Source organism: Chionomys nivalis, chromosome 7 (assembly GCF_950005125.1).
Source record: "Chionomys nivalis chromosome 7, mChiNiv1.1, whole genome shotgun sequence".
Taxonomy (NCBI): Eukaryota; Metazoa; Chordata; class Mammalia; order Rodentia; family Cricetidae; genus Chionomys; species Chionomys nivalis.
Genome location: NC_080092.1, coordinates 75,436,400 through 75,580,578, shown reverse-complemented (window position 1 = coordinate 75,580,578; position 144,179 = coordinate 75,436,400). Strand labels below are relative to the sequence as shown.

At 44.7% G+C, this 144,179-nt stretch overlaps 2 protein-coding genes and 1 pseudogene across 12 annotated transcripts; 1 reads left to right on the top strand and 2 right to left on the bottom strand.

Annotated features, from left to right (window-relative positions):
- Positions 1-18,635: 18,635 nt before the first annotated feature.
- Positions 18,636-19,069, bottom strand: LOC130878636 (ubiquinol-cytochrome-c reductase complex assembly factor 2-like; annotated as a pseudogene).
- A 14,352-nt stretch (positions 19,070-33,421) lies between these two features.
- Nxph3 (neurexophilin 3) lies at positions 33,422-37,806 on the top strand. Its single transcript, XM_057775450.1, has 2 exons — positions 33,422-33,858; positions 36,181-37,806. Exons 1-2 carry the CDS (start codon positions 33,805-33,807, stop codon positions 36,883-36,885), a joined length of 759 nt encoding a protein of 252 aa, XP_057631433.1. The 5' UTR covers positions 33,422-33,804; the 3' UTR covers positions 36,886-37,806.
- Positions 37,807-54,627: 16,821 nt separating this feature from the next.
- Positions 54,628-134,515, bottom strand: Spop (speckle type BTB/POZ protein). Of its 11 annotated transcripts, none has more exons than XM_057775241.1 (13): positions 134,301-134,515; positions 111,667-111,826; positions 90,037-90,087; positions 88,668-88,809; positions 77,189-77,332; positions 76,384-76,505; positions 73,077-73,228; positions 72,846-72,973; positions 65,786-65,963; positions 62,103-62,158; positions 61,527-61,649; positions 57,286-57,428; positions 54,628-55,905 (listed from the first exon to the last, which is right to left on the bottom strand). In XM_057775241.1, exons 5-13 carry the CDS (start codon positions 77,264-77,266, stop codon positions 55,761-55,763), a joined length of 1,125 nt encoding a protein of 374 aa, XP_057631224.1. In that variant the 5' UTR covers positions 77,267-77,332; positions 88,668-88,809; positions 90,037-90,087; positions 111,667-111,826; positions 134,301-134,515; the 3' UTR covers positions 54,628-55,760. The 11 variants fall into 11 exon arrangements, with proteins under 11 accessions (XP_057631224.1, XP_057631222.1, XP_057631225.1 ...); XM_057775239.1 differs by having other exon boundaries at positions 88,668-88,800; XM_057775242.1 differs by lacking the exon at positions 88,668-88,809 and adding an exon at positions 78,958-79,053.
- Positions 134,516-144,179: the final 9,664 nt, after the last annotated feature.

Sequence of the window (144,179 nt, the reverse complement as noted above, 5' to 3'; positions counted from 1 at the left end):
GTCATTCTTTGAACACTTTATGTAGCCAAGGATGACCTTGAACTTCTGGCTCTCCTGCCTCCACCTCCTAAGTGCTGGAATGTGTCTTCACGTTCAATTGATGTAGTGCTGGGAATCAAAGCCAGGGGCTCCATGCATGATCGGTGAGCAGTCTGCCAGGGGAACAGCAGCCCCACCCCAACACTATTTAACTTTGCTGCTCAGATTCTCCACTATGGGAGCGGGGTGTGGCGGTGCGTGCCTGTCATACCCGTCCTTGAGAGCAAGATGGGAAGATGGCAAATGTGGAGTCGACCTGGTCTGCTGAGTGACACCGCGTCTCAAATGTCAAGAGAGGAAAACAACAGCCATGATTACCCACGAGAAGAGTCTTTAGAAGCCCTTTCGGTTGGCTCCCACGGCCTCCCAGCAGGGCTGTGGGGCTGTGGTCTATCTGCACGTGCTTCCCTCTGGCACTACAGAAACTCCAGGGGCATCTCGTGTTTCCTGCTCAAGTCCTTAAGTCAGCCATTTCTAAGGGCTCCAGGCTCCTTTGGCTGAATTTATTAATAGAAAACAAGACGTAGGCATGAAGTATGTTCCTATCCCACAGAATACGATGGCTCCTAGGCCTTAGCCAACAGAGTAAGAAAATGCTTAGGTGTGTGCTAGGGCATGCAACATATGTTGTTAATATGACTGTGTGTAATCTGCATGTAATCCACCGGCCATTCCATTACCTCCTTCCTTCCACACTGCACGGTAAGAAACCTGGCTCCTGCCCCTTGCCAATCTAACTATTAACCATGGCAAACGACTTCATCAGGCATAGTGCAGCTCTTACAGACAAGCCTTTATCTCATAGACACTGCTCATTTCCCGAGTCACATGGACCACATCTTTGCTCTCACTCTCTGCAGTGGGCTGCATCTGCATCACCCCATGCTGCTTCTCCCTCCTGTCTCTGAGCTTCTATATTTAGAAATGCCCATTCTAGCCAGGTGGTGGTGGCGCACACCTCTAATCCCAGCACTCGGGAAGCAGAGGCAGGTGGATCTCTGTGAATTCGATGCCAGGCTGGTCTATTGAGCAAGTTCCAGGACAGGCTCCAAAGCTACAGAGAAACCCTGTCTCAAAAAAACAAAACAAAACAAAACAAAATAAAAAAAAAAGAAAAGAAATACCTTTTTGATTCCCCAGTGTTTTTTCACTGAATAATATTATAATATTTACTGGATGGGTATACCTGATTTGCGTATTTGCTCACCTATAGAAACATCTTGTTTGCTTCTAGTTCTTGACAGTAGTTATAAGATTGCTAAAAACATGTGCATCGAGAACATAAGTTTTCAAATAAGATGAGTAAATGCTTAGTATGATTTTAGGAACCTTGTGTTAACTACTTTTGGGGATACACGAACAAATACACCTACCCATTCCACATTGGGCACCAACAACAAACACTAGAAAGAGTTGTAATGGTCTGCTCTGTCTCTTTAAGAGATAAGCCATGCCTACTCCCTCCCCCTGTCTGCTGAGGCAAGCTGATCTTCAGTTTCCAGTCTGAGTCCCTTTTCTTTTCCGTCTTTCCCCCAAGAGGCAAGCCTCGCTCCATTCTCCCCACTTCTCCCCCTCTCCCGTCTCTCTCTCTCTCTCTCTCTCTCTCTCTCTCTCTCTCTCCCCCCCCCCCCTCTCTGCTCTTCCCCTTCTCTCCTTACCTCTCTCCCCTTCCTTCCATAACCAACTAAATAAATATCCATGCCTATCCATGTCTCTGTCTCTCTCCCGCCATGAGTGGCTCCCTGCCCAGGACCAGCCACCTTCAGAGACCTGCCGCGTGGTCTCGTGACCTGCCCACCTGTCTGTCTTTCCTTGTGGGACTCGCTGCCCCTCACGGCCCACTGCAGCCACTTGGTGAACTGTGACGTCCTTGCCTAGGACTGGCTGCTTTTGGGACCTGCTGCCCGCTGCCCACTGCCTGGAGACCTGCAGCGTTTCTGCCGCTGCAGTCACTTGGAGATCAGTTGGAGAACTTAATCCATTACAACAGTTCCACCCGCGGCTGGGTTGGTGGGCCAAGCAGCTTATTGACCTTGGTTTCAGAAGCATGGTTAAAGAGCTGCTTATGGGAATGTGGGTGATGGCAACAGCTGTGTCACCAGATGTTCCACAGCTGCAGAGATGGAGTCCCCTCTTCAGCCAACTTCCTATCTCTACACTTTACCACTAAGGGCAGAGTTCCACACACGGCTGTGGGGAAGGGGGCTCAGGTGGAAGGGAGTGGCTGGGGGCTCGGGTGAGGGTCTCAGAGCCTCCACAGCCCCTTTCTGCAAGGAACCATCAACAGCCTGACCTTGCTCAGAAGCTCTTCCTGTAATCAGCTGCTCCAATTAAGATGGTAATAACGGGGGGCAGGGCTGGAAAGATAGCTCGTCAGTTAAAAGCACTGACTAAGGACCCAGGTTCAATCTCCAGCACCTTTGTGACAGCTCACAACTGTCTGTAATTCCAGTTCCAGGGGATCTGGCACCTTCAGACATGCATGCAGGCAGAACATCAACACGCAGAGAATAAAATACACCTTTAAAAACAAAAAGATAGTAAGACTGGCTGTTGAGTTCAGAAGGCAACGCCCCTCAGCAGTTCCACGCGTTAGATTTGTATATGGCTATCACTGTATTCCAAAGCTTTCCTTTTTCTTAACTTTACATTCCCATCAGCAGTGAACCAGCGTTCTCCCGCTCTGTGTCATTGGCACTGGACTTGGCCACTGCTTTCAGTTCCAGTCATTTAAGTCTCCACACTCACCCTGCTGAGAGCTGCATTGGGTCTTTCTCTGTCCCACCAGCCAGCTCCCAAATAGTGACACACAGACTTCTTTTTAATTATGAAAGTTTGGCCTATAGCTTAGGCTTGTCCCGCTAGCTCTTATAACTTAAATCAATCCATTCATATTAATCTACATTTTGCCTTGTGGCTTTTTACCTCTCTTCCATCTTGTACTGAAAGACCCCCGTAGGGACCTTCCCTCAGGTGGAGACCCCCGGACCCAAAGACCAGGCCAAGACCACGGGTCGGATGCAAACTGCAAGAGGTTTTTTAGGTAGACACAGGTACCTGCGGGCGGCAAAGTCTTTCGGAGGACTTGCGCGCCTGCAGACTGGGAGGAGGTCTTTTTATAGGAAAGAGGGCAGCAAAAGCAAGTTTTACAGAAGCAGAAGCATGGTTATCGGAATGAGGCGGGGGGCATGAATGGTTTTCCTCTCCCAGCATGGATGTCTGGCAGCAGACATCCTGTTCTTATCTTATAGATATCCTACTTTGCAGTCATCCTGCTTTGTAGATGTCCTATCTTATAGATATCCTATCTTATAGATATCTGTTTTCTTCTCACGAGAGCAGGCTAGCTGCTGATCCTGAGAATCTTTCAAGCAAACAGGACGTTCTCCCGGGAGCCTGCTAGCTGCGGGTTCTGAGGAGGGGGTCTGTAGGGTCTTTCAGTACCTCCTGTTTCCACATCCTCTGGCGTCTCTGCCGCGTAGATTAGTCTCATCTCTCTCTCTGCCCGGAAGTCCCGCCTAACCTCTTCCTGCCTAGCTATTGACCATTCAGCTCTTTATTAAACCAATCAGAAGGTGCCTTAGCAAAGACACATCTTCGGTGTACAAAAAAATGATTCCACGACAGAGTGCTTCTTAAAGTTACGTACCACCCCTGGCCTTCTCTAGCGTGTCCTATTCAGATCTTTTACTTATTTTTTTCTGTCTTTGTGCATGTATATGCATGCGTGTTTGTGTACGGAGGGTGTGGGTATACCGCCCTGGGCTAAAACTCAAACCCAAGATGTCCTGCTCTCCCAGCTTTAGGTCTCATGGTTGAATAAGACCTTTGGCCGGTCTCTTGGCTCAACATGAGCCTCCCTTTAGATTACAGGGAAAGGAAGCCAGGGGAAGAGAGGAGCAGATATTCTGAAGAGGGGAAGTCTGTGCAAGATGTAGAGATGGGGTTAGGGACATGTGACTAGGGAATGGAAGAGAATTTATCTCAGGGAAGGGGCCATCCCACGGCCACAAGACGAGAAGAGAAGCTAGCAGATCAGTAAAAAGTTGAGTGGAAACCAAGGAGGCCCAAGGAGCCGTCCCAGAACATACGCTGGTAAGTGAGGACTGGGCTGGAACTCCAACTCTGAACTGCTTGCAAGCCTGCCTGATCTGTAAGCCTGGCACAAAGGATAAAGGAGAGCTAGGCATGGTTACAGCCCATGCTTAAAACCCAGGCTTAGGAGGCTGAAGCAGGAGGTTTGAGAATTTCCAGCCTAGCCTGAACTACAAGGCAAGACTTGGTCTCAAAACAAAGTAACAACAGCAAAACCCCAACAAGCAGGCAAAGATACCAACAAAGATGAAGGAAAAGATTCAAAGGAGGTGGGGCAAGAGACCTGCATGTTGCTTGGTCCAAGGGACTGTGTCTGAGGCCTCCCCACCCTAGGAGGATCAGAAAAGGAGTTTTTGATCAGGAATGAGTTTCCCTTGGGCACACTCCCTCAGTGGACTAAGGGAGACTCTGTAATGTGGGGTCTCAGTCACTGGACCTGTCAGGTGTCCAAGTCCTGTTGGATGCATTGTTGGGCTCCTTGAGATTCTGGAGGGTACTGGGTGTGGTTGGATATACCTTTAATACCAGCACTCGGGAGGCAGAGGCAGGCAGATCTCTGAGTTTGAGGCCAGCCTGGTCTACAGAGTGAGCTCCAGGACAGCCAGTTGTACATAGAGAAACCGTGTCTCAAAAAAACCCAAAAGAAACAAAACCAAATCAAAAGACAAACAGAAAAAGATTCTGGGGGTGAGGAGAATACAGACTTGGGGGATCCATTGGCACCCTGCTGAGTTGAGGGGTCAAAAGGGAGCATCCTCCGAGCCCCCAGGTGATTATGCTGCAATAATCAACATAATGGTCCAGGCTTACAGTGCACCTTTCCCGTGGGGCCCACCAGGAAAGTGGAGAGCAGATACAGGGGTTCCTGCTCTGAGATTTCCCAGTGGAGACCTCGGAGGAAGGCCAGGGTTGGTGGAGGGGGGCGGCTTGGGAGGGGGTGGGGATCTGCCGGCACTTTAAAGTCCCTCAGTCCTCTGAGCCTCCTTCCCATCCCTGATCTTATCTCTGGTGCCTGTCCCTGGATGGAGCCTAGCCCTGCAGCGTCCAGTACCCTGGGGAAAGAAGAGGGGCAGATCAAAGGGCAGGCGCCCCAGGGAACCTGAGATACTTTCTTTGTCTGCATCCAGGAGATCCCTGGCCTAGACAGGACGGATGGAGCCCTGGGCCAGGGGCTGGGAGGGGAGGGGTCCACACAGAAACCAAATCCTGTGCATTCACTGTGGACAAAGAAAGGTGTTGGAGAGGGGTCAGTGTCTCCTTGCCAGCTGCTCTAGCTGGAGGCATCCGGTCTGGTCCTGGGACACCTGGGGAAGGCAAGATCCAGAGGAAAGGCTGGTTTGCACCTTTATTCGTTGAAAACCCAGGGCCACTCACCAAGTCTGCCTTTTAGCTGATTCTCAGTTACTTATACTTGGGGGACTGGGGATAAGAGTGGAGCATGAAATACACACACACACACACACACACACACACACACACACATATCACCCCATTCCCAGACACTGTCCCCCTTGGAGAAGCTGGCAGGCCATTTGGGTGTAACCCTATCCCGTACTCTGGGCTCCCCCACATCTGGGCTCCCCCAGCTGCTGACCTACCCTGGTGGCTGTGAACCCTTCCTCCACAACTGGCCTGGGGGCAAGAATCAGAGAAGAGCTAAGGGGGGCAGCTGCTGTCTGGGCTGTCTAAGCTTCAGGTGGCGCCGGCCCTGTAAGGGGGGGTGGTTGTGAGGACAGGGGTATATTTGTCATTTGGGGGCTTGCAGTTGGCTCTGGGATTGGGGTGTGTGCTTGGGACAAGTTTAACATTGTCCCCATGTTGCCCCGGAGTCTGAGAATCCCAAACCCTGTGCTCCCCAAGCCACCGTTGGTCTCTGTATGTGTTAACTGGGTTAAGTACTTCAGGTACCACGCTGTGCCTTGGGTTGGAGATAGTGGGAAAGGAATGGGTAAAATTGGGAGGAGGAGGTATGGGCAGACCAGAGTTCAGCTTCCTCTTCTCTTTGGCCGGTCTGTGACTCTGCCATCCCCTGGTTGGTTCTCTGGGACTGCTGTATTTTTTTTATGCTTCCCTGTGTCCACAGCTGAGTACGCAATCCCACAACCCCACAACTCAAAACGACACCCGTGTGACATGACAATCCCACAGTTCCCGTGGACAGGCAGTCTGGGGGTCTCTATTCAGCATCCTGGTGTGGAGTTCAGGGTGTCCTTTCAAGGTCATGTGGTCATTGGTACACTTTGGCTTTTGTGGTTTGCTCAGTGACCACCAGCCTGGAGCTGCCATTAGCTCTTAGAGACTGAGGCCATTCCTGTCCCTTACCTTGAGGCATCTCCAGGCTCCCTCACATAGGGAAAGTCATTTCTTCAGGCCCAGCAAGAGCATCTCTGTCTTCTGGGAGGGCCTCTGTTCTCTTCCTCACTTGAGGAAGTCAGGTCCAGCCAGTTACCTCCTCTAATGACTTAAATCTCCATCAACTCACCATCACAACCATCGCCTGGGACACATTTCATTGCTGGAAGCAAGCCACAGGTCCTGCCTCTTCAGGAGGGAGGAGATTGCATGAAGGTGTAACCCAGTGGAGAGTTACCACACGTACCTATGCCGGTCATTCCACCAAAGCCATGACACCTCTGGGCAGCTCCTTCCGGACTTCTGCCTTCTCGGACTGAGAGACTGACTGATGTTATGACCTGCTGGGTCTGGACCTTCTTCCTCCGCTCTGACTCAGTAAAAGGTATTGAAGTGCACCAGGTATAGGCAGCTGAGGTCTGGGACCTCCCGTCTTATGGGGGAGGTCACTTTCGGGCTCAGGGAGTAGTTCTGTGGGAGAGTGTACAGGAGGCCATAGGTTCAATCCCCAGCCAGATACACAGACATAGCTCTGAGTTTTGTGGGGGTTGGGAGGGGAGAGAGCTATTCTAGCAAAAACAACTTACAACTTAAGCATCATACTTAATGGGACACAGTGTCTGCGACAATACTGGGGAGCCTGCAGGAGAATCGGGAAGATGTGGGCATTTGCGACCAGAAAGGACATGATACCACTGATCTCTGACATTTCCCAAGAATCCTACCCACATGTCCCTTCTACAACAACCTAGACACTGTGTCAGGAGAGGGGATCTGGGGAACTTCTCAGGGGCAGAGGTTATCAGCTACAGCAGGCTGGACACTAAAGGGAAGATGGGGTCTTGGAATATCTACTGGGGATTGAGCTCAGCTAGCAAAGGCCAGAGGCCTACAAAGGAGGAGTCAGCCTGGATGAGGTGGAGCCCCGTAGGTGGCACCCCCCCCCCCCCCAGATCTTTCCCAGCTCTGCCACGCATATTGTCAGCCTGGAGGCCACTTCTTGTCCTTATTTCTTATTTTCTTTCTCCAACAAGGACCCCAACATCTTGCCACAATCCATCATTCTGAAAGAAGAGTAATCACTGGTCCTCCTGCCCAGGAGCTAGGGGGACAGCTGTACATCTCCAGACTATGGAGTTCCTGGGTGGTTCACCTCGCAGTGGGGAATTCAGAAGCCCAGGGGCCCTGTCTCACTGTCTCAATGCCCAGATGCTCTCACACCCCACAGCGCCAGACAGCCCCAGACAGCCTCGCAGCTGGACTGGCTAGTGTGGATGGCTGAGCAAGGAGGGCAAGAAGGGGACATCTCAGAGAAACAAGCAGACTTGGTAGGGGGTGGCTTAACCCTCGTTCTCCCAGGATGGACCCAAGGAGTCCCCTGTAATAACTGTCATTCCCTTCCCTCTGTTGTGAACCGCCCGGGCAGACTGTCTAATCGGGGATTGCTGTCTTTGCTGTAGGTCATTCATTCATTCCTGCGGAATCCTAAGACACAGACTTCACCCCCAGGTTCATTCATTCATTCCTGTGGAATCCCGAGACACAGACTTCACCCCCAGAGAGCCAGCATTTGGAGGTTGCTGTCCAGTCAATGGTTCCCCCTCTGATTTCCAATATCCTTCAACTCTGAAACAGAGAAACAGGAAATGAATATGGCTGGAACCAGAACAGGATAAACCGCTGGAGCAGGGTGTGGAGGACACTTCAGAGGCAGCCCAGCTCTGGTCACAGCTCCCCAATCATGTGCCCTGTCCCTGGACAAGGTGTGAGGTGTCCGCTTTCCTGTAAAATGACAATGAGCATACAGCGACCAACAAGGGGTCCTGGGAGCATCAAGGGAGGTGACGGGCACCTGCAGACACACGAAGTGCTCTTGAGTACCGCCAGCTGTGGGTGTGACAACAGGCCCACTCTGGTTTGTAACTGGCTCAGCCATCTGGAGCTTATGCTGAACACACAAGCAAATCACAGACAAGTCTGTCCTGATGTGACAACTGACAGGAAGACATCAAAAAGGGACTGGGCTGAAGAAGAGTCCAGGGCAGGGAGGGTTGGGCTGTGGGGTCTGTCCCAGTGCTGAATGCAAGGCCCTGTTCCAAGACCACACCGTCTTGACAAATACTGAGAGATTCACGGGGTTACAGGAGCACAGAGCAGGGGCCTTGCACATCCCAGGCAGGCAAGGGAGAAGAGGCACGGGGCACTGGAAAAGTCCGAGTTTGAGACTGGGGGAGGGGGAGGGAGGTAAGACTGGGTATGCCAGGTGCAGAACTGGGGTGCCCTCAAGAGCAGTAGGGAGCCATGGAAGGTGTGAGGCCCAGGAGGAAATGTTTAGATGTGAGCCTGGAGAGAAGGAATTAAAGGGCTGGCTGGAGAAGGGGTTGGGAGCCCTGGAAGGGCAAGGAGCTCCTTCCTGGTCACAGTCAGTGCTGCTGAAGACAGTGGATCTGTTTTCTCGCTGGGGCTGGACTGTGGTTCTCAAACCACGCTATTCGATTCCATATGTTTGATAAACACCTGCCGCAGGCCAGGTTCCACACATTCTGAGGGCAAGGGGCAGCCTAGACCTCACCAGATGAGTCTCGGATTTCGCCTACTGGAGACATACCAACACTGACCAGACCAAAGGCAATGGAAGTGATGGTTATGGAAGAGTGGGTGGGGCTGTCCCCTTGGGGTCCCTGAGAGCAGGGGCCATGCTTCCCTTGTGTATTGGTATTGCCTGAGGCCAGAGCTGGGCATGTCCCTGTGAAGCTGAGCAGAAGGGACAATTCTCTGCTGCTGTTGGGACTGAGGTCTTCCCTAGGCCCTGCTTCTCACCAGCTCCCAAGGGGCCAGGACAGATGCAAGCAACCCTGTGGTTCCCAAACACAAGCCTCTTGTGTATTCTGCCAGAAGCCTGTGGCTCTGGGGAGTGGCCAGGGGCTTCATCGCAGAAGTGTCTCTCTGGGAGGGACTACCCAACTGAGGGACCCTGAAGCTCCTGCTATCTTCTCCCAATTCCAGCTGTAACTGTCTATTGGCCCGGTCCCTCAGCTGGCCCAGCTGCAAATGCCAAAGTGACTACTGAGTGAGACCAGCAAGGGCACTGAGCTGAAGCTAGTTCACTCTCAAGGAGAGGGGACCTGTGAGCAGGAACAGTCTAGGGACCGGAATACATAGGAAAGAGCCGGAGATGGCCTGGCCGGGGTGGGCGTAGGGTTCTGCTCTGGGTTCCTGTGGGCCACTGACAAGTCATGTCCATTCTGTCAGTCAGTTTCCCCACGCTGTGATGGCCACGGGGTAGTCATTAAACCTCTTCTGCCTTTCACATTCTTCTTGAATTTCAACAGGGCCTTTGGTTAAGTCTGAGGCAAATCGGGATGTCTGTCCACTGTCCCAGACCTAAGAACAGTACCGAACCCTGCCTTTAAGAGGCTCCCGTGTGACCGCGGAAACAGCCATTGCTCTTGGAAACTCGAGGCTGTGTGCTCACACAGCTCCTGCCTGCTTTCAGGGGTCTCTGCCTCAGGGAAGAGAAATGCCACATGAAGACTGGATCTCCAACTTCAGAGGCAGCTGGCCCCCCCTCCCCCCGTTGTATGTGGATCGACAATGGGGAGCAGAGCATGGGGGCCTGGAAAACATGCACCCCCGGCTAGGTCCCAACGTGGGAACGTGGAAGGAGGGCCCTGCTGGAACTGGAGCCCAATTTGGGGCAGCCCTTCAGAAGCTGCACCCGGGGCCTGGAGGCTGGGCATCGAGGCCAGGGATCCGGAGCTGTTGAACCCGCTTTAAGGATGGTGTAGACGGCCTGTGAGGGATGGTGCGTGCGCTGCCTGAGCAGCGCGTGTGTTGAGTCAGGCAGCGCCCTCCTTGGCATAGGCACAAACACTCTAGGGCATACACAGCCTTGTCCTGATAGCTCTCTGCTGAGCCATCTCAGATCCTCTGTAAACAGGGAGTCAGGGAGGGCCAGAAGGCTCCTCCACCTCCGTGGTCTCCGCTCGGAAAGCCAAGGAAAGCCCCAAGGAGTCCTGCAAGCCCATCTCGGGGCCCCGTCTACCCTTGATCCCTCACCCTGGCGCCCCAACAACTGGGAGACTAGTGAAAGCAAGCTTGGCCAGCTGTCACTGTGACATCCATTCTCCCCGGTAGAGTCTGGGAGCTCCTTTCCCCTCTTTCTACCCTCCCCCACGGCCACCTCACAGCTGGGAGCCAGGCTTTGCAGCAGCTGGAACCCTCCCGTGGGATCTCATGGAAGACTCTGGGTCTTGTGAGGTTTTGAGCCTGAGCCCACAGACTTTCCACCGCTCTAGCCCCCAGGGCTCCAGGAGGGTCCCGAGGGCCCTGCTTATTTACATATCACTTACATCTCATTTGCCTGTGTTTCGTAGTTGGCCATTTCTAGGCAACCCTAGAAATGCAAATTCACAGGATGCGGAACCTTTTCTTAGGGCTTGCTTCTCAACAACCCGTCTTGACCAGAATGCCTCCTAAGATACTGACCTCAGGCGCGCGTGCACGTGCACACACACAGACACACACACATTCTCACACCTCCATTTCCACCATTACAGAGTGTGCATGCACGCGTGCAGAGTGTGCCCAGGTTTATACATGTGTGAAAACGGAATCCTGGGCACCCACTTTTGTACTCATTATCCCCCTGTGAATTTCTCACTTATGCCAACACCTGTGGTCATATGCCTTCACATACGCTTTTGTCTACGCCCGAACCCAAATTTGAACCCAAAATCTCTAGTGCATTTTACACACACAGTGAGCGTAAGCTCACACTTCTCAGGGCCCCACAGGCTTATTGAGGTGTCTAAGCTGCAGGTCCTTCCCACTCTAGCTGAATCGTCCAGGCAGTGGCCATCCTGTGTGACAACTGATCCAGCGGCTTAGATGCCAGCGATCCCCGGAATTCCAGTCAGAGTGGCCGTCCTTGAGTCAGACAGAGGTTTGCTTGCCAACCTGCATTCCAGTTGTAACTCCATTGTCACCCTTTCTTTAAACACCCTAGTACAACTTCCCCAGGTAGCTTGTTAGCCTTTTCTTATATTATAACAAAATGCCAGAGATAGGCAAACTTATAAAGAAGAGAAGTTTATTTTGTGAAGGGTCCTCTTGGCTGGGTCACATGGAAAATGACAATGGCAGAAAAGATAATCTTGCCAGACAGGAAGAAACAGGGCTAGAAGCAAGGATGAGACTCAAGACATTTGGGGTGGGGGCAGGATCTCACTCTTTAGCCCTGGATAGCCTGGAACTTACAATGAAGGCTGTCCTTGAACTCACAGAAATTTGCCTGTCGCTGTCCCCCACTGTTGGAATTAAATGAGATTTTTCTGTTTAAAAAAAAATGTGTGGGCCGGGCGATGGTGGCGCACGCCTTTAATCCCAGCACTCGGGAGGCAGAGGCAGGCGGATCTCTGTGAGTTCAAGACCAGCCTGGTCTACAAGAGCTAGTTCCAGGACAGGCTCCAAAGCCACAGAGAAACCCTGTCTCGAAAAACCAAAAAAAACAAAAAAAAAGTGTGTGTGTAAGCATACGTGTGCGTGCACATGATGGGAAGAGCACATTGTGCACGTGAGGGTCAGAGGTCAACTTTTGGAGTTGTCCTCTCCTTCCACTTTTTTGTGGGTTCTGGGGCTTGAACTCAGATCATCAAGCCTTTGCAACAAGAACTTTAGCCCACTGAACCATCTTGCTGGCCTCTAGACTTGGAATTCTTATTCTATTTAGTAATTTATTTTTATTTTCTTTATATGTATACATGTAGAGAGTTACCTAAAGAACTCCAACCAGATTCCACTTCTCGAGGATTCCCCAGCCTCTCCCATTGCCTTGTGGAGAACAGAACCAACACATCAAACTGGGGAGCAACGCGCATCCAAACTACAGCAGGAATCTGCCCTCTGCTGAGAGCTCCCCGTTTCATCGGCCGCCAACTCTCGCACCCCTGTACCTCATGGTCTTCTCTCTTCCTAGATGGGTTTCCTTTTGTGGATCCCTGAAAAACTTCAAATCCTGTTTCAGTATGTTGACTCTCTCTCAGCCTTACACACAAAACTCACTTTTGCTCACTGAGTGCTTAGGGCATCAGCGGCAGAAGAGCACCGTGGGAGCCCCGCCCTCTCAGAGTCAGAGGAGAACGGTGGGAGCCCCGCCCCCTCGGAGTCAGAGGAACACGGTGGGAGCCCCGCCCTCTCCCAGGGTTTACAGGCTGTGGTCCTCCATCAATAAAGATGAGCACACATTCCTGGAACCTGTGCTTACCTGGCAAGCACTTGGTTTGCATTACACTGTGTTTATTTCTGGAGAAGAGCATGGGCACCTGAGCCAGACAATGCTGCTTCCACCCCTCTCTGCTGAGTGCCTTTGGGTGTCACAGCCTCTCTAGGCCTTGGTTCCCTGCCCATGGGCTCACCAAGCCGACTAAAAGGATTCAAAGAGCGTTTGAATTTGCGACTTGAATTCTAGTGTCACTGAGTAATAAAGACTGGTCTGGGGGGCTGAGAGATGGCTCAGAGGTTAAAGAGCACTGACTGTTCTCCCAGAGGTCCTGAGTTCAATTCCCAGCAACCACATGGTGGCTCACAACCATCTGTAATAAGATCTGGTGCCCTCTTCTGGCCTGCAGGGATACATGCAGGCAGATGCTGTATAAATAATTAATAAATCTTAAAAAAAAAAAAGAAGAAGAAGACTGGTTTGCTTCTGAGGATGCTTGCTTTGTGCCCTGCATGGCCAGTCGAGGGGCGATCTAAATCTACACAGTGGAACAGGAGACAGCAGACCCCGAGCTTGTAGCCAGGATGTGAATCACCGATGGAACACAATCAGAGCTTACCTGACACCACACAGACTTAGCTTCACAGCTCCTCCCTTATTTAATCCCATTCTGCAGGTAGGGAAAGTAAAGCTTGAAAGATATAGGGGCTTCCTTGCCACAGCCACATAGTAAGCAAGTTTTTGTCAGGGTCATAACCACCATACCCTCTCGTCATCCAGGTCTGGGTCGGGATGACCCTGGGCACAATCAGAGGCCTAACCCCGGCCTTCCTGGTAGGGTCTGTCTGCACAGGCCCATGCCACTCCCTACATCTCAAATTTCAGCAGATGATGACAACATGGGACATCCTGAGACACTGCCCATTGGCCTGATCCCCACAGCTGACAGAGAATGCACATGGAGGGGCAGAGGCAAGGGGAGGTCTTTGTACTAGTCCAGGGTACTGCTCCAGGGTGCTGGGGGCTTAGCCCCTCCGACATGTTATGCGGATGAGTTTTGCTTGCATGTATGTGTGTGTGCCTGGTGCCCATGAAGAGCAGAAGACATCAGATTTCCTCTAGCTGGAGTTACAGACATTGTGAGTTCTGGAAACTGAACCCAGGTCCTCTGGGAGAGCAGTACCTGCTCTTAACCACTGAGCCATCCCTCCAGGCCCACCTCACATCCACTTGGCTACAGATACGCTCCACATGCCACACAGCTGAGGATGCTGGGCGCTCTTCCTGGGAAGCTGGCCCTGGAACACCCTTCCCAGCTTCCCCAGTGGTGGGTCTCGCCTTACCCTCATGGATCCCTCCCACACTCTGACTTTGGGCAACAGTCTAACGGAGCCCTCAACCCTTGGTAGAAAGAGGTGTGAGGCAGAAGAAGGTCAGGCAGTCAGGGTCATGTGTGTTCCCTTGATGTCTGGGCATCAGCTGGAGGTGTCTCCTTCCAGCCACACAGCAAGGCTGCGATCTTAGCCATGAGGGAGTGGAGTCCCAGGAAGCGCTGCTGTTGTCCCGGTCCCACCAGTGAACTCCAGGAAAGATAGCCCAGATAGTCAGAATACCAGGAGGTACAAACTGCGTAACTGAGAGGTGCAGAACTTCCTTTGACAGTGGGACGACAGAGACACCAACCGGCAGGGGTGCAGCACCGTTGGCAGAGTGCTTGTCTAGCGCGCAGGAGTCTGTCCCCCCCCCCCCCTCAGCACGGCTTCAAATCGGATACTGTAATGCATGTGTGTCGACCTGGACAGAATATGGCGGCAGCAGTATCAGAAGTGTGAACCTCATCCTCAGGCGCGTGAGTCCATGAGGCCTGGGATGCCTGAGGCATTGCCTGAGAGGAGAGACCTGGGGCAGATAGATTGAGACAGAGACAGAGCCCCGTGATGCTGCCAGGCCTGGGACAACAGGACGGGTGAGGTCTGCAGTCAGAACGGGAGTCAGACATGACACTGGAGCCTGCAGTTGGTTACCTCTCCCAGACCGATTCTGGGCATCAGAAGTTGTGGGGGTTGGGGAAACCAGGAGGGGGAGCTCCTGGGGAATATTTGAAGGGGCTGCAGTCACACAGGGAGGACTAGTCTTGAGTGTCCACCAGGCCTGGGTCTCTGCCTACTGTGGGGGAAGGTCCCTCACTCCAGGGGTCCAGGAGAGGAGGTCACAACCAATTTAAAATACTTGAGCCTATGTCATGTGTAGAGGAGCTTCTAGGACAGAAGGGACTGTGGCTGTTCTCTGGGCGCTTCTACATTTCAGAAAACAGCCCACGAGACTTTTGAGCGGCTTCGAGAAAGATTATTGGTTGAACACCTAGAAACCGCGCCATGAGCACAGCAGGGAGATTGCATGATTGCAGAGCAGGAGAGACCTGGCTGTGAAACTCCGAGAGGAGACTGGGGCATGAAAGGTACGACTTCTGAACAGGCTCCCGACCCAACTTCATCTCTTTGACCCAAAGAAGCAGACACTGGAGTGCGCCTGGGCACACCGGTTCGACCTGAACTTCGATGCAAAGATCCCACGGAGCAGGAGGTTGTGGAACTCCCTGGCCCAGCCCCGAGCAGAGAGCGATGCCGCGGTATCGCAGCGCCCTCTGCTGGCCAGAGGCGGAGCCTCCTCCCGGGGAATCTTTACAACGGAGGAAGAACCTTAAACTATTATTTGTTTTATTAGGAAAATGAGATATGACTAACCTTAAAAGGCTCTGGGGACACGGACATGTATGTATGGGCACCACGGGCCGTCTACGTTTCAGTAGTGGTGTCCCGGGGTGGCGGGCCCTTGCCACCTCCATAAGCCACACTGCCCACAGTCACCCCACAATAAACCACATGAAGTCTACTGTGCAAACGCAGCTTCGCCTCTAGCTATCCTAGTATACTTCAGTTCCACAGTCTCGATCCCAGCACCCCCCTATTTCGCTCACCCCTCCACTCCCTCATGCCCTCCAGCGCTCTTCACTCCTCCAATCGCCACCCACCCCCGCCCCCATCGCCGCCTCGGGAGACACCTGTGCTCCCTTCTGCTGCCTTCTTGTTTAGTTCCCCAGGAAATGAAAACTTTAATTTCTTTTTTTTATTAACTTTATTGGATTTTCTTTTTAATTATAAGTCAACGTACTACATGTCCTTTGTAATGAGTTCAACAAACCGGAGGAGTCTGAGGACAGAGCTGCTAGCTCGCCTCTTTCCAGCTCACAGCTGCGAAGAACAGGGACCTCTTGGGGGCTGTGCCACTTGGTGGGGCTCCATGGCCAGCCCCTCCACAGAGGCACCCACCGCTTTCCGGGTCCACAGCCAATTCTCTGAGGACTCTGTGGGCAGATGGGTGAGGGGCGAAAGGATCTGGGACAGGGGGGTTCTCTGAGAAAGAGCATTTGACTGGAGGCTCCCAGAGAAGGCACGGCGGGTCACCACACTGAGTTTGAATGTCCTTTTACGGGCACAGGAAAGTCATTGAAGGCAGGGCAGAGACTTCTCTGGACCTGTGGCTTTGGACACTAAGATCCAGCGGGCAGAGACTAGCCAGAGGTAGGGGTTGTTTGGCTGCCTGGCGGTAAACGAGATGGATGCTCTAGGTCCCTTTGTCAAAAGGCAGAGCTGAGACTCACTCTGCTCTCTTTTTGGCCTTTGATTTTCCAGAACTTCCAGGCCCTAGTCTCTAGTTCCACCTCTCTGAAATAATTAGTGTTAACCGCTAACCTGGAAGGATCTAAAATCACCCGGGGGCGGGACTTTGGGGGGTTCCTGAGGGAGGGAGGTGATCATCTTGATTTAGGGAACTGAGGTGAGGAAGCCTGCCCACTGCAAGTATGACCATTTCCTGGGATTCAGACTGTAGAAAGAGAGAAAGGAGCCCGCAGCAGGGTCCATTCATCCCCCTCCTGGCTGTGGACCACGTGACAGGGTCCCTCAAGCCCTGACTTCTACGGAAAGGGGGAAAGGGACTGTGGCTTGAACTGTGAGCTACAACGACCCCTTTCTCTATTAAGTTGCTTTGGTCAGGGTGGTATATTTTTTTTAATTAAGATTTCCTTACTTTCTGTATATGAGTGTCATGCCTACCTGCATGCATGTGTCTGCACAGCGTGTCTGATGCCTGAGGAGCAGGGAGAGGGAGATGGAGTCCCTGAAACTGGAGGGGCAGAGCTCTTGACCACTGTGCCACCTCTCCAGCCCCATCAGGGTGCATAGCATCCGGAAAAGAAACAAGAGCCGGGTGGTGGTGGCGCACGCCTTTAATCCTAGCACTCGGGAGGCAGAGGCAGGCGGATCTCTGGGAGTTCGAGACCAGCCTGGTCTACAAAGGGAGTTCCAGGCCAGGCTCCAAAGCTACAGAGAAACCCTGTCTCGAAAAACGAAAAAAAAAAAAAAGAAAGAAAGAAAGAAACAAGACAATCCCTGGAGTGGCAGCTGCTCCCTCTCTGGGCCTCCATCCCTGCCTATTGATTGGTCTTGACTCTCCTCACCTGAATGCAAACAGCACTTTACAGTGAGCAGCGAAATTCAAGCAGGGGAAGACTGGATCAGAACCCAAAGGAACCATAAATATCCACATGTTCATTCTGATACCAGAAGTACCTGGCTACATCCCTAAGTGGAGGAGAATGCGAAACAAATTACACAGGTGTCTTAAGGGGGGAGAGGTTTGCCATGCCCACCCACCCCTGAGCTGTGAACTACAAATCCACCTTTCTTCTAAACCAGAGGTTCTCAACCCATGGGTCTCAACCCCCGTGGGTCTACATATTAGATATTCACATTATGACTCATAACAGTAGCAAAATTACAGTTATGAAGTAGCAACTAAATAATTTTATGGTTGAGGGTTATCAAAACATGTGAACTGTGTTAAAGGGTTGCAACATAAGGAAGGTTGAGAATCATTTGGAGGGAAGATGGACTTCACGGTGAGGAAACTCAGCAAACTACCTCAGCCAGGTGACCATGGTCACATCAGCATGTTGAACTGTGAGGAGAGTGTGGTCCCTGGATACAGTGTGATAAAAACACCCATCTCCAGCCAGGCCTGGGGGTGCAGACCTGTGATAGCAGCTGAGGCAGACGATGGCAAATTCAAGTAGGCCTGGGCTGCAGAGGCCGGAGGACCCATGCTTTACATTGCTCATAGCAAATGAACCATGCTGATGTGAACGGTTCCTGGGGAGACAGGGCGCACCTGGGAACAAGCTCCACTAGTTGATCAGGGGTTTTGTTATTCCTTAGTTTGCTGTTCGTTTGTTTGGTTTGTTTACTTTTTTTCTTATGAAGGGTGGAAGTGTCCTTTTTAATTAAGTTCATTAATTTTCAAAATTAATTTATTTTTAGCCGGGCGATGGTGGCGCACGCCTTTAATCCCAGCACTTGGGAGGCAGAGGCAGGCGGATCTCTGTGAGTTCGAGACCAGCCTGGTCTACAGAGCTAGTTCCAGGACAGGCTCCAAAGCCACAGAGAAACCCTGTCTCGAAAAAACCAAAAAAAAAAAAAAAATTAATTTATTTTTGGTCTTCCAAGAAAGAGACTTGCTATGTAGTCCAGGCTACCCTGCAACTTGCAAACCTCCTGTGTCTGCCTCCTGAGTACTGGAATTACAGGCGTGTTCTGCCACACCTGGCTGCCCATCCCTTTTTGAGACGCCTGCCTCTGACTCCTGAGGGGTGGAACCTCTTCTTGCAGATCTGTGTCCACTTGCCCTTCTGCCTGATGTTTATGTTTGCCTCTTTTTGGTATATAGTTTATTTTATAGAAATGATATTAATTCTTAACATATATTTCAATCTATTGTTTCCATGCATTGTATTTTATCCATGAAACCTTATGTCAAATATTCTTTCATAAACAAATTCTCTCCTTTTCTTTTTTTTTTTTTTGAGTGGAGAAACTGGACAGCTTTATTGATGAGGGTCAGGTACGTGGGCGGGACAAGACCCGTGCCCAGGCTTTATGTTTCTCCTCTGGCCTTGTGGGCGCAAACTTCTCCTGGAGTTTCTTCCACATGCTCTTATCCATCTCCTGAAACTCTTTCAGGGTGTCTGTGGACAGGATCAGCTTGTATTCTTCCATGGACAGGCCACTGAAGCTGGTTTCTCTGGGGCGAGGGTACTTGTGTTTATAGTAGTTTGAATGCAGTCGTGCTAAGCTTTTGTACATCTGATCACAGGCCTCAGGTGTTCTCTCCCTCCCGAAAGGCCTGTGCTACCCGCTGCCGCAGGTAAGTGCCCAAGTCCCGGCCCCGGCCCCGGCCCCGTTTGGTCTCGTCCACTGTCCATTCCTCACAGAGCTTAAGGAAACGACGGTAGCGGAGACCGGCCATCTTGGGTCCCGCTTCAAATTCTCTCTCCCTCTATCTCTCTTCACCCTTCCTCTCCTCTCCCTCCCTCCCCACTCCCTCTCCCTGTCTGTCTCAGCTTCTCAATTACCTGTCTTACTTAAGAAGAGAGTCTCAAGCGCTGGAGAATTGGCTCAGCCATTAAGATACTGGCTTTCTTCCAGAGGACCTAGGTTCAATCCCAGCATCTACATACATGGTAGCTCACAACCCATCTACAACTCCACTTCCAGGGGATCTGATGCCCCTCTGACCTCTACAGCACTAGGCACACACATAGTACACAGACTACAGGCCAAAACCCCATACACATAAAAAAAAAAAATCAAGATCTTCTGGAACCTTGCATGGTGGAGCTCAGTTGCAATCCAACACCTAGAGGTGGAAGAGAACAGTCACACGTTCAAGGCCATTCCCAAGTATATCACGAGTTCCCAGGCTAGCCTGGGCTACGTAAGAGCCTGTCCCCAGAAACAAGGGAAGGCCTGGGGCAATGGATGACCCAGTTGGTACAGTGCCTGCCTCAGAATCACGAGGCACCCAGGTGAAAAGCTGGGCATGGTGGCCTGCATTTGTAATTCCAGAGCTGGGGAGGCACAGACAGGAGGGTCACTGGGACTCACTGGCCAGGCAGTCTGGTGCAGCCAGCAAGCCTAGGTCCCAGTGAGAGACCTCAAAAAACAATGCCTCTGAGGAATGACACCAGGTTGACCTCTGGTCCCTCACACACACCCCTAAACCCATACCCCAGCTTCTGAACCCACACTCCAACATACACACATCCCTGAACCCACACCTCAACATGCCCCCACTAGAACCCACACCCCAACACATACACACATACTCATGAACTCCCCACACACACTTTTGAACACACGCACACACCTGAACCCATACTCCAACATGACCCCCCACTCCTGAACCCACACCACAGCATGACTTCCCCATTTCTGAACCCACACTGCAACATACACACACACACCCCTGAACCCACAACACAACATGCCTTTCCCTCCTGAACCCATACTCCTATATACATACCCCTGAACCTATACCACAACATGCCCCTCACCACTGAACCCACACCCCAACTCATACACACAATTTTTAAAAAGAGTTATTTCATCCTCCAAGTTAAAGAATTCGTGTTCTATGGGCTAGAGGGACGGCTCAGTAGTTAAGAGCACCGGATGCTCTTCCAGAGGACCAAGGTTTGGGTACCAGCACCCACATGGCAGTTTATAACCCTCCATAACTCCAGTTAGAGGGTACCTGGCTCCCACTTCTGGCCTCCCTTACATACACACAGGCAAAACACACATATACAATCTAAATAAATAAATCTTGCTGGGCAGTGGTAGTGCATGTCTTTAATCCCAGTACTGGTGAGGCAGAGGCAGGCGAATCTCTGTGAGTTCGAGGCCAGCCTGGGCTACAGCATGAGTTCTAGGACAGGCTCTAAAGCTACTTCTCGAAAAACCAAAACAAAATTAAATAAAGAGATAAATAAACAAATCTTTATAAAACTTACTCCTAGCTTTTCTTCTAATGTTTTTAGTTTCTTCTAATATGTTTAGTTTTTTGCTTAGGTCTTCAAGTCCCCTTGGATCTGTTTTGTAGGTGGTGTCAGATGGTAGGAGGAGGCATTTGGCTTCATTTCCTGCCAGATGGATCACAATATGGCAGCCTTATTTACCAGGCAAATTGATTTCCCCTAAATGATCAGGCATTTCACTTCAGCAGGTGTTTCCCTGGGGAAGCCATCTTCCTCAGTTTCCCATGCTGCCATGAACACCCAGTTCAAAAGCCCACATCCACCTTCTCTAGAAAGACTGTGTCCACCTCCCCCTACCAAACAAATCTGGAACCCACCTTTCTTGCCACCGCTTCTCACAGAACTCGCTACTCATGGCGTGGAGTGCAACCAGGGTCTCAGTTCACCATGAGTCTGTTCCTCTAGTAGAAGAAGCACAAGGAGCCATGCCTGAGATCAGGGGACGTGGATAGGAGGCTGATCTTTCCATTTAAGAAAAGCCTTGGTTTGGGAGCTGGCGAGATGGCTCCAAGCCTGGTGGCTTTATAATTTATTTAATTTTATGTGCACTGGTGTTTTGCCTGCCTCTATGTCTGTATGCGGGTGTCAGATCCCTGGAACAGGAGTTACAGACAGCTGTGAGCTGTGTGTGGGTGCTGGGAATTGAACCCGGTTCTTCTGGGAGAGCAGCCAGTATGCTTAACCATTAAGCCATCCCTCCAGTCCCCGAGTCTGATAACTTTACTTCAATTCCCCAGAAAGTTGTCCTCTGACCTTGGCACTGCCGTCCCACACAAATAAATGGTAAGTGAACAGCAATAAACGACGAAATAAATTTAATTTCTAAATATGTTGGTGAAGTCAGACAAACGGAAGCCAGGGCTTGTCTTTTTTGTTTACTTTTTAAACATGTTTAAATTTTATTTTGCGTGGGGGTGTATGTGTGTGTGCCATGACATGTCTGTGGCGGTCAGAGGGTAGCTGAGGGTAAGAACTCTCCTTCTACCATGAGGATTCTGGGGACTGAACTCAGGTGATCAGACTTGGTGGCTGTGGGAGCCAGACATGATAAGCTAAGTATGAGCAGGTCACCCAAAGAAAGTTCTCTACTTCCAACCATTATCACCTGCCAGAGTAGGACTCAGCCATCAATAAAGTTAAATAGAGGCCTGAGGCTGAAGGGCTACCTGGTTGCAGGAAGAGCCACAGACTGAGATTTACCTGAGCCCCCATCCAAAAACAGATCATCCAAAGGAAATGCCTAACATTCCAACCGCTATAGATAGGATCACCTGCCAGCACACACTCACCAGGACACCCCTAGACAAATGTCAGCCAATCAGGGGTCCTGACCTCAGAAACCCCTCACCCCTACCTTTACTATTATAAAAACCCAATTCTAACTGAGCTTGGGGCTCTCCGTTTATTCCAATACATTGGACATGCGGAGAGACCGAGTTTGCAAACTTGCATAAAATAAAGGCTCTTTGCTTTTACATATGGGACTCAGTCTCCTTGTTGACTTTTGTGGGGGCTTCGCGGAATAACAGCAGCCAAGGCCTTTACAGAGTGAGCCATCTCATTGGCCCAAGCATTTGTTGTCATTTGTCTTCTTGATGACTGCTGCTTTGGGGAGGTGGGGGTGAGATGGATCTCAGTGTAGTTTTGTTTAACATCTCTCTGATGGGATGTTGAACAGATGTTTATGTATGTACTGGACGTTTGTAGTTCACCATTTGAGAGCAGTCTGCTCGTTTTGTTAGCTTATTTACTGAGTTGGGGTGTTTAGTTTTTTGTGTGTTCGAATCCTCCGCCATCTGTCTAGCTAGCAAAGATCTCCCTCCATGCTGTAGACTCTCTCTTTGCTCTGTTTCATTTCTCCGTGTGGACATCTTTCATTTCAAGCATTCCCATTTGTCAATTGTTAATGCTGTTTCCCTCGTGCCTCGGGTCCTGCTCAGAAAGCCCTTGCCCGTGCAAATCCACTGAAGTGTTTCCCCATTGCCTCCTCCAGCAGTTCAGAGTTCCTAGTCTAACATTAAGGTCTTTGAACCATTTGGAGTTGATTTTCATAGAGGCTGAGGTGTGGGCAGTTAGTCTCAGACAACATTTGTGTATCCAGTTTTGCTACCCACATTTACTGAAGAGGCTGTCACGTCTCCACTCTACATTTTTAGTATCCTTGTTAAGAACCAGGTGGCTCCAGAGGCAGGTGGATCTCTGTAAGTCTGAAGCCAGCCTGGTCTACAGAGTGAATTCCAAGACAGGCACCAAAGCTATACAGAGAAACCCTGTCTCAAAAAAAAAAAAAAAAAAAAAAGCCATTAAATTAAATTAAATTCTAAAATTGGGTGGCTCTGACTGGTTGGCCCAGGCCCTCTGTTCTCTTCCATTGATCTATGTGTCTATTTTTATGCCAATACAGTGCTGTTTTTCTCACTATGGCTCTGTAGAACAACTCGAAGCCCGGTAAGTAGGCCTGGCACTATGGAAATCAATAGGGAGGCCCTCCCAAAGAAAATTAAAAATAGATCTACCCGCTGTGCCACACCTTTGCCTTCACCTGAAAGACTCCAAGTCAGCAGAGTGTGGAGAAGTTTGCACATCAGTGTGAATTGCAGCGCTACTGACAATAGCTAAGTTACAGAGCCAACCTAGGCAACCATCAACAGCGGAGCCGACGGAGAAAATGTGGTTTTAGTACACAATAGAATTTTTCTCAACCATTAAGAAGAATAGGGTTACGTTGTTTGTATGAAAAAAAATGGATACAAGTGGAGATAGTCATAGTAAATTTATTGTCAGTGTCACACAAACACCGCATTTTTTGGCCTTTGTGGCCTAAAGCTTACGGGTACGTAAAGTCATATATGCATAGCTGATATGAAGTAGAGATGGAACCGTGTAAATGAACAACATTGGGGGGCACTGGGAGGAGCATGTTGCAGGAGGTGAGGAACTACTCAGGGTACGTTATATAATTATCTAATTATATGCTTGCATGAAAATAGACTTATGTAACCCTGTAATGAAAAGAGAAGCCTTGGCAAGAATCAAGTTCTCAACTAGGTTTTGCCTCCGAGGGTGAGCAGGTGTGTGCCCACCAGCCTAGCCGAGGAAGAGGTCAGGCAGAGGGCACAGCGTGGCAAGGTCAGGAAGGGCCTGGTAGGGGCTGCCAATGGCTCAGAGGCCACGCAGAAGCAGTGAGGGGAGGGAGTGAAGCCTGAGATGCTGTCTAGATGAGCAGGGCCAGATCATCGGAAAGCCAGCCGCTGTGATGGAGACACACCCGTGGGTGTCAGTGAGGCCAAATCCAAGAGGTTGAACTGAAGACAGAAGATCCCCGCTCGGGACGGAACAGCACGGTCTCCCGGGCCAGGGTTCCAGCCTGAGTGAAAATGGAGCTGAGCGTGGGTATCCACTCTCTGCTTCCCGACTGTGAAGGCAATGTGTCCAGCCGCCTCCCACTCCAGCCGCCACAGCTCCCCTGCAATGATGACCCCGGCTCTCAAACCTGAGCCAAAATAAGCCCTGGAGTTGCTTTTTATTAGGGAATTTGACAAAACAACACGAAAAGTAATTAACACAGCAGCTAAAGACCTCCTGTCTCCTGAGAAGCAGGGACTATTCCAGCATGCCCACATCCCAGCTGCACATGTGTGTGTACACGTGCGTGCCTGTGTGTGTGTGTGCATGTGCCCATGTGCGTGTGTGTGCATGTGCGCCCGTGTGTGTGTGTGTGTGTGTGCATGTGCGTCCGTGTGTGTGTGTGTGCCCATGTGTATGTGTGTGCCTGTACTGCCAGGAACCTAGCACTCCTCTTTGAGTTAAGCACTGTTGCCCCAGACAACTTCAATTATTTATTTATTTTGTGGGTTTTGATTGTTTGCTCTTGCTTGTTGAGACACAGCCTCATAAAGCTCTGGCTAGCCTCAGCCTTCCAGGCTTCTTGCCTCAGCCTCCCAGGTACTGGGAATCCATCTTTCACCATTATGCCCAGCCCCAAACCAATTACCTTTAACATAGAGTCAAAACACCCCCACACATTAAATAATTAATAAATGTCAATGAGTGACTAAAGGGATACTTTGTGTCATTAGTGGAAAAATCAATGCCCCTTGCCATAAATAAAACAAATGCAGAAACCTCAAGATATCTATTTGGTGGTGGAGAGATGGTGCCGCGGCTAGAGCAGGCCCTGCTCTCGCAGAGGACCAGGGTTGTGTTCCCGGCACCCATGCAACAGGTCACATCTGTGACTCTGGCTACAGGGAGTCTGCTGCCTCTGGCTCCTCAGACGCCTGCCCCACAAGCACATACCCCATGCAGACACACACATGCCTGCCCTTAGAGCACCAAGTCACAGAGAGATGAGAAAATGCAGACCACGTTTGCTAACAATGACTTGGCAAGTTCTCGACAGCAGGAAGACAACTGCATGGGCTGACCCTTCTGATTACCTCTCCGAACTCTGACTCCCTCTCGCTTGGGTTGGAGAAGGCTGGTGAGAGGGCAAACCGGCAGCACACGCCCACCCCACCCCACGAACATCAGTGGAGTCCCGCAGCCTGCCCTGCTGTGTACTGGAGACAGGAGTGGGGAGGAGCAGACACGAAGCTGGCGTGGAGAGTCTCATGAGGGTGACGACGGGGCTCTTCAGGAGGCAGAACACAGGGGCTGATATCACTGATATCAACCATGACACACATGATTTTGCACCTCCATCTGGGAAAGTCAGTACTCACCAGAGAGGGGCTGGCTTATCAGGAGTGTGTAGACACTGGCCTTCCACCAGCTTCAGGGCCCTGGCAGGCAGGGGCTGAGTTTGCATGAGATGGGTGTGGACAGCCAGGTCTGATCAGTGGCAGAAAAGCCAGGCCTAGGTGCCGCTGCCCCTCTGTTGATCCCCTGCTCATTCCTTAGGCCTCATGGCTGCTGCTGACACTCCAGGAAGCAGCCAGGACTGAGACCCTTTTCAGGCCATGGCCATCCCTAAGCTTATCCACCTTTGTCCCATGCACTCGCATTGAAACCTTTAGGGGCTGTGTGTTACTTTTTCTGTCGCCTTGACACAGACTCGGGGTCACACGAGAAGAGGGGAGCTCGGCTGAGAAAACTCTTCCACCAGTCTGGCCTGTAAGCAAGTCTGTGGGGGGCATTTTCTCGGTTAATAATTTATGTAAGCGGGGCCCTGCTCACGATGGGTGGAGTCACGCATAGGCACGCGGTTGAGGGGGTATAACGAGGATGGCTGGGTCTGAACCTGGGGAGCAAGGCCGCAAGCAGCATTCCTCCATGGTCTCTGCTTGAGTCTCTGCCCTGACTTCTCAGTGATGAACTGTGACCTGGAAGGGTTAGATAAAATAGACCCCTTTCTTCCCCAAGTCATTTTGATGACAGTGTGCATCTCAGTGATAGAAAACCAGCTAGGACGGGCTAGAATTGCCAGAAAGGGAACGACGATGACCCCAAATGATTTATAGAAACAAAACCTGAAAATCCTCTCCTTTGAGGCCCTAAGGTCCCCGACCACTCACAGACCTGCTCCTTCCTGGGGCCCTAAACTCTCTCTGCCAGGTCTTTGATGGGATTTGGAATCCGATGGTCTTAGATGTCATCTGCCCAGCAAGTCAAGGCTACTCTGGGGAGCCGGATCTCAAGGGAAGTGTCTGTTGCTTCCCTTAACTACCGTGCAAGGGAGCCCAGCAGGACCCCACCCAGAAGGGCCTCTCAGCGAGCTGGCCGAAGCGCGCCGATGACGGCACAGTTATTCTTCCTTTGGTCGCCAGGCGTCGCTACAGGCCTGGAAATGGAGGCCCCAGCCAGGCGTGTCTACTGCCCTGGGGAGTAGCCCCCGGAATTGTTGAAGCTCCTGGACAGGCCTGGCAGGTGACAAGACTCGATCTGTGGAAGTAGCTGCCACGTGGAGTTCTGGCAACAATATTCAGCGGGGGTTCAAAGAATCTCGAGTCCCTGAATTTGGGCTGGTGTGGCTGCAACCCACGAGGCGAATCCGATGGCTCTGGGAACTGCAGAGTTTGCGGGCCCTGGGAGCCCCGCGTTCCCTCTGTGTAAAAGAAGTAAAATTCCTCGCCGCAGGTGACCCATTTCACAATGATGATCCTGAGGCTGTGTGCGACCCAAGATGTACGACCTGCACCCATCCGTCCGTCCACTGTCTTCCCTACAGCCTGCCATCGACAGCGCGGCCTCCCTCATGAGCTCTAGCGTGGCAGTGACACCTGGAAATCTGCTTGGCTAACAAAGTATTCCAATAGCACTCATTCAGCACTTGCTGTCTGCCCGACAGTTATCATCACCATGAAGAGCACAGAGGTGAATCACCTGCTCATGATGGTGAACAAATCCAGGCTAGGGACCAGGCGATCTGTCTTCGGAGCTCAGGTGCATGGCACCCGACCCCATTCGTACCATTTTGGGGGCAGGTAGGGCACAGGAGTTCGTGTAACCTAAGATGACCTCGAATTAGACATACATCTGAGCATGATCTCGAACTTTCGATCCTCCTGCCTTCACCTCCTAAGTGGTGGCCATTCATTTTTCAGTCTGTGAGGAGCACTGGGAAGGCACTGCGCCGCAGCGGACCGCCAGGGGCCGTGCCTTTCCCAGACTGCCCACCAGGTGGCGCGCCGACGCCACGCGCATCCTCGCACCACACCCGCGCTCAGTCTCTCCACCGCCCCCTGTAATGGTCTTGTTAACCACAGTGACTTGGGTCCAGCCGACAGGTGGCTGAGGGGGTTGCCACTGACCCGGTGCCAGGTGTTGGCTCCTTGCCAGATGCCTGTTTTCTCCTCTTTGCTCTTCACCTCCCAAGATGCTGAAATGCAACAGGAAGCAGCCCAGCGCTCCTTTTGTTCCCGTTTACAAAGCACTTTCACCAGCTACATCCAGACAAAGACCCGGGGAGTGAGAGAGGCTAAAAGCTCTTCACAGCCTCAAGAAACTAAGATCCAGGGAGAGGAGAGACCAATCGAGATGGCGAGGGGTGGGTCTCAGAGCAGGACACTTAACCAGAGCAAATAGACTATGTTTTTCCCAGGAAAATGTTCCTTAGGATGGTGAAGGTTTGTGAAGCACTCGAGGTACCCTGACCCCCGCTATCCCACTCCCCTCGGAGCCTAAGCAATGCACAGTTTAGGACTTTAGCAGTCTCCCTCAGGGCTTTCCAAGTCGAAGGTCCTCTGAGATCTCTCTTTTTTCTTAATACTCTCTACACAACAGCCTCTGAGCCCCACTGTGGCCCTGCCCTGCCCCCCTGCCTTTTGCCTGCAATTCCCGCTGTCACTCCCGTGAGTCTCCGGGCTCACACGCTGGTTTGCTTTGGGCAGTCTGACCTCAGGTGTCGTCCATTTTCACAGTACCTGAGCCCCAATCCCCACAGACACTTCCCGCACCTACGTTCCCTAGGCCACAGAGCTGGGGGTCAACTCTGACCCTTTACCTTCTGCCAGTGAATTGACCTCCTCCACCCTCCCCCTAGACACTTTTCAGAGCCACCATCTCCTGTCTCACTGTCTCTTTCCTCACACTTCCAACCCTCTGGTCTAATTCAGGCTACCATCACCTGCTGGCTCACCCTGGCTCCCAGGTCACCCAGCTCTCAACTCCACCACTCACAAAGACCAGGATGCTCTTTGGGATGCTGTCTCCAGAGCACAGAGCCTGCATGAGGACTCATGAGCCACCCCCTGAGACCCCAGAGTTCTGCGCTCTCACACCCCTGCCACAACCTGCCCCTCTTCCCTTGGGTCCCTCTTCCTGTCTTCCACACACTAGCCTCTCCAGTTCCTCCCTCCTTAAGGCTTCCTAGGCTCAGGAGAGTAATCCTCCATCCCTTTGCCTAGAAGGCCCTATCCCAACACCCTGACAGTCCCAGGCCCTGTCACCCTTTGGATGACAGGTGACTCAGGACCCTTCTCCCTTCCTGTCTCTTGGAACTTGTCTTCCCTCAATGCTAGGTGCTGGCACCTCAGAGCCCGGGCCTTCCCTTCTTGTGTCTTCCATGTCTCCCTCCCAGCTCACATTCCCCATACAAATGAGAACTACTGTCTCCTGTCCAGAGCCATACTGCACACCAGCCAGGACCCGACATAAAAGTAGACACTTGATAAGTATCCGTGGAACAAATGACTCTTTCATCTGGCCCCCTCAGAACCCCACTCCTGGGCTGTCTTTCATCTGTGGCTTTTCCTCGATCTGCTTCATCTGCCTAGAAGGTTCTTTTCTCCCCCTACCGCTCCACACATCTCCCATTCATCTCTCTGGGACCATGTCGGCCCCCCTATTTAAGTTTGGCTTTTCCCCCTGGGCTTCCCTAATGCCCGATACGAAACTTTCTGTCCTAACTCTTTAAAATGCAAATTGACATCTAAACGGGGGAGATTATTAATGATTATGAGCTAGCCTCTTCTCTCCCTCACACCCCTCCAGACACTGTCTGTCTGCCTTTCAAACATTCAGGAAGTCTATCTCCTGCTCATTGGCTGAGCACAGACCAGGGGCCAGTGTGCTGTTTTCCTGGGGCTGCACTGAGGAGGCAAGGGAGGAACAACAGAGACCAGACTCATCGCAGGAAAGAGCATAAGGAGGTGATGAGCAAATGCTGGTCCAGGAGCATTTGGGAGCAGAGGGGGCTGGGCCTGGCAGGCCTTGGGCACTCAAGCCTCTCTCCCTTTGTTGACTATCTGCTGTGTGCAGGGCATGCTATGGCAAGGACCTGGGGCACAGGGAGATGTAGCCCTGAGTGACAGATACACCTTGGGAATCACCATTATGCCACCACCACGGTGCTTGGTTCAGAGGGCACTGTGTCTGTGTCCTGTCTTCCCACTCTTTGATGCCCTCAAGGGTCACCTTTCTCCTTTCCTTGCATTCCCAGCATTCCTTTGTTCTTTTGTGCTGTGGATCATCCCCTCTTTTCCAACACTCCCCATAACAGAGTTTTTCTTTCTCTCTCTCCCTTCAGATGGGGTTTTACATAGAGCAGGCTGGCCGCAAACTCATAAAGACCCGCCTGCCTTACCCTCCCAAGTGCTGGGATCAAAAGCATGCACCATGACACCCAGTCTTCTTTCCTACCTCAGATATGGTCTTGGGTAACCCAGCTGACTTCAAAATCACTATGTAGGGGTTGGAGAGATGGTTCAGTGGTTAAGAGCAATGACTGAGTTAGGCGGGGTGACTTTTGCCTTGAATTCCAGTACTGGAGAGGCCAAGGCAGGAGGATCTCTGAGGGTCTGAGGCTAGCCTCATCTACCTAGCCATATCCAGATCAGCCATAGCTCATTGTGAGGCCTTGTTGCAAAAAAAACAAACCTAACAAAACAAAACCAGCAAAAAGAAAAGCACCAGCTGCTCTTCCAGGGGACCCAAGTTCCATTCCCAGCACCCACACAGCAGCCTACAACCAACCGTCTGTCATTCCAGTTTTAGGGGATCTAATGCCCTCTCTGGCCTCTACAGGCAACAGGCAAGCAGGTAGTACACAGATATACATGTTGGCAAACGTTAAGAACAAAACAAAAATTTTAAAAAATCCTTCAAAATCACTATGTAGCCGGGCAGTGGTGGTGCACGCCTTTAATCCCAGCACTCAGGAGGCAGAGGCAGGTGGATCTCTGTGAGTTCGAGGACAGCCTGGTCTACAAGAGCTAATTCCAGGACAGGCTCCAAAGCTACAGAGAAACTCTGTCTCGAAAAACAAAACAAAACACTATGTAGCTGAGAGTAGCCTTGAACATCTGATTTTCTGCCTCCACTTCCTAAATGCTGGGATTACAGGTGTGTACCATCCTTGTCTATGGGATGCTAGAGATGAAACCCAGGGCTTTATGTATGCTAGGCAAGCAATCTGCCAACAGAGCTGCATCCATATTTTCAGAAAGTTGGAGGCTACCTGGTTGGGGGTTAAAAGCTTGTAAAGATATACAGTACTGGGCTGGAGGAACCCCGGGGCCTTCATAGTGGAGGCTGTCACTCTGCCCCTCTGCATGGCACACCAGGTGAGAGAGTTCCTGCTCCTTCAGTTTCCAGAAAGGTCTCGTGGCCCACTTTGCTCATGACTGCCTGCATTGCCCAAGAGCACCTGGGAATTTTCTTCCTTCGCCAACTTTTTAAATGTCAGACTGCCTAGGACTCCTCCTCTTGTGCCTACATCTTGCCCAGCCCCCTCCACACCCCAGGGCAAACTTTCTGGGGCCCCTGAACAACCAACAGCAGCATAGCGATACTTCATCGCCACAGCTGAATTCCTCCACGACGTCCTGCTCCACACACCAGAGATTTAACCTCCCCCCCCCCCGGCCCCGTCTGTCACACAGCCTGTCACACAAAGCAGGACACTGCGTGGCACCCTCACCCCTCCCTGCATCTGGCAACATCCAAAGCCTGACTGGTTTTGTTCTCCAGGTTTGCCAGATGCTGATGTCTTCAGGCCCCCAGCCCTATCTTCTAATTGCTTCCCTTCCCCCTCCTCTTTCCAGTGAACTCCCTGAAAGCTGCCCAAAATGCAAGCCAGACCGGAACCAGTGCCTTCAAAAACCCTCCCGAGGTTCCCCACAAACGTGGGACCAGACCCCTTCAGCTGACACATAAGCCCCCAATGGCTGGTCCCTGCCTCTGGTCTTCTCCTGGGAGAGGCACTCCCAGAACAGCGAGATGCTGTCATTTCTACTTCCCTCACCCCCTGTGAGGAATAGCCCTTGCCAGACCTACTCCTCCTGACCTCTTAGACGGGAAGGTGCAGGACTGACCTTCCTGTCCCTTCCCTGCCTTTCCGGGTGCATCCTCAAGGCTTTCTGGAGACTGCCTTCACACTCACTGCCGTGACTTATAATGATGGATTTTCACACAGAGAGGGGAGATCCTTGAGGGCAGGGACAGTGTTCCATTCATCTCTGGAGCCCAGGCCCTGGCCTGGTGCCTGGTACAGAGGAGAGGCCCCACCAGTAGCTGATAGATGAAGGCAGAGAAGAAACTTGGAGGAAGTGAGAGCCAGGAGTGTCCACGAGGGAAGCGAGGGCAAGCCTGGCAGGAAGAACAAGCCCAGGCAAATGTGTGGGCAGTGCAGAAGAGAACCCTTCCACTTACTGCACTCCCACGATGCCCGCTAGCCGTGGGGCTTGCACTGGGTTTACACATCATGTCTTCTCTCCTTCCCTAAATGACAGATCTGAAAACTGGCATCAGAGCCTGGAAGTAACCTACCCAAGGTCACACAGCGCATAGGGGTCTCGGGTGGAATCTAAGCCTCCTTCTGCTGGGCCACGCTGCTCTCCGGGGAGCAGGACTTGGAATGGGCAAGGAGTGGGCCCAGCTTACACCTCTGCCTAGCTGAGAGCAGGAACAAGCTGCCCACGCTCAGACCAACAGCGTCTTCCTCCCAGCTGGACCAGAGGCTCCAAGGCCACATGAAAATTTACCTGTTTCTTCCTCCCCCGTGGCTTTGGGAATCTTTGTGCACACTACACACACAGGCATGCACACACACACACACACACACACACACACACCGGAAAGAAGGCCCAGGGCATCCAGGAGACAGGGGCTCATCCAGGCTAGCTCCTTCTGCAGTCTCTCCCTCTTTGCACTTGGCCCAGGCCGATATTAAGATTCATCTGTATTCCTCGCACAACGCCTGGCAGATGGTGGGGGAGGAGGCTGGGTGTGAGCTGGGGGCTGCAGCCAGGGACCACACTGGATCTCAGAGGGACCACAGAAGAGAGTGCAGAGAGCCTTCCACGGGCCTGGCCTAGACTGGGGCCACTCCAAATGCCTCCAAGGGATCCAAGGATGCGACCTTTTGTTTTCCTCAAGATTGAAGGAGTTCTAGAGAGCTAGGAAGAGGTCTAGCTATTAACAGTGCTCCGAGTGATGAAGGTGGTCCTGCACCTTTGGGAATCTCTTGTCTAGGTTAGTCCTTCTTGCCCTGGAGATCTGAAGAGACCAGGGCAACCTGGGACCCCACTGGGTGGGCCCCCCTCAGCCTGATGAACACCCATGTGGTAGGGAATGGGTAAGAAAGAATGGAAGGACAGCCTCCAAGAGGCCTTATTCATCCCATTTAATGCCGTTTCTCAGGAGGCAAACCCCTACCCTAACCCCAGAATCCAGCCTGGCCCCTAGTGGTCTCTTCTGGCCAGCGCCTCAACCAAAGGCTTCATAGTGATTGCTCCGAGGTCCTGAGATCTTCTAGGAAAAAGAAAGGCCATGCTAAGAAAAGGGGTGCGAGCTAGACACTTAGAAGAACTTCCCTCAGCACCCTCATCAAGTCTTGCAGGAACCAGCCTCTGTGGCCCGCTGTTGATATCCTTAGACCCTTAAAATGGGTTTGGACAGAATTGTCTTTCCAAATTCCAGGACACCTATGGGTAGGATAGGTAGGGCAACAGAACCCCAATGCCCGCTACAGAATATGAGGCACACTGTCAGAAGGGCGGAAAAGCTGTGTCCCCATCGGCGGTCTTCCAGTCTCTTGCCTCCTCTCCCAGGGCTCCTCTGTCCGCCTCCTGTCCACTACCCTGGAAAGTCGGTGTCCCAGGTCCCCTGGCTGCGGGCCGGCAGGGGAGGAGTTAACTCCGGAGGTACCGACTGGGCTCACGGTACCTGCCGCCGCCGCCGCCGCCGCCAGTGGGAGGGACGAGGAAGCGGGAGCCGCCTGGGCGCCAGGAGCGCTCCAGTCTGGCGGGGCGCAGCGCGGGGAGCGGGCGGCTGTGGCTCGGCTGGGCCCGGGGCGTCCGCCAGGGGGCGCGCCGCGACGGGGCGGGAGGGGCCGTCTGGTCTGGGGAATTAGCACCGGGGACGGGCGCGCGCGCAGGTCCCCAGCACATCTGGGCGAGAGCCGAGCCTCTGGAAGCGAGCGGGGCGCCGAGCGCCTGTCTGGAGCGTCAGAGCCACCGCGCAGCCGGAGCCCCTTCGAGACGCTCCGGGCTCACATCTGGCACCGGGAGAAGGACGGCGCAGCGCGCAGCTGGACGCGGGGAGGGGGCGGCGGCTACACAGCTGGACCGAAGGGGGCGGGGTCGGTCCCAGCGACGGGCTGAGGGAAGGGCCGCGAGCCACCGGGACCTGAGCATGGGACAGCGCGCCTGAAGGAGCAGCCCGGAGAAGAGGGCGACTGGGACCCCGAAAGGAAAAAAGAGACGGGTGAGAGCGGAGGAGGAAGATGCAACTGACCCGCTGCTGCTTCGTGTTCCTAGTGCAGGGCAGCCTCTATCTGGTGAGTGGTCCACAGGGAGCGGCGCAGGGCGGGGGCCAGAGAATGGGGAGAGCGCGGGAAGCTGCGGAGCCCTGAAACTTTCTCCCTCCCCCCCACCCTGACATCCCGGGGCTGCGGACGAACGCTGGAGGCTGGGGGAGAGGGCGGGTCCGAGGCCGGAGACTGGACAGGAAGGGTTAATAGGGGCGGAGTGGAGGGTGCTTGGCTGGCCCACCCACTCCGCGGCTGATGGCGGGAGGTGCGAGTGACACTAGGGAAAAGGGCCCTCGGAGCTGAGTCGCCAAGGATTACCCGACCTCTCGTAGCATCCCAGGACGCGCGGGACGGGGGTGGGGCAGGTGACCTGCCGGATCAGGGGACGCGGGTTTCTCCTCTGACCTCTAGGGCCCAGAGAACCCCAAACTGTGGGCCCTGGCGCGCCAAGCCCGGGCGGACTGGGGGCGGCCCCCGCGTCCCTGCCTCCCGCCGTCCCTCCCGCTCCCTCCCTCCTCGCCTGTTGTTTTCCTCGCCTCTCCCGGCTGCGCGCAGCCCGAGCCCCACAGGACCTGGGCAGGCGGCTCCCGCCCCAGGCGCTCACAACCGCTGAACTGAGCGCCTAAAGCCCGCTCCCCCGCGACCCAGGATGCCCTAAAACCCCACCCCGGACCCTAGCCCAGAGCTTAACTCCCCCGCGACTCATGCCCGCCGCCCCACAGCTGCCCCCGATCCCAATCCTGTCCTGGAGAAGCCTCAGCGCCACTAGATATGCCCCCTTCCTCAAAACGATTCCCATTGACAGCAACCCTCCCATCCCCAGTCCACTGTTGGGAAGGAAGCCTTCCCTGCTTGGCCCTTATCTGTGGCCCTGTCCACTACTGAGCTATTGACTATCCCAACCATTCAATTAAACCTAGAGCCAAGTACGAACAAGTGGGCAGCCTTGAACTCAGCCCTAGGAGTCTCCCTTCCTGCCTTTTCTGACCCTGAAGGGGCTGGGAACCTGGAAAGCAGGGCCAGCCTTAACTGCGGGACAGATACTGGCTTGGTTACAGCGCACAGCCATAGGCACAGCCGTAGGCACAGCCAAGGCCAAAGCAAGAGGCGTAAAGACTAACCCTTTATGGAATCTCCCATCCCAGTTCCTCAGTAATCCTTCGGCCCCACCCATGTCATCATCAGTCCAGATGTGGTAGCTGAACTGGTGTCTCCTCGCTGGTGAGAACTCGGTTTCAGAAACTGAGCAAACACATCCAGGCCACTGAGTCTAGGGAGCCAGGTAACCTCCCCGTTGCCCTGCCGAGTTCTGCCTCTTCTTTCCACCCTCTTCTAGAAAGCCTCCCCAAGGTGTGGCCTGTCACCATAGCTGAGCCTGCTGAGGCAAGACAAGCCCTGGCAGAGTTTGACTGGACATTCCAGGTGGAGACAGGGCTTCGGTAAAAGTCTTTTGCAAAGGTACATCTGGTCTGTGCCTTGCGGTGGGACACTGTGGCCCGTGTCGTGTGGTGATGTAACCTGCACATCCTGGTGTCTTCACCTGGGAGATGGGACTCCCAAGAACTGGTCCCTCATCATGCAAGGGCCGTCTTGGCATGTCGTCACCAGTGTTCCCCAGAGAAGGGTTTTGCTTCCACAAGCTTGGCCACCCTAGGTGTGGCATTCGTACCTGGGTCTCCTAGTCTCAGCAAAACCTGAACCAAACTGGTTCCTGACCAGGACTGTCACTGGGTTCTAGAGTCCTATTTTATGGCCCATAGGCCAGCAGTTAGGCTAGGAGTGGCGTCTCAGTCAGAAGATGAAAATGTCTTAAACAGCATGAGATATGTGTGTGTTGACACAAGGGAGCTCTAAGACAGGGACGGGGCTCCCCAAATAACTTGCAACTCCCCAACTCCCGGTGAAGGACTCCTGAGGACAGGAATGATGCCACTGGCATCTTGGCCATTTCAAGGGTGGGGAGTCTTCCTCGCCTTCAGACTGGGGGCTTCTGCAAGATCAGAAGCTGAGCCCTTCCCACTTAACTGAGGTTTATCTGGAGAGGAGACCTGTATGTCTCTGATATCCCAGTCCATGAAGGGGAGAGACTTCCTGACCATTCGTCCAGATTTTGAATAGGAGACAGGGCCTGGGCAGTAAAGAAAGGAGGTGACTGAATATCAGAGCATGAGGGAGCCAGGGTATACACCTGACCCCAGCACAAGGGAACAAGCAGGTGTCCCCTTAGCCTGGGTCTAACAGGGATAGAGACCCTGGAGAGATGGTAATAGGGTGGTGGGCCAGATCTCAAAGCCCCTGGGTCCTCTGGGGACAAAGCTCTAATTCTTTTTCCAAACCCCCTCCCCATAGGTCATCTGTGGCCAAGATGATGGCCCCCCTGGCTCAGAGGACTCTGAGCATGACGACCATGAAGGCCAGCCTCGGCCCAGGGTGCCTCGGAAGCGAGGTCACATCTCACCTAAGTCCCGCCCCTTGGCCAACTCTACACTTCTAGGGCTGCTGGCCCCACCTGGGGAGGTTTGGGGTGTCCTCGGGCAGTCCCCCAACCGCCCCAAGCAAAGCCCCCTACCCTCGACCAAGGTAAAAAAAATATTTGGATGGGGTGATTTCTACTCCAACATCAAGACAGTGGCCCTGAACCTGCTGGTCACGGGGAAGATTGTGGACCACGGCAACGGGACCTTCAGCGTCCACTTCCGTCACAACGCCACAGGCCAGGGTAACATCTCCATCAGCCTTGTGCCCCCCAGTAAAGCTGTAGAGTTCCACCAGGAACAGCAAATCTTCATCGAAGCCAAGGCCTCCAAAATCTTCAACTGCCGGATGGAGTGGGAGAAAGTAGACCGGGGCCGCCGGACCTCGCTCTGTACCCACGACCCAGCCAAGATCTGTTCCCGAGATCATGCTCAGAGCTCGGCCACCTGGAGCTGCTCCCAGCCCTTTAAAGTTGTCTGTGTCTACATTGCTTTCTACAGCACGGACTATCGGCTGGTGCAGAAGGTGTGCCCAGATTACAACTACCACAGTGATACCCCCTATTACCCATCTGGGTGACCTAGATGGGCCGCAGAAGCCTGTGCAGGAGGCCGGCTGTCTGGGCGCTGGGCAGGGAAAGGGATGGGCCTCAGGAAGGGAGGGGTGGAGAGGACGAGAGGTCAGGTGGGGGAAGGGTCCCCAGTGCTGGCCCCAACCTGAGGTTAGAATGTACTCATTATGGAGGAGGAATGGGCTCTGGGCAGCCTTAGAGAGTTTTCCCACTGGTCCAAAGCTGACGCTGGGCCTTGAGGCCCCTGGGCGGGCAGGCCAGGTGGCCCCAGATCAAGCCACAGAAAAGACCTTAACCCTTGGCTCTCTCTCTCTCTTCTTGCCATTCGGAAAGAGGACAGCAGTGGACAAAGGGGTGTCCACTGTGTAGGTCAGGTAGACAACTTAGGATGGACGGCTCAGTGGCTTCCTCCAATGGGGCTGGCAGTGGGCAGCCCCTAGCCCCTTTCCTACACTGAGGCTGAAGTGGTGACCTCATCCCTATCCTCAGGTCTTTGCTGTCATGACGACCTGTCACCAGCCAGGCCACCCCTTCTCCCTCCGAAACCCCTTCTCCCGCCAGCATTCTGCCCTGCTGTCACCCTCTTGCTGATGGCACGCCATCCCGTCCTTCAGCCAAGACAGCACCTTTAGTTCCTTTTAGCATGAAGGGCAGTGAGCCGAAGCCTGCCTGCGTGCTGCGTGCCCATTCTCCGCCCTAATCCCGCTGAGAGTGCTCCCTCCCCAGCCCGCTCCTCATATCAGACGGGGGACTCCGCAATGGGAATGGGGTTCCTTCTCTGGGCCGTGGGACTATCAGCAGAGTGGGGCGCAGGAGGCTGGACTGTGTGGCCATGCTGGAACTGTGCCCTAGTGTTGTCTGTGGGATGGGGGGAGGGGTGGGAAGTCTTGTGAAATGCCCTGTCACTTCTGTGTGCAGAGTCTTGTCCTTGGAGCAGAGAATAAAGCTTTCCCAGGGCAGCGCATTCTGAGTTATCCAGGGGAGAGGGACCTGGGGCCCTATCTGACTAGCATTTTCCAGATGGGGACCAAAGTTGCAGGCCTCTTGGTGCTGGGGCTCCCTGAGGCTTTGGGGCTGCCTTCTCTGACACTCTTTGTAAGCAAACAGATTTAGTGCCAGGGCCCAAACAAACACATTTGAGGCTGGGCACGGCACCTGAAGGGGCAGCTTGGGGGTAAGAGTCAGCAGGGGAAGTATGGGCCAAATCTTCCTCCCGGGTCCCTCACTGAGTTGCCACCTCTGGTCCTGCAGAGGGCAGTGGTAGACGGTGTCCCAGCTCTGCCATTGTTTTTCTCTATGGCCTGGTAAAGTACAGTGGCCTCACTGGCCTCTTTCTGTTTCTCCCCCAGCATCACACAGCACCTACATTTCTGAGAATCACCCAGAGAGCTGGTGTCATGCAGCCTTCAGGGTCCTCCCTAGCTCAGCACGGGTGGGCAGGGCCTGTATCTCGGCCCTTGGCTTGGGTAAATGCTGACATACTTTGAAAACCTGTCCAATGACCTCTACGCAAACTTGGCTCCAGCTCCAGAGGATGAAGAGATTCCTCTCTTCTCTCTCCAGCTGTGACTCCCATCTGCCTCTTGGGGGAAAAGGAACAGACTGAGAAGGCATGGGGACAAACAGAGCAGGAGAGTAGCCACTTCTCCCTGCTGCTGGAGAAGGCATCAGAATGGATGGATGGCCTGGGCGGGCGCCCCTACCAGGATGTCCCCTCTGGAGGTCTTTTTAGGTCTATTTTCTATGGAGGTCAGCACTCAGGTCCAAAGGTCCCTTTGGGAAGTGTAGCCGTAGTGTGGAGAATCCTAGAGTGGGGGCCCGTGGCCTGACCTCTCCCAGTCTTTGCCCTCTGCCCACAAGCTCTGAGCCCAAATGGTCCACACTTGCACCCTGCAGCACACAGTCACCTGGCTGCAGCCCCTCTACATGGGAAATGACCTAGAAAGCGAGACTGGCTGCGGGCGGGGGGGGGGGGGGAGGGAGGGGGCACACTCTCTTTCCAGCTCTGCCCTGAATCATCCTGAAGCCATTTCTTCTGCGCAGACTTAAGACACACATGCCCCTACACAGCCTTCTCCTTCCCTCCCTTCTGTACCTGTGACTGCAGTCAGAGGGCCTGGGGCTCCCCCCCCCATCCTCTACCCCTACCAAGAGAAACCTTGGCTGCTAGAATCCGGAGGCTTCTCCCACCTGTGCCCCTCATCAGACACTGTCCTAGGGCACCTGTGGGGTGTAGCAGAAGAAACTGTGAGGCGCCCCCATTTCCACCTCTGTGTGAACACTGAACTCTAGAGCGAGTACAGGGGCACTCTGACCCGCCCCTCCTACTCCTCTTCTCCCGTGGAGAGCCAGCTGCTGCCGACAGCTGGAGGGCCCGGCCTTTCTGGCACACGGTGCTGCCTGCACAGGGGGTGGGTTCATTTTAATAACTTCATTTCACCCTCTTGCACACTCTGCCTATCTGCCTCCCCCGGCAACCAGGCTGATCTCAGTTCAGATTTGGCTAACAAATGTCTTCCCAAATCCTGATTCCTTGGAGGAGCCCTCTGGCCTCTTGGTCTTTTCAGATGGTTCATGAGCCCCCTTGATCCTCACAAGGGTAGTAGGTCCTCTCAACCTCTCAGGCTAAGAGGATACCCACTTCTGCCCTTCTGAGCAGCAACGGCTATAGCACCCTCCATAGAGACGGACCTCAGGTCCCATAATGCCCCCTGATCTCTCGCTCTGGCCTTGGGGAGCACCCACAGGAGTCCTTCGAGAGACGACGGTCAGGGTCCTGCCTCACACCAACCCTTTGACCTCCCTAGAGCACCTTGAGGTCACTTTGCAACCTTCTCAAGCTGTTTGGGGATTCTGCTTCTGGTCTGTCTTGTCCCCCCACTCACCCACTCAACTCGGTAAGGGTCTTGTCTTTCCTACAGGCTTGCCCCTGGAGCAAGCCTACCACACCAGCTCAGGGAGCTCTTCAGTTACTTGGTTTATGTCTCCCCATCAGAGTTTGGGGGGCCTCTGGGGGTAGGGGTTGTACCTCCCTCAACAGACTGGACACTCTTTGGTTGACACCAGACTGAGGTAAAGACTGTGTCTCCCTCGTCGGTTAGCATCTTTCTGAGGGCAAAGGGCTGTACTGTGGCTGAAAGAGAAGCACTGGTCTCCAAGTGCCAGGGTCCCCAGAGTTGCTTTGCCCTTCAGTACTTCCTGGCTTCAGCAGTGCCATCTCTACGCCATAGCTTGCTCTGGAGCCTGGGAGCTAGTAGAAGCTCCACCGTCAGCAAAGCCGAGTCCTCCTCTTGGTGAAGCTTAAGGCAAAACTGAATGGGCTTCTGTCCCTCCTCCTCTCTCCTTCATTCTCCTTCCCTAGATGAGCAAGCGGGAACTGAGTCACCCCCGTCCCCATCCTTGGCAGGAATGCTGATGACCTTGCATGTGGCAGGCTCCTGTGGCGAGGACCATTGCTCAGAGAGGCACAAGGTGGGTGGGTGGAGAGGGAAGCTGGAGGAAGGGGTTTGTGGGGGTGGAGGCAGCTGAAGGTCACGGGGTGATCAGGGACTTGGATCATTGGGTGGGCATTTGCAATGGGTTGAGGGCAACTCCGTGATCCAATTACTCTTGGTTGGGAAGTGAGCCAACGGAATGGCTGGGAGTGGGAGAGAGAAATATTACTTTTGAAGGCTTGTAGTTCTGCGGTGCTGCCTGGAGAACCGGGGGCTGGGGTGACAGGTGACAAGAGACACCATCAGCCCCACCAGGCAGAGGCATGGTGGGGTAGGGGTGGCACCTGCCACTTACGCCAAAGTCCTGGAGTGGCAGCTGACAATATCCCCAAGGCACAAATGCCACAAGAGACCTGCAATTTGCCCATCAGGGGCTGAGTTCTGGCTCCACCAGGCTTCCTGTTGACCTGTCAAGCGTTAAGAGTCAAGTTTGCCGAGCTCAAGGCTTCTCAGTTCATTATCTCAGAGCCACCTGGCTAGGTGTCCCAAGGACCTCATCAGTTACTCCCGAGCCACAGAGGCTTACGAGGAAATGGCAACAGGCTGTGCACAAGCTCAAGCCAGTCCCCAGGAGATGGGTTGTCTGGATGACCTGGGACAAAGGACCACCTCCAAGCACCTCTTTACTTGAATTTTTGCTTTGTTGTTTGAAACAGGATTTCTCTGTGTAGCCTTGGCTATCCTGGAACTTGCTCTGTAGACCAGGCTGGCCTCAAACTGACAGAGATTTACCTGCCTCTGCCTCCTGAGTGCTCTGTCTCCTCCAGGCATGCATGCACCACCACTGCCTGGCTGATTTGAATATTTTGAGGCAGGGTCTCATAATGGAACCTTGGTTGGCCTGGAACTTGCTAAGTAGACCAGACTGGCCTCAAACTCAGAGATTCACTTGCTTCTGCCTCCTGAATGTTGGGAACAAAGGTGTGTGTTGCCTCACTCAGTGAACTACCTTATTTGAAAAAGTGAAAGTTCTCCCTACCTTGGTACACTGCTGGGGAAATTAAGTCACCTCCCCCCCGTTGCTCTTGGAGATAGGCTTCTGCGAACTTCATCCTTCCTTCTGTGTGGTTGGGCGAGAGGGCCCAAGGCTGGAGGGAGAGACATGAATTCCTGCTCTACTTCTGTTCCATGACATCTGCAGCAGAAATGGCTATAATATATACAGTGGTTTATCTGCCTTGTCTACTTGACTGGATTTAGAACATTATAGGGGCCACACTTCTACCATTGTGTAGTGTCTACGTGGGTGTTTCCAAAAGGTTTAACTAAAGGAGGAAGATTGGTCCTGGATGTGGGAAGGACCATCCCACGGGCGAGGGTCCTAGACTGAAAGAAAAAGAAGCTGAACACCAGTGTTTATCTCTTTGCTTTCTGTGGATGCAATGTGACCAGCTGCCCCACACTCCTGATGTCATCCCCTCCCTGCCATGATGAACTGTGTCTCTTCAAACTGGGAGCCAAACTAAGTAAACAAACAAATAAGCAAACCCTTCCTTCGTTTGTATCACTTTTTGCTGTTGTCATAGAAACAAGAGAACCAGTACACTAGCCATTTCCCCTGCCTTCTTAGAAATGGGGTCCCTGCTTGTTAGTTGGATACACAGCTGCCTGGCATAATCTTACATTTCTCTGCCCCCACCCCACGTTTCCTGCCTTCTACACGTGGCCATGTGCCTGAGATCTGGCCAGTGACCTTTAGGCCAAGTGGTTACACTGTCAGTTTCCGGCATCTTAAGGCAGAGGTGTCCATCCTTTGTCTCTTCATCTCGTCATCCGCCCAGCTGTCTGGAATTGTGGCCACAAGTCCTAGCTGTCGTCAGACTCTGGTGTAAGTGCCACAGAGAAGGGGGAGAGTGGTAAGCTGGATGAAGATACGGTCCCTGAGAGCCCTAAACTGCCTGCAGACTTCTGTATGTGAGAAAAAGGAAATTCCTGCCATCTTTAAGCCTCGGCTTTAGGGCTCTATTCTTTTTTCTCTTTTCTAAAACCCATTCTCACGCAGGCCAGGCTAGCCTGGCTTGGCTGTAAGCTAGAAACTGGCCTTGAACTCTAGGACTGCCCTAATCCTCTGCCTCTTTCTCCGAGTACTGGGATAATAGTCAGGTGCTGGCATACCCGAGGGTTTTCACTTCTTGAAGCTGTATCTAGTGCTGGAGAACTTCCCTGAAGATTTTGGTCTTCTCATCTGTGAAACTGAGGCAATGCCCGCACATCTCAACACACCTGGGCAAGAAGGGAAGGGCTTCTCTCCCCCTTCCCTAGCCTCACTTCTGGAGATGGTATAAGCTGCTTCTGCTTTTCAGGGAACCCCAGGGAACTCAGGGTACTCTGCCTCTGACGGACCTCCAGATCCCAAATTCAGTCCTCACGTGTCCAAGTCCCCATATGCATTCTGATGTTGGTGACACACAATCCTCGTTAAGGGCCTGACTGATCCCAGCCAGATGGGATCCTAATTTAATTAAAACCCTTTAATTACCTGCAACAACACTGCTTTGGAAGTCCAAAGGCAGAAGAGGGTTGGTGATGGGAGGGGGCACTGTTGACAGAGCAGAGGAGTGACTAGCCTTTTGGCCCTCTGGGAGCTGGCATTGCCTCCCACATCTCCCATCGTGGTGGCCATGGAGTGCATGGAAGAGCCAGCACAGCCAGAATTCTGGCATGGTCTATAGGGCACAGCTGGGACAATGAGAAGTGGGTGGAGCAGAAAAGATCCCTGGGAAACTGAGTCCAGGCTCTGAAGCCTACTGCTGTCAGTGTTGGTTGGTCCTGAGGTGAGAGCAGGACCCGTGTGCCCTGTTTATGGGACCCTGGCCCTGCCCAGGGCACTCTGGGGAGGTGAAACCATGGTTTGGATTTCTTTCCAACAGTCTGACTGTAGAAATAGGGGCACCTCTATGCCACTACAACAGTTTCTCTTCAGTGTCATTGTCCTAGGTGTGGACAATAAAAAAGGGTCACTTAGGTGGGCGGCAGAGGGGTCATGCGGTTTGAGGACTCCTTCCTGTGACGGCAGAATGAGCTCCGGCCAGGCCAGAGCCTGCCAAGCCCTGGCAAGGACAGACTGAAACCTAGGCTCGTGAGCTGAGCTATTTATAGCCCATGTGGACATCATCCGTTAATACCCCTTCTGTTCTTCCGTCGTACTTATTCACTCCACAAATATTGTTTAATAAAGCCTCTCGAACTTCCAGCTGGTCTCCACTGGGCCGAGAAGAGGTGTTGGTTCGCATTGGAGCCATAGCCTCAGAGGAACTGTTCTATTGGGGTCAGTGTGATGCCGGGGGCTGTAGTCGAAACAGAAGTGTGTGAAGCTCAGTGCCCACCCTCTCCCCACCTGAGTTCCCCTCCAGAGCTACAGCACAGGAGTTTCTGGGTTTAGCTTTACAAAAGGGGTCCCCTAATACCATCCTCTCCTGATGTTCCAGCCTGGTCCTGACTTGGCCCGTATCTACAATGCTGTGTATCTGCTAACTTTGGGGCTCCTAGAAAGCATGGACATCTCTGATAGACTCAGCAGAGACAGTGCACACACCACTCTCTACCATCAACCTGGAGGCTCCCTGAGTCAGGGCATGGGAGACCCCATCTAAATAGTCTGGGTGGTACTCTCCCTGGAGTGTAGTATGAAGCTGCCCAAGCACCTTGGCACGTCCAGATCTGTGTGTAAGATCACAGCAGCTGGCTGTGCCTGTGAGTGCTGTCTATGTGAATACTTTCGTTCTCAGTAGGACCAGAAGTGGCTATCCCTTTGTCACTCCTGCAGGGGGACAGTGGAAGAAACACAGCATCAGTGTTGGCACACTTCCTGCCCATCCTTATGGACTATATTCTCTTCTCTAGAATAGTCTGAAAAACCCACCAATGAGGGGCTGGAGAGATGAAGAGCACAGGTTGCTCTTCCAAAGGTCCTGAGTTCAGTTCCCAACAACCACATGGTGGCTCTCAACCATCTGTAATGAGATTTGGTGCCCTCTTCTGGCCTGCAGTTCAGGCATACATGCAGGTAGACCACTACATACAAAATAAATAAATCTTAAAAACAAACATGCAAACAAATGAGTTCTTGGGAAATGGTGATGGCTGGGGTCCAGTCTAGGACCATCAGTTGTAAGATAAATAAATCTTATGGCTCTTGCCATCCTCTTTATTCCAGGAAGCCTCACCTGGCCTCATTTTGTGACTCAGGAAAGAACAGTCTCCAAGGTGCCAGGGAAGCTAAGCGCTCCCAGGAGTCAGGGAAAAGCTGTGTAGAGCCGATGCATGGCTGAAGGGAACAGTCTTATTTGCCAGGTGATTTTGCTGTAGTCCCCTGGGCTGAGACGGGGCAGTGATTTCCCCCCAACCATACCTGCTCACATTGTGGCTCGAAGGACTGGCCCCACCAGTAGTGAGTGCCATGTCAATGTGGTCAGTTCTGAGATGTTGTCATTCAGCCTCCCCCCAACTTATGAGCATCTCGAGGGAAGAGGGATGGCTTCTCCTGCACAAGGCAGGCTGTGTAGCCCAGCAGCTGAGGTTCAGTTCTAAAGCCAGGCTGCCTGAATTCAAATTCCATTTTTTTTGGGGGGGAAGGTTGAGACAGGATTTCTCTATGCAGCCCCAGATGTCCTGGAATGCTCTGTAGAACTCAGAGATTCGCCTGCCTCTGCCTCCCAAGTGCTGGGATTAAAGTTTTGTATCATTGATGCCTGTCTTGAATTCAAATTCTTGTTCTGACATATCCTCACTGCAGACCTCAGATAGGTCGGTGAACATCTTTGTATCTGAATTTCTTTACCCATGGAATGGGGATGCTCTTTCCCTCTCAGAAGGTTGCTCTTAGAATGAGTAAAGTATCTGAAAATATGTTTAGCACAGGGACACAGACTACAACTATGCACACTACAGTCATGAAGCTGGGTGGGAGGCTTGGAGGATGGTGGCCATGGGCTTTATCATGCCTTGCTTCAGGAAGAATGTGCAAGAAAAAAAAAAAAAAACTTAGGGAAGGTCAGAAGTTGTTGTGATTTTTACAAAACACATAAAACCCAGGGCCCCTTTTTGCATCGTGTAGCTCCTTGGGTCCACATCCCACTTCTGCTGGCACTAGAGAAGCCCCTTCCAGTATGAGCTGTATGTCCCTCCAGGCCTCTACCCACTAACAACACACAATTCTGAGGGTCTTTATTTAGGAGGCAAGTTGACAGTCAGAGTGCAGCCCCCACAAACACACTCTAGGCCTGGGTGTTCTCCCACCCTGCTCAGCCACCCTCAACCCCACTCCAGGCCCCCCAGCTGTGCCCTGGTCAAACTCAGCCATTTCCCTTTCTCCTTGACCACCTACATCATTTTCACTCACTTGGGAAAGAATGGTCTCCAAGGTGACCAAATCCTTTCCCTGGTCAGGACAAGGCTCTACCCAGCCAGCATGTTTGAAACCATTCAGTTTGAGTCTCAGCCCTCTCCACGCTGCTCCAGCCTTACCACTAGCTCATCAGCCTGGATGGGCCCGGGGTCCCTTGCTGGTACCCCCTTCATGTATAAAACACGGCCCTGCCTTGGATGGGACTCTGGAGGGTGAACTGCCTGCTCAGCCTCGTGGTGAGTTCTCTGATGGGCCCTATGTGAGTCATTTCTGCTGTGTCCCGGAAGGGCTGAGGACGTGGGGTCCACAGGACTTGGGTCAGGAAGTCTCGCTCACAGATGGGTCCCGAATTTAGTGGCTATGGAGATGCCTCCTAGAAGGACAGAGAAACGGCTAGAGAGGGGCTGCACTCCTCCAGGTTGTTTTTTGTAGGACATGAGAGTGTTTTGGGTTTGGGCGAGCACCAAGTAGGGGCACACAAGTGTAGAGAGGCATATAACTAGCCCATTTACTAGCCCTGGCAGCTCCCTGGCCTGGGATGGGGGCTACTGCCGCTCACTCAGGCTCTGCCATCTGCCACATCTCCGTGGAGATCAGAACTGAAGGGCTCATTGGAGGCAGAAATTTCTTTCTTTCTTTTTTTTTTTTTTAATGCAGCAGGATCAGGCTCAAGATGTCACTCTAGTGAAAGGGACCGGAGATGGGAGAGAAATGTCTAGGAAAACAGGGGAGAAATAAATGGAAGCTTCCATGCTCCAGAAGGAGGGAGGAACAGGGAACAGCAAAGACAGGAAAATGAGGAGAACGAGGAGGAGGATTGTGCAGAGAGGGGCTTGATTTAGCATCCATTTTTCCTGGGCCGCTCAAGGCAGCAGCAACCCAGGAAGCAGGGCTCTGGGCGTCAAGCGACTTCCTCCCGCCAACCTTTATTTTTGTGTAACTACAGGCTGAAGTGGCTCTGTCCTGCCTTTACCCCTTTCGGAATGTCTGCTCTCCTGACCTTTGGAAATATCACAATGATGACAGTGAGGATCATAATGGAGGACCCAAGAGTGATTTCTAGGTGACCGAAAGATTCAACGCAGACTTTTCCCTTGGACTCCAGGGGCCTTTCCATCTCTGCACATTACAGCAGTGGGACACTTGAAGCCCCACAGGACACTGGCTAGCAGACACCCCAAGAGACCAGATTTCTGGAGTGAGCCCTGCTGTGGGAGACTCCTGCAAATCCAGAGGTGCTCACGTTTGTCATCACCTCACTGTAGGTTTGTGTTCTAAGAAATCCTCTAAGGAAATGGACTCCAAAAGCCACATATGGCACAGGTTAGAGATGGAAACATTGATAGCACTGCCAGCAGTTTATCTTTCTGGAGGCTTTATTCAATGCCAAGTTCAGTGTTAGGGATGTGATATTTATTTGCTCACTAACTCCTTAGACATCTATCTGCTATGTCCATTATACAGATAAGAAAGTGTTACCCTGCCGGGCGGTGGTGGCACACACCTTTAATCCCAGCACTCGGGAGGCAAAGGCAGGCGGATCTCTATGAGTTCTAGGCCAGCCTGGTCTACAAGAGCTAGTGCCAGGACAGGCTCCAAAGCTACAGAGAAACCCTGTCTCGAAAAACTAAAGAAAAAAAAAGAAAAAAAGAAAGTGTTACCCTGATCTGACTCAGGCCCAGATTCTGCATGATAGCACACAACAATGCCAACTCCTCTACACAGCTAGCTCAGACCTTCACTTAGAACCCCACTCTTTCCCAGTCGTGGCCATTACCTCATTTCTACTTAACCAGAAAAAGCATAGGTCAGGCCGGGTGGTGGTGACGTACACCTTTAATCCCAGTACTCAGAAGGCAGAGGCAGGTGGATCTCTGTGGGTTTGAGGCCAGCCTGGGCTATAGAGCAAAATCCAGGACAGGCTCCAAAGCTATAGAGAAACCCTCTCTTGGAAAAAAAAAACCAAACATAGGTCAGGTATGGTTGTGCACACCTTTAATCTCAACACTTGAGGTGGGAGGGTCTCTGTGAGTTCCAGGACAGCCTGGTCTACTTAAAAAGTTCCAGGAGAGAGTCACAGTTACATAGATACCTCATCCACAACCTACCCCCCAAAACAGAAAAACAAACAAAAAAACGTTGAGTCACCAGAAATAAACAAATTTTCTTACCTTTCCACTAAAAGACAGGTCAGCTTGTTTCTGCACTGCCTGGGCCCATGTACCCAGCCTCACTGTAAGCTGTCCCCTCTCTGCTGGGTTGCCCCAGCGCTCCAACTCTAAACACACTGAGGTTTTGCCTGGAGAGATCATTCAGCAGTTAAGAGCAAATACTGCTCTTGCCGAGCCAAGTCCAGACAGTCCACAGCCACCTGTAACTTTAGCTCCAAGGGAGCAGCTACCTCAAGGCTGCTTCTGCAGACACATGCACTTATATGCACAGACCCCCACCGCTGACACACACAATGAAAAATGTGTACCCATGCTTTGACTGCATGAATGTCTGTATACGTGTGTGCCAGATGAAGAGAGCATCATGAACTGTAGTTATAGATAGTTGTGAGCAGCCATGTAGGTGCTGGGAACTGAACCTGGATCCTCTGGAGAAGCAGTCAGTGCTCTTAACCACTGAGTTCTCTTCATCCCTATATATACTTTTCAAAATTAAAAAAATTTAAAACATGTTCTCATTTTGTAACACACACACACACATACACCACCACACCCTCCTGTGCTCCTTTGCCTCCTCTGTCCTTCCCATCACAGCCATACCTGGAAGATTTGTCTGGACACCTTGACCAGGTACCTACGTGCCTCATTTGCAATCTTGCCCTGAAATGACCATAGTCACTGAGGATTGCTGTGCTGCCAATTCTCTGCCTCACTAGTGCTTGGATTAAAGACATGCTCGCTACCGCTGCCACTCAGCTGCTATGCTGCTGCCAATTTGAATGAACATGTTTTACTTTTTCTTGATACTTTTAACACATTTTGTTAAATTTTCTGGTTATCATCACTTCATCACTGGTGGTTCTTTAATAATTTTTTTTTTTTTTTGAGACAGGGTTTCTCTGTATACCCTTGGCTGTTCTGGAACTCCCTCTGTAGACCAGGATAGCCTTGAACTCATAGAGATCCACCTGCCTCTGTGCTGGGACTAAAGGTGTGTGCCACCACCATCTGGCAAAATTTTAAAGCAAATTTTGTTAAACTCTAAGCTCCCATGAGTGCAAGGAACAGCTTTACTTGTGTCTGTGTGCCTACAAAAATACAGCATACTCCTCGGCATACTGTCTATTAGATCTGTGAGGGAGTTATTAACAGTAAACAGACAGTATAAAACCTTTAAAATATTTATTTTTACTTATGTATATGTGTATGCATATGTACATATGAGTGCAGGTTTCCCAAGGCCAGAGGTGTTGGATCTTCTTGGAGCTAGAATCACAGGCAGTTATTATAAGCTGGGTGCTGGAATTCCAACTTGGGTCCTCTGTAAGAGCAGTAAACCACTGAGCCACCTTTCCAGCTCCTGAAGATTGCTTTTTATGTGTGTGTTTATATGCCATGTGTGTGAAGGTCCCCAAACAGGCCAGAAGAGGGCACTGAGCTCCCTGGAGCTGAAGTTTCTGGCAGTTAGGAGCCACCGAACATGAGTGCTGGGGACCTAACGTGGATCCTCTGCCTGAGCAGCCCATGCCCTTCACCAGAGCTATGGCTTCAGCTTCTCTAAAACCTTTATGGGGCCAAATCAAGGGAAAGACTTTTCAGTTTTGATGGGAGGATCCTGGGGACCACCCACTGACAGCTGGACACACTCAAATGCCCTTTCTTTTCTAGAGAACTTTGGAAGGATGCACAGTAGAGGTCACGGCCCCGGGAGGACTGCTGGCAATGGTGGGTAACTCCCTGGTATTGACGCCTGCTTTCCATTAGCGTTCCATCAACAGATTCCTAGTGCTGCTGAAAGACAGAAATAAGAATGTGTTAATTTACCCAGAGATCAAAACATGTAATATGACTATTGGTTCATGTATCAATGTCAACAGATCTACAGATGAATAAAAACACACCATTTCATTTTGCCATTAAATGACATAAGTGCATTTTAAAAATTTATTTTTATTTTGTGTGTATGGATGTTTGCTTCCATGTGTCTATGCACCACAAGCATTTTGGTGCCCAAGGAGGACAGGTGGGTGCTTGGAATTGAACCCAAGTCCTTTGGAAGAGGAGCCAGTGCTCCTAATTCCTGAACCCTCTCCTCAGACACAAATGCATTTTAAAGTACCGTGGGTCAACAGGAAGTAACCAGGTACAGACATCTCAGAAGACAATCTGAAACCACACTTCTGGTGTGCTAGAGCTGGTTCACACTGGCTTTCTAGAGCCAACTGCTAAATTTTCAGGAATCTTAAAAGCTGGTTGTTAAATACCCATAACCATCACTAAAAATTACAACTGGGAGGTGGTGGCGCACGCCTTTAATCCCAGCACTTGGGAGGCAGAGGCAGGTGGATCTCTGAGTTTGAGGCCAGCCTGGTCTACAGTGTGAGTTCCAAGATAGTCAGAATTGTTATAATAGAAAAACCCTATCTCAAAAAACCCAAATAAGTAAATAAATAGTATGACCATGGAAAGTACTCAAAAGCTCTTCCTAATCATCTCACATCTTACTACTGTCTATGTGGATGGGTTTTTTTTTTTTTTTTCCCCGAGACTCTCTGTAGCTTTGGAACCTGTCCTGGAACTAGTTCTTATAGACCAGGCTGGCCCTGAACTCACAGAGATCTGCCTGCCTCTGCCTCCCGAGTACTGAGATTAAAGGAGTGCGCCACCACTGCCCAGCTGTGCGAGGTTATTTTCATCTATGGTGTTTCTACAGGGGAGAAAATGGCACACTGTGTATCTCTTTCCAATTTTCATTCAGTAAGGTCACCTTGAAGATGTGAAGTCAGCCATGGTGAGAGCATCTGCATCATGCAGACTGGCAAAGGGCTTCTGTATATAGGAGCCGAGTAACATGCCTTCAGTAGCATACCACTGAATCCACCACTGGCCCATGAAAACATTTAAGGTGTTAAGAAACTTCTACTTGAAAGATAGGCTGAAAAAGCCCAGAAGTGGTCTTTAGGGAATCATTCTCAAAAGACTGTAGACTGAAACTGGCTGTTTTCTTCCTCATCTAAAAAGCCCCATTATTCCACAAACATGACTTTCACTACATTACAAATAGCCATGGCTGCAGTGTTCGAGACATCAACCAAGTGAACAGCCTGTATACCATTACACACTGAAACAAATGAGTTTGTTGACTTGACCCAATTATGTGATCAGGGGTTGGTTCTTTTCTTCTCTCATTGTCAAAACTTGTGCCTTTGTACTCAGTTTGTTGATTTATCCTGTCAACCTTGGCTTCTTCTGCTTCCAGCATGCCTGAAAATGCTTTACAGTAACTGCTGTCCTCCTAACATTTATGCTTTTCGTCCTAGTTCTAAGGGCTCTCTGGTTTGCTTCTGCCTCCAGGACTTCATTGGTAGAGCAAATATTCTACCCACTACCCTAGACCTCCTGTGCCATATAAGCATTTGTTCTCTTAGTGGCCTAAGTGTTAGTCTCTGTCCTTTGGGCCCTTTTCCTCTTTCCTGGATGTCTGTTTTCTCAGACATGAAAAGATAAATTTTGTGACCACCTCCTTCTTCAGTTAGGGAAGTTGTCACCATTAAAACCTTTCCTCTGAGCATTAGCAGGCAAGTTCATGTTGCCATCAGACAAATGTGGCTTTTCATCTTCTCTTTGGTCCTTGGTCTAAGCTCCAAATAGTCTACTGACTGCTGTTGTTTCTTGGCACTGGGCCAGGAGGTGTGACCTTGAAGAAGTGACATTTCCACCTTCCCAACTTCCACAAGTGCAATGAATGAGAGCTACACAAGCCAAGCCAGTAAGTGCCCAGGATGCCTGTGACATCTGTCAGCTGCAGGTACGTTCCTACACTGGAGTGGCATGTACTTTATCTTCATAATGCCTTCCCTAGAGTTGATCCCCTTCAGCTCCTTAATCATTCCTGCTGCTTGTATTGAATTCCCTCAAGTCTACAATTCTTTTTTTCTCAGAGTGCAGAAATCAGCAAACAGTATTGTAGATGTCACTTCCTCCTCCAGCATCACAGGCAGGATTTACAGAGGGGAGCACTCATTTTGTTAATGGCTTAAAGATCCCATCAGTCAACAATATTCAAGTTCTGTTCTCATCTGGAGGTCAGAGCTTCTGGTTCTCCCAGCTCATTATCCCAAAGACTGATATTCCTACATCTGCTTTCTTGCTCACTGTATCCAGGAGGCATCCACCTAATGGGTCAAAGGGCCCACAGTGGCAGAGTCACCTCTGAAATTAAAAGCGGGAAAGTACAGCTACCTTGTACATGCACATACACAGCAGGCCAACAACACTTACCTGAACGTTAGATTAGTCAGCAAGCCATTAGAAATGAATCTAAATGGGGGGCAGATTTCGATGAAAAGTCACGAGACAAAAGGAAACACACAGGGCCCAGGCTGATTAAAAAGATAATTAGTTGTTGAAAATAAGGTTGGGTTTCAGCCAATAATTTGTTTGTAACAAAGGTATAGGAAGGGATGCACGGCAGCCATGCTGCACGTTGATCTAGTGGCTCTTTTATAGGAGCTGACGGTGCCGGGCGCAGCTCCGCCCCTCTGCCCAGTCTGTTGTTTGAGCACATAGGAGCTGTTTTCCTTCCATCGGCACAGGGCTCATCCAATATGGCGGTCCCATAATAGGTTGAAGCCACCGTTTAAAAGGAGCTCCCAGAACACTGGTCCAGCGAGAGAGATCTTCTGGCCTGTCACAGGATCTTCATGTTCCTGGCTGGAATTAAAAAGGAAAGCAAAGCAGCAGTAGCTCTCTGAGAGCTCAAGTCCAGCAGCCTTATCAGTGAAAAGGTAAAGAGACATTTCTTTCCTAAATTGTTCAAACCTACAAAGGTCTTCAAGTTGCCTGATAACTGACAGGCTTAATCTCTATGTAGGAAACAGGAAAATTCCTCACCCCCCCATGGATGGCCAGATATGAGGCAGGGACTGACCACAGGGAGGTGGGGAGATGAGGACACTGCCAGATATTCTATTTGGCCCCCAAACCTGCAACTCCGAAGGTTCTCTGGAACTACTTGCCTGAAATATTGTTTTGATAAATAAGCCATATCCTTGTGGAATTGCCATCTCCAGCTGTTCCACTGGCACGGACATCTCTGCAGTGACAGCACATGCCCCAGATTGTGGCGTTAACTGGAATTAGATTTCAGATGTGGGGGAGCTAAGGGAAGAGGTGGTGGCAGTGGGAGGTTTATGAACAGTATGCTGGGGCTCTGATGTTGTCATAACCAGATGGCTTCAACTGTATCATTTAAACAAAAACAAACATGGCCAGAAATAATATAATAACAGGAGCAGCACTGAACATCATCCTCTATACCTGAAATTTCATCAGTTTTCAATCTACAATGAAGTCCACATTGGAAATTCTATAAGTATGAAAAATCCCAGAAGAGACCTTTATCTTGCCAAAGCCAGATGTCAGGCCAGCTCCCTTCCTGAGAGCACATGCTCTGAGTCCTCCATCCTCAACCCCAGAACTGTGACTGAAGCTCAGTGAAGCAAATCTGCTTCACCCTGCTGGGAGCTCTCAACAACAGGCCAGTAGAGGCACCTTTCTGTAGCTTTGTTCTTACTATTCCCAGAGGAAGCAAGTTTCACTTCCAATTTTATACCTAAGCACTCCAGAAATGGAGCTTCCTCTACTCCTTATGTAATCTTCAGGATACGACATTAGACGATCTGGTATTCGGTATTCATGTGACCTTAGGCATGTGCCTTCCTCCAGTTTCACCTTTTCCAGCTACAGACCAACACTAACTAGCACCTGTCCAACTACACTCGTTGAGAGGCTAGAGGTTCAAAAGGACAGTACAGACGAAGGTCTGCTGAGAACTGAAGGCTGTACAACAAACACAGAGGCAGTATGGGCAAAGCAGATGTTGTGTCCACTGGATCACTAGGTCTGTGCACCAACTCGGGAAATGGGGGCCAGAGTGACAGTGGTCAGCAGCCATTACACAGAGAACCAGACACTTCCTTACACAGGTCACACTTGGGAGGAAACTGGGAAGGACCATGGAATGCAATAAACAAAAGTCCCACTTGTGAAAAAACTGCCGCTAACTCATACATACCCAGCCCAGTAGTAGGCACACAATGAAAACCAGAGAATTTGCAATGAGCAGTCACTGAAAGGAAATAGAGTGTGAAAGGGGCTGAGATTCCACCTAAGACTAAATAATGCAACCTTGGCCAAACAATGTATTTCTAGTGTTCCACTGTCTGGCCAGTACTGTGAAGCTGGGAGCTCCACGCATTCTTGTGATCTCACTGCAAGTTAAGACCTTCGTTTCCTCAGAAACACATCAGTCAATGACAGGACCCATCAGAGACAATAATTTCCCTTTATTTAATCTCCATACTCATGTCTCCTTTTTTTTTTTTTTTGGTATTTGGTTAAGAGAAAGGAGATTTGGGATTAGGTATTAACACACATAGGGGGTGGGGAGGCAGAAAAAGCTCACTACAATTGCTTCTCTTGGCAGAGTAGGGCCTGGTTCCAGTCTCTCAATAGGACACAGTTGGCAGATCCTCAAGGAGGACAGGACTGGCAGATGCTCACAAAGGAAACTTGAGATTATGGAGAATAAATAAATCCCTACTGCTTCTTGGACATTTTAGATATAATTCCTAAAAGATGAAGATCAAACCAGGGCTTCAAAACCCTGTAAGCAAAAATCTCAGATCCGAGAAACAAGCCAAGTGAGTGAAACAAAAGACAAGAGATACCACACAGTACAAAATAGTAATTATTTATATTTTCAAAAAGAAAAAAATTAACATTTGGAAGTCTCCCCTTTGGAAGAGGGGCTAATCAGAAGTGACAGGACTGGCTCCTATGCAGGCGACAAGTCAGGTACAAACAGCCGGGCAATCTGGGCTGGAATTTTTTTCACATAGCAATAATAATAAAATTTCTTTTTCTCTTCTTTTTGTTTTATGTATTTTTCTGGATTTATTTCTTTTTCTTCTTCTTCTTTTTTTTTTTTTTAGAAAAAGGGAGGGGGAAGGAAGAAAAAATAAAATCAGAGAAAAATGCCAAAAAAAAAAAAAAAAAAACCACACCATTTTCCACGATATCTAAAAACAGAACCATAGTTCTTGTCAAGACAGTATGAATTCTGGATGAATAACTTTTTTTTCCAGTTTTCAACACCAATAAAAATTTTGCAAAAGCCACTGCCATCAAAACACTCATCTTCCAGATCAAATACCCTCCTTCCCCCTTTGCCTTCACGTGTCACTTTTCATAAGAGGATAAAAGGATGGGCTCTGTATTTGCAAACGGTAAGTGTGAACGAGAGAGCTCTGCTGATACTTGCATGGTAGTGAGGAGTTTTCACAAATATCCAAGGTTTAGCACAGCTGGAAGGACTAAAATTTGCTTCTTTCAACATAAATACTACTGGAATTCACAAACTGATTTCTGAAAAAAAATTTTTTCTTCTTTCCTTTTCCCTTCTCTTAAAACTAAATGTCCATTTTGTTTTCCTTTTTGCTCCAGGCACCTGACGATTTGTTCTGCTCAGTCAGATGCAGGCAGGTTTCTCCAAAGTACCACTGCCGGGATGTGCTTGGGGCCAGCACCTAAACTGAATCCCAGGGTCAACTTGGTCAGGCCAAAGGGAACACGGTGACACGGCAACAGGGTTTTCATTAGGTTGAGCAGCCCCGAGTCCTGGGCCCCTCCCTCCCCCCACCCGTTCCCCTAAGTTATTTAGTGCTGTTTTAAAGTCTGGGTCATGGTACAGTCTTTCCCCTGACACAGAGAAAAAGCTCCACAGATTGCGCCGTCTACCTGGTGATCAGTGGCAGCAACGATGGCTGCTGCTTCTGGAAAATAAATGGAGTCTTATAACAGGCAGGATCTTAGGATTGCTTCAGGCGTTTGCGTGGGGGCCCCAGGAAAGGGCATTGTGCTGAAGCCAGAGAGCGGTATGCTTCAGCCACTAAGTGGGGATGTGATACCACCATTGACTTCCATCCAGAGGTCTCCAAGACATCCGAAGCATGACTAGGAGAAATGCGGAGAGAGAGGTTACCAAAGGAAGTGTGCACATGGACCAAACAGCTGCCTAGATAGCCCACTTTTTCAGTGTTTGGTGTAGATGTTGTTGATACAATCAACACTACCGAAGACAGAACCCTTAACATGCATAAAAATGTGCTTGCTAGACAATGTACAGACCCGTGATTAGGCTGTGGCTCTAATTCCCAAAACTTGGACTCTGAGGCACTGCACTCTGAAAACATGACCTGTCTGACAGAGTCAACATTGTTGATGGTAATTATATTCACAGCTGACAATAAAGAGAAAGAGCAAGGGCTTCCTTGGACATTCAGCTCTGAGCTCCCACCTGGTGTTCCATTTACTAGTCTTGTTAACCACAAGGCACATCACAGCCAGGGCCCATCTGATGAGCTTTTTGCTCAATGGTTGAGTTACCTTCTAAAAACTAACAAGTACATATCCAACATATAGTAAGAACCTGAACAGAACTGACACTGGTCCTTCCCTTCCTCTTCTGTCTCAGGACCAACCTCAGAAACAACCATGTAACTAGATCTAGAAGATATTACTTCTGTATTAAACTTGACCCCTCATCTACCTTAGGACCTTTTTTTTTTTTGGTTTTCGAGACAGGGTTTCTCTGTAGCTTTGGGGCCTGTCCTGAAGAACTAGCTCTTGTAAACCTGTAGACCAGCTGGCTTCGAACTCATAGAGATCCATCTGCCTCTGCCTCCCGAGTGCTGGGATTAAAGGCGTGCGCCACCACCGCCCAGCACTGTGAGGATTTTTTTCACTCCAACTTTTGCTTCCTATCGGGCAAGGAAATAATAGAGTATGTCACAATGAGAAGGACCACAGTTATAACCTCCTTCAAAGCATTTTAGAAAGTGCTGCGGTGAGGTCACCTGTCACTTGGAGTGAAGGAACATATCTGGTAGACTGTTTCCTTTTCAAAATAGTCTTTAACAATCAGTTAATGTCCACCCCTTCTCTTTCCCTAAGCCCACTAGAGACATAAAACATATTTTACCAATTCATAAAAAATGAACCTCTGTTCTCTCGGAATCTGTCTATCTTTTATTTTGCCAGTGAAAGTAAAGTGAGGTTGCTGTCATTTGGGACACACAGCTTTTCCAGGTCAGCAAATTATCACTACTCAGTTCCACTGCTGTTTGGAAGTAAGGGGATTCACTCACGACTAGGACCTGATCCATGCACGCAAAACCATTTTCACACTGTCAAGCTGAACAGAAAGACAAAAATTCTCTACTTACTACCAAAAGGTTAATGAATCTCCTTGTTCACTTTACTCACTAATTCAAAGTCTTTTTTATTTCTTTATCCCAATTATTCTGAAAGAAAAACTTTGAAGATGCTACTCACTAGTTGATGAAATCCACTGCCTGAGTTTTCAGTTGATCTGCGCTGTGGAGGTCAGCCAGGATGAGAATTTCTGCAGCGTTCTCCACGGAGAGGTTACTGCAGAGGGCATCCTCACACATGACCTTCAAACGCTCCAGGGCATACTGTAAAACAAGCAGTGCTGTCATCAGAGCAGCAGTCGCTCAGGGCTGACCGCTACTGAAGTTGTTCTCTGGTGGCACTGCTGTATAACTGGGTATCTGAACAGAACTGCAGAGTGCAGGAAAAGCCATACCACCGTTATAAAGCATAACCACACTCGGAAGTTTGGTCGCTTAAGCTTGAAAAGAAAACAACTGAAATATGGTGGGCAGCATCTATCAGAAATTCCAAAGTTTACTGCTAGAAAATGGCAATCAGAGCAGATTTTTATTCCAAAGCTCATTGCAGTACCTGTCTTTCCTAAACAATCACCACCTACCCTGACAATGATACATTAGCCACCTGCAGGCCAGCAGAACATTTTATTACAGCTTATAGCCGACTGAACTAAAAGCACAGCTCTTTCTGTCTAAGTAGTGTCACTGCCCTGGCAAGATCCCCCAAAGACCTATCAAGCTGTGAAAAGGGACCCTATGGTAGTTTTCACCAGCATTTCTACCACATTGTTCCTGAATGGGGTGAATCAAGGGCTCCTTTGAAATAGGAAAAGATAAATTAAGTCCGACTTTATTGGGGTTGATGCTAAGATTCTTAGGGTAAAAGGACAAAGCAGCAGAAACCCTGCTTCAATTTCAGTTTAAAACTTCTTTTTTCCAAACAAACAACACAAACATCTGGAAACGGAAAGTCTAGGCCCACTGGGCACACTGATCCCGCTGACTAGGTCTGATGCCACTCTGCTACCTGCTCTACCACAGCATGAACTTACTGAGGAATAAAGAAGGTACAGAGCAAAATGCCATTAATTACTTCACAGGAGAAGCGTTTGCTATGAGGCTTTCCAGGCTCTCTACAGAACCTCCACCTTCAGGCCCCAGAATCATGACACAATGCCCCTCCAGGCTGAATCATGGCAACCAAGCCAAGACAATTTTATTATGAATTTCAGGGAAGGAGGCATACCTGCTGGCACTGTGATCTCCTGAAGCAGAATGGAGCTTTATTGGTTTTGGTGCCACTTTAATTTCTTACATTTGAGTAACTGGAAAACAGTTTCCATGGAAAAGGGGAATGGCACTAGACAAGTAAGAGACAAGGGTGCTGGGAAAGTTGAATAGACGTTCTGTTTTTCTGCAGTGCTACTAGACTGTTCCTCTTACCTTTCTTTACACATTCTTTTAAAAGGACTTCTGCTGTGAATAGCTCTGATCCCGCCTGCATAATTAGACCAAAGTAGCCACTCCTGTCTCTTGGGGGACAAAGTTTTTTTCTTAATTATGCTTCTGAAAACCCTGCCTAATGGCAGTACTTACTCAGGAGATTGAAATTGTGTCTCCCAGGCCTGGCCAGCGTGTTTTGTTTTGTTTTTGGTCTAATTACACATGTCCCCAGGAGATTGGAAAAGCTCAGAAGAAGCTGTTTCAGCCTCCAGTGTAAATTCTAGATGTTTAGATCCTTCCGTGAAAGATTTTTTTACTGTTTTCCTAAACTCACAGAGAGGTGTAAAGGTAAAGCCTGCTTTCAAACAGGCTTGGAGCAAAGGCTACCCAGTGGGAAATTCTGAACGGAATTTGAAAATGCACCTACCAGTTACTACCCCTGCCCCCCATTTTCCTGAGATAGTGTTTCTCTGTGTAGCCTTGGTTATCCTGGAACTTTCTGTAAACTAGGCTGGTCTCAAACTCACGAGATCCGCCTGCCTCTGCCTCCCGAGTATTGGGGTTAAAGGTGTGCGCCACCACTGCCTGGCAACTTCTCATTTATAAATTTATTGCACTATTGGGATTCAACTGCTTTTTTTTTTTTTTAAATCAGAAGGAAACATGCTGCATTGAAACCAACATCTCAGTGGCAATTTGGGCTAATTCCCATTTCTCTTACCCCAAAGGTCACAATTAGCTTTCTGGCAGAGAATGAAAATGCAGAAACATAGAAGTTTTTAACTTTGACTCTAGGTATGTGTAACTTTGAGCTTCAGTCTTTCTGTATAAAACGTGGGCTTTGTAGTACTCATCATTCTTACAGGACCTCAAAGAGAAGTGATAAAGACCTGAGGTATATAAGAACAAGGGACCATTTCTTTGGAAACCAGAGGCAGGTCAGACAGAGCCATAGTAACTCTATGAAAGTTTGGATACTCAGCTAAACCCAGTACTCAGGCACTGAGTAAGGTTCAGGGTGACTGTGAGGTCGAAGGCAGCTGGGGCTACAGAGAAAAGCCCTGTCTCAAAATAAACAAAAAATGAGCACTGGACTGTACTAATTTTACCCAGCTTAAAGAGAATGTTTTCTCATTATCTCCTAGTCAGAAATGAGGTTGACTAGAAGGGTGTGGAGTTTTCATGTTACCAACTACTAATCAAGTCTCCAAAGGTGATAACAAAAATAGTTACTAACCCAATCTTCATCAAGAGCAATGATCAGATCTATATGCCTCACATTCAGTAATACTCCAAAATGCTCAACACAGATAAAGCCTCTGTGATAAGTCTAGGTACCCTCCTTTGTCCTCAGACACAAAAGGAGATATAAGGAGACAATTATTCATAGCAAAAACTAGAAGGCTTTAGCGTTCTTAGCTAGAGCTACTTCTTCAGAAAAGTACTGGAACTCAGACACAATAGGAGAGGTAGCACCCCCAGCAAGCATTTGCTTTCTCCTGAGGTCTACTGCTGGCAGCTAAGTAAGCCTTTTAATTCTTCCACATCAACTGCTCCTGCCTAACACACAGGAAGCAATTCTACATGGCAAATATCAGTCTTCCTGGCCACCTCACAAGTGATATCTGCACAGGCCCCAGGACACAAGCAGGCAGCCATTGGGCTCCATATACCTTCACAATACAAGTCAGTTCCCATTGTGTTCTGAGGTCCTTTTATCAGATGTGATCCTTGAGAAAAATGCTTCCAGGGTAAACTACGTTGGAGGAATTCTGTCTATTGTTACTTATTTTCAGAAAACTATCAGTAAACCGAGTGTGGTAGCCTTCACCTTTAATCCCAGTCAGCACCTGGGAGGCATAGGCAGGAGGATCTCTGTGAGTTAGAGTCCAGCCTGGTCTGCCTGCCTCTGCAAAGGCATGTGCCACCACTGTCCAGCTGGTTTCTCTCTTTAAAATTACATTTATTTGAAAAAAAGAAGACAGGAAAAAATAAATAAATAAAAGCCAGGCAGTGGTGGTTCACACCTTTAATCTCAATATTCAGGAGGCAAAGGCAGGTGGATCTCTGTGAGTTCGAGGCCAGCCTGGTCTAGGGAGCAAGTTCCAGGACAGCCAGGACTACACAGAGAAACCCTATTTCAATGTTTCAAAAAAAACTGACACACACATACACACACACACACACAAAATCCATTGTTTTGTGTATGGGGCATGTGTGTGTGTGTATGTGTGTAGGTCAGAGCACAACTTGTGGGCGTCAGTTCCTACACTCTGTGGGTTCTGGGAATTGAACTCAGATCCTCAGGCAAAGCACCTTACCCATTGAGCCAACTCATAGGCCCAAGACTATACAGTTTTTGATAAATTTTGAATAAGTTAATGAAGTAAAAAAATATCTTGAAAATTATAAAGTACAACTCAAATGTTAGTATTACCCGAATCTTTATTCTTGTTGGGTTAAAATTAAGACAGAGTAAGAAGAGGGTGACTATCAAACATCGTCCTCCACTCCACGGGATGACTCCGATAGTTTACCACTCAGAGCACAACAGCTCGAGCACCAAAAGGTTGCTACTGTGCTGGAACAACAGGATAAATAAGATTGTCCTGTCCAACTAAGATGTATGTATGCTCACTTCATCCATGATACTGCACATAAGCCCTTTCACAAAACTGGAGGTCACAGGAACACCTGGTCCTATGATTATTTTCCTATTCTTTCTTTTTTTTTTTTTTTAACTATTTATTATTTATTATATATACAATATTCTGTCTGTGTGCATTTCTGCAGACCAGAAAAGGGCACCAGACCTCATTACAGATGGCTGTGAGCCACCATGTGGTTGCCGGGAACTGAACTCAGGACCTTTGGAAGAGCAGGCAATGCTCTTAACCACTGAGCCATCTCTCCAGCCCCTCCTATTCTTTCTTATCTTACCTTGTCAGCAGCTGCCAGCAAATCATCAGCCATTTTGTCAAGGTTTGGCGCCTTCCCTGTGTAGATGAAGCACATCATTTCCTTAAAGACATCAGGTTCCACATCATTGATTTCGACCCGATTCTGTGCCGGAAAAGTCGAAAATGAGAAGCATTCCAACAGAACACAATTCTAAACTATACTCATGATGTTAAGTTCTGGTGAAGAAAGCAGCTTGTACGAGTTAAAACCTAATATGGATAGAAAACCTCCTCCCTCTTCTCTTCCCTCCCATCATTATATACTACTTTTATTTTATTTTCTCACAGACAGTAGCAAAACAACTACATGTGTGATTTTTTTTTTTTAAATCTCTGGACTTTCTAGTATCTTTCACCCAAACCACTGAGATGATTTGCTGAACAGTAAATCCACATCAACTGGGACACTCCCTGCTCTCAGAAGGTGTCTGTTCAAGAAACAGCACTTTAATAACATGGCAAGATAAAGATAATTAGGAAAATAAATCTGCAAGACGGGGAAAGGTCTTACTGTAGTCACTGGGTTAAAAAGACACATGTCCATTCTGTTACACACCTTTTTGCTCTCCTCCATTTCGTGTTCAAACATGGCACTGAAAACCGGAGACCGAGCTACAAAGTGAGAGGGAAACAATGAGGTTATGACATGGGAATTGCTTGATTATCCTAGCAATAATGACGATCTTTGTTCTTCCTATTCCATTCCCAAGGAACCGATCTTGGCCTCAAATCACATCAGAATTATAAAACCTATGTTTTCAAAACATTTCTTTGGCTCTATTTTAATCATCCACATTTTAATGAAATTATTTATCTATCTTGGGCAACAATGGTATATATACTACTTATGTAAACTTTGAACTTCAAATTGGAAGGTATTCCATGGTCTAAGCAGGGTGTTCTAATATCTGGACTTTTGGCTGGAACAATGACTGGCACCTCTATAGAGACTACACAGGAAGAAGGTCAAGAGCTGGGCTCAATGGCATGCACTAGCTTGATAACAAACATTTATGGCAAATTGCCTGTCCCTCTAGTTATGTGTTCTACGCTCTTTCTTGTTTGGTGAAACCATCTTCCTTAACATTTAATTTTTTTCATCACAGAGAATTCAGTTTTTCTCTTTAGAAATGGGAATGAAGACAAAAGGTCAAGAAACAGTGCTATATATGTTCCACAGTGCTATGGTCCACAGTGCTATGGTCCACGTACTTTCTATGAACACCCATGACACACCACACCACATACACACAAAAAAATAAGTAGACTTAATTCCAACCAGAACAGTAATAAAGAACTCAATTTTTTTTTCATATTGTTGAGTAAATCAGGGGTTGAGGCCAAAGTTGACACTTCCAACCCAGTACCTAAGAGCAGAAGGACAGATAGAGTGGGTAGGATGGTGGCAAGGACCTAGAACTTTTGGCCTTTAGTTTACATCAGAAAGAACTAATTTTAGTTCTGCCATTTTCTAATCATTTTCTTGGTAAAATCATTTAACTCTCTGAACCATTTACCCCTGCTTCTCCTGATATATATATATATATATATATATATATGTATGTATGTATGTATACGTATATGTACGTATGTATGCATATGTATATTTTAATTTTTTACAAAAAAATATAAATAAATGAGGCATAGTGGCGCATTAAGTGTAAGGTAAAAGATTCCGAGTGTGAGGTCAGCCTGGTCAGAAATTTCTCTCCACTTTTTAAGAATTTGAATGTGAACTTCAGTATTTTAATCTATTTCAGAAGGTTATCTATACCTTTTGATCTTATCTCAGAAGAATTACAGACTATATGGTGCTCATGGACTGGTACTTTAATACAAAGGAAGGGTCCACAGCAGCAGGTGGGGTTTAGAAAGTCATCAGTAAGCAGACCACAGCTAATGCAATGGAACAGAATTCCCAGCAAGAATAGAGGGAATACTGAAGCAGACTCTTAGGGCTGACAGCTGCATGAAGGAATAGGTGAAGAAAAGGGAGGGAAAGCACACAGGAGAAATAGCTGGGGCAAGCAGGAGATACAGCTTGGCGATAGAGTGCTTGCTTGTTGAGCATATGTGGGGCCTAGAGTTCGATATCCTGAACCATAAAGGGAAAGAACAAAGTAGTCAAAGAACCAGGAGAAAACTGGAGCACAGAGTCAACTAGGATATGATTTGCAGCCTTTCCAACTTAGGAACTATCAGGTAGTTCACATAACTTTGGAAAATTCTTTCCTAGCAAGGAGGTGAAGTGAGGACAACGTGGAGAAAGGAAGCAGACAGTGAATGTGCTACCTCAAGAAATTTAGCTCAGAGTATGTGGGGAAAAGAGCACATGCACTGAGAGAACCAGGTTTCTAGGAAGGCAGGGCAAAACTCAGAGAGCAGAAGTATACAGAACCATTCATCCTCAAGTTAGGGACACCTCCTTACCACTGAGAAGACAGGTAAGGGAACAGTAGTCAAAGATGCTCCTACAAAAGGATCCTAAAGATGCTTCCTTTTTCTTGGAAGGAAATGTGGGCAAAGGCATCCTTTAGGAGTTGGAGGAATCTAGAGGGGATGACAGAAGTCTGAAACATCTACTGTTGGGAAAAAGAAGGAGGCTGACTGTATCTACAGAAAGATACACTGGGGGTCGGGCGGAGTGGGGAGTTGAGTCGAGGAGATGGCTCAGCAGATAAAATGCTTGCTGTACAAAGCACAAGGACACCTCTTTTTGGATCCCTAGTACCCACTTAAAAGCCAGACATGTATCTGTAACACCAGCACTGGGAGGACACGGGAGAGCCATGGGAGGGATCCACTGTGTCCTTCCCATGTCCTCAGATCCCAGGATTGCACTAATCAATCTGCTCAGTAAAAATGGTAAACTGCATGTCACTGAGAGACCTCAGCTCAAAAAGTAAGTTAGAAAGCAACAGAAGAAGACATGCAACTTCTGTTTTTGTTTTTCGAGACAGGGTTTCTCTGTGGTTTTGGAGCCTGTCCTGGAACTAGCTCTTGTAGACCAGGCTGGTCTGGAACCCACAGAGATCCGCCTGCCTCTGCCTCCTAAGTGCTGGGATTAAAGGCGTGCGCCACCACCGCCCGGCGACATGCAACTTCTGGACTCTGCACATATACACACAGTAATGTACTTGCACAGATATGTGCAAAAACATGCTTGTACCACACATACAAAAAACAAACATTAAAAGAAAGAGAAAGAAAGGGAAGGATGAGAAGGAGGGAGGGAGGGAGGGAGGGAGGGAGGGAGGGAGGGAGGGAGGGAGGGAGGGAGGGAGGGAGGGAGAAGAAAGAAGCATGTGGAGGGCACGACACTAGTCTGAGCTGCTCGCTTCCTTCAGCACTGACAACCTAGTTGAGGCAGAAAATGGGAAGTTGTCACATGAGACAGCTTGAGCTCGTTTCAAGAGTAAACCTTAGAATGATGGAGTCAAGATGTCTCAACAGAGGAGTCCTGGGAAGAAGTATGTTACTTGGAAAGCCACACAATACTCTCTTATGCTCTGTACTCTGCAGAGCAGTGTGTAGCTATGGCTCCCATTTTCTATAGGGTGAAGTCAGCCTTCTCTCAGTTCCTCCTCTGGGTGAATCTTTCTGGTCTTAAAGATCAAGAACCTGATGGAACAAGACCTGATCCTCTGGGTCAGTAGCAAGTCTCATTCTTCTTCACATTTATAGTGAAGAGACAACTTAACCATCTGAGGCCTAAGTCTCAGCTTGATAATACTTACTCCCTTGACCAGAATCCTCTCCATTGCATCCGAAGCCCAACTAGGAGCTACCACCTGCTCTTAGGTACTCTAAGAGCTACTTTCCCAATGCAAAGTTATGTAATATTTTTATATAACCACCATTTACACATTGAAAATGATATAGCCTAAGAGTCCACTCAAGACAAACCAGAAATGCTACTTTTATGAAAAGTAGCCTTTTTGGTTATGAGAACTGTCCTCAGAATACAAAAATACAGTACAGGTATGGTGGCATATGCCTATTATTCCAGCACTGGGGAGTGGGGGTGAGGATGGGGTTAGGACTGAAAGTTTGAAGACAGTCTGGGCTAGTAAGTTCCAGGTCAGCCTAAGTTGTCTCAAAATATCAAAATGAAAACGAACTTTGAAAATGTATTTAGGTGCAGAGTTCAAAAGCTGAAGTTGTTCCAAAGGCAATTTTGTAGCCACTAGTTTTCCTATTGCATCAAAATTATAAAATGAGTCATGAATAAATACTAACCTGCTAGGATAGCCTTGTGAGCCTGGAATTCTTGGCCAGCCACACACAAGCAGCAATCTGTGAATCGGGAATTCTCCCATAGTCCTCCTAACTCATCCGCCAGCCGGCACTCAGGAACCTTCACCATGTTCATGGTGTTCTGTCCAGAAATATTGACGGAATCTTGTACTACACTCACCTGTGAAATATAAGGAGACAGAAACAAAGCTTTTGTTACCAGCAGGTGGAGAGAGAACTTCTGCCACAGTGCAGAAATATAAGATTTAGATACCACACATTTTCTTGAAACTATCTCCACAAATCAAGACTTTCTCCTTTGAATCAATTAACCATTTATTATAATCGTACTTCTTTCATACCACACTGTAGACAATGACAGCCTCACACAGTAAGTTCTTCTCCAGTTTCTAATAAGTTCCATCTCCTTGCAAACCCAAGCACAGCTACCAAAGAGAAACCGACAGGAACAAATGCTCAATTTCAAGTCTTCCCTTTACCCTGCCTTAAAAGAAAGGCTACAGACACAAAGAGCTACTATAGAGGTCACTGCCTTAGTTAGCATTTCTATTGTTGTGAAGAGGCACTATGACCACGGCAACTCATATAAAGAAAAATATTTAATTGAGGTGGCTTACAGCTCAGAGGTTCAGTCCACTATCATCATGGCAGGACATGGCAACGTGCAGGTAGACATGGTGTTGGAGAAGTAGCTGAGAGTCCTACATCTTGTAGGCAACAGGAAGCAGTCTGTCTCACTGGGCATGGCTTGAGCATATATGAGACCTCAAAACCCACCTCCACAGTGACACACATCCTCCAATAAGATCACATCTACCCCAACAAGGCCACACCTCCTAATAGTGCCACTCCATTTGAGGAGCCATTTTTTTTTCAAACCATTACAGTCACTATATAAAACTCTAAAGAAATCTAGCATTTCACTTATTTTAGTTAAGTCAGGAAACACAGATAAACTGTGGTTTCTGTAGAGCTTGGTAAGTAGCTGACATTTCTCAAAGACATTTGATTAATGAACATGATGGCTCACAACCCATAAAGATTAGACTAGGAAGAACTTCCAGTAGGGAAACTGGGTGGGTATACCGTAAGTTTTACACCTGAATTCAGTCATCTGTGACAATGACATTCAAGATGGCTGACTGCAGCTTAGATATGCACTTATATATACCCCTGGAACAGAATGGCAATGCCAATTGTATGGAAGGCTCCTTCAACCTTCCACTCTGGTTTCAGAAGCATGTTTCAACTAGTTTAATTCAGCCTAGAAAGAAATCAAGCTAAATTTTTAGATGAGTTAGTGAAAGTCAGCTGTTGGGATACCAGTTATAAGTACTTACAAATCACATTAACATTATAAAATATGCTAGTCATTAAACAAAAAATAACATCCGGCAAAGCAGCCATGCACCCAACAAATACTGTGTTTTGTTTCCTACAACAAACACATCATGTTAGAAAAGTTAAGTTCAAACAGAACTCAAGCCTTGAGAATTAACTCCCTGCTCTTCTACTGCTAAGAATCTGATGAAAAAGACAGTTTAAGAACATCCTTGATGACCCAGATTTCTTTTGACCTTCAAGATGCAAGTCATCCTTTAGCTGCAGTCATAAACCCAGAGGCAAAGTTAATGCTTGATCCATATGACCTATAATCCCTTCTGTGTAAGAGTGAGGTATTTACTACCAGGTCAAAAAACATTCATTTGTTTAAAACTGTTATGATCGTGTACAAGGAGGCAGTCAAGCTAATCAATTATGAATGTGCTCAGCATTAGAGCACATTTATCAGGAACAGATTATAACAATATTTTAATAACCCGGGACCCAGCACAAACCACCCCACAGAGATCCTCTCTTGCTTTTTTTTTTTTGTAAGATTTCTAATTTGGTTCAATCATTTTCTCATATTAGTATCCTCACTTCTTTGATATAATATTAACACTAAAAGTGAGAGTTGTCTGTTCCCAGTTATAATTCTAAATACTAACTTAGGGAAAAAAAAAAAAAAAGGAAAAGACCAATTAAATCCTACTTCCTCATAGGGAAAGGCAGGAATCCCCAGGGATGGACAATGTAGAGAATGGAGAAAGCTTTTGGCACTATGTTTCTAGTTTGAATTAAATCAGGCTGACAGGAGCCCAAAATCATTAACACTTAATAGCAATTGAGTAGACTGGGTAAATGAATTGGCAAAAGCTAAGCTGAATTTCAAATGAACTATGGTTACCAGTGGACTTTCTGCTGGCTAGATACATGCTTGGTAATGAATGGAGCCCAAAGACTGCGACACCCCCCAGTAGGGCTATTCTCCTCTTTGGACACAGACAGGAACACAGCAGGAAGGAGAAGGTACCTTACTGCCTGAGTCAGGCTTGTTCTGTAGATATATGGATGCTTGGAATCTCCAGAGCCCTGAATGTCTGGCACCTCTTACCAACATTAAATACGCTTAATTAAAAATAAATTTTAAATGGCACTCAGAAATGAGTCTTCAGAGCCCAAACTTTTAACTTAGAGAGGAATTGTTTTCCTTTGCAAATGATGATGCTAAAATGAGACCATTTTGAGAAAAATGAAAGTTTTTTTTTTTTAATGCCTATAAAGTTGACTATGGAGACTCATTCAGAACTGCAGCTGTGAAGATGACGTGACTGTGACATTTATGTCGTCTTATAAATGAATGCATGAAAATGTCTCAGGAAGACTGTATAATCTACAAAGTTTCAAGTTACAGGAGGGTCTCACTTTTAAAGTCAACTTCTTTTTCTTCTCCTCTCTCTCTCTTTTTTTTTCAAGACAGAGGTTCTCTGCGTAGCCCTGGCTTTCCAGGAACTCACTTTGTAGAACAGGCTGTCCTCCTATTCAGAGATGGGCCTGCCTCTGCCTCCTTAAGTGTGGGACTAAAGGTATGGGCTACCATGTTTGGCTTTAACTTCTCTTTTTTAAAAAAGGAAATTACAAAGAAAAAAATTTTAAAGAAAATTTCATGAACAACTAAGGACTATCAAGAAAATTTCATGAACAACTAAGGACTATCAAGCCTTGTATATGTTCATCCACTAAAAGGGAAATCCATGGAAATATTTAATACCCATGAAAGACTATGTACTGTCAAATCTTGTACAGTCATCTCTATAAAAGGGATAATCCATGAAAGGCTCTTTAGTGTCTATAGAATTAAAAATTGAAACAATAAGGAAATGTCACACACTGTTTATAACGTAGCACATCATCTGCAGCAGAAGACTAGCAGCAACCCGAATGTCAATCAGTAAGAGGACAAACCACACAACCATAAAACAGACTTTCCCTTGTACTAAAAATAAACTGTGGTTGCATTTAAAGTATAAATCTTAGAAACAATATTTTAAAAAAGCAAGTCCTAGATGACAACATTAAATCTCATATCAGTTTTATAAAGCTCAAAACCAAGTAAATCTTAAGAATGTATTGTTCAGGCACATAAACATTAGGGAATAACATAAAAAGTGAAGTAACTGCCTCATTTTTTGGTCAGGGGATAAGTATTCCATATACGGGAACAGCACACAGGCTATCCTCTAGTTACCGAGATATCAATGTGGTAGTGGGTTTGCCTCATCAACATGTTTTATAACCTACCAAGATGCTACATAGCAAGCTAACATCTCTGTAGGTCAAGAAAAAGCAAATATTAGTTGTTCCATATAGTATAATTAATACATACCAACAATTCACTAAAAAAGAAAAATATGAATAGACATTATTTATTTAAAATTGGGCAAAAAATACGTATTCTCAGGCAACCAAAGGAATAGTCTATTCTTGAGAATGGAAAGGATATTTTAAAAACATAAGCTGATGTCTGGATATTTTACAAGTGGTGTTTACATTTCATATGATGTTCCTATTTCGTCTTAACTGTCACCTTACAAAGAGGACTCTTCTACCTGCATAGGCAAAGAAGGGGGAACATACGATACCTTCATAGCTAAAGGATATTTGTTTTCAATCTAAGTGACTGGAAAGGGTTAACAGAAGCTGAAAATTTTCACAAAGATTTCCTATGGCTCAAAATATTAAGAAGAAAATTTTAAAAATTTAATTTAAACATGCTTTGTATGTTCCCCCTTTCATTACTAAAGTCAGTATGCTCTACTAAGAAAACTTGGGAGAGCCCTTGCTCTCTTGGGTGAATGGCATTCAGCTCCACTTAGTACGGCCCAGCAGACAAGAAGTGGGAAATGGAGAGCTGACATGGCCTTGACATTAATTTGCTGTACAATGTTAGGAAAAATTACCTGACCTCCCGAGGCACTGCTTCGCTTGTGTAACAGAAATGAAGAAAACAGAACTAATATAGCTCAAAGGATTGCGATAAAGATGATTCAAGAAATGCTTAGAAAACATTTAAGTATGTTAATTAAACAAATGCAACTTGGGAAAATCGCCATATTTTCTAATAGAAAAAACTCATCAAGAACTGAAAGTGAACCCCATGTGGCATATTACAAACAAGACCATCACCATCCACCTGGTATTTTCAGTGATACCACTGAATTAAAGGCCAAAGAGGCACAAGCATGGTGCTCAGTCTTTCCCTTTCTGATTCTCTGTGACCTCTGGGAGCACCAGAATCTCTGAACTAGCTGCACTCAGTGCACATCAGAAGAGCAAAGAAGTATCTGGTGCAGACTGAGGGAGCAATGCAGCATAGCGTGTACTTGTGACTAAATTCCATGTGGATATCCTTTCATAAAAACCTCAAAATAATTAGAAAATAAGGGAAACAATAGACCATAAAATGTAAACAGGAATTAAAATAAACTTGTTTATAAGTATTCCACTGATACAAGAGAAACAGGTCAAAGGAACAGGACTTACATGGAAATGGTCTAGCTGTGAAAAGTGCTAAGAACTTGGGTGAATTGCAGACATTTTAAAAACCCACATATCCAATACACACCCCCACGCAACCGTCTTGCAGTGTTGAATGCTACTAAGTCCACAGAGAGCCTTGGAACAGGAACGAGTCTCACTAGGCACAAGACCAAGTACGAGAAGCAACACTCAGCACCTGTGGCCAACTGGGAAGTGTGAGAGGAACAGATGGCACACCTGGTTCTATGGCGAGAAACCACGGCATCAGCAGAACCCAGCAGACGTTTCCCCGTTCAACATCTCCTCATTTCCAACGTGTCATCGCACTTCCCTTCTAAGTCAGTAAGGCAAATCTAAACTTAACCACAGGATTTCTCCTAAGAGAATTTCATATGGGGAAGTGAAAAAAGAATGCTGGAACTCAGCCTCAGCCCTAACCATAGGATAAGAGTAACCAAGTGAGGGCAGGCCAAACAGTTTCCAAATCACAGATCACAACCCAGGGATCAGAGCAGCTGGAATAGTATGGGGACACCAGGAAAGGATGGACCCACTGTAGATCTGAAAATGTTACGAGTCACGGTACTGCCTAAAATACCAGCGGTAATATTTAGAGAAGATTCTCTTTAGAGAGAAGCTTGAAGACTGGCTTTCATTTTCAACAAAATTAGAATTTTCTACTATCTTAAAGGTTTTTTGTTTTGTTTTGTTTTTGAAATACAAATCTTCAGCACTCAGGAGGCATAATGATAGGAGTGATCTTGAGGCCAGCCTGGGTAGACAGAGCTGCTTTTAAAAATCAAAGGGGAAAAAAAAACTCACAAATTTTCAGGGCAGACAACAGGCAAAGACTGAAACTGATGCTGTTTATACAGCATCTAACCTCAAACAAAGCCATAGTTAATTCTTACTGTTCTACTCAGGCAAACGAACGTGACCTGCAACTAGCAAGACTTACATGAAATTCACATTTCAAGTTCATTAAACATAAAACTGCCACTCTTATTTATTCAGATGCTGATGCTCTACCATTTCTTTCAGTTACTCTGGAATTAAAATGGAGAGGGAATGGCTATTATACAAACTAAATTTTACCTTTTCAGTGTACAAAGTTTTCTAATCATTAGCAATTATTTGTTATAATCCACAGCCTGCTACTACTGGCCATGCTTCATGAAAGGGCAAGAGTTCTAAGGGACAAGTTCCTGGACTACACAGGTGTGATATGCCTTTGGAACGGTCATTGACACACAACGCAAGCCTATTATTTGATGAGCTGGCTGGCAATTGCGACACTTGTCTGAACTCTGCCTCATGAAAGTACAAAACCATTTGCTTCACTCTCAGGAAGCAGTTCCCTGACTGTGAGATATACAGGGACACTAATACTCCAGTTTAATAGAATTTTTATTTATTTACCCCAAGTTTCTTGCATTTCTCCATGTATGGAAAATGGCAGGAAATGTCTCATTACAATATATTGTACCCATTTTAATAAGCCCTTTTCAGTTGCATCTTGGGTCAAGAAATTTTTCTAAGCTTCTCCAAAGGCTCTTAGGCCACTGGTGAGAGACACTGACCCTTCAATATGATGACAGCTGACTCTCCCCTTCTAAGCTACCAGTTTCCACAGCTTTTACCCTAGAAAAAGTAGCCCCTCTCTTTCCTACTTCATAATGATCCCAGCAAGACAAATCATGAACACTCAGCTCCTCCAAGTAGTCACCTAGTCCAAAGAGCAGAAAAGGAGAACAACCCAGCCAAACACTTGCCACCCAAGAAGGAATCAGAGACTTTAAGCAACAGAAACACAAATTTAGTTGCAGTTGCTAGCCATTGCTCAGTTTGAAGTGTTAGCCTTTCCAAATAGTATTTGAACCGCCCCACACACACAAAAAAGAAAAGAAAAGAGAAAGAAAGAGTGAAGATCCTGACTCAAGCATCTCAAAACTGACAGATACAATCTTCGTTCTTATGAACAGTAACAAGTAAAGAGCCCAGGTGCCCAACAACCTTGAAATCATAAGGCAGTTCAATCAGTCACATAAATAACATTTGTACAGAACCACTCCCCTTGGGGATTTTTCTCATTTCACATCCTTGACACAATACAATTAAGTCTACCAATACACATCAGGTCAGGGAATTGCCAGTCTCAAAGCAGGGCAAAAGGACTCACCTCGCAGAAGAGGGTGAGCTTGTCATCAGGGAGAAGCCCATTGGCCTCGTCCAAAAGAAAGTCTCTACGAATAAATTTTTTGAATCCCCAGTCTTTGCCTTGTACGAACCTATAAGCTCGCTGACTCTCTGGAATGAAAAAGAGAGTCATATTTAGAATTCTCAAAGACCAGCTCAAATCCACAACTTATCAGTGTATGAAGTTACTGGATGTAAAAGTAGAAACATTTACCCATAGCTTTGGTTTCTTCTCCCTTGGCATTCAGGATGGAGAACTTGAACTTCGCCCGAACTTCACTCTTTGGACAGCTAACCAATAACAGGTAAAGTGACAGGTAATCTTTGCTTTCTTCATCTAACCCTTTTGGGTTTACTCGCAAACACCTGTCCAACACAGAAACAAACGTGGATTAAAAGCCTTATGGCTCCTGAAGTCTAGTAGGAAACAACAGAATCCAGAGGGGAAGAAGTGTTTCTGTTGCTGTTGTTGTTAGGTTTTGTTTTTTAGAGTTTAAGTCCCTTACCAGGAGACTGATTCAACAGAAACTTGAAAACAATATTTTCTACACCAATTTGGATCAGCTTTTAAAAATTAGACAAAAATAAAAGGGCATTCACATCTCTTACATCTCTGCCATTTCCTTTATAATTGTCAAATCATTCACCTATCTCAGCCTAAAACATTTAAAATGTTTTTCAGACTACTCTGTTTTTCATTCCTTAATCCCAGAAAAGATAGCCCTCAGTTTCTCATGGGGAAATACTTTTTTAAAAAGTTGAGAGCCATTTAGTAACCCTGTGAGAGAAAAATGTATTCTGGAGAAGTATCCACATAGTACATACTCTTTTTTTATTTGTTTGCTTTTCTAAACAGGGTTTCTCTGTTTAACAGCCTTGGCTGTCCTGGAACTGGCTCTATAAACCACGCTGGCCTTGAACTCAGAGATCCACCTGCTTCTGCCTTTTGGAATTAAAGGTATGTGTCACCACGTCTGGCTGATACATACTCTTTTATAGATATTTTATTGTGTGTGTGTGACATGCCTGTGGAGGTCAAAGACATGGGATCCCTTTGGAGCTGGAGTCGGATAGTTGTGAGCCATCCAATGTGTGTGCTAGGAACCAAACTCAGATCCTCTGCAAGAGCAGCAAGTATTCTTACCTGCTGAACCATTTCTCTAGCCTTCAGCAATTATATTTTAAGAGTTAAAATAACAGAGGTATTGTGGAAGAAGCACAGATAAAAGTAAACTCTTATTCGACAGGGGAATGTTCTAAGCTTGGCTTCTAAATAAGAGTTTGAGATGCCAATCTGTTAAGGATGATTCAAAACAGAATCTAGACAAAACTTAATAGGTTCAACTGAGTTAAATTGTAAATGTCATTAGCTGAAATGCATGGAGTTCAGACACTACTCTACCACACAGCATACACAAGCCACATGTATCTTCAGGCCTTGCCAGGGTTATGTCACCTTTCTCAAACAGGTGGTCTAATCCAGTGACTCTCTAGGGAGTACAGATGCCAAATATACCACTATACAGTACGCTAGAAAGGTTAAATATAATGCCTAGGATAAACATTTCACTCAATAGTTAGTCTACAGTTTAATGTACAAAGTCAGCAAATATTAAATTAATAAACTCTTCAGTGGGTTATCAGAGATCAAAGTGGAAGATCTTTTTTTTATTTTTTAAAAGATTTATTTATTTATATGTATACAATGTTCTGGCTACATGTGTGCCTACACTCCAGAAGAGGGCACGAGATCTCATTACAGATGGTTGTGAGCCACCATGTGGTTTCTGGGAATTGAACTCAGGACCTCTGGAAGGAAAGTCAGTGCTCCTAACCTCTGAGCCATCTCTCCAGCCCAAAGTGGAAGTTCAGAAACAAAAATGTTCTGATTTTTGCTGGGGACACATGGTTGGTTCTGTCCTTAACTACTTGCTCCTATTTCTCAAGATGGCACTCATCCTCACTCCCAGATGACAGTCACCTTGCAATAGGAACTAGTTCAGGAACCCCAAACTTAATCCATTCAGAGCATGAACAACATACTATACAGTAAATTCAGAGAAAGTGCAAAGACTTGTTGGCACGTGGTAGATATACCTATTGTTACTTTACGCACAGAGAAGCTACGCTTAAGACATGTAATAGCATGGAACGTGAGTAGAGGAAATGAAGCCTGCTATGTAACAATGTGCCTCCTGGATAAATTTTATCTCCACCCTGCCAGTTACAAAGCCAAATAAGGATGACCTTGAACCATTGCCCTATTCCTTTTTGAGAAAGTCTCATCATGTAACCCTGGCTAGCCTGAAACTTAATATGCAGACCAAGATGACCTGGAATTCAGAGATTCACCTGCCTCTGCATCCTGAGTGCAGGGATGAAAGGTGTGTGCCAGCATACCCAGCCTAATCTTGAACTTTTATGAGAGGTAGAGAACATCTCTACCTCTGAGCAGTGGGATTTCAGGGATCCACCACCATGTCCAGTTTATGAGTTCTGGGGATGGAATCTAAGTCTTCATGTATGTGCTGGTAATTTAAAAGTCAAGTCAAGATTTTATGTTAAAAACCTTAGATTTGTTGCTGCATGTGATGACACACACCTTTAATCTCAACACTCAAGAAGCAGAGGCAGGTGGATCTTTGTTTTGAGTTTAAGGTCAGCCTGGTCTTCATGCTGACTTCCAGGCCAGCCAACACTTCTTAGTGAGACCGCATCTCCAAACAAACAAAAAGAAACCCACAACAACTAGACTTGCTGCTTTCTAAAAAAACCAGAAAATCTGGTGATAGTTGGCCCTTCTCCAAACAAAGCTCTAGTTAGCTGAACTGGGTGACTACCAGTCCTTCATACACTTACTGAAGTGCCAAGAACTAATCCTAGAACCTCCACATGCTAGTTGAGCACTGTGTCACTGAGCTACATCACCAGCCTTCTATAAACCTTTAAAATTTTTAAATTACACTTATTAATTTCTTTTTTTTTATTTATTATATACAGTGTTCTGCCTGCATGCCAGAAGAGGGCATCAGATCTTATTACAGATAGTTGTGAGCCACCATGTAGTTGCTGGGAATTGAACTCAGGACCTCTGGAAGAGCAGCCAATGCTCTTAACTGCTGAGCCATCTCTCCAGCCCCTGGTTTCTTATGTGTATCTGTATCCGTGGGTCCACGAGTGTCATGGTTCTAGTGTGAAAGTCAGAGGACAACTTGCAGAAATCAGTTCTTTTCCTTCCACCATGTGGGCCCCAGGGATCAAATTTGGGTCTTCTGGTAACACTGGCACTCTTTACTCATTTACCCTATACAACCTGAGTTTGCTAAATTGTATTAAACTCATTAAATTATTTCAAACACTTGTAGTTGAGTATCTACTGTGTCTGGCACTATTATAGGCAATGGGACAACAAAAGTAAAATCTGTGCCTTTAAGAACTTACATTCTGCCCATATCCTATTCAAACCAAGCAAAACAGGCAACTTATGGAACAAGTTTACAACTAGAGGTGTTCTTCCTCACCATTTCAGTTTATCATTGGCTCCTGATGAAAAAGTTGAACTTTTTATGACTTCACCCATTTCCTCCCGGCAAAAACTAAAGTTATTGATGGTCCACATGTAGGAGAATTTCACTACCTTGATCTGTTGATAGAAAATTAGGAAGGAATTAAATAAGATGTGGGGAACCTGGAAAAAACAGGTTGAAGATCAGATAAGCACCCCTCCCTTATCCCCACAGAAGACTGCAGTTCAAGCGGTCCCTCGTCTACATGGAGAAATCTCTGACCTACTGGTTTTATAATGCTTTCAACTTTTGAAAACACTGGTTGGAAATGAGAAAAACACAGTCAAGGAAAGAACAGCAACAATAACAATACAAGAACAGGGTAGGTAAAGTCTGAAGCTTTGTGGTCCTAAAAGAGTCCGTAATTGACATGCTGATGCCATTCCGGGGGCTGTGAATCTCAAATACTGCTCTGAGCTTTAGAACACATACCTATCAAGGAGGATCTAAAAAATCTAGACAAAATTTTCTCTGTGAGTTCGAGGCCAGCCTGGTCTACAAATCAAGTTCCAGGATAGCCAGAGTTACACAGAGAAACCCTGTTGCAAAACCAACCCCAAAAAAATCTAGCTAAAGATTCCCTCTTGAATCACCATAGAAAAGCATTAGCCTTGGGGATTTAGACTCTATGTAAGGAAAATAAGAAATGCAAGGCTAATAAGGACCTCAACTTGTGCTTTTTGGCCCCAGAGAAACTAGGAAACCCAAAGCTGAAAAATGATTATGTTGCTTTTGTCCACTAGTGAAAACTTGAACTTACCTGTGTATAGCACCAGCTCTCAGCCACGGGACCACTCGACATTTCTGCCGGAGGTGGAGGACTTGGAACCCTTGACATCGCCAGTTTGAAGGTTAAACTGAGTTTTCAAAGTCAGGGGGCAGAGATTTCTGGTTTTTCTTCACCCTGGTAAGATCCAAGAATTAAGATTTATTAGCCTCTTTTTTAACTGATTTTTTTAATGTTAATCTGAATTTTTATTATTCTTGTCTCATATAATATATCCTGACCTCAGATTCATCTCTTTCTACTCCTCCCAGTCTCCCCAGTCCTTTCCCTCTTCCCTATTATCCTATTATTTGTTTGATCTTCTAAGATACTGGAAACTTTGTGGCCTGTCTGAAATGTTCTGTCCTGATTTAAATATTAACTTCAGAGAAGACCATGTAGTCTCCTAGGCAAAATTACATTATTGTTCAAGCATGGTGGCTTACATCTTTAATCTCAGCACTCAGGAGGCAGAAGCAGGTAGATCTCTGTGAATTAGAAACTGTAAATCAAATTTCAGGCCAGCCAGGGCTACATGAGACCCTGTCTCAAATAAATGAATGAACTAAATAAAAAAATAAAATTCCATTACTCTTCTGCACAGTGCTCAACATTATCTTTAAAAACTGCTGGGAAGGATGTCATACAACTTTCATCCCAACATTCTAGAAACAGAAGCTGGTGTATCTCTTGAATTGGAGGCCAACCTCGTCTACACAGTCATTCAAGCCAACGTGTACTGCACAGCGAAACAAAACAACAAAAGAAACAGACACACGTGATCAAAGGGTGTATTAAAGCACATCTCTGAAAAGCTGTTTGACAAAGTCAACATGGCTAGCACTAGATATTTCCTTGCCACCAGAACCTTTCCTTAGGACACAAATGCTCTGCTCCAGTGGAAAATGACCTTGGTACCTTAACCTCCAATTTTCCTGATCGCCTGTGCTTCACTGCAAACTTAAGAACAGCCTTCTGTTCATCTTCTCCGCCAGCTGCTCTCTTAAAGGGCAACATTTTTACACCTCCCTTAGATGTGCTCCTTTCTCTACAACATCACGTCAAATTTTCACCTGACTTTCTAGATTTTTTTCTTGCTTTCTCTGCTAATCATTCCTCAACCCCCCACACACACCCACCCACACACACATACACACACAACAGAATCTATTATGTAGCTCTGGCTAGCATGGAACTCACTATGTAGATCATACTACCTGGAACTCCATCTGCCTGCTGACTCCTGGGTACTGGTATTAAAGGTGTGTGCCACTATATCTGGCCTTCTTCAACTTCTTTTATTGGATTTTTTCTTTTACTGTTATTCCCCATGGCTTAATTTTCAATCATATTCCCAATTTACATTCTTATGGCAACCAATCATTTCAACAGTATCAAATTTCTGCCAGTACACAAACATTCTCAAGTCTCTTAAACTTATACCTCTTCTATAGCCCCAGGTCCCTTCCAAATAGCTGCTATACATCTTGATGGGATGTACCACCAATAAATCCAACTCAAAACTATTTTTATAAATTAGGTCATGGACCAGTGTGATGGCTCGGCGGATAAAGGTGCTTGCCATCAAGCCTGTTGACCTGAGTTTAAGTCCTAGAATCCACAAGGTAGAAGGAAATAACTAAGTCCTACAAATTATCCTTGTACTACATGTGTGCCATGGTACATGCATGATATCCCCACAAAATAAATAACATATATAATAAAATTATTTAAAATGTAAGGCCAGGAGTGCTAGTACATGCCTGAATCCCAGCACTTGAAATTCAGAAGCAGATCTCTGTGAGTTCAAGACTAGCTTGGTCTACATAGAGAGTTCTAGGCCAGCCAGAACTGAGAACCTGTCTCCAAAACAAAACAACAACAACAACAACAATAAAAAACAATTAAAAAAAGATGCAAAGTTGCAGAGATATATAGGGTAGACACAGAAACTCTGTTCCACTGTTGGTGAGACACTAAATAAAACAAGACATATACTGTGTATGTAGAATTTGGTCATATCTAGCAAAGTTTAAAACCACAGAAGTTAGTACTCCCACTTTGAATAGAATGTGCACTACAGCGGGGCTTGCCAAGTTTGGAAGTCACAGAATTACCTCTTAAGAAGAATGTTGGTCTTACCCCCAAGGCTTCTGATTCAGCAGCTTGAGATGGGCCCAAGAGTGCACTTCTAGCAAGGTCCCAGGTGATCCTGCAGAGCTAGTTCTGGGACCACGGTGAGAACCACTGCCCTAGAGAAGCACTTACGCACAAGACATGGGCTAGAGTGTCAATGTGACACTGAAACAGTGAAAAACTAGAGACAAATTAAAAGCCCTTTAGTAATGAACAGGTAAGTAAACTGGGTTATTTCCATATAATGAAAAATGAGTTTTCGTGTTTAAAATAACTAGATTCTGTAAGACTGTGGTCTCCAAACACAGTGTCAATGAAAAGAACAAGTTTTTGAAAAATAAGTATAGTTCATTATTTCTACAAATATAAGTATTGGTACAGATAAAAGCATACTGTAGAAGCAAAATAAGAATAAGAGAAACATAGCAAGTTGTTACCAGTTTCATGGGGAAATAAAATTTGAAAAGAAGATACTTTGTCTCTTATGTTTTTGTTCTTAAAGATTTATTTTTATTTTATGTAAATAGGTGTTTTGCTTGTGTATACACACGTGCACACACATGTGCCTGGTGCCAAGGCCTGAAGAGGACATCAGATCCCTTGAACTGGAATTACAACAGTTATGAATTGCTATGTAGGTGCTGGTAATTGAACCCAGATACTCTGGAAGAGCAGCCAGCGCTACTAAGCACTGAACCATCTCTCCAGGCCCTCTGATATCTGCTTTAAAATAAGGGTGCTAGGAAGTAAACAAAACAATACAAATCTCAGCTAGAGATAACAGGTGCTTGAGTATCTACTATTCTGGCTTAAATAATTTTTAAAATGATAACGATAGTATGTGTGTTTGTTACATATGTGCGTGGGGTGTGTGTGTGTGAGCACATGCCATCATATGCATGTGGAAGTTAGAGGACAACTCTTTAGAGTCAGTTTTCTCTTCTTCCCTTTACATGGACTGCAGGGATTGAACTCAGGTAGTCAGGCTTGCAGAGTGTGCACTTTACCTCCTGAGCTATCTCACCTCTCTGTCTTTCCTCTCTGCCTGGCTACCTGGAAGATCTAAGACAAACTCTTTGACTCACCTCCTAAAATGACAGGTTTACATTCCTAGTCTACAAGCTTCATTTTATATTTAATTGCACATTCTACTCTACATTAGTTTTAAGTTCATTATTTTCCTCTACCTCTTTGCTATAATTCTTTGCACTATTATAGTGTGTGGTTTTTTATGGGTGCCGGGATCAGCACTCAGGTCTTCATGTTTACATGGCATGTTTATCGCCTGAACTGTCTCCCAAGTACTTTTTCAGTTTGCCTGATGGTATAAATGAATAATAGCAAAATTATTCAGTAGTAACTCAATTCACAAACCTTTGCTTAAATAGCACTGGCAGGATTAATAAGATATATCTATCTGTACTTATCCAAAATAAATGTAACTAAATGTTCCATTGGTCATAACACTGCCCTAGTAGAAGCATTTATAACTAAAGCATCATCTGCCATCACAGACGAAGTTAGTTGTCTTATACACATGGCATGCTGTTCCAAACAACTGCATTCACCGTGGGCTTGTGCAAGTCATGAGACCCAGTCTCACAGGCTTGTTTGTCTAGTAACAAGTTAATATACCTTAGGCAGTTTTACAAATCCCAGTTATCATTGCTACCAAGAAAGAAGTTGCAGATTTCCTACTTTTGGGCAGTGCAGCAATGAAGATGTGAATTTTACATGTGAGTTAAGAGCTTAAAACCTGGCTCGTGAGGCGTGTGTTGAGGCTATCCTCCACATTGAGTCATCACAAAATATGGATCTGAGCTTATTTTGAAGTTCTTTTTTTTTTAACCTTCAAATTCATCTAACAATAATTTATAGGGCTGGAGATGGAGCTGAGTGGTAGAAGGCTTGCTTAGCCCCAGTTTTAATACCCATTATTTTAACAACTACAAATTTTAAAAGTCTAGGAAAAAAGACATATTTTTTCTAATGCTATTCTGTTAATTTCTTAGTTTCTTTCTACTGATTATTACTCCATTATGACCAGGAATAAAGAAAGACTATTTTATTGAGATTGGTCAAATATGTGTTTTTTCTTTTTCTTTTCTTTTTTCTTTCTTTTTTTTTTTTACATTCGACTTGTTTTATAACCAACTCTTTCTTTGATCTTTTTTTTTCTTTTTCTTTTTTTAAAATACCTAACCCAGCACCTAGAAGAACCGAAGAGTCAATCTCAGCTCTGAGAAGCTCTAACCAGACAACCTGCTGGGAGGGAAATTGACTGGGATGGCAGAAGTCTAATTAATTTTACTTATAGTGGGCACCATGGGCAAAGCGTTCATCAGCAAAGTAACCTGGTGCTGCATGAACTCTTCAGCACTTCATGCCAACCACTGCAGATGCTCGGTAAAAACAATTTTAGGACGGAAGAGATCTATTTGAGGGTCATAGTTTGAGAATGTTCACAAGAGACAACTAGAGCCAAAATATATTGTTCACAGCTTCAAACAAGTTAAGACATGACAATACAAGTTCTCCTTAGAAAATGATTTCCCCAGCTTACCAAACTCTAGTGCACTGACAACTCTAGGTTGAGGATGCTTTTTTATATACCACCGTTTATTTTTTTGCTGTCTCTGTAAAATCCTGACCTGTAAGGAAAGACCTTCCTGGATTACACAGAAAAAGATGCTCTTCAGCATATTCCTCTCAACTCTACACTGCAGGCAGTGTTACTAGTTAATGGCCATCTCTGATGGGATGCTTCCTAGCAGTAATATAAGACCCTGAAATTACTAACCATCTTTTGACAGGGAATTTAAGTCAATAAATATCATACAATTTCTAACTAGAAGGTTAACCTGTGGAAGGTATGGTGTAGGTAAAAGACAAACATATAAATGCTGTCATGCAAAAACAATGCTTTGCACTGAGTCTATACAGTTCACTTTTCAACTGAAACACCTCTTCCTGCTTTGTTATAAACTTGTAAATATCCGATTGCCTGTAGTAGGTGTTGTTTTTTTGAGACAGGGTTTCTCTGTCGTTTGGAGCCTGTCCTGGAACTAGCTCTTATAGACCAGGCTGGCCTCAAACTCATAGAGATCCACCTGCCTCTGCCTCCCAAGTGCTGGGATTAAAGGCGTGCACCACCGCTACCCAGGGCCTGCAGTAGGTTTTAAAGATACTTAAAAGTAATTTGCATCTGTTCTTTGTATCCACTCCTTTATTGCCTAACATAGTGCCTAGAAACAAAGGTATTATTCACTCCGTAAACATACTTTGATTAAAATCCTTATCTAGTTACATTAAGTTAGCTTTTCTGGTTTTTGTTGTTTCTTTTAGACAGATCTCTAAAACAAGATTTCAAACCAACACTGAGTACATCAGATGTGCAATGCAATGACAATCAGTAATCTGTTCTTTTGGATAAATTGAAAAACATAGGTGCAAACTGTTGAAGGAGGCTGCTTGGCCGCTTGTTTGTTCCCTAGCCCCCCGAAATAATCACACAGACACTGTATTAAATCACTGCTTGGCCCATTAGCTTAAGCTTCTTATTGCCAACTCTTACATATTAATTTAATCCATTTCTATTAATCTGTGTATCGCCATGTGGCTGTGGCTTACTGGCTAAAGTTCCAGAGACAGGCAGGGCTCCATGGCTTCTCTCTGACTCTGCCTCCTTTCCCCCAGCATTCAGTTTAGTTTTTCTCTACCTACCTAAGTTCTACCCTATCAGGCCAAGGCAGTTTCTTAATTAACCAATGGTATTCACAGCATACGGAGGGGAATCCCACATCAGCAAACTCCTAGTCTAACTCCTAGCCTATAACATCAAGTCCAAAATCTAGGGAAAATGAGGATTTGGGGGCAGTATGAAGTTTATCTTCCTTTTATAAAGAAGAAAGACAGACTGTAATTTTTTCATTTTGGAAATACGTATCAAGTGGGCTAATTAATTTGAGTTAGCCAATAATTAATTGGCTTCTTATATAATCAGAATTATTTCAACATGTAGACAGATTCTATTAATAATAAACAGGAAAGCCAATTGTTTATGTGTGTTTTTCACTGAGGTAAGCTAGTATACACTAGAAAAGTATAAATCAGACAGCTTGTACAGCTATTTTGTTTAATCTTTCATGAGCATTCCTTCATCATTAATCTAATCTACTCATCCAGAAAATTAAAAAAATAAATCAATGCACACGGTTTACCTCATACATGCTGAGTTAACTTTATATTCATCAGTTTTTAAATGACAGGAATAAATAAGATCATAAAAATATTAAGTTAAACCATGAAACTAAATAGTGCTTACTGGCAATCCCATGTGATACAACATAATACCTAGCACAAATGAACTAAGAATGTAGTATGAGCTAGGAACAGAGATTTCTACCAGAGAAGAGTTAAGAACTTTAAAAAGCCTACCTCTACCTTTCTTCACTTTTAGACTTGTTCAATTTCTAAAGAAAACTCCCATGTCATATCTATTTTAAACCTGAGAGACGTTAACATCTTCTAGAATATAAGATGCCAAAACAGCTGATTTACAGATACACACACACCAAAAATACATAAAAGATTTGGGTATATTATTTTCAAAAGGCTAATGTGACCTAAAAGGAGTTTCTGTTTCTTTTGTTAGTGTGTTCAAAGATATTCAGCCCAGGAAGTAATAATTTTCATTACCTTAGGGACAGCTATTACAGGTCATAGTGACATCTTTTGTTGCAATATTTGAATGAGATTTTAATATTTGTTATAAGTAAATCCTTTGTAGTTTAGTCTAATATAATGAAATATTAAATACACTGGTTTTTTTCTTTTTTAAATGTAAACACTGTTATGGTTTTCGTCTCTTTAAGAGACAAGCCACGCCCACTCCCGGCGACCCCTGCCCTCCTCCCGCCATCTTAGATTCTGTCTGTCCTGTCTTGGCGGGCACGTGTCTCTCTCTCGGGCCCTTCTCTGTCTCTCTCCTTTCTCTTCTCTCTTCCCTTTCTCTCTCTCTCTCCCCCTCTCCTTTAAGTAATAAATATTCAATTCTATTCTGTATGATGTGTCTGCCTATGTCCCTTCTACCCACCACCTGCTCACACCCACTAGCCACATGGCAGGACTAGCCAGCCCTGCCGCAAGAAACTCTGCCGGACACGCTGCTAGCAGCTCAGGACCCTCTAGGGTCGCAGCTGCTCTGTGGGGGATCTTGCAGCATTTTTTAAAAAAATCATAAAAGAGACGCTTTTTAAAATAAAAATACTCCAGGTGGTGGTGGCGCAATGCCTTTAATCCCAGCATGTTACTTCCAATGAATGGCATGGACAAAACCTTCCAAGACCACAATGAGCAAGCCTGGTAAAGGTAAAGATTTTAACATCTCCCACATCTAACATTTCTCTAATGGACAATAATCAAAAACAATTTTTAACTGGGATCATCCTTGTAGATTCCTGGGAATTTCTCTACAGCCAAGTTTCTTGCTAACCCTATAATGGCTCCCTCAATTATGATAACTCTTTCCTTGCTCTCATCTCTTTTCCTCCTTCTTCTCAACTATCCCATTCCCTCATGTTCTCTTCAGCTTTACCTCCTCTTCTTCCCCTTCCACCCTCCCTTCTCTCCCCACCCCCATGCTCACAATTTTGTCAGGCGATCTTGTCTGTTTTGACTTTCCGGGTGGATCTAAATATGTTTTTCTTAGGGTTCTCCTTATTTCTTAGCTTCTCCAGGATCATGAACTATAGGCTCAATATCTTTTGTTTATAGCTAGTATCCACTTATGAGTGAGTACATACCACATTCATCTTTTTGGTTCTGGGCTACCTCACTTAGGATAGTTTTCTAATTCCATCCATTCGCATACAAAATTCAAGATGTCATTGTTTTGCAGGGCGGTGGTGGCGCACGCCTTTAATCCCAGCACTCAGGAGGCAGAGGCAGGCGGATCTCTGTGAGTTCGAGGCCAGCCTGGTCTACAAGAGCTAGCTCCAGGACAGGAACCAAAAAGCTACGGAGAAACTCTGTCTCGAAAATTTAAAAAAAAAAAAAACAAAATAAAAACATGTCATTGTTTTTTTACAGCTGAGTAGTACTCTAATGTGTAAATGTGGCACATTTTCTTTATCCATTCTTCGTTTGAGGGGCATCTAGGTTGTTTCTAGGTTCTGGCTATTACAAATAATGCTGCTATGAACATGGTTGAACAAATGCCTTTGTAGTATGATTGAGTATCTTCTAGGTATATGCCCAAGAGTGGTATTGTTGGGTCCTGAGGTAGGTTGATTCCCAATTTTCTGAGAAACCACCATACTGATTTCCAAAGTGGTTGCACAAGTTTGTATTCCCCCAGCAACGAATGAGTGTTCCTCTTACTCCTCATCCTCTCCAGCATAAGCTATCATTGGTGTTTTTGATCTTAGCCATTCTGACAGGTGTAAGATGGTATCTCAGAGTTGATTTGCATTTCCCTGATGGCTAAGGATGTTGAATGTTGGGGACTATGGACCCCCAGACCCTGAATTTCCTGTGACCCCTTGCCTGCCGGAGTAAACAACTTGTTTTCCTTGCTGGCAGGGGCTCTGAGCAAACAACTTATTTTATAGCTGCTCTGAGCACAAGACCCTCAAGAGGTCCTGATATCAGGGAAGTGTTTCTTGGGGGATTTGTAGCTGAGAGTTAAGGCCATTAGTCAAGGAGACCCTATATAAACTGCCTTGGAACACAATAAAGGGGGGGGGGGATACTTGGCATTACCCTCCCGCCCCGTGTGTGTGTTTCAATCTCCAACCCCTTGCCCAACTCGCAAACTGTACCATAGCGCGTAGAGCAGGCGTTGGGCTACAGTTGAACATTTCCTTAAGTATCTTTTGGCCATTTGAGATTCTTCTGTTGAGAATTCTCTGTTTAGTTTTATACCCCATTTTTAAAATTGGGTTATTCAGAATTTTGATGTCTAATTTCTTGAGTTCTTTATATATTTGAGATTAGTCCTTTGTCTGATATGGGGTTGGTGAAGATGACCCCAGCTAAGACCCTAGGCAATAGAGGAAAGGGAGCCCGATCTTGACTTGCCCTGTAGTCAGACTGATGAATATCTTAAATATCACCATAGAACCTTCATCCAGCAACTGATGGAAACAGAGGCAGAGACTCGCATCGGAGCACTGGACTGAATTCCCAAAGTTCAATTGAAGAGTGGGAGGAATGAGAATATGAGCAAAGAGGTCAAGATCATGATGGGTACACCCACTGATACAGTCTACCTGAACTAATGGGAGCTCATCAACTCCAGCTGGACTGGGAAGGAACAAGCATAGGACCAAACTAGTCCCTCTGACAGTGGTTGACAGTTGCATGGCTAAGGAAGACATAGAATCCACAGGCAGTGGCACCAGGATTTATCCATACTGCATGTACTGGCTTTTTGGGAACCTATTTTCTTTGGATGAATACCTTGATCAGCCTAAATATAGTAGGGAGGAAACATCACTAAAGCAATGTGCCTTACCCTCTCTGAGGACTGGATGGGGGTGGGATGGAAGGGTATGTGGAGGGAATAAGAGGAGGAGAGGGAATGGGAACTTGGATTGGTATGTATAATGAAAAAAAAAAAGATAGTTTGCTTTCTTTTTTAAAAAAATAAAAAAGGAAAAAGTTTAATAGGAGAAAGTAGAAAGAAAAAGAAGAAAATCCTAGTATTAGTTAATATTCCCAAAACTCACATGTGTGCCCCCACACACAAGATAAACAAAATGTGAGGGGAAACATAGATTATTGCATAAAGTTTTTACAGGCATAGTTGAAGCACGAATAGAAAAAACAATTTCAAATTTAAACAAGTTTGGGGGTTTTGTTATTTCTAGCAAAAATTTCATATTTATTTACTTGTGTGTATGGGGTGAAATGAATACCAGGGTTCTTATATGAAGGCACAAGGCGATTTGTGGGAGTTGGTTCTCGCCTTCTATCATGTGGTTCCTAGGCATCCAACTCAGGTCATGAGGCTTGGGGACAAGTGCCTTTATCCACTAGCCATCTTGCTAGCTGACCTAAAATGTTTTATACAAGTAAACGAGCTAAAAAGATGCCTCTGCAATTAAGAGTCACACTGCTCTTAGAGAAGACCTGTTCGATTCCCAGCACCCATTTGAGGCGCATCACAACCCTCTGTAATTCTGACTTTAGAGAAGAATCTGAACATTTGGTCTCCACAGGCTTCTGCACTTATGTGGACATACTTACACACAGACACACATGCCTACACAGAGTTAAGAATACTTTTAAAAAAAATCTTTAAACCATAAATAGATGAAAAGTTAACTCTAACACTATGTATGTGTGTCCAGCATGCAAGGAATTTAAAAACTGAAATCATTTCATTTAACAAAGAGAGCTGCCTATAACCCATAGTATCCTCCAGTCTTATAAGAAAACACATTTAAAATATTTATTGCTAATAAAAATTGGCCACATAGGGGGTCCAAGGAATGAACATAAAAGAGAGTCAGAATCACCATTGGGATATAGAGTGAGGAGTAAATTTATTAACTTGGAAACAAAAAAGCCTCACCTACTCCAGGGTATTACTATACTACAAAAGCAACCCATTATATTCCACATTAACCACTACAACCTATCAGGGAACTCAATTTTCCTCAGAAATACTTTTTGAAAGGAAAAGCCCCATCCTCTCCAACTAAGATAAGCAAGTACTCTACCAAAGAGTTACTTTCCCAGCCGCCCCACCCCCCCGTGTGTGTTTGTGCACATGCGTGTGTTGGCTCACCGTGCTTGTCATCGCCTTTCTTAAAAATAACCAAATTCAGTCAGGCATTGATTGGTAGCATACACCTTTAATCCCAGCACTCGAGAGATGGTGGGATCTCTGTAATTGAAGCCAGACTGATCTACAAAATGAGTTCCAGAATAATCAAAGCTGTTTCACAAAGAAAATCCTGGCTCAAAAACTAAACAAACAAACAAACGAAAATAACCATAATCTGGCCTGGGCATGGAGCTCAGTTGGTGGAGTTCTTGCCTAGCATACAGGAAATCCTAGGTTCGATTCCCAGCACCACCATAAACTCGGCATAGTAACAGATGCCTCTAATCTCCACATCTGGGAAGTGGAAGCAGAGAAGACCAGTCACACAGCTTGAGGCCAAGACTACCTGAGACTCTATAATGGGGTGTGTGTGTGTATGTGTGTGTGTGTGTGTGTGTTGGAGATCAGGGGGGCAGAGAGAAGGGAGATAGATAGATAGATAGATAGATAGATAGATAGATAGATAGATAGATAGACAGACAGACAGATAGATGGAATACTCACAAGAAGATGGCTCTTTGGGTAAAGTCTTTCCAGGGACCTAGACTGGAAACCCCAGCACTTGGAGGTAGATAAGGAGAGTCTTGGGGGCTCAATGGGCAGCCAGTCCAGTTAGGCAATGAGCTATGTTAAGGATCTAAATAAACTCAACAGAACAAAGGAAAACCAGTGTGCATTCCAAATTCTTGAATCAAGGGGAAAGGAAAAACATATAGGCAGACAAAACAGGAACACTGAACAGGATGTCTATCTTAAGAGAATGTTCTTAGTTCCTGATGAGCTTTGAAAAGATTAAAAGCAGTAACACCCATTTGCCCAGTAAGACTCTGTAAAAGAATACACAGATGTTTGAGGCATAAATCAGAGCACAGAGTAAACACTTGAAGAGTCATTTTGGTAGCAAGATTTTAAGTCAACATTGAAGAGCTAAGTTCTAAGGTACAATACAAAAAGGCAAAATGCTCAAAATTCAAACTCCTTTTACAGCCCAAAAAAGCCATCACACTGCTTATGGTTTTTTGCTTTATAAACCGTAATCCTAACCCTCTAAGGAGCTCTACTTACTCTACTGTTTCCATATCATGTATTATCAACCCTTGATTAAAAATTTAAACCCAGCTGGGATTGCTGGTATACACCTATAATCCTAGTATTTGAGAGGGCTGAGGCAAAAAAAAAGGTGATGAGTTTGGGGCCAGCTTGTGCTATACAGCACCACTATGTCTCAAAAATAAAAAAAATTTAAATTCAAACACAATTGCTTCCCTCATCATTAGTATGTATAATCTTTTCCTAGTATATATTAGTCACCAGAAAAAATATGATCAAAAGGTTCTATCTTATTCCCAGCAGGGATATCTAGAATAAAATCATTATTAGAGTCATTTACAAAAATGTTACTTTGGGTTGGGCTGAAGAGATAGCTAAGTTGGTAAAACACTTACCTTGTACAAATAAGGACCTGGCTTCAATCCCCAGAATCCATGCCCATATAGCTGGACATGGTAGCACTCACTGCTGGCAGGCAGAGACGGGGGGGAATCTCTGGGACTCACTGGCTAGCCAAACTATCCTTGATTGGTAACTCCAGGCCAATAAGACACCCTTGTCTCAAAGGAGGTGGATACTGTTACTGAGGGTGACAGATTACCTCTGGCCTCCATAAGCACATACATACAAGTACATACACATTAAAAAGAAAATCAAACCTATATTTTCTTTATATGACTTCAATTTTACCTTCCATAGGCACTAAAATCAAACAGTAAATTGCACTAAAGAAGTGCATTTACAATCACGATAAATATTTCTATCTCATTCTGCTTTACCCCTTTATGATCAAACTGTATAAACAAAACTACATAAAACTCACCAAGTCAAATCAGTAGGAAAGCTCTAATTTGTCTTGTCTAGCAGGAAATCTCTGTTGGAAATAGAAATGATGAGTCAGCTTAACTAGATTCTGAATCTCATATGTGTCTTACCTTGGCTGTTCTTAAAAGGGAAAGTTTACAAAAATCAGGTGATACATTTGCAATGATATGACTGATAAAAGGACTTAAAAGACAAAATTACTATTTTAATGTTCTTGTCTGAATGATCTACTTTTTATTCAGCTCTCAAAAAGGGTATACTTGAAAGTCAGAAACCCAGTTTGTTCTAACACTCTTGCTTTTAAGCAAAAATAAAATCACTTGCCCCATGTTAATTTTGTTGAGAAAAATTACTAAAAAGTATAAAATATGCCTTTAAAATGTGGCTAAATTATAACAAAGCAATACCCATTTAAACAAAGTCATTTATCCCATGGTTCTAGGAAACAGCAGGAAGGAGTCCACAAAAGACCAGGTTATTAATACTGATTATACTGTGAGAGAAAGGGGTTTGTGTTGAAAATTGGTGAGATTATCTTTGCTGCTGTCTGTAGCATAACCTCTCCAATAATCTATCACATATCCTGCAAAGGGAATTGGGCTTGTGGGAACAGAACCTAGGCAAGAATGGGCAGAACAGATACTGTTTTCCTTTAATATGGAAATCTCTGGTTAGCCTTTGAAGTCTCTTGAGTGTGTGCACATGAACTTTAACACACTGACTGAAATTAATTTTCCTTAGACTGTAACAGATTTTGGTAAAGACAAATGTGGTTACTATTAGTAACAGAAAGAACCACCACCCTAAACAGGACACCCTAAACAGGATGACAAATCAGAGACCAAAAAAATGAAACTTAGAAAAATCTCACAAACTTATATCAAGGAGCAGAAGTCGAATCAAATCCATTCAACAGATATTTGGTGAGCACCACTGTACAAGGCATTTCTTTGAAATGGAAGTAGTCAAAGGGAGACAGTCCTGGTCAACCCAAAGGCAGGAAGATAAATGCCTTACAGTACTAACTTCCAGGCAGAAGATATCCAACTTCTTCAAGTGAAAAGGCTCTGAATATGTGTGAAGTTTTTGTTTTTTTAAAGATAGGGTCTGTGTTTCTCTGGTTGTCTTGGAACTCACAATGTAGGAGAGGCTGGCCTTGAACTTATAGAAATTCACCTGTCTCTGCCCCCTGAGTGCTGAAATTAAGGGCATGAGCCACAATGCCCAGCTTATATGTGATTCTTGAAGCAGAAACTTTTAGCCCTTTCCTCACTTTTTCTTAAGTTTCTGGGTTTTGTCTTAATTTCCTAGAATTAACACTTCTAGGCCCATATACTGGAAAAGGTTAAAGTAACACTACAGTGTATAGATACGTAGCTATCCTCTACTGCTTACAGTGAACAAAAGGTTTCCCACAAAACACACCTTTGACTTTTCTCTTTTTCAAAGATAATTCAGGATTGAGAACTCCGTAATAAAGCAGGGTCATCCAAGAATATTTACAGACCAATATCCTATCACATTACTTAAAATTTTACAATATAAGACCTGTATTTCAGGAGTTTCCTCTAGTGACATAAGTGTTGAAGTCTAATGCATGTGACTATTCTCCAGGAGCCATCACTTAACACTCCAATTTTATGAGAAGCAATGCTTCTGGAAGAGCAAGATCAGGACATACAGATTTTCTTTTGCTTTGTGAAATGTCACAGCAGTCGAGGGAACTTTCAGTCACCCCATCTCACACTGAGTAAAAGCCACAGTCTATACAATGGCCCAAGGGCCCTGCACAAGCGGTACTCTATTACCTCTCTGGCCTCATCTCAACTCCATCTCCTAAGCTCGCTATGTTCCAGCCGTGCCACTTTTCTTTGTTGTAGTTCCTCAGCACAGGCTCATTCCTGTCTTGGGGCTTTGTACTTGCAGTTTGCTGTCTGGGTAATGTTCTCAGTCCCTGAGAGATTATTGGGGCACATGCCCCGGTACTGGTGATTCCTTAATTGTCACCACCACTGTGAGAGCTTTCCTTGACACCCTTAAAATGCAATTCTCTCTCCCAGCCACAGTCTTATTCCTGCCTTGTTATTTTTCTATATTAAATAAAGTCATTCAGCATACTATATTTTTTACAATCTGTTTCCTCTAACTGAAAAATAAGCTGTATAAAGGTAGATTTATGTGTTCTGTTGCTGCACCTAGACAGTGTCTGGCACATGGAAGACCAGAAACAAGCCTATTTAATAAGTGACTAAATTCAGCTTTCCTTCTGAACATCCATCCTTTAAAGACATGACAGTAATTCTTCTATGCATTCCTGTGGTGGCAGATGCTTGTTTCCCAGCACATGGAAAGGTAAGGCTTGAGAATAAGTTTGAGGTCAGTAACAGTTACAGACTAAAGCTCCAGTTCAGCTTGGAATACATAAGGATACCCTGTGTCAAAACAAAAAATTTACCTCTCTATAAATTAGGAATTTTTTTGTTTTATTTTTTGAAACAGGGTTTCTCTGTGTAGCTCTGGCTGTCCTGGAACTCCTTCTGTAGACCAGGCTGGCCTTGAACTCAGAGACTCACCTGCGAGAGTGCTGGGATTAAAGATGTGTGCCTTCACACCTAGCCTAAAAGATTTATTTGTTTGGGGCTGGAGAGATGGCTCAGAGGTTAAGAGCACTGGCTGTTCTTCCAGAAGTCCTGAGTTCAATTCCCAGCAACCACATGGTGGCTCACAACCATCTGTAATGAGATCTTGTGCTCTCTTCTGACCTGCAGGCAAACAGGCAGGCAGAACACTGTATATGTAATAAATAAATAAAATTTAAAAAAAAAAAAAGATTTATTTGTTTGTTTATTTTATGTAATGGAAGTCTTATCAGCATTTAAGTCTGCACACTGGAAAAAGACACTGGATCCCACTAGACTACAGTTATAAATGGTTGTGAGCTTCCATGAGGGTGCTGGGAAGTTGAACCCAGGACCTCTGTAAGAGCAGTCAGTGCTCTTAACTACTGAGCCATCTCTAGCCTCTTAAAATTAGCATTTTTAAGGAACAAGGTTTAGGCTTATGCTTTTAATATCCAAAAAGTTGATAAAAGTATAATTATATTTTCCTCCAACAAAGAAAAATACTTGTTTTTAATGATAACATCCTTGAAGACAAAAAAAGTTAAGAATTCCTGTGTTGCAGGATGGTGGTGGCACATGCCTAATTTAATCCCAGCACTAGAGAGGCAGAGGCAGGCAGACTGTTATAAGTTTGAGGCCATCCTGAACTACAAGAGTTAGTTCCAGCCGGGCGATGGTGGCGCACGCCTTTAATCCCAGCACTCGGGAGGCAGAGGCAGGTGGATCTCTGTGAGTTCGAGACCAGCCTGGTCTACAGAGCTAGTTCCAGGACAGGCTCCAAAACCACAGAGAAACCCTGTCTCGAAAAAAACCAAAAGAGTTAGTTCCAGGACAGGTTCAAGGCTCCAAAGTGAGAAACTCTGTCTCAAAAAACCAAAAAAAACAACAACAACAAAAAAAACCAAAAAAGACTCCTGTGTTATGGGAACTAGTTGACAATGCACAACAGAGTTCCCTTTGTACTTATTACTAGTTTTAAGTTTCCAAAAACTGAGCATGCTTTGTTTATACTATAAGGTAAAATATTTTTAAAAGATAAATATGTAAACAAAACAATTATAGGAAAAATAAATGGGCCTCAAGTAGTGGTGCATGCCTTTAACCCCAGCACTTGGGAGGCAGAGCAGGTGGATTTCTGTGAACTCAGGGCCAGCCTGGTCCACATAGAGTTCCAAGCCAGGCAGGGCTACTTAGTGACATTGTCTCAAAAAAACCAAAAAAATAAAAGAAAGAACAGTTCCCTTTTTGCTTTTTAAATACTGTGTTTTAAAGATTTATTTTTATTTTATATGCATGAAGTGTTTTCCTTAGATGTATGTATGTGTGCTGTGTGTGCAGTGTCTGCCAGAGACCAGAAGAGAACACTGAATCACCGGGGTCTAGAGTTAACAATTGTGAGCTACTATGTGGGGGCTGAGAACTGAAACCCAGGTCTTTTGCAAAAGCATTTCCTAGCACCCAGAAAACGTACTCCCTTTTGTTCCTTTGTTTGTGTGTATTTTACTGTGTGAGCAGTACACATGCAGAGAGGACAACTGCAGGAGCAAGCTCTATTCTTCACCATGTGGATTCCAGGGAATATACTCGGGTCATCAGTGTTGGCAGCAGGCACCTTTGCCATTCACTGAGCCATCTTATTTGTCCTTAAAAAGAAAATTCTTTAATATATTTTGACTGCCACAGAATAATGCATGCTGTTATGTATCCAGATGAACCAGACCAAAAGGATGACTATAGTTTAAAAATATTCTTTTGACTAAAAAGAGATTCATAAGCAATTTTTAGAACAGAAAGAAAACTCCATAGTGTTAGTGTTCTTTTTGTTTTTTGTTTGTTTTGTTTTTTTTCGAGACAGGGTTTCTTTTAGAGCCTGTCCTGGAACTAACTTTGTAGACCAGGCTGGCCTCGAACTCACAGAAATCTGCCTGCCCTGCCTCCCGAGTACTGGGATAAAAGGCATGAGCCACCACCACCCGGCTTTGTTTGTTTTTGTTTGGCTTTGTTAAAGATGGGGTTTCTCTGTGTAGCCCTATTTGCCCTGGAACTCACTATGTAGACCAGGCTGGCCTTGAACTCACAGAGATTCAGCTGTCTTTAACTCCTAATGTGTTAGGACTAAAGGCATGCACCACCACCACCCAGCAGCTAGTGTTAGTGTTCTAAAGAAAGATTTAAGATGCGTCTCTGGGCCGATGAGACAGCTCAGTGGTCAAAAGCAAGTAGTGTTCTTGCAGGACTAAAATTTGTTTTTCAGCATCTACATTAGGCAGCTCACAACTGCCTGTAACTTCTGCTTCAGGGCAATCTGATGACTCTGGACTCCAAAGACACTACCCTCAGACACCTCTACATTTAACAACCGAACAAACAAACATATCTTTGCAACATAAAATATAAAATATGGAGTTGATGTGACAAAGAATAGGTTACTAATTCCATTTCAACACCATGATTATCATGGCATAAGGAAGAATATTCACTAAATAAAAGCACCTAGTAAACAACATGAGACATATATTTCAGCATATAGACAGCATTTGTTATTTTGCTTTTTTTTTTTTTTTTTTTTGACAGGATCTGGCTGTTTAGCCCAGGCTTATCTAAAACTCTCCACTCTCCAGCCTTCCAAGTGCTGGGATTACAGGCTGGCAGTAAGCCTCACTGCATTTGCACTTTTGAAAGAATACTTCACCCACATAAAAGTGAGACTATGCCTGATTGTAAGGTACTTTCCAGAGCCAGTACTTATGACCTGAGCCGCACCCTAAGATGAGAACACATATGAAAGAACACAGACATCTGGGACTCTAGTTTTATTAATGTGGTTTCCAATTCAAGGTCATACTGGCTGTTAAAAAAGAAGTATATAAATTCTTCCAAGTTCTTAAAGATAGTTCATATATTGATGAGACAGGTTGCTCCCTAAACTGGTTGTTAAAGAAGTCCTACTTGACACTTGCAATAGGCAGTGTGTGCTATTAAAGAAGAGTAACAGTTTTCACTGTAACACTTCTAGATTCCAACTACTAGAAACCTCTGAACAGCATCCAGGTTTAAAGGGGGAAAAGCACGCACAGGACAAATTAAAAATATACTCAATATCTCAATAATCAATAAAGCACTGCTAATTAAAGGTCACAAAAATTTTTTTACATGAAAGTCATTGGTCACTGAAATACATGAAAATATATTTGAGGGGCTGGAGAGATTGCTCAGTGGTTAAGAGCATTGCCTGCTCTTCCAAAGGTCCCGAGTTCAATTCCCAGCAACCACATGGTGGCTCACAACCATCTGTAATGAGGTCTGGCGCCCTCTTCTGGCCTGTAGACATGCACACAGACAGAATATTGTATACATAATAAATAAATAAATAATTTAAAAAAAAAGAAAATATATTTGACAAAATTTATATGAAATAATTCTAAACCAATACCAATATAAAATCATATTTTAAAAATGCCACTCCTATCTGTAGCACTTAAAGTCATTAAATTTGAGGGAGGCAAAGGAATGAGGAAAGCCTTCCAGAATTCAGAATATTGGTCTTCTTTTACTAGGACGAGGCTCTGAAATTTTCTTTCCTTATAGAGTCTTCTAAGAATCTGGTAATGAGGCAGCACTGCATTTTTATATGTTATATTTCTAGTGACAGCCCAGTGGTTTAGCAGCTACGACTGGGACACACTGATTTTCCGAGGCAACACAGACTGGGTCAGAGGTCATTAAACAGTCCCACATTTGTGAATTAAAGTATCCAAGTAGTTAAAAGGTAGTAAAATAGCTAAGCATTGTGGTACAGCCCATAATCCTAGCTCTTGGGAAGAGAAATCACCACAAGTTCAAGACTGGCCTACTCTATATAGAAGAGAAAAATCTCAATAGTTATGGAAGTTTATGGAAAACAGATATTAGATATAAAACAATATAATGTGGGCTGGAGAAATGGCTCAGTGGTTGAGAGCACTGGCGGCAATTCCAGAAGACATGAGTTCAATTCCCAGCACCCACATGGCAGCTCACAACTGTGTATAACTCCAGTTCCAGGAATCTGACACCTTCACAAGACAACATGTAGGCAAAACACCACTGCACATAAAAATAAATCTTTAAAAAAGACTTTAAAAAGAAAATAAAATGCAAAATATTAAAATGTAAAGCTGTCATCAAATTCTACACAGGGTCCACAGGAAAAAAAAATTTCAACACTTTTCATACCAGTAAAAAGGAGAAGTATTAAAATTACATAAATGTTTTCCTCATTCCTCTTCCTCCTTCAAATAATGACTATAAGATATTGGAGTAAACAGAAAATTCAAATGAAACTCTAGATAAAAATCAAACAAATTCAAACCACTGAAGGAAAAAAGGAGCAGTACTCCTACACACACACACACACAATACCTAAATTCTTTGATGTTTTTGTCTTTAATGGCAAATTAAAAAACCATCAGCCGGGTAGTGGTGGCACACACCTTTAATCCCAGCACTTGGGAGGCAGAGGCCTGCTGATCTCTGTGAGTTCAAGGCCAGCATGGTCTACAGAGTGAGTTCCAGGACAAGTTCCAAAGCTACACAGAGAAACCCTGTCTCAAAAAACCAAAAGATAAAAAAATAAAAATAAAAAGCCATCAACAGAGTGGTGATACTTTGAAATAAAAATAAAAATAGTATCATTAGAACGGGAAGCCTAGGGCCAGGCTTGATAGTGCATGTTTTTAATTCTAGAATTTAGGAAGCAGAAGCAGGCAGAGCTCTGTGACTTCAATGCCAAACTGGTCAACAGAGCAAGTTTCAGACCAGCCAGCGCCATACAGTGAGACTCTGCCTCAAAAACAAAACTAACAAAACATGAATGGCTGAGCATATATATAGCAACATGGATAGAGGTCAGAAAATAAGAACAAATGAAAAAGGAAAATGATTGTTGTAGAATCTTTAGACAAATGTGGTAGTGCATACCTTTAATCCCAGCACTTGAGAGGCAGAGGCAGAAGTATTTCTGTGAGTTGGAGACCAGCCTGGTCTACATAGATAGCTCTAGGACAGCCAGGACTACATAGAAAGACCCTAACTAGAAAAAAGAGCAAGAATCTTCATATATGTACAGTATACATGCATAAGTACTTAGAAGTTAACATAAATATTATTAAAAACTGAACACATATAGCAATACAATATGCATACCTACACTACACTGGAAGGATACATATTACATTCTCTGTGGAGCACAAACAGAAAACTAAGGATGACTTCTTTAACTGGTAGCATTCCCCACAATCTCTATGCTTTTGTTAAAAACTTCAATGAAAACTCAGGGGAAATGGAGAATTAGAAAAGCTAAAAACAGAGCAATCTTTTCAATAGACAATAATGAAGCCTGAATGAAGCCTTACCACACCCCAAAAGTCAAAAGATCTAACCAGATCTCACTATAAAGTAACTTTCCTGGCCGGGCGGTGGTGGCGCACGCCTTTAATCCCAGCACTTGGAAGGCAGAGGCAGGCGGATCTCTGGGAGTTCGAGGCCAGCCTGGTCTACAAGAGCTAGTTCCAGGACAGGCTCCAAAACCACAGAGAAACCCTGTCTCGAAAAACCAAAAAAAAAAAAAAAAAAAAAAAAACTTTCCTGTGATTGTTGGAAATAATATAGTGGCAGGTGACTTAAGCAAAGAGGAAGAAGACACTGGTTTCACACACTTTAGTAAGAAAGCACTTCCTAAATAAAAAAAAAGCTCAGAAAGGCTTTGGTCCCTGTAGAGAATGTTTTTCATAGCAAACCGCATTCCTACCCCACACTACTCTGAAGAAGGGCCCTCCCTACCTCTGAAGACCAATCCCTCCTCCTCTAAATGACCTCGGATTTTAGTGTGTGAAAACTCAAAGACAGATTTTCCAAAAAACACTTGAGACTTTTTTTTTTTGAGGGGGGAGGACTTCTTTAAAACATTTTAAGTCTTTTTTCTTTCTAATATTTTTCCTTCCCTTCCTTTACTTTTCTTGTTTCTGGCATATCCGTGCTTTTCACTTGAGGGAAAATGTTAACTCCAAATAAACCAAATAAAATTCACATCATAGCTCAAATCTAAAATAAAGGGAGAAAATGGGGGGGGAGCAAGAAAAAAACAACCTTATATTGTTGTCTTCATTTTAGCAATAAAACTAGAAATAAAGTTCTGATTATCAAGTACGGGAGTGAAATCAAACTTACTTGTATGTCACAAACCTTCAATTAATTCGGAGTCACCAGTTACAAATCACCTTGTTTAAGAACTATAAAGCCACTTGAATAGGTCTGTTCAACCGACCACTGTAGTAGAATTTATAACTTCAAAATACAGAGCTGTGATTCAATCTATATATCCCTACCTCATCCTCCTGGTCTCCCCTCCAAGGACCTGTCTATTTCAGTGTTTTGAGCTGTATAAGGACTGCTTCAAAAGCAGAACTGTATTCAGTGCTAAGTGGCTTCGGTTGTTTTCAGAGCACTCTGACATGATCTTATTTGGGATTTTTACCAACTAAGTGAAGCATGCAGAATAAGCATTTTACAAACAAGGAAATATGCTTCCCAGCTGTCCTGGTCACATGGTTATTAAGGAGCTTAAGATAAACTACAAGTCTTTTAACTACTAATCTAATAGTCTAATCCTTTGACTTTCTGATTCTTACATAAGGTTATATGTAAGAATGTATGTTATATGTGTTAGGATTCAGGCTTTATGCTGGCCCTGTCACCTGGCAGGATGAACTCAGGCAGTACCCTAGCCAGCCTAGGGTCCTATGGCTGCTATGTCACTATGCAGGTGCAAAGGTCCCTTTAAGAGACAAGTTCCACCCACTCTAGCTTTCTTCCTTTGTCATCCCCCCCCCCCCCCAGGAAGTGGCTTTCTGTCCTCGGTCTCTCTCTTCTTCTTTCTCTTCTCCTCTGCCTCTGTCTCTCTCTCTTTTTCTCTCCCCCCCCCCCACACTGGTTCTCTTTCCTCCCCTATTCCCTTTTTCTCAATAAACTCCACACTCAAGCTCCATCTGTATGGCATATTTGTCTTTCATCCACCATGGGACCCTCCAAAAGTCGGACCTCACGCTGTAATCATAACAATATGTCTTTTATTCAAAATGTAGAAAATTGAGGAAATAGCTCACAGAAAGCATGTTTATATACCATTCTTGCAATTTAATTTTTTTTTTCAAGACAGGGTTTCTCTGTCCTGGAATTAGCTCTTGTAGACCAGGCTGGTCTTGAACTCAAAGAGATCCGCCTGCCTCTGCCTCCCGAGTGCTGGGATTAAAGGTGTGTGCCACTCTGCCCAGCTTTTAGCTAGGATCTTATGAGCACAGATTGGCTTCAAAGTCACTAGGTAGCCAAGGATGGCTTTGAAATTCTGATTCACCTGACTTGGCCTCCTCAGTGTCGGAATGTGCCATTGTGCCTGGCTCAATTTCATTTTTAAGTGGCAACTCTGTAGAAATGGTTTTAGGTTCTAATGAATTCTGATTGTGTGTGTGTGTGTGTGTAATATTATTATAGATTTGTTTTGATTTATAAAAACAGGGTTTCTTTGTGTAGCCTTGGCTGTTTTGCAACTTACTCTGCAAACCAGGCTGGCCTTGAACTCACAGAGATACACCTGCCTCTGCCTCTCCAAGTGCTGGGATTAAAGGTGTGCACCACCCAGCATTTGAGCATCACTATTAATGGAGACATCAGTAAGCTATTGACTGGGTTCATACCTTTCTCTAAGACTGAGTACTGGGAACAGATACTATGTACCTAATTCTTTTATAGTGACTTTCCACACATAAACAGTTCATCCATCAGTTCTTAAAAATAAAACATTTACTATTCCAACCTCTCAGAATAATATTCTATTGTTTCCAGGAAACTAGTATCTTTTCTTCTAAAGACCTCTACTGCTCCTTTGCCACAAGTTACAGAATTAGAAAGCAGAATTTCTAGAGTTCTTAAATTACATTTACTTATGGTATCTAGCATAACTACAACATTAACTGCCACTGCCTTCAACCAGTTGCTCAGGTCAACAGGATGTGTTTGTATACCCCACCCATTATCAAGTCCTACCAGGCACTAGGCCTCTTTACTCCATATTATTCACTGTGTCCAAGCCACAGTGTTCTCTCCCCTGAACAGTGTTACCTGGCTCTTAACTTACCTTCTGACTTCCTCTGTAGCTCAGCCTACAAAGTAGCCATAGTAAACTTTTTAAAATGCCAACCAGATCATGCACTTTTCCTCTTAACCACATTTAAAATAAAATTCAGTCTCTATATCAGACCCTATAAGATCCTTATATATGGGATCCAGCTCATGTTAAATTCATGCCTACCTCTCTTCCATCTTTTTGACTCCAAACACACTGGCCTTCTATAAACAAGTCAAGCTTGTTTTCATCTCAGGCCTTTGATTCTCTCTTCCTTGCTGAGAAGTTCCTTAAAGATCTTTTTCCTAGACATTCACATTGATAGCTCCTTTTTGTTATTATGAGACAGGGTCTCACTATATATCCCTGGATGGCCTGAAACTCACTATATAGACCAGGATGGTCTATTTAGACCTAGCTGGTCTCATTAGAGATCCCCCTGCCACCACTGCCTCTGCCTCCTAGCACTGGGGCTAAATGTGCATCACCACACTAGCTCATTGCTAGCCACTTGTTACTAACTCAGGACACCTCTTAAGGGGTAGAAAGATGGGTCTCCTTTTTATAGATGTTGTGACCTCAATCAAAAGTAACAGCCCAGTCCCTATTCCTTGGATGATGTTTCATGTGCATTAACCCACTATGGCATCTATAGCCTACAGTCTAATCGTCTTCTTGGTGCAACTATAATGATGACAGGTGTGGAGGCGCATGCCTATGATTCCAGTTCTCTAGAGACAAGAATTCAAAGACAGCTTGAGCTATGTAGTCAGACTCTCTATCAATTAACAAAAAGAAAAAAAAAAAAAACAACAAAGACATTCTCTTCCTACAGAGCTGAGGACCAGGACAGGGTACCGAGACTCTCATGAGAAAATTCAACAGTGGTTTGCTGCTTCTTTTTTTTTCTTTTCTTTCTTTTATTTTTTTTCCCATACTCAACAAAATTTTATCTTTATTTTGGTCATAAACTTTTTTAACAAAGTCTCAGATCTATGATACAGATTAGATACGTTTTTGAAACAGAGATTCACTATACTACCTAATGAATCTCCTAAGGTCAATGGACCCTCCTAGTTCAGCTTCCTGAGTAGTTGAAGACAGGCCCATGCCACTATACCCATCTCTAGGCCATACTTAATCTCAGAAAATTCCCTTATACAATTAATTCAGGTCTGATTTAAAAACAAATAATTATTATGCCTCTAAATTTTGTCTCTTTTAACCCACTGAGTCCAATTAGTGCTGCCCATATGCACAGAAACACAAGGAACCTACCAGTGGCTACACCTGTAAAGAAAACCAACTCTCCCTTCCCCAGCAGCTATCAAGTGTCAACCACTAGTTTCTCAGGCAGAGTGGTTTTTGTTTTTTTTTTTGTTTTTGGTTTTTTGTTGTTGTTGTTGTTTTGTTTTGTTTGTCGAGACAGGGTTTCTCTGTAGCTTTGGTGCCTGTCCCGGAACTAGCTCTTGTAGACCAGGCTGGCCTCGAACTCCCAGAGATCCACCTGCCTCTGCCTCCCGAGTGCTGGAATTAAAGGCTGTGCCACCACCGCCCGGCTTCTCAGCCAGAGTGGTAGGGTTTCCTGAGCTGCTGCTGCTCTTCTCTGATTGTGTGTGTATGTGTGCGTGCGCGCACATGAGCGCACACATGTAGCTACAAATATGCCATGGTGTGCATATGGAAGTCAAAGGACAACTTTCAGGAGTTGCTTCTCTCCTTCCACCTTGAGTTCTATGGATAGAACACGCATATTACTAGGCTGCAGAGCAAGTGCAGTCCCCCTCCACTTCGAGAGAGATCACTAGTTTAGGGCTGAGAGCATAGCTTCATGGTAAGGGTTCTTACCTAACATTCGAGAGGCCCTATACTCAGCACCCACCACAGATAGAATGGGAGAAGGAGTTAAGGCAGGAAGGCAGACCAGTTTTCTCACTACTGAATATATTTTTGTGTATTTTATTTTTTGCCTGCAAATACATCTGTATACCATGTGCATGCTTCACACCCAAGTATACCAGAGAAGGTATAAAATTCCCTGGGTTGGAGTTACAAACAAATGATGGACAGCCATGTAGACACTGGAAATATCCTGGACCTCTGCAAGAGCAACCAGTGCTCTTAACTGCTCAGTCATTTCTCCAGTCCTCTAACCATTGACTTTAACTTTATCGATCTATATAGTAGTTCCAGGCCAGCCAGAGCTACACAGCGATGCCCTGTCTCAAAAAAGAAAACAACTAATCAGAATGAGACCTGACAGTAACACTGGAATTTTCCAAGATGAAAAACTGCTTATAAACAGAGCGGTGGGGAGAGGTACCAACGTGAGTATTTTAGACGATTATGCCTCTGGATTCATATTCTCTCTCTCTTCTCTTCCCCTTCCTTCCCCTCCGAATCCACTGGATCCAATTAGTGCTGCCCATATGCACATACGCATGGGTCATCCACTGGGGCATGAGAACCAACCTGTGACCACATTTGTAAAGAAAACTGAATCTCATTTCTACATCAACCACTTTAACGAATATCTTATTGAGTGAAAATTGAATTTGTTAATACTAATTTTTCAGAAGTAAAAGACTAAATTGATCTAAAGAAAGCAAAGGAAGTTCTTTGCAATGAATCCAACTATTCTCTTGAGGGAAAAAGGACTACACCCACAGCATCTTATACTGTGACTGGCACATAGAATGAGCTCCATAAATGTTTAATTAATAAAATCACCCTGAAGATATATCTAGAAAGATAATTTTATACTAACAATCAGGAAGCTAAACTCCAAAGCAACTCAGTGGCTTGCCAAATGTGACACCGACACTGAAGCCAACAGCAGAGCTGAGACCAAACACAGTTATACTGGGAAAGGGAAGTACTGGGCTGAAGAATTTCAAAGTGCAAGTGGAAGATAACACACTGTTGACATACCGTCTGGCTGTAGTTAAGAACAATAGAGCTAATAATGATGGACAAATTAAAGCAACACCACAAAGACTCTGGTGGGGTACTAGCTACCCAGTACACAGAATACAAAAGGACTAAGCAAATTCTCTCTATTATGAGGGAAGATACTGTAAACAACCCAGAAAACAGATGAAACACTCACATTGCCCATCCTAGCTTTCCAGTCTCATTTAATGTGACTGCTCAATTTAAGTCAACTGTCAAGATGCCCAATCCACTGCTCAGTCACAACCAAAACGAAATTAAGGTAGGTTTACAAACTGGATATGGAATTATAATGATAAATTTGGAAATCTATTTGTTCTTGACCCCTTTCATCTTACAATTCAACCAATCCTTGCTGATTAAAACAGCGCTTACATAGTTTGATTCTGATGTTCAAAAGGTAAAAGGGCTTTTCATTCAAAACTCTCTTTCAAAGCAGAATCATCCTATCACCTAAATCAAACTATCTGAATTACTATCCTGAGTGAGGTGAGCCAGACCCAAAAAGAGGAACATGGGATGTACTCACTCATATTTGGTTTCTAGCCATGAATAGGGGACGTTGAGCTTATTATGCGTGGTCCTAGAGAAGCTAATTAAGAAGGTGAACCCAAAGAAAAACATTTAGGCGATGAAAGGAGACAAAGACCCACATTGGAGCACCGGACTGAAATCTCAAGGTCCAAATCAAGAGCAGGAGACAGAGCACGAGCAAGGAACTCAGGACCGCGAGGGGTGCACCCACCCACTGAGACAATGGGGATGTTCTATCAGGAACACACCAAGGCCAGCTGGCCTGGGTCTGAAAAAGCATGGGATAAAACCGGACTTGCTGAACATAGCGGACAATGAGGACTACTGAGAACTCAAGAACAATGGCAATGGGTTTTTGATCCTACTGCACGTACTTGCTTTGTGGGAGCCTAGGCAGTTTGGATGCTTACCTTACTAGACCTGGATGGAGGTGGGTGGTCCTTGGACTTCCCACAGGGCAGGGAACCCGGATTACTCTTAGGGATGATGAGGGAGGGGGACTTGATGGGGGAGGGGGAGGGAAATGGGAGGTGGTGGCGGGGAGAAGGCAGAAATCTTTAATAAATAAATAAACAATAAAAAAACTATCTGAATTATCAAATATTTAGCGATACCATTTGAGACAGGGCTGTGATACACTTAAACTTTATAAAAGTTTTCCCCACCTACTAGTAGTAAGGTTACTCTGCCTCCCAAGTGCTGGAATTAAAGGCGTGTACCACCACTACCTGGTTCTAACTTGCTCTTATAACTTAAATAAACCCATTTATATTAATCTATGCTCTATCATGTGGCATTACCTCTCTTCCATCTTGTACCTCCTATTTCCTCTCTGTGTCTCCTGGTGTCTCTCCCTTTCTTTATCTTAGAGTCCCTCTGTCCCTGAAGTCCTGCATATACCTCTTGCCTAGCTATTGGCCATTCAGAAAAATACAGCTCTTTACAAATGAGAAATGGGCATCAGTTAAATAAACTTAGAAGAAAACAAGAGCTGCCAATATATTCATCAGCTACTGCTGTTCTGGCACCTGAATTCTAGCACAGTTTTACACATTCCTAAATGTGAATTTTCTCTTCTCTAAACTATGTCACCTGTGTAAAAGTTACAAGATAGTTACGAAGACTAGCATATCTATTCCCCCTAGTTATGAAATGAGATAAAAAATAATATCAATTTTAAAAATATAGACTAGTCAAGCATTAAAGTTCATCTGATTTTCAGAAATAATGTAAAAATTGATATCCTGGCTCCCATTACAAATGAGTGTGAACGCGGTTCATATGATGCACTGCACATGATGCAAAGTTCTAGGAAGCACGGTGGCCCAAGTCTGTAATCTCTGTAAACCCTGCACTTGGGAAGCTGAGGCAGGGGAACTGAGGCTTGAGGTCAGCCTGGGCAATATAGCAAGATTCTGGTTTTAGAGAGAGGAGAGAGATAGAGACAAACAGAGAGAGTTACAGGAAACTATAACCCAAAAGTCAACGTTCTGTAGATTCTCTAAAGCCCCACCAAGCCTGACAACCTGAGTTCAGTCCCCACATGAACAAACAGTTTTGGGATATTGTCCTTTGACCTCCATGATGTGTGTGTGTACATGCATGCACACGCCAATAAAAATGATAAGTAGCGGCCGGGTGGTGGTGGCGCACGCCTTTAATCCCAGCACTCGGGAGGCAGAGGCAGGCGGATCTCTGGGAGTTCGAGACCAGCCTGGTCTACAAGAGCTAGTTCCAGGACAGGCTCCAAAACCACAGAGAAACCCCGTCTCGGGAAAAAAAAAAAGATAAGTAGCAAAAAGCTTTAAAATAAAAATAAAATAAAACCACTCCACCCCCCCCACACACACGCACACCTTGTAGGCACATACATGCCCTAATTCTTGTTTGATTTTGGTTTTGGTTTTTCCATACAAGGTCTTATTATGTAGCTCTGGCCGTCTTGGAACTTAACTATGTAGACCAGGCTGGCCTCTTAACAAAGATCTGCCTGTCTGTTTCCCAAGGGCTGGGATTGAATGAGTATGCCACCATGCCCAGCACCCCTATTTTTTAATGGTTGCACAAAACTCTTTATCTATACACATACACACACCCCTTTTTTTTTTTTTTTTTTTTTTTTTTTTTTGGTTTTTCGAGACAGGGTTTCTCTGTGGCTTTGGAGCCTGTCCTGGAACTAGCTCTTGTAGACCAGGCTGGTCTCAAACTCACAGAGATCCGCCTGCCTCTGCCTCCCGAGTGCTGGGATTAAAGGCGTGCGCCACCATCGCCCGGCTCACCTTTTTAATGATAGTACAGAACTCCCTTCTAGCCCTGCTGTATCATTTCCAGGTTTTTGTTACTACAACAACTTAGCAAAGCAGTCTATGAGGAGCCCTAGGAACCTTGGCATACTGTTAGCTATTATATCAAAATGTACTAATACTTCCAGTGCAATTCCTCACTGAGTATCTATCCATTCGATATGGCCAGAGAATGGGGGAAATGGGAATAAACAAATTTTAAAGTAAAAGAATCAGTGAGATTTAGACTAAAACAAAACAGGCCAAACTGTCTTTCATTAACTAAGTGGAAAACTTCAACTAAAACTCCAGCAGATGTGATATATGGTACTGTCTATTATCTCTAAGGATGAAGTGCTGATGTGGGCAGAAAATAGGTTCCTATTCAGAGAGGAAGTAAACACCTTATATTGTGAATTCTATTAACACAAGAAAATGCAGTTCTGTCTCAGGTCAGGAAGCATTTTACTAAGATGTAGGCTAACCTGGCCACTTTTGTTCAGAATGGTCTAATAGAACAATAAGTATGATTTATTTTCTTGCCTTTGTTACTAAGAAAGAATTTCTATTAATTCAGCTGTCTTCTGCACATCAGTCTATGAGTCCAAAGGTGGCAAATATGCTAACAAAACAAACATGAAGAAGCTCTTGGTATTTTTACAGTTTTTAAATTAACAATTCATATAACATCTAACATGCAAGAGATGTCCAATAATAACTGATTTAATTCATGGTATCTACTTTGGCTATTGTGATCTAATTCTGTAATGGAAATATTTGCAAAGAAACATGCAAACACCAGAAAGCCCTAAGAATTTACATGTATAGGAGAAAAGAGTACATGGGTTCCTTTTTTTTTCTTTTCGAGACAGGGTTTCGCTGTGTGGCTCTGGCTATCCTGGAACTAGCTCTTGTAGACCAGGCTGGCCTTGAGCTCAGAGTGAGTTCACAATCCAGAGTGCTGGGATTAAAGGCGTGTGCCAACACCGCCTGGTGTATGGATTCTTAAAAGCAAAAGGAAACAAAATTCCTAATTTACTTCTTTGTAATTTGCTATTTAATACATATAAAAGTATTTTCAGCAAAGGTTCTCTATAGTTTATAAGGAAGAAAAAACAATATGACTATTCTCAATATATTCTTTCTTCCTCACCAATGTAAACTTACTATATCTAACATCTAAACTACTTAAGAAAATGGCTTCCCATTTCTGTTAATATCAAGGATCACCAGGATTCAAGTCTCACAACTGCAGGCAGTAACAAGAAGAACTCAGAATCAAGGCCAACCTTATAAACATCTACCCATAAAACTAACCAAGAGCCAGTGGCGGTGGTACACGTCTTAATCCCATCACTACAGAGGCAGAGGCAGGCAGATCTTTGTCAGTTCAAGGCCAGCCTGGTCTACAAAGTGAGTTCCAGGACAATGAAGGCTACACAAAGAAATCCTGTCTTGAAAAACAAAACAAACAACAAAAACTAACCATGCTAAGACAAGTGCTGACAGTCAGAACTCTTTCTCATGATGAGGTTTGTCTTTTAGCCTTTGTTCTGATTACATCAGTACAGGGTCCATCTGTGACACGGACTCACAACAAACAGTTCTAGGCACCCAAAGAGATATCAAATAGGTGCATTAATTGGATGGAATGTCAAATAAGTGGCTAGGGTGATGACTTAAACAGTAAAGTGCTTGCCTTATAAAAATGAGCTCCTAAATTCAATTACCAGTATCCATGCTTATTAGTTTGTTTGGTTTGGGGGGGAGGGTATATTTTTTTAAATCCCCAAAGTGGTGGCACGTGCTAGTAATGCATGCACTGGGGAGTCAGAGAAAGGCAAATCCCTGGGGCTTGCTAGTCACCACTCTAGTGCAATCAATGATCCTCAAGTACTAGTGAGGATACTGTTTCAAAAAACAAGGTGGGACAGGTTCTGAGGAATAATACCAAAACTGACCTCTGGCCTCCACACACATGTGCACCCAGATACACACAAAAGGAAGTCAAGACCAAACAGACACCTTTAATCCCAGCACTTAGAAAGTAGAAACAGGTGAATTTCTATGAGTACAAGAACAGCCTGATCTATATAAGGTCCAGGTGAACTAGATACATAGTGAGACCCTGCCTTTAAAAAAACAAAACAACAACAACAACAACAAAAAACTCATTTACAGTTTACTTAAAAAATGATTAACAAAGAGTGTGGGTGGTCCCCAAACTCTAATACTATTAAGCCTTAATCTGCAGGCTTATGATTTGGGAGTTTATGATTTGACTGCAAGCTGAAGAAAAACTGAAATCTTATAGGTGTGTTGACAACTTCTACCTAACAGTTAAACATCCCATTTATCAAACAAATTCTATACATTAGCAAGTAAGAATTTTCAAATGGAAAAATTTAAACTATAGGGAAAAAATATTCTAACCACACAATCAGCAGATAAAAATAACGACATTATTCAATACTATCTCTTGTTTGTTTCCAAGACACAAAAACATATTTCTTGGACTTAAGAACACTATTAAGTAGCAATGACTCAAGGAGAGAAAAATAAGCTACCTGATATTAATCCAAACACCAAACCCAAATACATTCGACCCAACACTAAGCATGTTCACAGTGTAAAGCATAAACTAAAGCAGTGTTAGGTTGGGTTGCTATGTTAAATGCCAAACTACTATGATATAAGAGAAAAGAAAATGTGGTGATTGAGGTATATAGCCTGATAAGTAAACTGCATATTCATTGGCTGCTGTCTACTATTAGTAGAAAACTTTATCCAATCAGAATACAGAAAGCAAATAACTTACAAAAATAAGTGACTTTGAAATTGATAATCAGCTGGGCGGTTGTGGTTCTTCTTCCTAGCACTTGAAAAAAGAGGCAGGCAGATCTCTATGAGCTTGAGGCCAGGCTGGTGTAGCATGAATAATAAAACCCAGAGACAGATACTGGGGTTCAAGCTTTAGATCAGAAAAGCAAAGCAGCCAAGCCACTTGAGAATTCTTACCTTTACCAAGGCTCAGAAAAACAAAAGGGTGATCCTGTTCTCAGTAAGACTGCAATGCTCTCCATCAGACCTCAGACTGCACTGAGCGGCTGCTTTATATTCCTCTCTAGTGCTGAGATTAAAGGCATGTTATCCCGAGTACTAGAAACAGAGGTGTGAGCTCTGTTTCTCTTTTAGACTGATTCACTCTCAGGTAGCCCAGGGTGGCCTTGAGCTCACAGAGATCTGCCTCTGTCCTCTGAGTGTTGAGATTAAAGGTGTGGCCACCACTGCCTGTCCTCTAAGGCTAACTAGTGGTTTAGGTATATGGCTAACTAGTGGCTTAGCTCTGCATTCTGATCTTTAAGCAAGTTTTATCTGTTAGATTACAAACAAAATACCACTACAACCTCTGGCCCTATAGAGGGAGTTCCAGGACGGCCAGTGCTGTTACACAGAGAAACCCTATCTCGAAAAATCCAAAAATAAATAAATATAAAACTGATGACCAATTTATATACAACTCAGCTGCTTTTTATAAACTTTAAACTTCAATTTTCACAAATTGCAGTAACTTGGCTAATTCAACATATCTTTGTATTATGGTTAAAAACAAAGATGAGCCGGGCGGTGGTGGCAAACTAGGAAGGCAGAGGCAGGCAGGTCTCCGTGAGTTCGAGGCCAGCCTGATCTACAAGAGCTAATTCCAGGACAGGCACCAAAAACTACAGAGAAACCGGTCTCAAAAATAATAAAAAATAATAAAAGATGATATTGTTTATCCTTTATTCTGGAATGAAATTATAACCTTGAATTATATATTAACCATAGTTGAATGAGCTCAAAAGCATATTCATAAAAAATTTAAATACAAATTATTTTTGGCCAGGTGTGATGGTTCACACCCATAATCCTAGCGCTTGGGATGTAAAAGCAGAAATAATAAATTCAAAGTCATCCTCGGATACATGGTAAGATAGAGGCCAGCCTGAAATACATGAGGCCCTCTCTCAGAATAACAACAAAAAATTATGTTAAACAAACTATATGAGACCACTCTCAACTGATTTGGATAAAGAAAGGCTAGTGTTGGGGCTGGAGAGATGGCTCAGAGGTTAAGACTGCTCTTCCAAAGGTCCTGAGTTCAATTCCCAGCAACCACATGGTGGCTCACAACCATCTGTAATGAGGTCTGGTGCCCTCTCCTGGCCTGCAGGCATACACACAGACAGAATATTGTATACATAATAAATAAATAAATATTTTAAAAAAAAAAAGAAAGGCTAATATTCATTCGGTAACTACTTAGCAGTTTGTGGCTCTTCAGGATTTTTCTTACCAGCTTCTCAAGTAGAAGAATAGTTATATTCAAACCAACATGTTTTTATTTGTGAACTTGACCACAGAAGTAACTACAAAGTTTACAGGCATTAACTAAAATGAGGTTTGGAAGTGGAGAAATGTCTCACGTGTTAAGGGCATTTGCTATTCTTGCAGAGGTTTGGTTCCCAGCACCCACGTGGTAACTTACAACAGACTCTATCTCCAGTTTCAAGTGATCCAACTTTTGACCTCAGGCTCCTGCACACATGCAGTACACAAACATACACTCGGGCACACATATACATATACACATAAAATAGATTTAGCCAGGCCATGGTGACACACACCTTTAACCCCAACACTTGGGAGGCAGAAGTAGGTGGATCACTATGAACTCGAGGCTAGCCTGCAGTCTACAAAGTCAGTTCTAGGACAGCCAGGGCTATTACAGTAACAGAGAAACACTGTCTCAAAAAGCAAAAAAAGATTTAAGATAAAAATTTAAAAATTAAAATTGAAGTTTTTATATTTTATATTTTCAAAAGATCTAACCATAGGACATAGACACAAAATTCTGGAGCAATCTTTTTTTATATAAACAAAATACACCTTATAGTATACAACTGTGAATTCTGACAAACACCTATAGTCATGCTACTCCAATCAAGACACAAAACATTACTGGGGTAAATTTCAGGACAACCACCTAAATAAGAGTAACTAAAAGAATACATTTCAGTAGGAAAAAAATTTTTTCTTACCAAGTTTGAAGCAAATAAACAGGATCTAAAAATTTAGACCAGAGCCAGGCATTGTAACATGCACCTTTAATAACAGCACTCAGCAGGAAGATCATCAAGTTCCAAGCCACTCTGATCTACATAGGGAGCTCCAGGCCAGCCAGGGCTTCTTAGTAAGATCCTGTTTCAAAATTTATAATAAAATAAAAATGTGGGTGAGGATTTAATGAAAACAGAGAAATGGTCCATTCTCTACTCCTAATCCTATTTCTGAGACAGTCCAAACTATCCCACGATCCACCCATTTCACTGAGTTGCAAGCTTGCCTTCACCCTTCACACTGTAACTTCCTGCTACTCAAACAGCTCTGTATTCTTCCATTTTGGACTTAGAAACTCTTTCGACAAAAACCTGATTATCGCTAGGCAGTGATGGTGCATGCCCCCCTGGGCAGTGGTGGTGCACACCTTTGATCCCAGCACTTGGGAGGCAGAGGCAAGTGGACCTCTCCAGGACAGCCAGAGCTGTTACACAGAGAAACTCTTGTATCAAAAAACAAACAAAAAACCTGATTATCTTCCACATGATTCTACTATATGTCCAAGTGTTAAAGTCTGGCACCCTAGAGACAAAGGCAGGGAGATCTATGTGAGTTCAGGACAGGCAGGACTATTGAGATCCTGTCTCAGAAAAACAAAAACCAAACAACAAAAAAACCACAATCTAGTCAAACTAAAAAAAAACAGGAGTAAGCCTTCACTCCTCACTCTTTTCTCCTCTACCTCAACTCCCCACCTCCAATTCTAGTTAATATTATCTTAGAAACACATCCCTTTTTTGATCTCCACATCAGCACAGAACCATCAATATACTAGAATATTATTTTAATTGCAATACTATACTCTCTCCTCTCTCACTCCTATTAACAATGAACTCATTTTTGCTATGGCATTTTTGAGTGTTTTTTTTTTCTTTTTTTTCCTTTTTTTCTCGAGACAGGGTTTCTCTGTGGTTTTGGAGCCTGTCCTGGAACTAGCTCTCTTTTTTTTTTTTTTTTTTTTTTTTTTGGTTTTTCGAGACAGGGTTTCTCTGTGGCTTTGGAGCCTGTCCTGGAACTAGCTCTTGTAGACCAGGCTGGTCTCGAACTCACAGAGATCCACCTGCCTCTGCCTCCCAAGTGCTGGGATTAAAGGCGTGCGCCACCACCGCCCGGCTGGAACTAGCTCTTATAGACCAGGCTGGACTCAAACTCACAAAGATTCGCCTGCCTCTGCCTCCCTAGTGCTGGGATTAAAGGCGTGCGCCACCACCGCCCAGCCTTGAATGTTTTCCTTCTATCCAGAATGTTGAATGTTTTCCTTCTATCCAGAATGTTTCTCCCTCATCTTTGCAAACACTATTGCAACCTTTCCAAGGAAAATTAAATGCTTCTTCCCTACTCTCAATGTGTAGGTCTCTTGCTGTTGTAATTATTATTATTCTTTCCCACTAGACTGAGACTCCCTGGAGAGCACCTGCTATGTTACATTAACCTTAGTGAGTTTGGTGTTTAGGCAGTACCCAGCATGTTGCAGGTATTTAATAAATGTTTGAACAAGTGTATACATCATGATTTAGATAATCAGCCTCTAGGTCATTCACTTTTCTAGCTAAGATTTCAGGCTTACCATGTAGTAATGATCTTTTTTTGGTAGATTGTTTTTTTGAGACAGGGTTTCTCTGTGTAACAATCCTTACTGCCCTGGAACTGGCTCTGTAGAACAGGCTGGCCTTGAATTCACAGGCCTGTTTCTGCCCCCCCCCCTCCCCCGGGTGCTGGATTAAAGGTGTGGGCCACTACCAGCCAGCTAGTAATGATCTTTTGATTATTATAGCAGAGAATATCAGTTATAAAATTTCAGGCGAGTTACTTAAAACCCTTTCTGTGTCTGACTCCTCACATGTAAAACACAGAGGAGACTATCTTACTAGAGTGTCGTGAACACTAAAATGAGTGTAAACACTAAATGAGTGTGTAAAACACAGAGGAGACTATCTTACTAGAGTGTCGTGAACACTGAGTGTAAACACTAAATGAGTGTGTAAAACACAGAGGAGACTATCTTACTAGAGTGCTGTGAACACTAAATGAGTTCAACACATGTGAAATGTCTCTTCCAGCTGTGGGATTCGGTTGCTGTTCCCTTTTTGAGCATTGGACTGTGATCTGTGAGCCTACCCCAAAATAAATAACTTTTTATTATACTCAAAAAAGAAAGAAATATCTAGGGCAATGCTTAATATGTGTGATCAAATATTACAGTAATTATTTTTTGTACTACTGTGTCTCTAGGAAGGTAAAGGACTGAAGAGAGATGTGTTCTCTGTCACAGAAAAGAACACTTCTTTTTTTTTAAATATTTATTTATTTATTATGTATACAATATTCTGTCTGTGTGTATGTCTGCAGGCCAGAAGAGGGCACCAGACCTCATTACAGATGGTTGTGAGCCACCATGTGGTTGCTGGGAATTGAACTCAGGACCTTTGGAAGAGCAGGCAATGCTCTAAACCACTGAGGCATGTCTCTAGCCTCCCCCCCTTTTTTTAAAATTTATTTATCATGTTTACAGTGTTCTGCCTGCATGTGTGCCTGCAGGCCAGAAGAGGGAACCATTTCTCATTATAGATGGTTGTGAACCACCATGTGGTTGCTGGGAATTGAACTTAGGACCTCTGAAAGAGCACTTTTCAATGTAAAAAAAGATATTCTAGTTTCTCTGTCATTCCCCGTGAGTTTAGTTACCTAAGAACTCTAGTGTTAACAAAGTTGAGGGAGTTGGAATCTGAAAAACTCCACAAGTCAATAGGATTCTGAGACAACCTGTCAGAAGAGCTATTTATTGGCCACTTTACAACAACTTATGTTGGTTCTCCCTATAGTCAATACTTTGGTCAAAAGTAGTATTGCTTAGGTTTTTTGTTTTTAAAATGCTCCTAGCAGAGAAATAAAGTACATCATTAAAGAGTTTTCAGTATTATGTACTTTAAAGAGAAAGAGCTTGAGTTTTTTTGTTTTGCTTTGTTTTCTGAGGTAGGAGTTCTCTGTGTAGCCTAGGCTGTCCTGGAACTAGCGTTTAGTTAGACCAAGCTGGTCTCAAATTCAGAGATCCATCTGCCTCTGACTGGAGGGCTGGGATTAAAGGCATGCATCACCATTGCTGGGCTGAAAGTGTTTGAGTTTAAAAATTACTATTATTATCTGTACTCAGTTTTTAAAATATATGAATAACTAAAAATAAATTCTAAAAAAATCCACAACATTTTACTTTCAAATGCACTAATATAATTCTTCCTAAAGATTTACATCCAAAATTATCTCCTCAATGAAATAATCATTTAAATATCCTTGGTATACATTAAAGATATCATTGAGGTAAATGAAATACAAAGCCAGCATGAGTAAAATGAAAATAACTATATAAATATTCCCTATGACCTCCTATCATCCTCTTGCTGCTTTTTCTTAGCCATATGATACATTCAAAAGAAAAATCTCTGGGCAGCAAGAAGATGGTTTAGTGAGTAAGTTCACCTGTCACCAAATCTGAAGAACGAAGTTAGAGTCCTGCCACCCACAGGGTAGAAGGACAGAACTCCTGCAAGTAAGTCCTCTGACCACCACTCTCCAACCTGGCATGTGCATGCACGTGAACACACACACACACACAACGTGCAAAATAAATAATATGGAAAAAACCTCTAAATGTCATTTAAAGATGAAAGATAAGAAGAATCAAGTTGCATGGAATAGTACTGTGCCTAAAGAACCAGAAATGGGCACCAATATGAATATAAACCAGTTATTCCATAAACCTCTTATTCTTGAAAGTTTCTGTAATAATTTCACTGTCAAAAAAACTAAACCTTTTAATTTTACAGGAGAGTAAGATACCTGCAATACACCTATCAAACTATACAGTAAAATAAATATTTGTTATTGGAAAGTTCATTGTTTAATTTACACATAACCTCTATTCCTTATTTCTTATAAAAAGTAACCATACAGTTTCTAGTTTTTTTAAAATTGGGCCACAGCTGTCTACTTTATATTTCTATACTATACAGTTTAAAATGTACTAAAAATAAAAGCAGTCCTCTGAGATACAATGTAGCTCTCATAAAGCCTTCCAACTATATCACAATAAACTCTCCTCTCCAACTAACTGTCTGTGGTCTCTGTCATCTCACTAACCTGCCTTTCTCAAATTGATTCACAGCATTCTGAAAGCCAAAAGCATTCTTCTTCCTCTTATCAAAATATTACTTTTTTAGATCAGGCCAAGTTCTACCTTGCTGCCCCAGTTCACTCAGAATCCCCACCATTCTTACTGTAACTAAATGCTATTTAGAACTCAGGAGCTGACAATTAACTAAAATTATCTTTCCTAAATCTCTCATATTCCCCTTTTCAAGATTTATTTTACGGATCTGAGTTTTTGCCTGTGTGTGTGTGTGTGTGTGTGTGTGTGTGTACCACATGTGTGCTTGATGTCAGGGGGCAGAAGGTATAAGATCCCCCAGAATTAAAGTTATGGACAGTTGTTAGTTGCCATATGAGTGCTGGGAACCAAAACCCAGTCCTTTGCAAGAGCAGCAAGTACTCTTAACTACTGAGCCATCTCTTCAGCCTCTCACATATTCTTTTGATAGAGATAATGACACCTAGGGTATCTGCTTAAGAAAAAAATTAAAAACCGGGGCTGGAGAGAAGGCTCAGCAGTCAGTCTTGACAGTAGGCGCCTTTATAAATCTACCGAGCCATTTCATGAGTCCTGTTGCTCACACTTTCACAACATATGACACTTTAAAAAAAATCAATCCCAAGAGATCTGATCGGCATATAAAGATTTGTGTACAAGAATGTCCATGGCAGCATAATTTATAGATAAAACTAGAGAAGAAATTTTTTATTAATAGAGTTAGTTAAATGCAGTATTATATATTCAGGAACTAGGGATGTAGCTCAGTTAGTGGAGTATTTGGCTAGCAGGCACAAAGCCCTGGGTTCTATTCTGAGAACCACATAAACCAGCTATGATGGTACATGTCTGTACTCCCAGCACTTGAAAATTAGATAAAAGGGTCAGAAGTTCAAAGTTATTGGCTCCACAGCATGTTCCAAGCCAGTTCACACTATATGAGACCCTATTTCAAAAACAAAACCCAACTAACTTAAAAAACAAATAAGCAAACAAAACCACACTAATTAAACAGAACACTAATGTATTATGTATCCGTACAACAGACGTCTGTGATTATTTGTGGTTTGTTTGTCCGTGTAAACGTGTGTTGTGCTTGTGGTGCATGCACCTGAGTGTGTGGGTCTGGGTACTAGTGTGTGCATATGAAAAGGCCAAATGAGGATGTCATGTCTTTTTTTTTTCTGTGACTCTTTGCTTTCCTTCAGACAGTGTCTCTCACTGAATCTGAAGATCACTGTTTTCCTTAGGCTAACAGGCTAGTGAGTTCTCAAGATCCACTCATCTCCACTTCCCAGTGATGGAGTTAGATGTATATGCAGCCATGTGCAGTTTTTTTTACATGAGTTCTAGGGATGTAAACTTTTGTAAATATTAAATATATCTTTATTTAAATACATAATACAAAGCTGGGTGATAGTGGCACACATTTTTAACTCTAGCACTTGGGAGGCAGAGGCAGGCGGATATCTGTTGAGTTTGAGGCCAATCTTGTCTACAAAGTAAATTCCAAGACATCCAGGGCTACACAGAGAAACCTATTCTCAAAAAAACCAAATATGTATGTATGATGTATGCATGTGTATGTGTGTATATACATACACATATATAAACAAATGTGTGTGTAAACACACATGGACATATTTAAATGCCCAATAAGAGTTAGAAAACGTTGGGCTAGTGAAATGGCTCAGAGGATAAAAACTCAGTCATTAAAAAAGAAAAAGGGGCCGGGCGGTGGTGGCGCACGCCTTTAATCCCAGCACTCGGGAGGCAGAGGCAGCTGAGCTACACATCCAGCTATCTTTGTCATAGTATTTTCAGAAGTTTCTCAATTAATTTAGAGTCATTTTCATGATTCTAAAGGAACTTTTTGCCTCTGCAGAATTGGTTTCCATAAGCAGTAACAGGATGGATGACCATGAGTCAAGTCATCACCAAATCAACTTACATTCCAAAGGTTAACCATCACAACCATCTCACTACTTTGGCATCTCTGATCCAAAGATTTGAGCAGTAGGGTATACTAAGACCATCATGTACCATGCCTTTGTGTTGACAGGGTTTCAACTGCTTCAGCTTTCATAGCCATTCCATTTTAAATGCTAACCTGCACTACAATATTTTTTAGAAGTTTCATTTTGTTTATTTATGTGTCTGAATGTATGAATACATGTATGTGTTTTATACATCTATGTACACGTGAAGGCCAGAAGAGGGATTTGATCCCTTAAAGCTGGAGTTACAGGTGTCTGTGGGATGCCTAGCTTCTTACATGGATACTGGGATATGAACTCCAGTTCTCATGACTGTGCTTCAAGCCCTTTTAACCACTGAGCCATCTCTCCTGGCCCTAGTCCCACCTTACTTTTGGGACTTTCTGGGCTTCTCATATACTAACTTCTGAATTCTTCTGTCTGTATTCACTATCCCTTTAATCAGAGAAAAAGAATCAAGAGGAAGGGGGAACAGTATAAAAGTTACAAGGGAAGAATTAACTTGGGATATTAGAAATACAGGAATCTCAAGAACAGTGGCCAAAAGGAAATAGTACATTACACAAAAAACAGGCAAGGACACATGTCAGACAGCCTAACACATCAAAACTGACTATAGATGTTACCATTTTTATAAATCTTAGTGAATCAATTTTATATAAATGAAATTATTTCATGAAAATGAATTTCTAGAATTGTACTTTGAACTTCATTTGTCCTTCCAAAAGGCAGTATAAAAAAAATCCAAACTGAGCCGGGCGGTGGTGGCACACGCCTTTAAATCCCAGCACTCGGGAGGCAGAGGCAGGCGGATCTCTGGGAGTTCAAGGCCAGCCTGGTCTACAAGAGCTAGTTCCAGGACAGGAACCAAAAGCTACGGAGAAACCCTGTCTCAAAAAATCCAAAAAAAAAAAAAAAAAAAAAAAAAAAATCCAAACTGCCTGCTGCTTGGAATGCTTCTTATGAATGGTAAATCGTCTAAGCCAACCACTTCCCAAACCCACTCCTCCTGGCTGTTTATAGCCGCTAATAGACCCACCGATTCATCCAAGCTCAGCATTCCAAAGCTATTGTCAATTCCTTGCGCACTGTCCACTTCCACTGAATACGGTTCCAGATGTCCTCAGATCTCCAACCTACTTTCTGTTCTATCCAGCTGACACAGTTCTCATTCACACTAGCGCCACTTCTTGTTCAGATAACTGTGAAAGGCTAACTAGTTCCCACACTCCCAGATCTTTCTCTATCAAATTTATCGTGTAAAATGTCATTTAGACATTTTAAAGACCATCAATAAGCAGATGGTATACAAATGTATTACCTTAAGGTCTGATTTCATTTGAAACTCCACTCATGTATCTGCCTACTTAACATAGTTATACTTAGCCTCATTCACATCCCAAATTTGACATATCTAAAACTGAACTCCTGATTTTTAATCTTCCCTCCAAATCCCACACCTACTCCCATTCCTCTCTATCTCTCACCCTCATCTCAGTGACACCTCTACCCATCCAGTTGTTTGAGCCAGAAACCTGAAATCATTCATGACACTTTCCTTTTCCTCAACCTCCACATTCAATCTATAATTAAATGGATTCTGCTTTGACATACTTCTCAGATACAGTCACTTCTCTCACTCTCCTCTGCCACAATCGCACCTGCAAAGATTCCTATTTAGTGGTACAGGTACAGCCCAGGAATTGGGACTCTTGAAGGCTCCCTAAGCGTGCTATCGTAACAAACAGCTAGCTATAAGAACTAGACTTCATTAGCCTCTTACTTTATTTCTACTTTGTCTCTTGCTCATTTAATTCTGCTGTCTTCCTTGCTGGGTCTTTGAACACACCAGACACAAGCAGCATGCCTCACAGCTTTTTGCCCTGCTTGTCTCTTTGACCTCCAACAGATATTTTCTTTTTTTTTTTTTAATTATTTATTTATTTATTATGCATACAATATTCTGCCTGTGTGTATGTCTGCAGGCCAGAAGAGGGCACCAGACCTTATTACAGATGGTGTGAACCACCATGTGGTTGCCGGGAATTGAACTCAGGACCTTTGGAAGAGCAGGCAGTGCTCTTAACCACTGAGCCATCTCTCCAGCTCCAACAGATATTTTCTTAAATCTTATGTGTACAGTGATTTCAAGAGGCCCTCTCAAACTAGACCTAGCATTACAACCCAATATTCTCCATCCCTTCTCCATCTCTATAGTCTTGCTCCTAACATCTTCTGCCTGAATTTCCCTTTTCCTTCTAATCAAAGGTCTACACTTTTTGATTCCTAACATCTACACAGTGAAAGGCGACAACTGCCCCTCCGAACTGTCCTCTGCCTTGCACGCACACACATGTGCAAACATAAATAAGAATGTACCTAATTGTTTTAATGTTTAAAAATGTTGAATTGTATAATATATTACATTAACTACATATTGTTAAAATAGTTTATGCCAAGATTATTACATGCTTTAAAGAATATCTAGCTGAAAAGCTCAATCCCTTAGTCTGGTGTTTGAAAATGTTAACTCCTAGAATGTATTTCTAATCAAGAAGTCTAAAACATTTTAAGCTCTTTTAAAATACAGCATTCATTTTGATATCATGTTAAGCAACTCAAATTGACTACACTAGCAATCCAGGAAGATTACACCATGAAGCACTTGTATCTCCTCATAAGGTTGCAGTTCTCAAAGTGTGGTGTGTCAGTGCCTGGCAAGGCTTTCAAAAGGTCTCGAAGTCATAACTATTTCAAGAAGGAAGCAGGAGGAAGAAGAAAGGAGGAGGAGGAAGCTGTTTAGCTTTATGAATATGTTGACATCTGTTCTGATTATGTAAAGTAATAATGAGTAAAAACTGTTATGTCTAGTATAAAGCTAGGTAAATGGCATTAAATTAATATTAATCTTCGAGACATTATCCACTGATGATTTAGAAATAAAGGCAACTGTACTAAGAACGTTCCTGTGGTTTTTTTGAGACAGGGTCTCATGCAGACTGACTTTCAATTAATCTCCAGATCCTCTTCCTCCACCTCCCAAATACTAGGATTACAAATGTGGGCCACCATGCCTAAACTCAAGAATGTCCTTGATAAAATAATAAAGCCATGGATATGCTGTGACAGAAACATGAGGGATAGCCGGGCAGTGGTGGCGCACGCCTTTAATCCCAGCACTTGGGAGGCAGAGGCAGGCGGATCTCTATGAGTTCGAGACCAGCCTGGTCTACAAGAGCTAGTTCCAGGACAGGCTCCAAAACCACAGAGAAACCCTGTCTCGAAAAACCAAAAAAAAAAAAAAAAAAAAAAGAAAAAAAAGAAACATGAGGGATGCATAAAGCACTTCTCAGTATCTTCGAGCACAGTAGTTTCGAGGAAAAGCACTTGTGACTGGGTTTTGAGATCAACTAGCTTCTTTTTTCACGAAACTACTTTTTCTTGGAAAAAGAATAAACTGGGTATTCAGACATAAATATCCAGCAGACATTTTCTTGAAAATGAAGAGAGTCTGTCACATTAAGGAAAACAACTAACAGTATTTGTTGCCAATGATAAAATCTGAGTGTTTAATGAAAAAATTACAATTTTGCATAATTGTAGCTGCTTGACAGTTTTCCAACACTGATTTTTTTTTTCTCATGAAAAGGGTGGTGATCATAACTAAAGTGTTTTCGAAAATGCTGAGATGTTTTAGACATCTAGAAGATCTGCTGAACTCAATGAGGCAATAATTTTCCAAATAACCAGTGCTTGATACTCATGGTAAAATCCACCAAGTGTGCACCTGCTCCAGCTGTTCAGGAAGTTAAGACTGGAGGGTCTCCCAAACGGAAGAGTCTGGAGCCAGCATGGGCAACACAGCAAGATTCTATCTCTTTAAATAAAAATCCAGTCAAATGCAAGACATATCAACACATGTCAACATAATAGTTGCATCAATATAATTTCAGATCAACAGTGCAAACTAACTTACAAGAAACTAACGTGCCGGGCGGTGGTGGCGCACGCCTTTATTTAATCCCAGCACTTGGGAGGCAGAGGCAGGCGGATCTCTGTGAGTTTGAGACCAGCCTGGTCTACAGAGCTAGTTCCAGAACAGGCTCCAAAGCTACAGAGAAACACTGTCTAACAAACAAACAAAAAGAGATTCACCTGCTTAAGTACTGGGATTAAAGGCATTCCTCACCATGCCTAGTGACATGACTTTATTTTTTTTAAGTAAAAAAAAAATTCTTAAAATATTTTTCTTGGTGTTTACTTTTTTTATTACAAATATCTAGAGTGTGTGTGTTGTAGCATGCAAAGTAAAAGTCAGAGGACAACGTACAGAAACCAATTCTCTTCTTCTCCCACCTTGGTAACGGTGAGCACCCCACCTGTTGAGCCATCTCTCCAGCCATGTATTCTAAATTCTAATTTGGTAATGATGAATAAATATAACTCACATTTTAAAAAAAGAAAACAAAACTCTTTAAAGCACTCAATAACTTTTAAGATTGTAAGACATCCTAAGATACATTTCTCAAAGAAAACCTGTCTCTAATTCCAGCCATTCCCCAAATTTCTATTTATACCAAACTTCCCCTTCCCCATAAACAACTGGAGTTGAACCTGGGGCACATAAGTGGCTCATGGGAAATCAAGCCTTGGCCTGACCAAATCAGATCTCCCTTAGGAATCTGAATTAAGCCTCATGGAAACTAAAGTTTATTTATAGAGTACCAGAGTCCACCAGTTCTTATTGCTGAAGTCCCTGTAAGCAGCAGTTTTGGTTCCAGCACTTTCTGAAACCTGATTGTTTAGCTTTTCCTGTACTATACAGTTACTATATATCATTTGGTAATCTCTTTGTTTTAAATGGTTCCATTTCCTCATGATCAAGATTTTAACATTACTGGGCAGGGTGACTCACATTTGTAATCCCAGCATTTAGGAGGTTGCATCAGGAAGATTGCCACAAATTAGAAGCCAGTCTGAGGAAAACTGAGACTATGTCTCAAACAACAATGACAAAAACAAAAAGAAGAGGAAGAAGAAGGAGGAGGAGGAGGAGGAGGAGGAGAGAGAGAGAGAGAGAGAGAGAGAGAGAGAGAGAGAGAGAGAGAGAGAGAGAGAGAGGAGGGAAAGAAGAAATCCTTAACACCATCAAGTTCAATATCAATGCCATTACCAAAACTGTTTTATTGGTGTCTTTATACCATCATAACAGGTCACTTTCCAGGTGGATAACTGATCTATATATAAAAATGAAAGCCACACAAACCAAACTAAAAAGGGAATTGGAATTATAAACTCATTCAGAACAAGTAATCAGTTGCTTGATAAGAAAGGCTTAATTTTCCCCCTTTGAAGGCCATGATACACCACATGAACATATTTCAACAGCAAGTGACTATGTTAAAATGATTCAACTGATTAGACAGGGGTTTTCAAGAAGCTTGATGAACATAAAGAGGTACTAACCCTTGTTTATCGGATAAGAACAATCACTATAAGTTTCTGATAATGAAAGCAGTATAGTAACAGCACAAGAGGCAAGCTGACCAACCAATGGCACAGAAAAGAAAATAGAGAGGCAACCCTCATAGACACAGACAAACACAGATGACATTTAACAATAATAGGGAAGAGATGGATTAACCAAAACATGGGGCTGGGTAACTGGGTTAACCTCATGGAAAATTAGATCCATATTTTAGGGTCATCCTTATAGAAAAAAGTAGTTTTATCTTTCCCATACTAAATAGCAAAATAAATTGAAGGCAGAGACCTAAATGTTAAAAGCAAAACTATAGCCACACATGCACCTTTAATCCCAGCACTCAGGAGGCAGAGACAGGTAGATCTCTGTGAGTTTGAGGCCAGCCCAGTCTACAAGAGCTAGTTCCAGGACAGCTAGGACTGTTAAACAGAGAAACTCTGGCAAGGTGGGGCAGGGGCAAAACTATAAAACATATAGGAGAAAACAGGATTTAATTTCCCTCTAATATAAAAAATAAAAAACAGGTGGGATGGCATATGCCTGCAATCATATTACTCGGGAGCCTGAAGCAGAAAGATTACAAGTTTGAAGCCAGCCTGGTTTATACTGCCAGCAAGACTCCCCCACCCCACCACCCCCCACCCCGAGACGGGGTTTCTCTGTAGTTTGGGAGCTTGTCCTGGAACTAGCTCTTGTAGACCAGGCTGGCCTCGAACTCACAAAGATCCGCCTGTCTCTGCCTCCCGAGTGCTGGGATTAAAGGCTTGTGCCACCACCTCCCGGCTCAAGACTCTCTTTCAAACAAACAAACAAACAAACATCAAAAGGATAGCAAAATAAATCTAATTATTGTAAAGTTTATGCTGGTCATGATGACTCATACTTGTAATCTAGAATCTAGCACCTGAAAGACTAAGGAAGGAGACATGAGTTTCAAGCCAGCCTGGGCTACAGAGACAACTATGTCTCAGAAACAAACCTTGTAGACTGGAGAGATGGCTCAGCAGTTAAAGCAGTTAAGAGCACATACTGCTCTTCCAGAGAACTAGCATTCGGTTCCCACATCACGTGGCTCAAAAACCACGTGTAAATCCAGTTCAAAGGGATTGGACGCCCTCTTATGGCCTCAAAGGGCACCTGAATATTCACTGCATACAGACACATACACATAAACAAAATTATAATGCCATTTTTAAGAAATTAAAAATAAAACTCAAAACTCAGCCTCAGTAAAAGATAAAGCTAAAAAAGGATTCGGTAACACCCGCTAGGATGCCACTACCAAGAAGAAAAAAAATTGTTGGTAAGGATGTTGAGAACTTGGAACATCTTTGTACTGTTGAAGGGAATGTAAAATGGTACAGGCACCATGGAAAACAGAATAAGGATCTTGAAAAAATTAAAAATAGAATTACCATACGCTCTAGCAATTCTAACTCTAGATATATACACTAAAGAATTGGAAGCAACATTTTAAAGGTAAGTTTGTTATCAATTTTCAGAGCATTTCTAAGTTAGATTCTGAAAATCAATATACCAATGTCAGGCACAGATTGGAGAAATAAATGACTCAGCTGTTAAGAACATAGCTGCTTTTCTAGAGAACCAGCGTTTGGTCCAGCACCAACATGGTAACCACAATTACCTGTAATTTCTGTTCCAGGTAATCTAACATATGGTACACACACATACTTGCAGGCAAACACTCATAAACCTAAACTACAAATAAACAAATATTTTAAATAAAAGACTTTAAAAAAAAAAAAAAAAGGCTGGGCGCATGGCTCAGGCTTGTAATCCCAGTGCTAAGGAGACAAGAGGGACCCTGGGCAGCTTGCCAGCCAACCAGTCTACACCAAGTGCTAAACTCCAGGCTAGTAAGAGACCTTGTCTCAAAGAAGGTGGTTGTGTTTTTTGTGGACAACCTAAAGTTGTCCTCTGGCCTCCACATACAGATACAAACAAAAAGATTTTTATATAATTTGGTGATAGTATATGAATTGCATTATTCCTTATACTTTTCTACGTTTAAAGTATTTTATATTTAATATTGTTTATTATTTTGGGGGTAGTGAATGTGGGTGCATGTGGAAGCAAAAGTCAACATCAGGTATCTTCCCCAATCACTTCACCTTGTTTTTTGAGACAGGGTCTTTCACTGAACTTGGAGTTCACTAATTTGACTAGACTGGCTGGCCGGGAAGCCCCAGGAACCCTCCTGTCTCTGCCTTCCAGCATGGAGATTATGGGCACAAGGTGCCATGTTGTTTTTTTAATGAGTGCTAGAGTTTCCAATTCAGTCTACTAACTGAGTTCTCTCCAGTCCCTACTTTTTGTGTTTTTAAGGCAGATCTTACTATGAAGCCCTGTCCAACCTGAATCTCCATACTAGCCTTGAATTAGAGGCAATCCTGCTCGCTGCCTCTACCTTCCTTTTCAATGCAGAAACTACAGGTGTGTACCACTATACCCTTCTAATTTAAAAATGAAGTCAGGCAGTATAAATAATGTCCTATGTTGAAAGGCTTATTTTTATGTTTAGCAAACTTCTACATGGCTGCCTTTTTATTTAAAAAATCAAGTAAAGAGACAAATATACATCTCAATTTAAGGAAATAAATAATTACAAGTACATTTTCCTTCTTAAAAATAAAAAAGCAGACCTGTAGATAGAGAAATTAGAAGTTTTTGGAAAACTTGTGCAAGCCCCCTCTAAGGCAGCTGTGATGGCAGGAAAATCTACACCAACAGTTCCTCAGGAACAGTGAGGAATCAAGGAAGACTTGTGCATGCTGAAGCTCCACTCTGTATCTAGCTTCTCTAAGCTGCATGCCCAACTTTACTATACAGAGAGCACCTAGGCAAAGGCTAGCCCATTCTTTGGAAATGTGCCCGTCAGATGGCTCAGTTGGTAAAGGCAGTGGCCACCAAGCCTGACAACTGGAGTTTCATCACTGTGACCCACATGTTAGAAAGAGGGAACTAACTATTGCAGGTTGCACTCTGACCTCCCCACATGCACTGTAGAATGCATGCACATCTTTACATATACACTCAAATAAATAACTATTATTTAAAAATAAATAAATGTGACTGCAGTAATAAGAATTATGGTCTAAGCATGCCTTTATAATTCTACTTTCAAAATATTTTCTGTAATGGGAGCCTTACAAAAGTGAAAAAAGCAACTGGATCCAATTTATTAGCAAATGTGTCCACACAGCTTTTCAGAGTAATTTTACCATGCCTGAAAACAAACACAAGAAACAGGTGTGCTTCCTCAAATACACAAGCAGAATTTAATGTGGAGCCAGTATTGTTATGAAACCAGATTGAGAATAAATAACCTTTGTAAATATGACAAGATGGTAAAAAGAACTTGGATTTCAGATAAATATTAGAATACTGTTATTGTCTGGCTTTGAGTAACCTGAAATCAGTGAAAATATTCAAAATATCACCATATGGAAAGAGTCTAATTAAACTTTTGTTGCTAAAGCAAGAATTTAATCTAGACCCTAAGACCAGCTACACAATGTGGTTCTATTGTATCTTTTATTTGTGTGACATTAGTGTGTGACATTAGTGTGACAGAGCTGCAGAAAGCACTCAAACGAGCAGACATTTTCCTGAGCCTACAGTACACAGTACCACAGGATGCAGCAATGTTCCAGACTCTGAGTTAAGACAACTGGGAATCAGAGGTCACGGTTTGGCTGAAAATTTTCCTTAATTAAGAACAATTTGTCTTGCTCCTTTTGAAAGATGAAAATCTAATGATAATAAAAAAAATATGCTATAACAGCAGAATCTTACATAACATTCTTATAAAGAAATAAATGTGGAGAATTTTAAAGAAATGCTTTAAATGAGGAAAAGGAAAGAAAAACAAATCCATACATATATACCCACAAAAAATTCTTTTATATAATGTTAGAACACCACATGCTCCAAAAAACTTGTGTGACAAACTCCCTGTGTAGCTAAGGGATGTCTTAAACTTCTAAGACTCCTGCTTCTACCTCTAAGTACTTAAATCATAGATGTGGGCTAGATGTTCAGTTTACGTGATGCCAGGAATCAAACCCAGTCCTTCCTGCACACTAGGCAAACACTCTAGAACTGAGCTATATCCCAGCCCTCATTTCATATATTTCACCTCAAGAAAAGAAACAAACAAATAAACAAATTTGTTTATGGGAAAAAACAAACAAAAAACAAACACTCCAGTATTTTCTATAGTCAATTTTATATCCATGTGAAGATAGCAATGTGTCCCTTGGGACACTATCTTTCAAAAAGAATATTCAAGACAAAGAAGTTGTGAGTTCGAAAATCTAGATCCTAGCAATGCCAGCAGCACAGAGGTTAGTCAAACACTAGGTATACAGAGTTTAAACAAAGGCAACTTTGTTTTCAGAATTTAGCTACAGAGACCACAAAGGACATTAACAACCTCTTTACAGAAAGGGAAGCTACAGAAAGGTAATGTGGAGGGCTGGAGAGTGGCTGGTTGACTAAGTATACTGGCTGCTCTTCCAGAGGACCTGAGTTCAATTCCACACACCACAGTTCCTAACAATTCAGGGAATTCCCTCTCCTGGCCTCCAAGGACACTACATTCACACAGTACACAGACATACATACAAGCAAAACACCACACACATAAAATAAAAGTCAAAATATTTAAATAAAAAAAAAGAAAGGTAAAGTGAGGGCTGCACATCTGGGACAGAAAAAAAAATACAAAAGAGTCAGAAACTTCTTGTGCCAAGCAAGGATGCACTCTTATGCTGAGCTGAGAGGACTCCAGAGGCCAAAAAGGGAAGGAACATGTCGTGCAGAATAAACAATGTTGTAACTGTTGGTAAGACACAATACATTAAAAATCTATGCATGTAAGACAACAGGAACAGAAAGAAAAAGAAACTATTCATTTGCTACCAGTAAAGATGACTATTTGAGCTATGGGGATAACCCTAGATAGAGTACTTACTTGTTTCCCATGTTCCAAGGCCTTTAATAAGTCCCCAGGACTGCCATTTGCCCGTGGCCTTTCTACCTACTATACCACCTCCTTACTCAGAAAATATTAAATGGAGCCGGGCGGTGGTGGCGCACGCCTTTAATCCCAGCACTCGGGAGGCAGAGGCAGGCGGATCTCTGGGAGTTCGAAGCCAGCCTGGTCTACAAGAGCTAGTTCCGGGATGGGCACCAAAGCTACGGAGAAACCCTGTCTCGAAAAACAAAAACAAAAAAGAAAAAATTAAATGGAAAGAAGGGTTCATCTCAACTTTTTTTTAATAGAAACTATAATTTACTAACCCATAAATAAAAGTTTTGTAGAAAACCAAAAACTAGTCAAACGAAAGGAATTGCAGAATTTTAAAATCATTTTGCAACTATTGAATTAACTAAGGTAAAAAACCATCATCCTATGATAAAGGCTGCTGGAAAAACAGCAGTACAATGCCAGAGTGGGACCCCTCTCCAGAGTACCTGCTAATTTTTTTTTTTTTTTTTTTTTGGTTTTTCGAGTTAGGGTTTCTCTGTAGCTTTGGAGCCTGTCCTGGAACTCCCTTTGTAGACCAGGCTTGCCTCGAACTCACAGAGATCCGCCTACCTCTGCCTCCCGAGTGCTGGGATTAAAGGCGTACGCCACCACCACCCGGCAGTATCTGCTAATTTTAAAAAGAGGAAATTTAACTGAAGAGTCTGGGTTTCATCACTTAAAACACACGACCAAACCCCATATCATAAACAGAGGGTTCTGGTCCTATGCTTCCTAAAGCTGTTTAACTGGAATCTAACCAAGCCTATAGGTCTCAATATCAGCTTATACTGATAAAAGAACAAATTATTAAAACCAAAAACATTTTTTAAATTTTTAATTTTTTTTTTTTTTTTTTTGGTTTTTCGAGACAGGGTTTCTCTGTGGTTTTGGAGCCTGTCCTGGAACTAGCTCTTGTAGACCAGGCTGGTCTCGAACTCACAGAGATCCGCCTGCCTCTGCCTCCCGAGTGCTGGGATTAAAGGCGTGCGCCACCACCGCCCGGCAAATTTTTAATTTTTTAAAAATCAGAAATTTCCAAGAGATGATGTACCTTGGAACGCAAATGGTCTGGTCCCTTCAAAAAGCAAAAGCCACTTATCCTGAGTAGTCTCGAATAGTTTTGAGACTAAAGAGATACACATGTTTGAAGGGGGAAAAAATACAAACAACGGCAGGTATGGTGGTACTTGCTTTTGATTTCAGGACTTGAGAGGCAGAGGCAGGTAATTTACCTATGAATCTGAGTCTGGTCTATATGGTGAACTCTAGTCCAGCCACAGGACTACACAGGGAAACCCTGTCTCAAAATATAAAATAAAATTTAAAATTACTCATTATTGACTTGTGACAAATACTGTAAGAATAAGAGAGTAAAGCAATGTATTTCAAGGAGATACATCTAAGGGGTGAAATATATCTGCAATATATAAAAGTTTGTATATTATACATCATAAAATATATCACATATAAATTTCAAAATACACTGGGCAGTGGTGGCTCATGCCTTTAATCCTAGCACTTGGGAGGCAGAGGGAGGCAGATCTCCAGGTTTGAGGCCAGCTTGGTCTACATGGTGAGTTCCAGGACAGCCAGGCTACACAGAAAAGCCCTGTCTGAAAAAACAAAATTAAAATACAATAAAAATGTGAACAATCACAGTGATTGACAGAAGGTAATAAGTGTACCATCCTTTCTACTTTTCTATCTCTTTAAACTTTCATTTCAACAGTTAGAAAAAAACAAAAACCTCAACATACACTTTTTTCAAAAAGCCCTCAAGCCGGGCGGTGGTGGCGCACGCCTTTAATCCCAGCACTCGGGAGGCAGAGGCAGGCAGATTTCTGTGAGTTCGAGACCAGCCTGGTCTACAAGAGCTAGTTCCAGGACAGGCTCCAAAAACCACAGAGAAACCCAGTCTCGAAAAACCAAAATAAATAAATAAATAAAAATAAAAAATAATAATAATAAAAAAAAGCCCTCAAAACAAACTTTCCTTCAACCGTTGGTCCCTCCTTTGCAGGTCTTCTCAGCAAGAACACAAGCATACTATTTATATTTTCTTTTTGTATTTCGAGACAGGGTTTCTCTGTGGTTTTGGAGCCTGTCCTGGAACTAGCTCTTGTAGACCAGGCTGGTCTCGAACTCACAGAGATCTGCCTGCCTCTGCCTCCCGAGTGCTGGGATTAAAGGTGTGCGCCACCACTGCCCAGCCTATATTTTACTTTCTAACTCTTATTATTTCATATATTTAGTACATTCGATTGTCCAATGATCAAAATACCCTTTAAGCACAAAAATCTTTTCATTCATTCATTCATTCTGGGGGGTGGCGTTGTTGGGATGAGAGTCTCACTATGAAGTTCGAGCAGGTCTGGAACTAACTATGTAGATCAGGCTGGTCTGCCTGCCTCTGCCTCCTGAGTACGGGAATTAAAGGTGTGCTCCAACATACCCAGCCTTTTCATTTCTTTACAGCTCACAGTAAGGTATTCTGCAATCAGAACACTGCTAAGACCAACATTCTGGTGGAGACAATAGACAGACAGTACCTTAACAACTGAGTCACCTTTTCAACACAACGAAAGCAAGTAACGTGCTTTCAGTCATAGCTACCAAGAGGGCGTCAGATGATATCACATAAGCTTTTGGAGTTCCATGGAAAGAAACTAGAATCTGAGTGAAAAGGAAGAAACTGAAATACTGGTCTATACACCTTCCTAGTGCTGCCACTAGGGCTTACTGTTCTCCAGACATGACTTCACTCTAATGGTACTGTCCCTTGATTGAGGCCTATTTAATACCATTAACGTAGAGAACAGTGACAGAATGTATCCACAGCTCCGCAATGTAATGAAACTTAGGAAACTATATAATGAACTTAAAATCTCAGAGAAAACACCATTTAAAATTTATTTTTAAAGTATGAATGATAGTGTTGGTTAAGAAACAGGCAGATGAGCCGTTGACAATAATATAAATTCATAAACCACTGTGAAAAATGATTCAGCAATATTGCCAACATTAAAGATGTATACATCCATTGATCTGGCACATTCACAAAAATAAATTAATCCAATAGACACCTAAGTACACATAAAAATGAGGCTTTGGAAACCTACTGTTAAGTAAGAATTGGCTAAATGATGATCTGCCATATACAATGCAACCCTTGCCACTTTTTTTTTTTTTTTTTTTTTTTTTTTTTGGTTTTTTGAGACAGGGTTTCTCTGTGGTTTTGGAGCCTGTCCTGGAACTAGCTCTTGTAGACCAGGCTGGTCTCGAACTCACAGAGATCCGCCTGTCTCTGCCTCCCGAGTGCTGGGATTAAAGGCGTGCGCCACCACCGCCCGGCCCCTTGCCACTTTTTAAAAAGATACTACAGACACTATATGATCACCAAGACAAATTGAGTGAAAAAGTAAAAATTGGATATAGTGTCTTACCATTTGTAAAAAACAGACACCAAAGAATAAGTACACATATGTATTTGTAATGTATGGGTTCTGAAAGGAGATGATGTTGCCTTGGGTAATTTGATGGTCAGGAGAATGACAGAAGGCTTTTCATTCTCACTCTGTACCTTTTGAATTTTTTTTCACATTTGTATTACCTTTTATTTTTTAAACAAATTTCTATGCCAATATGAATTAACAACTTATCTTAATTCTAAAAGCGGTCCATTCTTTTGTACCATCAAAAATTTAAATAAGGCTTAAGTGAATTTAGAAATGAAATGTTTTCAGATAAGAACAAAGTATCCTAGATGAAGAAAGCCTACTTAGAAGAAAGACAAGCATTACCTCAATAGTTTCACTTCTAGATTCTACTAGAGCCTGGTCCAAGTATGGAGATAAGTCACATTATTTCCAACTACCAAACTAGCCACTGTAATAACTCTTTTAAAAGGTATAGTCACCAAAATACCGAAAGGATACCAACTACCCTGACTGTTCAATGTGGAGTGAGCACAGTAATTTATACTATTTTGGGGGTGGGGGGCAGAGTAACCAGCTCTCTTCCAAGACAGGATGATATATGCTCCCCCCAATTCCCAAATCCCTTGGCTCCAAGAGCAACATGGCACCCGGAAACAGCACAATAAACACCTGAGCCACATAAAGGCCGTGTTAAATGAGGACGTGAAAAGTGTATACATACTTTAAAGCCCAGGAACCTAAGGTCCTAACGTTAACAAGGCAACCAAATAAGTCTTGTGAGAATACCCAAGAATGAACACAAAGGAAAGGGAATTTCAAAATAAGGCTGTTATTTTCAAAATAGACCCAGGAGTCTAGCTGAGACATTAGGTTAGCCAGCCAACCGAAAAAACAGAAAATGCCCCTCCCTTTTCCAGTCTCCCCACCTAACAACAATTTAGCTATTCATTTCCATACGATTCAGCAAACCTTTTGCTAGTAAAGAGTTTATCTTTGTGACCAGATGTGGTGGTGTACACCTAACAGCAGAGACAAGCAGATACCTGTAACTCCGGTAGAGACCAACCTGGTCTGCATAGGCGGTCCAGACCCTACCTGGCTATATGAGACCCTGATTGTCTCAAAACAGAAACAAACCTCTCCACCCCCCATGGTAGAGGTAAGACAGAGTTTCTAAGAGTGACAATACAGCAGCAAACTAAAGAACCAAGTATACTCCGTCGACTGAAACTCCAAATCCTAAGTCACTGAAATATTTACGTAAAGTTCCTCAGTTTAATTTTCTTGGGGATTTGCCCATATGGAAGAATTATCACTGTTTGTTTAAAATTAATACTTCTGGGCAAGCTGTTCAATTGTTTCAGGTTGCCTCTGTTTTCATATGGCCACAGAACATCAGCTACATACAGCTAAACTGCTAAACTGAAAGACTATGGAAGAACTCTGACCCCCCTCCTGCCCCTTCCCCCTCTCCTCCCCGCAAAGAACCAACTAGGTCAGACAACTGAGATGAAGCTCCTGAGTTCATTTCCGTTCTGGTTTTGTTGTTACCCCAAGCCTTAAACTGTGTGTGACACTTTCCCCTTCCTTGCCTAACTCTCTAAAGGCAACTCTGAATTTTACTAAAAAAGAATTCCCACTGTGGTTTCTTTTTTATGGTCCTTAGTCCTTCATAACAAGGCCATAAAAAAAAAAAAAAGTCCCCTGCCAGAATAAATGAGTTGGACTTACTCCTAAATTTAGGGAAAGTTTGCAGTAAGGGTTCAGCATGACGACCGGAGTGGTGGAAAGGGAAGTAAAGTAATTCTAGAACTAGAAGTTGCAGTCAGTTTCAAAAGGAGGGTCAGCGTGGGACACGTTGGCTCTAGGAGGCGTTGGTAGCCTGGGAGTCTCTAGGGCAACACTAGATGCGAATAGTGCTTTGTCCTTAAATCCCTCGCATAATTTAAATTCTCCCTCTCGGATCGGAGCGACAAGCTCACTATTGGGTGGCAAGTCTAGCACAGCCTGGGAAGAAGGCGGGCGCGTGGTCAAGGGGCTCTTTATTCCGCAGGTCCCTGCAACACAGCAATGCGCATGCGTCCTAAGGCAGCGACCAGGCACCCCGAGCTCCTTCACATTCGAGCATGCGCAGTCCTCCATCTCGCCGCAGGCGACAGCTCACTATTTGGCAAGGGGGATGGGGTTGGGATCTGATGGTGAGGGAGGCTGGAGGCAGGGGGCGCGTTTGTGTTTCCTGAATGCTTGAGGTAGGAAGAACAGACGGCTGACTAGGCTCTGGCTTCCTCAGGCCATGAAACCAGGGTGTAGGAAATGGGGCAGAGAATAATACATGAGGGGAAGTGTGTGTTTGGGGGGGGGGTCAGTCACTTCTCAAGGAAAACCCCCGCACCCCGACAGGCCAACCCCCTTCCTCGACTCTTGACACACACACACACTCACCTGAGAACGGCGGCGACAGCTGCTGGTCCCTGTCCCCCTGCGCTCGCCTCATACTGCCCGCAACATCCGGGACCTGCGGGACCGCCGATACACAAATACACACTCTCGGAGCGCGCACACACACACAAACACACACACATATACACACACACACACACATACACACCGACACACACCGGCCCGGGCGTCCTGTCGTCAGCACGTCGACGCAGCGAGCGCGTACCCGCCGGGCCCCACCCCGCGCGGCCTCCTCCCCCGGCTTCCCGCCCCGCCCCGCCTCGCCCCGCCCCGCCCCGTTCTGCTCCGCCCAGCCCCGCCCCGTTCAAGGCCCTCCAGCTCCTCCTCCTTTAAGACCCCGCCTACCTTCCCTAGTGCGCAAGCGTCACGAGGCCGGTCCAGAGCCCCGGGATTTGAGCGGAAGGCGGGGCCAGAATGGGAAGAGGCGGGAACTCGGAGGGGGTCGCGTGCGGTGTGCAGAAGATCACGACGAGGTGCGAGGCCGGAATGGAGGAGGCTAAGAGCCAGGCATTTCACAACTGAAATCTAGATGTGCAATTTGTGGATTACATATGACTTCGCTCTTACTTTCTTTTTTAGCAAACCCTCAATAAAATGTTTTCTGAATTTTAATGATTGCCAGAGACCTTTTTTGAAAAGAACTTTTACATTTTGTTTTTGTTTGTTTCGTTTTTTTGAGATAGGGTCTCCCTATGCAGCCAAGGCTGGCCCGGCACTCTCTTTGTGGACAAGCTGGTCTCAAATTCATAGAGATCCATGTCCAGTAAGTCTAGCCTGCAAATGCTAACATTTATAAAGTACTTTACTCCGAGACTGTGCGGCACACCTTTAACGCCAGCACTCAGGAGGCAGAGGCAGGAGGAGTTCTATGAGTTTAAGACCAGCTTGGCCAGCCAGAATTACATGGTAATACCATGTCTCAAAAATCAAATAAGTAAATTAGCATTTGTAAACAATAACCAAAGGACCATTCTTTCTGGGAAAAGCATAAGGTGTGTGTGTGTGTGTGTGTGTGTGTGTGTGTGTGTGTGTGTGTGTGAGAGAGAGAGAGAGAGAGAGAAAGAGAGAGAGACAGAGAGAGAGACAGAGAGAGAGAGAGCACAAATGTCGAGAGGTGGCTGATTCTGTGACAATTTATTGGCTAGGACACCTGGGTCCCCAGTCTATCTCATGTTTTAGCTCCCGTGGGCCAAAAGTGATTCCGGAATTGAGTAGAATTGTCTTGGAGCATCGTCTTGGCCCTGGAAGAAAACAATCATCTTGTGTTGAAGTGATGATGACGGCAGTGGGATGTTTGTTGTTAACATTCTTTGCTTACCTTAAACGTTAAGGAAAAAAATTATTTCTGAATCAAACCCTCAAAATCCAAAGCAGAGTCTGGATTTTTGCCTACGCGACTCACGTGCACCAAGCACTGGACAAGAGAGCAACCCAATGACCCAGTGCGTTATGAGGTAGGCACAGGTTGCAGCCTGTCTTGGGAATAGCTTCCTGGAGCCTACTGCTTTCCAGGCCTGTGGGACAGTCTCCAGGAGACTGTGCTTCTGTCTCTTGTCATAGGATTCTTGGCACCATGTGGCTGGTGAGCCTGTTCAGCAGGGAAGGCTGGCAGTCTGTGAGCCAGGCCTCGGGGTTGGAAAGAACTCTTGACAGTGCCATGCTGCCTTCCACTTTCAAGTACAGAAGCAGACCCTGTTCCCAGTTTTAGATGTCTTATGAACCATGGGCAAAACTCTCTGAAAACCCCAGGACTTAACAGTCTGCATTCCAGATAAAATTACTCTCGTTGTTGTTTGTTTTCTGCTTTGTTTTTGGGTTTTGGTCCTTGTTTTGAGACAATCTCACATAGGCCTGAAACTCACTAACAGAGGCTGGCTTTGAACTCCTGACCCTTCTACCTCTACCTCCTGAGTGCTAGGATTGCAGGTGTGTTCCACTATGCCCAACCAAAACTGTTATTTTGTAAAATTGGAGAGCCTTGATTCTCTAATGATGCTGTTAATGTGCTTGCCTCTGAAACAGAAAGAGCTCTTGTCACCTATTAGGCAGTTGCCTGAAACTTTTCCAATTAGATTTCATTAATCACCATCATCAACAAACGTTCATCTCTTTAGCTGAAGCCAGAAAGGTGTTTGGTCCTTGTAAAAATTCAAAATGTTCCAATGGAAACCCAGTGACCAGTTACAAGTCGCTAGCTCTTGGTGACACTGAGGCTGTTTAATTACCTATTCTCTTGACTTTGGATTTCACAGAAGAGCAGAGGGAGAGAGAAAGAGAGTCCCTTGGGAAAGGAGCCTGGGGAAGAGGTGCAGAAAGGAACGGACATCTGTTTCGGCTTCCTTACAATTGAGACTAATCCTTACAGTTTAGCTAGCCTCTGCCCAGTATATGGGAGAGGGCTCCTCCGGGTATGGAGTCTGTGCCAGCAGCTTGTCCAGACTGGGCCTGAATCCCCAGTGATCTGGAGGTCCAGAAGAGGTCCTATTGCCATCTGTGGCTCTGTGCAATGAGGCTCCCATTTTACTGTGAGGACCACACCGCCCACCTGAGATATGATCCCAGCAGCTTCTGCACAAAGGGCTTTGATTTGGTGTGGAGCTGATTAAACGATTGTAGATGTCCTTGGAAGCACTGTGTGCAAGAATTTTAAACAGCTTCTCCTTTTTAATATGCACTTCCTCTTCGGTTTTAATTATTTTGTTCCTACATTTTCCCTTTCAATTTACTAAAATCTAGAAATGTAATTAGAGCAGAGGCCAGGCTCAGAGAAGGCTGCCAGGATTTCTACTGCATGATTAAATATACCAGGCATCCCTTTAGTGTGGGACTGAAAAATAAGATTCTCATTAGTATCTTTCCCTTATCCAGGAAAGAATCGGCACCACGTACCAGTCCGGATTTATTGAAAATGCAGCACTAATTAAAAACTCACCCAGCCTCTTGACAAGGTTTGGGGAAAGAAAGAAAAAAAGTTCAGTTATTTAATTATTTCCTCCATTTCATGTTTTGTTGTTGTAACCACAACAAGCAAAGAAGCCCTCGTTGCTCCTCGTTCCTCAAAATAAAATTTTTCTCTCCTCACGAGGGACTTAATGAGACTTTTATCTATGCAACAACAATCAAGTCTACAATGGCACCAATTCAATCCGCGGCTCCTTGTGATGCTGGGAGACATGCAGAAGTCATTTTCTTAATCCAAAACACAAACGACAAAATGTTCATTGGCTGTTATGAGCCAGGTCTGGGCAAAGGATCCGTCCCCAAAGACCCAGAGATGTCTGGTGTTTATTTATTTTTGCCAACAAGGATCATGGGCTCCATTTTACAGTTCAATAAGAAAAGGCACAGCTTTTTTTTGGAACCACAGGGGAGGTAGAGGCAGGTCAGCCTGAAGAGAAGTATGAACTGCCATTTTAGTTGTAAGCGCTTCAAGGAGGTAAGTCTCTTTTCTTTCTTTCTTATTTTTTTAAGATTTATTTATTTATTATGTACACAGTGTTTAGCTTCCGTGTATGCCTGCAGGCCAGAAGAGAGCACCAGCTCTCATTCCAGATGGTTATGAGCCACCATGTGGTTGCTGGGAATTGAACTCGGGACCTCCAGAGGGGAGGTCAGTGCTCTTAACCTCTGAGCCATCTCTCCAGCCCTCTTTTTTTGTTGTTGTTCTGTTTGTTTGTTTGTTTGTTTGTTTGTTTGTTTAGACAGGGTTTCTCTGTAACTTGGGAGCCTGTACTGGAACTAGCTCTTGTTGACCAGATTGGCCTTGAATTCACAGAGATCAGCCTGCCTCTGCCTCTTGGGTGCTGGGATTAAAGGTGTGCGCCACCACCGCCGGCTAGTCTCTTTTCTTTGAGTTCTTCAGTTAGTTCTCTGACAGCTTTGAATCCCCCTGACCCGCCCCCATCCAGCCCAATGGCTGCTGCGTCAGGATCCTTTGTAGAAAGGGACATGCAGGAAGATTAGCAGGGAATATAGTCCTGTGTGTTGGCAATGTCCAAGCCTAAGGAAAAAGAGACAGGTGAGCCGGGCGGTGGTGGCGCACGCCTTTAATCCCAGCACCTGGGAGGCAGAGGCAGGTGGATCTTTGTGAGTTCGAGGCCAGCCTGGTCTACAAGAGCTAGTTCCAGGACAGGCTCCAAAGTAACAGAGAAACCCTGTCTCAAAAAAAAAAAAAAAAAAAAAAAAAAAAAAGAGAGAGAGACAGGTGACACATTCAAGGACAAAAATGTAAGATCACAAACAAGAAGAAAAAAAAACAAAGAACACATTGACAGTGTTGTTCTAGGGTCATGATGAGGTTAATAGAAAATTGACAATGGAAACATGTTCGTTGATTGATTAAATTTCATGGTGAAGCTGAGGCTTAATGAATGAGCAGGCTTCTTTTCTGCAGACTCAAGTTCAAACCCAGAACTAACATTTACTATGACATAAATATAGCTAAGACTCGCATTTTCCAACTTATTATATGGTGATGGGATTTATTTGAACACAGCTCTGTCAGTGGCCTGAGTAGACTTGCTTATTTGCGTGTGTGTCTTTGAACACGGTCTTGGGGTGACTGTTCTTCCCTCACCCTCTCGTCTATGCACCACGCTGACTCTGTGCCTCTGCCCTTTTCTGGAATTCTCCAGGCAGCACAGAGTCAAGGAAACACAACAGCACAGCCGACCCAGCCAGAACACTGCCTCTTACCAATTACAACTCCTGAACAAACTCGTTGACCTTGCAGCCAGTTTCCTCACATTTCACCCAGAACACCTGGTTGCAAGAACCGTGCCAACTCTGGTTCTATCCACCCGGACTGGAATTTTCTGAAGAAGTACTACAGAACTGGCTAGAGTTTCCAAGAGGCCGACTTGGAAATTTGGCTTGAGACCACGGACTGGTGGAAGAAGAATCACCCTCAGAAAGTGTGGCAACAAGGTTCAGCCTCAGGACACTGCAGCTAAGTGCCACCAAACCATCAGACTCATCACCACTGCCGCAAAGGATGCCTAATCCTCCCTCCATCTTTGGGCTTTATGCTGCATAGCCCAAGCCCCAGCTAGCTGCACTCAGCTTACCAATCCTAGGTCCCATCTGAGAGCCTGGCTACCAAGGGAACAAGGAGAAAAGGCCTCACTGCCGTGGTGTGCACGGCATGATGCACAAGACTCCTGTCCCTAGACGATGTCAGTGGCAAGGGACTCACAGGACGCAGGTCAAGTGCTTTCCCTATCTCCTTGGTGAAGTGGACCGTGCATCGTGGGATAATACAAAGCATTGAACGATATATTTGTTCAAAAGCTCTTGGCATATAAAAGGTATTCTGTCATTTTACTTCCCTCTTTAATAAAACAAAAGACTGGGAATGATGTGCTTACCCAGGTATTTGACTTCAATAAGCTTATAGATATTGAAGTGCTGAATTTTTAACCTGAGAAAATGGCTGGGAAACATGCTGTCTCAAAGGTGGGGCGCCAAGCAAAGCAGCAGCAGACAGAGAGCAGGGGAACTGCAGACTTGAATCCTAGTTTTTGCCTTGGACCAGTCACACAACTCCATCTGCATGCTATTAATTTTCAAGATGAGTCTAAAGCCAGATGTAGCAGCTCACGCCTATAACCCCAGCACTAGGGAGGTTGAGGTAGGAGGATCTTTCATGAGTTCAAGACTTGCCTGGGCTACATAGTTAAGTTCCAGCCCACCCTGGGCTACAGAATAAGACTCTGTTTCAAATAGCTCAATAATAAATAATAAATAAATGCTGTAAAATTTATCCAAACTTATCACTTCAAAATAAATTTTAGAAGCACAATGTTTTACACAAAGAACACATTAAAGACAGGAGGCAGAGGCAGGCAGATCTCTGTGAGTTTGAAGCCGTCTGGTCAATACAAGTGAGTTCCTGGACAGTTCAAGCTTTATAGTGAGACCTTATCTCAAAAAAAGAAAGAAAGGAAGGAAGGAAGGAAGGAAGGAAGGAAGGAAGGAAGGAAGGAAGGCAGGAAGGGACAAAACAGAGAAAGAGGGGGTATACTAAAGAGTAGATTTTATTCACTTTGTATGCCCCATTACGAATTTTTATAAGTATATTTTGGGGGGAGTTTGTTGATGTGGGAAGTCCTTCTGTATATGTGTTGCTTTTATTGGTTAATGAATAAAGAAGCTGCTTTGCCCTATGATAAGGCAGGGTAGAACTAGGCAGGAAAACTAAACTGAATGCTGGGAGAAAGAAGGCAGAGTCAGTGAGAGCCATGTAGCCACAGAAGAAAGATGAAACTTTGCTGGGTAGGCCACAACCTTGTGGTGATGCACAAATTAATGGAGATAGGTTAGTTTAAGATCTAAGAGCTAGCTAGAAATACACTTAAGTTATTGCCAAACAGTATTGCAAATAATATAGTTTCTGTGTGGTTATGTTGGGTCAGAGCAGCTGGGAACGAACAAGCACTCTCCCCCAACAGGTTGTTTCTTTATTTTTGTTTGTTTGCTTGAGATATGGTCTTACTATGTAGCCCTGGCTGGCCTAGAGTATTTTGGGTAGACCAGGCTGGCCTCAAACACTGAAATCTCCTGCTTCTGTCTCCTGCCTGGGTGCTGGGGTTAAAGGTGTGTGCCACCATATCTTTCTTTTTTTTTTTTCCTTTCTATTTTGAATAAAATTTATTCACCTGTTGACATCTGCCCCCAAACAACATCTGCCTAAATGTAGATGCAGATGATTGACTTAGAAAAAAAGGATTTCCTGCCTCCACTCACATAGGAATTACTTTGAATTTTACAATTTTAGATTAACCTTGCCATGGCTCTATTTCTCAAGGTGAATTGATTTCAAATGCAAGTTTACTCTACATTAGAATTCTATTTTTTTTTTTTTTAGGAATTTAATCTAAAATTCAATTATGAAAGTTTGGTGCCCAAGTGAAAAGTCAGCTAGCGATTACTGAATGCTCTTTGGGCACGGAATTCCACCTGGTGCTAAAGGGTGGGTCCAAGGAAATCACAAGATTGTTCCAATTTTCAGATTTTTCAGTACATAACAAAACTAGGTTATAACTAGCAGGGACCTCACAGATTGCGACTTTTGACAAGGCTTGTTTCTCAAGCTCCAGGCTTCTGAAAATTTCCCCATGGGCTCCAAAGGAAGAGTGAACCAATGGGGTTAGGACAGGCCAAGCCTCTCTCTGCTGGTTCAGGGCAGATGTTAGGCACCATCTCTTGTTCTTCTATTTCCCCAGAACCTCTCATCAAATCTTTTGGGAACTCCCATAAATTCCAACCTCAGATCGCTTTTTTTTTTTTTTTTTTTTTTTTTTTTGGTTTTTCAAGACAGGGTTTCTCTGTGGCTTTGGAGCCTGTCCTGGAACTAGCTCTTGTAGACCAGGCTGGTCTCGAACTCACAGAGATCCGCCTGCCTCTGCCTCCCAAGTGCTGGGATTAAAGGCGTGCGCCACCACCGCCCGGCCTCAGATCGCTTTTGAATGCACAACTTTTCACTGTCTCATTCAAGTTAAAGCTAACATCTTCTTTTGCTTGGACCTAGAAAGTCCTAACTGGTTTTCTTAATCTTTTTGTTTGTGTTTTTTTTTTTAATATTTATTTATTTATTATGTGTACAATATTCTGTCTGTGTGTGTGCCTGCAGGCCAGAAGAGGGCACCAGACCTCATTACAGATGGTTGTGAGCCACCATGTGGTTGCTGGGAATTGAACTCAGGACCTTTGGAAGAGCAGTCAGTGCTCTTAACCGCTGAGCCATCTCTCCAGCCCCCTTTGTTTGTGTTTTTAAATTTGAAACAGGATCTTACTGTGTAGCTCTGGCTATCCTAGCAATCGCTATGTAGACCAGGCGGACCCCTAATTCAAAGAGGTCCTCCTCCCCAAGGCTGATTTTAAAGTGATGTACCACTATGCTCAGTGGTTTTCCTAATCATCTGTGTATCCCTTAGTCCATTTTTCATTTAACAACCAGGGCAGTCTAACAAAAACTAAAGTCATTGGTAAGTCCCTACTGAAACCATTGACCTGGCCAGGACTAGTATTGCATGCCTGTAATCCTAACAGTGGTAAGGAGATAGAAGCCAGGAAACCGGGAGTTCAAGGTCACATTCTGCCACAAATCAAGGTTGAAGCCAGCCTGAGACACGGGAGATTCGGTCTAAAAAAAAACTAAACTCAGCACTTAAGAACACTTCCTGTTCTTGCAAAAGAAGACCTAGGTTCGGTTCCCCAAACTATCAAGGTGGCCCACAACCACCTGTAATTTCAGTTCAGGGTATCCAGTGCCTTCTTCTGGCTTCTGCAGGCACCAGGCAATACACACGCAGGTGCTTGCACATACAGATAAAATAAAAACATATAACTTTTTTTTTTTTTTGGTTTTTCAAGACAGGGTTTCTCTGTAGCTTTGGAGCCTGTCCTGGTACTAGCTCTTGTAGACCAGGTTGGTCTCGAACTCACAGAGAGCCGCCTGCCTCTGCATCCCGAGTGCTGGGATTAAAGGTGTGTGCCACCACCGCCCGGCTAAAACATATAAATCTTAAGGGGAAAAGAAAGTACTTTGGCCACTGCGCTGAGAGTGAAATCCAAACACTGCAGCCAACTGCAGAAACCTAAACTCATGCCCAATCCTATTGAGCGGCTTTGTTTTCTGCTCTCCCTCCAGTCCCCCTGGTTGTCTATCCGAGTGCCTAGAACCCATCAAGCTCCCTGCCTCCCCAGATCTTGGCAGTTACTATTTCTTCTGCCTGGAGCACTTTCCCCTTGCTCGGCACAGAACTGTTTTTTTTTCCAGGACTAGGCTTAACTGTCACAACCTCAGAGGCCCTTCTCTGAGCGTCTCTCCCAACACAGCACTCTGGGTTGCATTGGCTTGATTTGTCTGTTTCGTTTTTGTTTTCAACATTAACAATAATTTATAAGTGTTTTTGTGTAATCGTTTGTGCATGAGTCTTCTCTGCTGAGATTATCAGTTCCCTGGGGCCCTGTCCCCTGTTGTCCCTGAAGTCCGATGCTGACCATGATAGAAAGTGCTAAGCACATATTTGCAGAAAGAATAAGTGGGGACCCATAACTGGGTCTGGGAGGTCCGAGAGGACCTGAACTCACACCAGGAGTTGTCCTGGTTAGTTGTTTTTCGATAGAGTAGAGTCTTTTGGGAAGAGGGCCCTCAATGGAGAAAATGCCTCCATCAGCCTGACTGTAGGCACACCTGTGGTGCATTTTCTTGATTAATGATTGATGTAGAAGGACCCAGAACTTTGTGTGGTGCCGCCTCTGGGCACATGTTTCTGGGTGGTATAAGAAAGCCAACTAAGAGCTGGGTGATGGTGGCACAAGTCTTTAATCCCAGCACCTGGGAGGCAGAGGCAGGCGGATCTCTGTGAGTTCGAGGCTAGCCTGGTCTTCAAGAGCTAGTTCCAGGACAGGCTCCAAAGCTACACACAGAAACCCTGGCTCTAAAAAACAAAACAAAACAAAAAAGCCTACTGAGTAAGCCATGAAGAGCAAGAAAGTAAGCACACTACTCCATGACCCACACTTCAGTTCGTATCTCCAGGTTCTGGTCCTGAGTTCCTGCTCCGACTTCCCACCAGGAAGAACTGTAAACTAAAATAAACCCTTTCCTCCCCACATTGCTTTTGGTCATGGTGGTTTGTTTTGATTTGTTTTCTGAGTCAAGGTTTCTCTCTGTAGCCCTGGCTGTCCTGGAACCCACTCTGTAGACCAGGCTGACCTCGAATTCAAATATCCACCTGCTTGTGCCTAGTGCTTTAAAGGCCAACAACAACAACTCCCCACAGTCACAGTGTTTTATTGTAGTAATAGAAACCTAACAAGGCTGGGCAGTGGTGGCGCACACCTTTAATCCCAGCA

Coding starts and splice junctions, on each gene's coding strand:
- Nxph3 (XM_057775450.1), top strand. CDS start 33,805: ATGCAACTGACCCGCTGCTGCTTCGTGTTCCTAGTGCAGGGCAGCCTC. Junction 33,859..36,180: donor TGCAGGGCAGCCTCTATCTG/GTGAGTGGTCCA, acceptor CCCTCCCCATAG/GTCATCTGTGGCCAAGATGA.
- Spop (XM_057775241.1), bottom strand. CDS start 77,266: ATGTCAAGGGTTCCAAGTCCTCCACCTCCGGCAGAAATGTCGAGTGGT. Junction 65,964..72,845: donor AGCTCACCCTCTTCTGCGAG/GTGAGTCCTTTT, acceptor TATATTTCACAG/GTGAGTGTAGTACAAGATTC. Junction 57,429..61,526: donor TGCTGGCAGCTGCTGACAAG/GTAAGATAAGAA, acceptor CTTGTTTTACAG/TATGCCCTGGAGCGTTTGAA.